This window comes from Marmota monax, unplaced genomic scaffold (assembly GCF_021218885.2).
Source record: "Marmota monax isolate L192 unplaced genomic scaffold, Marmota_monax_Labrador192_F-V1.1 WCK01_AAM20220418_F8-fsc00292, whole genome shotgun sequence".
Taxonomy (NCBI): Eukaryota; Metazoa; Chordata; class Mammalia; order Rodentia; family Sciuridae; genus Marmota; species Marmota monax.
This window is the reverse complement of record NW_026692864.1, coordinates 1,132,669-1,271,466: the sequence shown is the minus strand read 5'-3', so window position 1 is coordinate 1,271,466 and position 138,798 is coordinate 1,132,669. Positions and strand designations below refer to the sequence as shown.

At 50.1% G+C, this 138,798-nt stretch overlaps 5 protein-coding genes and 1 non-coding gene across 9 annotated transcripts in view; 3 read left to right on the top strand and 3 right to left on the bottom strand.

Annotated features, from left to right (window-relative positions):
• The window catches only part of Ube2o (ubiquitin conjugating enzyme E2 O), a 54,724-nt gene extending 16,979 nt beyond the window's left edge, over window positions 1-37,745 (top strand). Inside the window, exons 2-18 of one of the 3 annotated variants that reach the window (XM_058581007.1) lie at window positions 24,739-24,798; window positions 24,976-25,086; window positions 27,591-27,688; window positions 28,132-28,195; window positions 28,820-28,963; window positions 29,297-29,406; window positions 29,544-29,619; window positions 29,930-30,402; window positions 30,807-30,961; window positions 31,169-31,281; window positions 31,371-31,499; window positions 32,005-32,097; window positions 32,820-33,516; window positions 33,802-33,938; window positions 35,230-35,433; window positions 35,523-35,580; window positions 35,690-37,745. In XM_058581007.1, coding sequence (XP_058436990.1) covers window positions 24,739-24,798; window positions 24,976-25,086; window positions 27,591-27,688; window positions 28,132-28,195; window positions 28,820-28,963; window positions 29,297-29,406; window positions 29,544-29,619; window positions 29,930-30,402; window positions 30,807-30,961; window positions 31,169-31,281; window positions 31,371-31,499; window positions 32,005-32,097; window positions 32,820-33,516; window positions 33,802-33,938; window positions 35,230-35,433; window positions 35,523-35,580; window positions 35,690-36,360 — 3,393 coding nt within the window. In that variant the 3' untranslated portion in view covers window positions 36,361-37,745. Of the gene's footprint in view, window positions 1-24,738; window positions 24,799-24,975; window positions 25,087-27,590; window positions 27,689-28,131; window positions 28,196-28,819; window positions 28,964-29,296; window positions 29,407-29,543; window positions 29,695-29,929; window positions 30,403-30,806; window positions 30,962-31,168; window positions 31,282-31,370; window positions 31,500-32,004; window positions 32,098-32,819; window positions 33,517-33,801; window positions 33,939-35,229; window positions 35,434-35,522; window positions 35,581-35,689 lie in introns of all 3 variants that reach the window. The other 2 variants (XM_046449522.2, XM_046449520.2) reach the window with 2 other exon arrangements.
• Window positions 37,746-38,670: 925 nt separating this feature from the next.
• On the bottom strand, window positions 38,671-42,116 carry Sphk1 (sphingosine kinase 1). Its single transcript, XM_046449519.2, has 6 exons — window positions 41,387-42,116; window positions 40,886-41,092; window positions 40,405-40,557; window positions 40,230-40,324; window positions 40,033-40,148; window positions 38,671-39,752 (listed from the first exon to the last, which is right to left on the bottom strand). Exons 1-6 carry the CDS (start codon window positions 41,448-41,450, stop codon window positions 38,969-38,971), a joined length of 1,419 nt encoding a protein of 472 aa, XP_046305475.1. The 5' UTR covers window positions 41,451-42,116; the 3' UTR covers window positions 38,671-38,968.
• A 16,342-nt stretch (window positions 42,117-58,458) lies between these two features.
• On the bottom strand, window positions 58,459-58,531 carry Trnaa-ugc (transfer RNA alanine (anticodon UGC)). The gene has a single exon. It is a non-coding gene; the product is annotated as a tRNA-Ala (tRNA).
• A 12,084-nt stretch (window positions 58,532-70,615) lies between these two features.
• On the top strand, window positions 70,616-97,902 carry Prpsap1 (phosphoribosyl pyrophosphate synthetase associated protein 1). 2 transcript variants are annotated; one of them, XM_046449553.2, is made up of 10 exons: window positions 70,616-70,914; window positions 74,833-74,885; window positions 77,133-77,199; window positions 84,077-84,249; window positions 85,713-85,828; window positions 86,276-86,331; window positions 87,138-87,283; window positions 95,473-95,543; window positions 96,282-96,428; window positions 97,171-97,902. In XM_046449553.2, exons 1-10 carry the CDS (start codon window positions 70,745-70,747, stop codon window positions 97,327-97,329), a joined length of 1,158 nt encoding a protein of 385 aa, XP_046305509.1. In that variant the 5' UTR covers window positions 70,616-70,744; the 3' UTR covers window positions 97,330-97,902. The 2 variants fall into 2 exon arrangements, with proteins under 2 accessions (XP_046305509.1, XP_046305510.1); XM_046449554.2 differs by lacking the exons at window positions 70,616-70,914; window positions 74,833-74,885 and adding an exon at window positions 75,228-75,368.
• A 2,410-nt stretch (window positions 97,903-100,312) lies between these two features.
• Window positions 100,313-130,188, top strand: Qrich2 (glutamine rich 2). Its single transcript, XM_058581015.1, has 22 exons — window positions 100,313-101,036; window positions 101,146-101,232; window positions 102,624-102,743; window positions 103,068-103,322; window positions 111,902-112,042; window positions 112,706-112,835; window positions 112,976-118,081; window positions 118,703-118,788; window positions 119,220-119,317; window positions 119,785-119,899; window positions 123,398-123,652; window positions 124,421-124,543; window positions 124,633-124,707; window positions 124,893-125,057; window positions 125,164-125,285; window positions 125,808-125,873; window positions 126,135-126,236; window positions 126,661-126,861; window positions 127,154-127,304; window positions 127,710-127,797; window positions 128,545-128,667; window positions 129,995-130,188. The coding sequence occupies exons 1-22, from the start codon at window positions 100,491-100,493 to the stop codon at window positions 130,162-130,164; spliced, it is 8,325 nt and encodes a 2,774-aa protein (XP_058436998.1). The 5' UTR covers window positions 100,313-100,490; the 3' UTR covers window positions 130,165-130,188.
• Window positions 130,189-132,943: 2,755 nt separating this feature from the next.
• On the bottom strand, window positions 132,944-137,968 carry Ubald2 (UBA like domain containing 2). The gene is made up of 3 exons (XM_046449561.2): window positions 137,762-137,968; window positions 137,350-137,412; window positions 132,944-134,105 (listed from the first exon to the last, which is right to left on the bottom strand). The coding sequence occupies exons 1-3, from the start codon at window positions 137,879-137,881 to the stop codon at window positions 133,794-133,796; spliced, it is 495 nt and encodes a 164-aa protein (XP_046305517.1). The 5' UTR covers window positions 137,882-137,968; the 3' UTR covers window positions 132,944-133,793.
• Window positions 137,969-138,798: the final 830 nt, after the last annotated feature.

Genomic DNA, 138,798 nt, shown 5'->3' with positions numbered 1-138,798 from the left:
GTGCTGAGGATCGAACCCGGGCCGCACGCATGCCAGGTGAGCGCGCTACTGCTTGAGCCACATCCCCAGCCCCCCCCCCCCTTTTTTTTTTAATGCTGGGAATTTAACCCAGGAGCACTCAACCTCTGAACTGCGTCCCTAGCCCTTTTGTATTTTTTATTTTGAGACAGGGGCTTGCTGAGTTGTTAGGGCCTTGCTAAATTGCTGAAGCTGAACTTAAACTTGCAATTCTCCTGCCTCTTGAGTCACTGGGATTACAGGTGTGTACCACCATACCTGGCTAACCAATCCCCCTTGACCAGTTAATTTGTTTTCAGTTTTAAATAATGGGATTCTGATATCATTACATTTTTATTTCATACTTTTGTTACATTTTTGCATTTTTAGGTTTCTTAAATGAATTCCTAGATGGAGTTACTAGGTACATTTAAAAGACCTTTGATTAATTTTACTTGCCATCCTAAAAAATGCCACCCATTTTCCATCTGTCTTGTGATGCCTGTTTTCTGCATGAAGATGAAGATTTGTGGCAGTACACATGAGATTCCCAGCCTCAGGAAGGCTGGTACTTGGTCAGCTGGTGGGGCCTTCAGTTGACTGTACCTGTGCTGGGATGTTTCTTTGGGGTACAGGCTAGTCTGTTGTGCCTTCAACCCAGGGAATGTGTCTCTACACATAGGGCTGGACTCGTGCCTTAAGTGAGCCATGAGGGGAAGGTGGTACATGGGGTTGGGATGAACGTGCAAACCTGTGATTGCTTGGTATCTGCAAATAGAAAAAAAAAAAAAAACAGACTCCTCTAGTTGTGGGGGAAGGAATGTATTCACCTTTGAGAGGTTCTGGGTGGAGTCTCTGACCAACTGTGACTGCTGCCTGGGGAATAGTTTAGCTCCACTTCCCTTTCCATGTTATGGGGAAATGAATGTAATTGAAAATAAGATTGAACGTCTAGAGGGAATACTGCTAATTTTCTGTCCCATAATACTGTTTATTTTTGCAGTGCTAGGGACTGAACCCAGAGCATTGCTCATGCCAGAGAAGTACCACTGTGCTACACCCCCAGCCTTGTTTTTTAACAGATACATAAAAACATAAAAATGATCCGTATTAGAGGGAGCACAATGGCCCATGCCTGTAATCCCAGTGGTTTGGGAGGCTGAGGCGGGAGAATTGTGAGTTCAAAGCCATCCTTAACAGTTTAGCTAGGCCCTGAGCGACTCAGTGAGACCCTGTCTCTAAATAAAAATACAAAAAGGGCTGGGGAGGGTTGGGGATGTGGCTCAAGCGGTAGCGGGCTTGCCTGGAATGTGTGCAGCGCTGGGTTCGATCCTCAGCACCACATACAAATAAAGATATTGTGTCTGCTGAAAACTAAAAAATAAATATTAAAAAATTCTCTCTCTCTCTCTCTCTCTCTCTCTCTCTCTCTCTCTCTCTCTCTCAAAAAAAAAAAAAAAAAAGGGCTGGGGATGTGACTCAGTGGTTGAGTGCCTCTGAGTTCAATCCTTGGTACCAAACAAACAAAAATATACATATTAAAGAGGTAACCATGTGATGTTGCAATACATGTATACATTGTATAATATTTAAGTCAAGTTAAACATATGTTTCCTTATACACTTATCACTTATTCCTTTTTTGCAGTGCCTAAGCAAGTGCTCTATCATAGTTAATATAGAAAATTGCACAACATTCAAAAAAGGTTTAAAAGAATATAAGCTGGGAGGGGCTGGGACTGTGGCTCAGCAGTAGAGCGCTCACCTAGCACGGGCAGGACCCGGGTTTGATCCTCAGCACCACATAAAAATAAAGGCATTGTGTAAAAAAAAAATATATATATAAGCTGGGCACAGTGGTTCACACCTGTAATCCCAGCAGCTCTGGAGGCTGAGGCAGGAGGATTATGAGTTCAAAGCCAGCCTTAGCCACAGCAAGGTGCTAAGCAGCTCAGTGAGATCCTGTCTAAATAAAATTCAGAATAGGGCTGGGCATGTGGCTCAGTGGTTGAGTGCCCCTGAGTTCAACCCCTGGCACCCCCCCCCCCGCCGCCGCAAAAAAAAAAAAAAAAAAAAGAATATGTAGTGAAATGTTTGTCTTCTTTCTATCATTTCCCTGTATGCATACTCCAGTGTGTGTGGGGTGTGTGTGTGTGTGTCTCTGTCTAATTTGGGTTGGGGTCTTGCTTTGTTGCCAGGTGGCCCTAAACTCATGGGCTTGTGTGATCTTCCTGCCTCAGCCTCCCAAGTAGCGGGAACTACAGGCATCCTGCGTCTGTCTTGTATTTTAATTTTTTCCATATAGTAGTAGCTCTGGGTATAGCTGTTCAGCACTTGCAGGGTCGTAGCTTTGGGTTCAGTCAAACCTGGGTTCATTTTGAGACTTCCTCTTTAGTCTTGTTGTGGCAGTTCCCGCCCGACCTGGTACATCTTGTCCCTCGGGGCTGTCTAGGCATGTTGCTTCCCTTCTTCTGTCTGCAGTGTCACCCTTTGTGCCAGGATGCTCAGTTGGATCCAGCATGCTGTCACTTGAGGAAGAGGCCAGCTCTGCTCTTTGTAGAATAGTGTAGGAATCCAGTATGCCTTGCTGGGCACTACACAGCCCTTCTTCTGGGACAGGGATTCTCCATAGTCAGGGTGTCACTGAGGGGTGGTGGGGGAACGGGTCTCATAGGGCTTTTTGAATCAAAAGATCCCGGGAAGGGGAATATTTAAAAAAAAAAAAAAAATAGCCAGTGGTGCATGCCTATAATCCCAGAGGTTCAGGAGACTAAGGCAGGAGGATTGCAAGTCAAAGTGAGCCTCAGCAATGGTGAGGCACTAAAGCAACTCAGTGAGACCCTGCCTCTAAATAAAATGCAAAATAGGGCTGGGAATGTGGCTCAGTGGTAGAGCTAGCATGTGTGAGGCACTGGGTTCGATTCTCGGCACCACATATAAACAAATAAAATTAAAGTCCATCTACAATTAAAAAAATATTTAAAGAAAAAAAAAGGCAGATGCAAACTGTGGTCCAATGTAGCAGGTTCTATTTCCTTTCCCGGGATGGGGAATTAACCTCATTAAGAGTCCAGTGAGATGCTTCTCACATAGCACAGCTGCAGTCGTAGGGTTATACTGTCCTTTACAATTTCCAGGGAGACATGTGAGCCCAGTGATTCCCAAGATAGGGTGTTTCCTCCATGTCGAATGTCCCCTGGATCCTGGACCTCATGCTCTTCTTCTCTGTGTAGCCCATGTCAGATCAGGAGGGTGTTTTCAGCTGCCAAGTGTAGCTGCAGATGGCATCCTTGCCCAAGCCCAAGGAGCTGTGGCTGTGTGTAGATGTCAGAGTTCATGAAGGGACTGGACAGGATGCCAGGGTAGCCTGATTGGACCCCTTTATTTTATAGTCAAGGAACTAAAGACTTCAGTGGCTTTGTGGTTTAGATGATGGTTGATAGTAGCCACAAACAGAAGACTAAGATTCCCATCAGATCTTAGAGGCACAGGGGTTAGTTGTGCTGATGGTAGTTTCCTAATGATTTCATTAGAGTTGAGATGGGTTTTGGTATTTAACTTGAAATGCAGAATCTAATACAAAGGATTGATGGGGCTTTACTTTAAAAAGAAAACAGAAAGCATCCTACGTTAAAAACCGTGGAACCAGGCAGCTGCAGCTCAACTTGGTTTATCCTAAAACAAACAAAACAGGTTTCTTGAGATAATTCACATCCGTTTTTTAAAAAGGGATTTGTAAAATCTCTTTGTAAGGGGCTGGGTTTGTGGCTCAATGGCAGAGTGCTTGCTTTGTGGCAGGGCGCTTGCACTGGGTTCGATCCTCAGTACCATATAAAAATAAATAAAGATATTGTGTCCGTCTACAACTGAAAAAATATTTTTTAAAAATCCCTTTGTAAAGCATGCATTTCAAGTGGTTTTTAGTATATTCAAGGACTGGCACAGCTATCACCACTATCCATTTTAGGACATTTTCATCACCCATACCCATCAACAATCACAACCCTCTTCCCTCCCCCTCCCAACCCCTGGTAACCATGTTCTGTCTATGACTTTGCCTGTGCTGGGCATGGCACATAAATAGATGAAAACAACACAAAGCGTTTTGTGTCTGGCTTCTTATGATATTTTTTAAGGTTTATCCATGTTGTAGCACATATCAGAACTTATTCCTTTTTATGGCCAGGTGATATTCCATTGGTATGAACATTCTACATTTTGTTTATCCTTTCATTAGTTGATAGACATTTGGTGGTTTCATTTTTGACCTGCTCTGAATAGTGCTGCACTGAGCATTTTTGTGTGGGCATATTTTTCAGTTCTCTTGTGTATTATACCCAGGAGAAGAATTGGTAAACCTTTGTTTACCCCTTGGAGCAATTGCCAAACTGCTTTCCAGAGAGTTGCACCACCATGCCATTATCAGTCATGCAGGTGGGCTCCTGTCTTTCCATCCTCACCAGCACTTATGATTGTCAGTAGTCTAGTTTACAGCCATCCTAGGAGGTATGAAGTTAGTGCACTGTGATATTTATTTGCATTTCCCTAATGACTAATGATGTTGAGCATCTTTTCATGTCTTATTAGCTATTTGCCTATCTTCTTAAGATATGTCTGCTCAAATAAATTGTCCATTTTTAAATTGGGTTATGTATTGGCTTGCTTATTAGACCTAGCATTTGAATCTTCTCTGCCCTATAAAGTCTGACAGGTGGGCCTTCTCTGGTAGTAGGTGCCCTGCTAGTGTCATTGGTATTTGTATCAGGCATCTTGCATTATAATGATATGTAGCCCCTATTCCTATTTAAATATTCTGTAGAGGATTTCAAGTCCTTAAAAACTTAAAAGTCCTAAGTCTTTCTAGCAACAGAGGTCTAATTGTTTTAAATCTGAGGCTCCATGACCTCTCTGGGATGAAAAAGGAGTTGCTAAATAGGTTTTAGACAGTGGGCAAAGCTTTCAGATGTTTACCATCACACAATCCGAAGTATGACAAGCACAGCTTAAGTTTTTTGAAGGCAGAGACCATACTACCTGTGTCTTTTGAGTCTCTTTTGTAGTGTGGATTATGACACTTCTTATGCAGTAGGATGACATCTTTGTTGGTGGACAGGAATGTACTTTGGAATCTGAATGGGCTCTCTAACCTTGGTGAGTTGAAAACATGGCTATACTGCATTGGCTGCTGTTGCTCTGCTGATCCTCTGTCCTGCTTCATCACAAGCAGTGTGAGCAACATGGCATCTGCTGTGGGGCATGTGCTCTGTTTGTGTTTGGTGACTTTCTCAGCGGTTGCTTTTAGTTTCATGTTTGAGAATCTGGTTTAATTTTGTGAGTGTGTAAAGCATTTTATTACCCATGTTTACTGTACAACACCGACAGGCGGTCTCTTCCACCCAGAGCCCAGCTTTGTCTGGATCGTTCTGTCATGGTCAAATCATAGCAGTATGTGGAATTTAAAATTTCTTTGACATTGTGACAAAAAGCCGTTTCTAGGAGAAGATAAGAGGCCCTTTCAGGTGTGTGTGTGCGGGGCAGTTATCTAAAGGATCTATGCTCTTTTCCTTGTGCATCATTTCACATCTCAGAATAGCACACTGAAAGAGCCCACCAAACATGAACCAGTCTCTCCACCGAGTAGATGTCGAAGTGAAGGATTTCTGATTTTTGGATTTGTAATTTTCTGGGGTTTGTTGGCTAATTATCACCTCTCTTTCATCTGGTTTTAAGTAAGTACTTTGCAGAATTAAAGTTAAAAGTCTCTGGTAGCTAGGCAGAGTGGCATGCTCTATAGACCCAGCCACTGGGGAGACTGAGGCAGGAGGATCCTTGAACCCAGGAGTTGGAAACCAGCCTGGGAAGACTAGCAAGTCCCCATCTCAGCCCCATCTCAAAAACACAAAAAATCTCTGCTTGACATTCTTGAGGTAAACAGGGGATTGAACACATTCATTTATATCCATTTCCTCTAGAAACCCTGCTAAAATAACAGCAAAAGGATTTTTAAAATATATAAATCCAAAAGGACAAAGAACAGGTGAGCGAACAGTACCAGGCGAAAGATTTCACAGTTTTGGAAGATGGAGGTGACAGGAAACTGAGCAGAAAATGATATGCTGGTGCCTGGAGAGAGACTCCCAGGAGGAGCAGTGAGAAAGGCCCGGCATGAGTGGCACCTGTGTGCCTAAGGTGAGCGTGGCCTTGACCTAAAACAGAGGGAGCTGTGCCTTCTTACTTCATGTGGATCTGTGGGAACACCACAATGACCTCCTGTTATCTGCCCTTCTCTGAGGGTAGTGTGGGGTGATTGTTGCTAACTTGCCCAGGCTGGCCTCAAATTCACCATCCTTCAGCCACAGCCTGGAGTCTCTGGGATTACAGACCTGCACCACTGTGCCCAGGTGCTTCCTTACTTTTAAATAAGAGTGGGCAGCCAAGATCACTGGGTATACTCACCAACCAAGAAAGGAAGGTGTCAAAACAAAAAGAAGAACGTATCTCAGAGGAAACAGTTGATTTTTCAAGGAGGAGAAACCTAGAAAGCATGTGGAGAGTACTGTCAGAGAAATAAGAGCCACTGTTTCATCCAAGAAGTAAACAGGACAGTGTAAATGTCAGAATGAGCCGGCGCAGTGGCCCACACCTGTGATCCCAGTGCTTGGGAGGCTGAGGCGGGAGGATCTCAAGTTCAAAGGCAGCCTCAGCAACTTAGCAGGGCTCTAAGCAATTTAATGAGACCCTGTCTCTAAATAAAAAAGGACTGGTTCAACAGCCAGTACCAAAAAAAAAAAAAAAAAAGCCAGAATGAGAGCGTTCTAGAAATTAAAAACATTTTTGAAAAGCAAGATGACAAAGATTCCAAGGAAATAGAATTAAAAATCCAAAATCTAGAGGGTCTGTAGAGAGAGAAAGGGTAAACAAAGGATAGGAACATATCAAAGAAGTAGAAATGCTTCCAGAAGTGACAATCACAGATTGTGAAGTGGTGACTGGAAGGTAGCCCATCTGTGGTGGGGGTGTGGTTAGAGGACACTGGGCAAAGCTTCCAGACAGAGGAAACGGTCCCATGCTTAAGGTTGGGAGCAGACCTCTGGAGGCAGATCAGGGGACAGTGGTGTGGTGGAAGGAGCTACAGTAGACCCACTCCTCCTGTTGTCACGTAGTCATGCCATGGTAGAAGATGACGGATGGGAAGACCTGAAGTATGTAGCTTATCAGAAAGAAAGAGGTCAACACCAAAAATCAAACCAGGAGCTTAAAGCCAGAGTAGAGTGGGTGGCTGGGGGTCTTTACTGATGGACACATAGGTCCTACAATAGAGGCTTGGCTTTTAGTGAACATGTAAAGCCTGGAACTGAACTGGAAGTCCCCTCAAACGGCCATCCCCAGGTGAAAACAATTCAAGAACATCTCCCCCATGAAAAAGCAAGGAGACCAGAGAAAAAGCAAAGGGGGTGTGCCATTGTGCCGCACTCTGAATGGGGCTGCACAAGTCTTCTGTGAGCAAGGGAACATCCAAGTTTGAAGTCCACAGTTGTGGTGCTGCATGTTACGGGAATCCCCAATAGGGCAGCTAGCCATGCCCTTGCAGCTCCTTGCAGCTTTTTGCAGAAATAAGGCAAAACCTCTGTAGAGTGACCCTTCCACGTGCAGGCCATTTGGAGTGCTGCAGTCCTGCAGATGGTGACTCGTCCTTGGATGTTACCAAACTTATAGAAAGTATAGGCCTGAGTCAGCCACCACAAGAAACAGGAAGGTGTCCAGCCTAAGGGCCTCAGTAATAGAAGAGACGACAGCTTGATGTTTAAAGTGACTCAGTGGCCAAAAGAAGAAATGGAATCAAAGGAAAGAATAAGACACAATATATTTAAAAAAAAAAAAAAAAAAAAGATTTTTTTTTTAAGAGAACCAAACAAAACTTCTAGAATGAAAACTGTAATCATTAAGTTAAAAGCCCAGTTAAACAGCAAGTAGCATAAATTCTCTAGAGAGAATTGTTGAATTGGTAAGTAGATATGAAGATGCTAACTCGGATCCTACACAGAGAGATGGAGAGATGGTAGTCAGGAAGAGAAACCAGAATGACAAGCCCCAGTGGGTGTCTAACGGGATCTCCCAAAGGGGGTGTGTGTGTCTTAAAAGCATTTTGAGAGCCAAAGGCAGATTGCCCCAAGGTTTAATAACTCAGCAGACATCTAATTATTAACAGCAAAGGCCAGACCATGATGGAATAGTCTTAGGAAAATGAGTTGTTGGCTTCAGTAAGTAACTAGCTTAAATTATTATTTGGCAGTGAGGACAAATAAAAACATTTTTACGCAGAGAAAAAGCTGCCTGTGCACCAGCAGACCCTCACTGTAGTCAGGAGAAGGGATCTCAGCGCTGGAGGAGGGAGAAACCTGGAGAGTGGGTGGTCTGAACAGCACCACTCACAGATCAGTGACTGCGGGTGGGGATGTGGCTCAAGCGGTAGCGCACTTGCCTGGCATGTGCGGGGCGCTGGGTTCTGGGTTCGATCCTCAGCACCACATAAAAATAAAATAAAGATGTTGTGTCCACCGAAAACTAAAAAATAAATATTAAAAAAATTCTCTCTCTCTCTCGCTCTTTAAAAAAAAAAAAAAAAAAGATTAGAGCCCTGACAACTAGTAGAAATGAGAGGGTAGTTGATTTGAATTCAGGCATTCTGAGATCTTTGACCCCTCTCAAGATTGGGAGGGAAGGCTTGGGTTGTGGCTCAGTGGCAGAGTGTCTGCCTGGCACATGTGAGGCACTGGGTTCAATCCACAGCACACCACATAAAAAATAAATAAAATAATGCATCCATCTACAACTAAAGTATATTTTTAAAAAGAGTGGGAGGGATATCTAGTTGCTTGAGACTCTGAGTCAAGTAGACATGTTCAGAGTTTAAGGGGACCCCTAAAAGAATAGCAGTGGAATTCAAAGCTTTCAAACCCTCAGAAGGGAAAAAATGTGGAATTAAAAGCCCAGATCATTCATATAAAGAAAGAGTGTGGTAGATAGAAAGCCCTAAATGTAGAAATAAATCCACGTGGATCACAAAGAATACAGACTAAACATGCCAGCCGACATGGTTCTCAAGACTGGAGGACAGCAGAGAAAACCCCTCAACACTCTGAGGAAGTTCTGCATCCAGCCTCAACACCAGGCAAGTAAGAGCAGAAACAAGTCCTTTTCAGGCCTTGGGGGACTGAAGAAAGGGGCCCCTGTGAACCTGTCTTGGGGAGTTGGAGGGCAGGTTCTTCATCAATGTCCAGGAGTTTCTCTGGGAACCAAGAAACTGGGGTCTGACCAGGTGAGCAGCAAAGTAAGGTCCGGGTTAGAGAAGCAGAGTGCAGTTCTACAGGAGAGGGTCTCCAAAGGAAGAGACAAAGCCAGAAAACCACAATCAACTGAGGGACGTTTAGAAAAGTTTGGATGGGTATTTGGCAAAATTACCAGTGTATGTGCAAGTGGTATGAGGATGGCAGTGTTGGCAGAGCTTCTTTGGTCTGCCGTGGCCCTCCTGCATCCACGTTGCTGTTGTCTCAGTCAATGCAGCAGAATCATTGGAGGGATGGAGTCAAGGCGAAACAAGTGTCAGAGGTAACATCTGTAATTAGCTAGGAGTGACAGGGCAAACATGTTGTTTGTAAATGTGGAGGTAAATGCAAGTTGAGCGTCTCTAATAATAAATTTGAAATGCTCCAGAATTGGAAAGTTAGAGTACTGCCGTGACATCATGAGTGGAAAACTCCACACCTGACCAGTCATAGGGAAATGCAGATGCGCTCAAGACATTGTATGAAATCGCCTCAGGCTACGTATGTAAGTCCTAGGTGAAACTTGGGAATTTCTTGTCCCCAGGATACTTCATTATGTATATGCAGATTTTCCAAAATCACAGGTACTTTTGCCCCAGGATATTGTCCAAGAGATCCTCAGCCTGCATTCAGATAGCTGTGGTATTGGAGGTCACTGCCTCAGGGCAGCCTGGTTGAAGGCAGAAGATGAGGGACTGCTATTTTTTGTAATGATTTTTTTTTTAATTTGTATGTACATTACTTTTATAGAATTAAGTAGGTTCACACAGGCATGGTAGCTCTAATCCCAGTGACTCAAGAAGCTGAGGCAGAGGATCATAAATTGGAGGCCAGCCTCAAACTTAGTGAGACCCTATCTCAAATTTTTCTTTAAAAATAGGGATGGGTGGATTTCAAAGTAATATACTTTACTTCACATTGGGTAACACCCATTGTAGCCTCAATCCCAGTCCTCACAGATCGTGAAAAAAAAAATTTTAAGCTTAATTTGGCATTCTTCGACATCTTTTGATATCTTTGTTGTATTCAAAATGAAAGTCAAATTTGCCGTGGGCTGACCAGAATCGAATTGCTTCAATTTAAACACAATCATTACCCACCCATGGGATACCCAAGGCAAATTGTACTGCATTCTAATGCTTACTTCTTCTCTAGTCCTGACATTGCCCGGTGCAGAGAAAGTGAACCCAAGAAAGACTTTGCTTTTGCAACCCTGACATCAGGTTTACCACATCAGAGGAGAGATGGTGAGAGACGGTGGGGAAGAAGCCTGCGATGGAGATCATGAGACTACCGTTAATGAAGCCAGAAAAATTGCCATTTCAAATTCTGAAAAATGTTCTGAATGTTTGAATCTAGAGAAAAACATGGTTTCAAGAAGGAGGGTGAATAATATGTATAATATTGTTAACATATATTCATTAGTTACAGTTTCATGTTTAAGTGTTTTCTTGGTAGTGTCTTTACAAAGGCGTAAAAAATACCCCAAATGTTTTAAGTCACTTTGCCTAGAAATGTAGAAATATTAATTTACTTGAAGAGATGTACAATGTAGCAAGTTCTATAAAGCATGTGTACCCAGTGTTATGTAGTTTGATCCTTGTGAAGTCTTTATCATGTAGCTTTTCGGGTATAGCTGTGAAAAATCATTAGAACTCCTCACTGTTTGGGGAAAAAACTTCTTCTTCTTTTTTTTTTTTCCCCTAAGAGAGAGAGAGAATTTTTTAATATTTATTTTTTAGTTTTCAGTGTACACAACATCTTTAGTTTATTTTTATGTGATGCTGAGGATCGAACCCAACGCCCCACGCTTGCCAGGCGAGCGTGCTACCGCTTGAGCCACATCCCCAGCCCAAAACTTATTCATAAAAAAAAAAAATTCCACCAAATTAAGCTGGTTCTTTTTAAAGAATTTACTGATAAGGGCTGAGGATGTAGATTAGTAGTAAAGCACCCCTGGGTTCAATCCCCAGTATCCTCCACACCACAGCCACTGAGGCTTCTGGGACCACTGAGCCAAGGTCATCAGGGGTGCTGTCATTCTTAGGGCACTGGATCTCTCAGTTGCATGGGGCATTGCTGACCACTCTTCCTTGACACTTGTCTCCATGCCTGGGCTTTTCCTCCAGCATGTCTCTAGTGACTCCTTGAGTCTATCCTGTGATCCAGGAACTTCCTGAAGATGTGTGGCGAGCAGTGCCTACCCTTGTGGGGCTCACGTTCTAAACCCCATGGGACAGACCAGAGAGACAGAGGGACTACAGGAAAGGGAACAGCAAGCACTATGGAGAAGCAGATGACGGGTGGGAAGAGAATGAACGAGGAGCGGTTCTATAAGGGGCAGTCAGAGAAGGTTTTTCTGGGATGACTTCTTTTTTCTTTTGGCTTTGTGGACTGGGGATTGAACCCAGGGGAGCTCAACCACTGGCCTGCACCCCAAGCTCTTTGGGTTGTGCCAAGTTGCCAAGGGTAACCTTGAACTTCCTGCTTCAGCTTTCTGAGTAACTAGATTACAGGCATGACGTACCACACCCAGCTTCTGAGCAGACACAGATGCATCTGGCTGTGGTCCATGGAAATGCCATGACTGTTGTCTCAGGCAGTGCAGGCTTCTCCTGGGCTGGCATGAGACCTCCCACCCTGCTCTTGACTGTGGTTTCCTGATGTTTCATTAGCCCCTGGCATAGCAACCTAGTAGATATCTAATTTATTGAGTGACTGAATAACTGAATAGATGATTAACTACAGAGCAGGTGAGCATCATATCATAAATAAGAAGAAGACAACTATTGGGAGCCTGGACTTCCTATAGGGCAGCTATGTGTCTGCCAAGCCCCTGGGGGAAGCGAGATGAGCTCAGGCCCAGGACCTGCCAGCTTAAATGGTAGACGCCTCCTGCTCACAGACTCTCTGTCCCCATGTCAGCTGGACTTTGGGGCACATTATCTGCCTTTCAGGACAACTCTCACCACTGATAAGTAACTCTAAAATAGTTAGGAAGGCATGAGGGACACATGGGCATGTGGAAGGGGACAAGAGGGAAACTTTATGGCTTACCCACTGTGGACCATGTCTCTGTGTTTAGCACACAGGGTAGAACTCAGAAGCCCTGGCCATGGGCCTGCCTACACCTTCCTGTGGCATGGTTTTCCCTTAAAGGACATAGCAGAGACATCTCCATGTATTCCCATCTTTCTACACTTGGAATTTGTGGTCCTTGGGAGCATTTAGGTGTTGGTTCATTGGAGGAGGAAGGAATACTTCAGTGTAGTCTAGTACTGCCTCCTGGTCATCTTCAGACCCCACCCAAGGGACTGAGGGAAGGAGAGGCAGCCCAGGCAGGAGAGAGGAGAGCTGCCGTTTACTCCATAGAAGAAAGTATGGCCCTTCTCAGCTAGCGGTTGCCATCCCACCCACCAGCTGTAACTTGTTAGTGCATCTCAGAGGTGGTAACTACTCCAGCCCTGGGACAGTAGAAGATAGTCTCTCAGAACCTTTTCTGGAGGGTGGAGCCTGTGTGGTGTTGGCCACAAGCTAGCGCAGGCTGTCGCTTCATTTCTCAGTGTTCTACCATTGGGCTTAGCTCTAGGGAACTGGTAGCCCTGCGCCTTTTTATCAGAAAAAGGGCCTGTTGGAGACAAATGTGCTGTACCAATGGGTATTTCCTCCCACCTCTGTTTCAAAATTGGTGATGGTGAGTCTTTTCACTTTCCCAGCTGGGCCAGTCACTGTGAGCTGCTTCATATTTAAATTTAATTTTGCTGGAATCTTGGCTTAGAAGGCAAGTATTTTACCCCTTTCTGACCTTATTATGGTGATGTGGAGCTAAAGGAAGGGAAGACACTACATCAAGGTCAGTGGTGGGAGTCCAGGAGGATGAGTAGCAAAACTGTCTGCTGACTCAGCAAGGTCAGCTTGTCCTTGAGCTCCCATGGCTGGGCCTGTCAGCAATGAGGGCAGGCCTATTTTTCAGGCTGTTGGGACCATCACCGAGTGATGCAAGACCCTAGGTTGCTGCCCCTCCGGGGGCCTTGTCCCCTCCTCCTTTCCTTTCTGTACCCTTACTGTGGAATAGAAACACTGGTGGTGACTCGCTGCCCTGTCCTGCCAGGATGCTGGGAGGAGGAGAACCAGCCTGTTTTGACATGGTGGTTCCAGTGGGTCGTGAAACCTGCCTGTTCTCTGGTGTGGTTTCCCCTGCCTACTTGGGGTTTGCTCAGGTACCTGTCTGGGGAGAGGTCTGGTACGGGCTTCCCTGGCTACTGGAATTGATCTGAAATCACAGAAATAAAGCAAAACGACACAGGTGACCAAGAATGCCGTAGATCAGCCCCTGTGCCCAACCCCCTTCAGTGGGAACCTGGCCCTGAGGAAAGACAGCCTTGGATCAAGGCTCTCATGTATTATTTTTACTGCCTTTTCCTACCATATTTGCATTTTTAAAAATAGCAGTGCTGAGTGAACCCTTTTCCTTGTGAGTCTGCTGAGGAAGCTAGGATGATGCATTTCACAGAACGTGGCTATCGATTAGTGGCCAGTTCTCAGTGTCTGCAGCAGGCCGGAAGGGAGCTGCTGCCACCCAGGCAGAGGTGAGGCTGAGTCTCTGCCTGCTGCAGGAAGAGCAGCAGCTCCTTGCTGCCAGGGCTTGCGTCATTCTGTGGGTTTGAAGTCAAGGGAGTGGTAGAAAGTGGCAAGAGCCTGTGAGGCAGGGTCCTGGAGGCTGTCGCTGAGGACCCTCTGCCAGGGCATGCTTTCTCAGCTTTGGGATTCTTGTGTGGACATAATGCCACACTTGCCATGCTGGCTGGCTTGCTTCTGTCCAGTACCCAGCTGTAAACACTGGGCTCCAAGAATTTGTGCTGCAGAGCTTGGTAGCAACTAGCCTAGGTCAGACTTTTCTCTCATCCGACAGGGTCGTGAGCCTAAAGGTACCCCCAAACCCTGGGCTTTCTTCTTGGTATCTTCTTGGAAACTGGCCCAGACTGGGGTTGGGGCCACATGTATTCGAGGGCTTGCTACTTGTGTATCTGTCCCAAGGGCTAAACCACCAGAAAATTCTGTCTGGGAATACTGAATAGTGGATATCAACTGAGTCTCCCTGTACTGGTTATTTCAAGCCATTGTGCTTTTACACCTTGGTGCACAGATTTCTTTTAAGCTTTTTAAAATTAAAAATAGCCAGGAGCTGTGACTCACACCTGTAAAATCCAGAGACTCAGGAGACTGAGGCAGTAGAATCACAAGTTCCAGGCCAGCCTGGACAACTTAGCCAGACCTATCTCAAAGTATTCAAAGTAGGGCTGGGGATATGGCTGAGTGGTAGAGCACTTACCTATCATGTTTGAGTCTCTAGATTCAATCTCCAGTATCTCACACAGTAACAGTGCAGTTCCCCTAGGGATTCTTATAAACAGCTGCCCTAAAATTTGCTCATCCTTCCAAGGGTCCTTTTGGGGCTGCCTCCGTTTTTCACTGTTTCAGAGTCTTGCTTTTCCAACACTGCTGAATCAAATGATTAGACTTCTCCCTATTTTCATGGGGCTAACTTGTTGGTTTCCACCAGCGGCCCTTTCACAGACCAGCACAGCAGCATATGGTCATCCAAACACCACCTTGCAGTTGCTGGTTTCAAGGCAGGGGCAGGCGTCCAGAAGTGGGATAGTTAAAAGTAAATTGTATCTGTCATTCTAAGGATATGTGTCCTCTGCCAGGTCTGGGAAGAGTTCCTGTGTGAGACCAAAGAGCCCTCTGGAGGTCATGCACTCCCAGAGGAAGGAAATTTTATGCATAATTGTATAGGAAAAATCATCAGCAAGCTAGGTCCTGGGGCTTGGTGCTGGTGTCTGTGCTCTGCCTGTACCCATCTCAGAAGCGGAACAGAGTGTGAGGCTCACTCCAGGCCGACTTCGTTCTGCCGTCCCCCCTGCCTATACGCGTCTCCTGTCCCTGAGTGCAGATTGGACCTTCTCCTGAGGTGTCCAGTGGGGCCCACACAGCTGCAGAAGCTCACTCCTCTCCTCTTCCCTCTCACTGGGGCCTGCACATTCTGTTCCTGTGGCTGAGAACCCTTTTTTGAGGTGCTCCCTGCTGAGTCATGCTGGTGATCAGTCACTTCTGCACGTACTCTGATGCACTTTGATTCAGGCCCTGCCTGTACCCCATCACTGGTACCCCATCAATACCTGCTCATAAAGGTAGGGGTAAGAGAATTTTGACACATAAGCAAGAAGGTGGGTGATCCTATGGAGAGTCATTGGGACTTGTCTTCCCATAGCTCCCCTGGTGTGCCTAAGACCCCTCAGTGTCACGATGCGCCTGAGTCACCAGCATCCTGTGTTCATCTTTGTGTCTTGTCCTGCTCTTTGTGTTAGTCCTTATGTCTTTGGCCTTTCCAGCCGAGCTGTTGGTTCCCTGGGAGAGAAATGGTCTGGGGCCTCACCAGACCCTGCCCTGGTGCTCTGTCCCAGGGACCTCCTCAGGCCATGCTGACAAGAAATCTTTTCCTTTCAGTCGGCCAGCTTTGGAGATCTCAGGGGACACACAACTCCAAATGAACAGCCCACAGGTGGAGGGCAGAGATGTGGCCTGAGGTAGGAAGGGGTGCTAGGCAGGTAGCAGTCGAGGCCCCTGGAGCTCTGAGATCACATATGGAAGAGCTTGTCCAGCCCAGTACTGCCCATCCTTGATAAGGCATCTGGTGCCCAGGGGGTGATGGCATCCTCAGCATGTGCAGCTAGAGAGTGGCAGCTTCAGCAGGACCTGGCTCTTATGTGCCTTGCTCAGAACCTGGTTCCTTTGTATGCCACTCTCCGTATCTCGGTTCCCCGTGAGGGTAGCCTCCCTGTGGTTGGCTGTAGCATATTATCTGTGGCACCTCTTCTCCAGTCTGATTGTTCTTTTTAGTTGGTGTTTTCATCCTGGCTCACTGTCCTGAGATGCTTTGCTTGTTGCTGGTGTGCCTTGGGAGAAGTGGAGGTGACAGGGTGAGCAGTCAAAGTTCTTGGACATGATGATCCAACCAAGAAGTGACATCAATGCCCAGGAGCCATTTTGGTCAGTCCTAAGGTCTCCAGGCCAGTTGGTGCTCCAGTGACGCCAGCACTCTTGATGGTATTCATTTCATCTCCCTGGAAATAGTAACTACAGGTGTTTGAGAAGCCAGTAGAGGCTGGTGTGGGTTCAGGGAGGGAGTGTTTCTCCACACTCATGACTGAAAGGCCCTGCCCACTGAACTAGAACACTGCCCCTCCAGGGTCTCCCTTCTCCTGGGGAGCATAGCTGCAGGAAAATGCAGATTCTCCCAAACTAGGATTTCCCAGAAGCAGCTCAGAGGATGTAGCCCCATTCAGCAATTTCCTTAATCCTCCCTGGATGTCTTCTAAGCACCGACCAGATGGCCAGGTTTTGAGAATATGTGTCAAGATCACTTTAGGAACTTTTTCCAGATACTTCTTTTCAGACTGTTGTGCTGGAGACAAGCGAGCAGTGAGCCTGGAGCAAGGCCCTTACCAGCCCCCACCTTACCCACCTGCTAGAGCTGCAGGGGCGTGTGTGTGCACACACCTGAAGACACACAGATTCCCAGGCAGCAGGCAGAGCCTGAGAGGCTGTACTTCCCAAGAAGCCTGGAAGAGGCAGGGTTGCCAGGCAGGGGCCACACATGCCAGATGAAGGGCACATTAGCAAAACCAGGGCTCTGATTGGTACCTAGGTGACCTTGGGCAGGTCACTTACCTCTCCAAGCTGCCCAGCTGCCTTTGTGGAGTAAAAGTAAGGAGAGCAGCCCCTCCCTCACGAGGATCAGAAGAGGCAGAGAGACACAAGGGCTCTTTCCTGGCACAGTGCAAGTTCTAGAAGGATTAATTTGTATGATTACCACCTAGATGACATCAGAGAGGCAGGGTGGGTTGTGGAGGGCAGTGCCCAGAGGCAGTGGGCGTTCTCTGTGCCTGGGCACTTGGCCAGCCCCTGCTTACTCCCAGGGATGCCTGGCAGCCGCAAGACAGCAGCCTGTCACCTGTAAAGTGGTCCAGCCAGGCCCCCTGGTTAGGTGCTGATAGCACATTCAGGCTGGACAGAAATACCTCGTGAAAACATGCTCTTCTCCTTCTACCTTCTGCTAGTACTTCCTCCCTGAGGAGGGGAGGCCTGCTTCTCCTAAAGATGCCCATTTTTCACTCCTGGCTCCTGCCACCGCACACCTGTACACATATCAAACAGCATTGCAGAAACCAGCCCCACTGCCCAGGCCTCTTGCTGGTCTCCTGCGGGGGGCAGCTCCCTGTCCTTCCCCTCTTTCAGCTGGCAGCTGGACTCAGGCCCTTCTTTGTCCTCTTCAGGCTGCACCTCCTGGCCATTCCAGCAAGTTGGCATTGCAGGGACAGTTTCCAGGCAGTGATGGCGCTGTGCTGTATCACGCCCTACTGCAGGCTTCCAGCATGCGACGTGGGAGCAAGAGGGTCACTGGGAAATGAGAGTACTAGGGGAGGGGAGCTGTCTCTTGTGAATAAATGTCATTTTGTCTTCCCCATCTAGAATAAGTTCTCTAGCTGGGCGCAGTAGCACATGCCTGTAATCCCAGCAGCTTGGGGGGCTGAGGCAGGAGGATCGAGAGTTCAAAGCCAGCTTCAGCAAAAGCGAGGCACTAAGCAGCTCAGTGAGACCCTGTCTGTAAATAAAATACAAAATAGGGCTGGGGAGGTGGCTCAGTGGCTGAGTGCCCCTGAGTTCAATCCCCATTCTTGCCCTCTCCCCCCCGCCCCCCAAAAAAAGTTCTCTAAAGCCAAGGTACATTCCCAATTATGTCTTTGTGATATTGTTGTGAGTCTGTAGGAAATCCTCAAAATCCTATGGACTCCATGGACCTCGTTCTCAGAGCTTCTGAGGGCTAATTTCTGGAGCATATGATTGGCGGAATGTTCTAGCTAGAGGTACCATTTATTTTACTTCCTACCTCCCCTCCTCCAAGTATGTGAGGCCCTCTGGCCACATGTTTTGCTGGTAAAGGCTTCTGTCCTCAGGTGGGCTGGTGCTGTTTGCTGGGTTAGCAGAAGCTCAGCCACATGATGGTCAACTGCTCTGAGAAAGTCCTTACATTGGCACCAGCTAGAATTCCTGACCAGCCAAACCCCCAGTTGTGTGAACTGCAGTTTGCAAGAAGCTAGAAGAGGGGCCCAGCTCCAACAGGAAAGCCCATTTTCTGCCCCTCCTGGTGTTACCGTTCTGGCTGACACAGTGACATTTGAAGTCAGGCCACAGCTACAAGTTTCCACCCCCAAAAGTGATTAGGTGTGGGTGTGTAGGTGCTGGGTTTGTGTGTCCTTGCCTGCAGGTGGTCTGGTGCTGATGAGGGAATCTCTCTCCCTTGGTGGAACAGGATGGAACCCTAGCCAGAGAGAACTACTGGTGCAGGACATGAGGGCCGGGCAGATCCCTAGGCAGGGTGGGGATTCTCAAACAAGATTCTTGACAGTGACCCACAGTAAAATAAACAGTTCCCAAGGTGACCCAGGGCATGTGTACATGATGGATACAACTGAGGAGGTCTCTGGAGTACACTTGCCTTACTGCATACATGGAGCACTGCAGATGCTTGCTGTTCTTCAGTGTTGGTCACAGCCTGCTAACACCATCCCATATCCCACTAAAGGGACATGGCCCATGGTTTGAAAAATGTTGCTCAGAGGCTGTTCCATTCTAGGATTTCCACCACTTTTTCAGAAATCCACATCAGGATAAAACTTTCTGATCTGGCAAGAGTGGCAAACGTCTCAGACCACCATGTTGCAAGAGCATTGGGGCATGGGGGTGAATGTCCCACCCCTGTGGTATGCCAGATTCTTATAAATCCTTTAAAGACCATGGACAAGGTACATTGCTTCTTGGGTGCTTGTGTTCTTGTCGAGCCTGGAGTCTGTGGGAGGCACAGGAGGCACAACCTAGATTGAGCCTAGGTTTCAGCCACGTTCCTATTGAATGATTCCCTCTTCCTGTCCATGCTGAGTTGGGTTTCTCAGAGGAGCTTCTGTGTCTGCACTGACACACCAGTGCCCCACAACTTGTGCTGTAGTGCAGCCACACCCATCTGCAGGCAGTATAGTGGGACCTTTCTCAGTGCCCACAGCCTCAGCGAGGTGGGAGAGGAGTGGGCAGTCTGGTTGGACCTCTGGGTAGTAGGAAGCTGTTCCTTGCCCACTCACCATTGTCTTATGTCATTCTTCTTGTGCATGTCTAGGGCTCAGACCCAGCTCAGACCGTACAGGGTGGGTCAGGCAGAAGAGGTAATGTTTCTCTGATTGATTTTACCCCTTAGGAAGTAGCAGGTTGGAAATGAGGAATCCTAGTGTGGGTGCAGTCTCGTATTCCCTTTGGGCTTCAGGCTGCCTGGGTCAACAGCTTCTTTCCTCGTGTGAGTTTCCAAGTTCTAAGGCCTGGCTCAGTCCAGTGAAGGTGAAACCTCACTCTTTGAACAAAACCCAAACTAGGGGCCATTGCAAACTTGTCCCCAAGTTTCCAGAAGGAGGTCCTTTAACCCATCTCCAGGGACCAGATGTGGGCTGGCAGTCGGCTTGGTCTGCTGCTGGGCCTTTTGTGTTTGTAACTACTCCCGCTTGTAAGATGAAGATGTGGTACTGATAATATCACTAATCCCCAAGAAAAGTGGGTGGTTACCTTCTGAGATTGAAGGACACCACATCTCTGGGCCTTCCCTGGTGTTTGACACAGGGGGTGACAGTGGTGTGGCTGCGGTTCCCAGCCTTGAGATATATATGCTCAGTCCCACTAGAGCTTCTTCTTTGGATTTCCTACAGTTCCCTCTTTGAGCATTCCAGATGCTGGTGCTAGTGACCAGGCACAAGGCTACTTCTTCCCCAGGGCAGCTCTTGACCTCCACTCAGCAGGCCAGCCTGAAGGTCACCCACTCCCATGATGTTCAAGAACAATTGAGGTGGACTTTTTGGTTTGCTTACTTCTGTTTTCAACCTGTTATCAAACTTGGTTTGCCTTTTCTATTCTTGGAACATAGACATAAATTTCAATTCTGCTGTGGTCAGCCAAAGTCAGTGAGGGTCTGGGCCAGGAATCACAGGACAAGCTAGCTTCTTCTGGTGTCTTGTCAGGGTCAGGCCTCGAGATTGCCTCTCAGAATCAGTGTGAGCCTCAGAAGGAAGCTGGTACCCTGACAGGACAGCCATCTGGTGAGCTCATAGTTCAAATGGAGGAAGGACAGAAGTGCCCATGTGCCCTGCTCAGTGGCCTTCTCCCTGGGACTATCCTCTACCACTCCCTTGCCATTGGATTGCTTTCTTTTTTTAAGCTCCTTTTTGCTGTGCCTCAGAATCTCTCCAGTAACCCACGAATACATGCAATTTTTATGTGTCAACTAAAAAAATAAAGGGAAAGGCAAAAGAACGTATCCAGAAGGAGGAGGTCCTTTAACCCATCTTGTGTGCCACTGCACTAGTGCTGGCACCTTTGACCCTGAACAGCCTCAGGGCTCCTAGCCTGGGCAGTGCCGACCCTCTGGTCAGATGACCTTGTGCACTGCAGGATGTTCAACAGCACTCCTGGCCCCCAGTTGTGACAGCCTAGAATGTTTTCATTTCCAAATGTCCTTTGGGGACATGATGGCTCCCAGTTGAAAACCATTGATCTCCCTGCACCTTCTCCATGTTCTCTGCCTGACAGCCAGACGACCCTTTTACTTTGCTCAGGCCTGCAGGGGCTCCCACCTGCTCAGAACAGAATCTCCAAGGCCTGAATGACCTGGCTGCACACTTCTCCCACTCCTGAAGCCCTGCGGGCCTCTAGTTGTGCTCACTCCTCCCAGTGTCTCTGTGGCTGTTCTTGTCTCTGCTTGGAAAGATCCCTCCCTTATTTCACCCAGTTCTCTGGTCAGATGTCACTTCAGGGTGTCCCCTCCTGACCACTTATTTAAAGTAACTCCCTTGTGTCCCCCTCCCCTCCCCACATTGCCCTGTTTTTTTGTACAGCTCTGAGAACCATCTGACCTGCATCTGTCCGCTTCCCGCCCTGTGCTGGGATGGGGGCTTGGCAGAGCTGGGGCTGGTCTCCCCAGCGCCTGGCTCATGAAGTGCTCCATCAGCACTGGCCAGACAGTGAGCTCCTTAAGACCCAGTTCTGCTTCCCACAGCAAGGGCCAGATTCCCCTGCTTCCAGAGGAGGAGGTATCAGGGGCCGCCAGTCCCAAGGCCCCACCAGCCAGCCCCATTTTGCCTGTTGAGAGTGATCCACGTGCATTTTGAACCACCCAGGGCCCTTCCCACATAGAGATAATGTTAGCATTTTGGTGTCTGTCTTGTCCTTTTTCCATTTAGAACCCTCTGATCACTGTGGCTTTCCATGAAATGGTAGACAGCAGTTCCTCAGCTCTGAGGTTGTTCAGAATTCTAGAGCCGTGACAATTGAAATCTACCCACCTCCCACCTCAACTCCCCTCCCTAGTAACAGTGTTTTAAAAAGGACATCCAGGGTGCTCTTTAATGTAGGGATTAGGGGTTTATTTCACAGCCTTGGTTTTGCACTAGAACCTCTTTTTCCTAGAGCAGGCATGGCGTCCTCTAGTGTTCACCTCTCAGCACAGTTTGGCACTGGTGGTTTGGTTACCATACTTGACCTTTTAGGGTAGAAGGAAAAGTGGAGGGCAAATTGCCAATCCTCCCCTGCCCAGGGCCTTGATGATATCCACTGTCAGAGGCTGCCACAACCATCTTCCAATAGCCCCAGAAACATTTTATTACCTCTATAACCAGAAGATCCACTTTCTTTAAGAATGTGTGGACCTTCCAGAAATACATTTTATTCTGTTCTTATCTCTGCAGCTCTGAGGGTAGAACGAGGTTCTGTGTGTCTGTGTATATGCGTGCACGCGCCCACACATGTGCAGATTTGAGTACTGAACCCAGAGCCTCGTGCATGCTAGGTAATCCTGTACCACCAAGCTGTATCCCCAGCCCTAAAGGGTAACTTTTTTTTTTTTTTTTTTTTTTTTAATGTGTCTAAGAGAAAGGACTCTTGAGCAAGGCTGCCAAGTTCAAGACCAGGGTTCGCCTACAAGCTGTGTGACCTTAAACAGGTTGCTTGCTTTTGCTTTTTCTTTGTCTCTGTTTTCTTATCTTTAAAATGGGGAATAACCATAATGATAGCAAGTGTCGAGTCCGTAGACAAGATTACAAAGTGCCTAGAAAACTGTCTGGTCACAATAAGCACCTGGTATTGGCATTAGGCAGAGGACTGCCAGCTCCCCAGCTTTGCACAGTGGTTCCTTCCCGTACGGGGACATTGAAAGGCCACTGCAGAGCAGGGAAGCAGGCAGCACACAGGGACACAGATGGGAAGGGGTCCTGGGGATCTTGCTGTGCAGTGCAGCAGCCGTGGGTGGGACAGCACAGGCACAGTGTAGGAAGCACGTGCAGTGTCGGGTGTATCAGTGAGGACGGGGCGCCAGCAAGGACAGGGAGCCCTGTCAAACCCTTGTGTCTGCCTCCTGGGATTCCCGGGGCGGGGGGGGGGGGGGGCTTGTGGCCAACATGGTGGCGCCATCCTCCCCTTCCCTGTCACTCCTTCCCTCTCTGCTTCAGCACCATCAGGCATGGGGAACTGCAGTGCCTTGTTAGAAGACCGCTCCCAGGTGGAGCCCAGCCACACTTGACAGTCCCACAGGTGCAACGCTTGCTGCAAGCTCCTCCCGGGAACATGCTCTGCCTGCCCCACGGGCCACTGCCTCCCCCTGGTGCCAGCTTTTACCCACTGTTGTGTTCCTGCTTGGGAACGAGAGCCTATTTCCTCTGTGCCCTTGGAGTCATGAGGCTGGACCAAATGTGATGTGGGAGCTCAGAGTGGTCCAGGATGGGGCCTGGCTGCTGTCCCTTTTCTGGCAGCTTTCTCAGGGGCATAAAGCCCCCAGGGGACGTGATCTGCAGAATGAGCTGGGCACTCCCCTAAGGCACCTTCCTGCCCCTTACAACACAATCCCTTTCCCCTTGGATTGTTTCTCTCTGTGACCGTTTGGACCCCAGTTATGGTTTTTTGATATCTGAATTGGGGGCATGGGTTTGAGATAGGGCAGTGCAAAAAGTGTCATGCCCCAGAGCAGAGATTCGGGTGCACAGTGCTACGGCATAGAACATCACCATATTAGTTAGAAACTTACACTGGCATTTCAACATGCCCTTATAGTGGGTGTGTCTTGGAGCAGAGGTAAGAAGAACCTGGCCTGTCAGGGTGGTGGCTGCAGACAGGAGCTGGTCACCCTAAGGTTCCTCAGCATCTGCTAGGAGGACTCTGTTGGACCACTAGTCTCATCATCTAGACTTTAGTCTCATCACAAGGCTTGGGCTCCCTGTGGAAATTTCAGCACTACTGGTTGATGGTGGATTTAATGTTTCCATTTACTTTGTTGTAAGTCACATGCTACTAATAGAGTTTGTTTTATTTGTCATTGCCAAAATTTCAGTGATCTTGAAAAGACAGACCTAAAAATCTTTTTTTGGCTTAGCTTTTGTGGCAGTCATCTTTCTAAGCTCCAGCAGCTGAGAGCAGAGGCCACTGTTAAAAGCTGTCCAGTAAGGTGGCATTTGAGGCAACAGCCCTCCAAATCCCATGGTTAGGGGACTTGGAAGTGAGCAGATCCAGAGGCCCACCTATTCCTGTGAGTCAGGGAAGCATCACAGGAGTGGCCCAGGTTCAGGGACCCAGAGAGAAAAGATAGGCTGGTCTAGTGGAGAACCCACCCCTGCATGGGCTGTTGGAGGGGGATCCAGCAGATTGCAGCAGCAGGAGATGGGAGCTGTGGGCTCTGCAGGGAAGGGTCAGGTGCCTGTGCACTTGGCCAGGCTTCTGCATCCAGCCATCCCCTGAACTACTCAGCAGCCCTCAGGGCTCTGCGGCGTGTAGATAAGGAGCAGGCTGCAGCTGGGCAGGAGGGATAACCCAGATTAGAACATGGTGTAGTGACAGCCCAGCCTCAGGGTGACCCACCACAGCTCAGTGTCAGACTCATCCCCCTCCTGCTCTTGTCATCCTGATGCACTGGGATCAAAGGGTGGGGTGTCTGCAGGAGGTAGAAGAGGGTTCCACGCATGGCTCGCTCCGTAGGATAGCCTGTTAAATCTTGCACTAACACGAGGCCTTTTGCGGTCTGTCATTCAGCCACACTTAAAGATCGAGAACACCTCCCGTGACCTAGTACTTGCTTTTGGTGGAATAATGGTGACTACACTACACTGGGACTACTGGGTGGGACACGTCCCTCTGTGGACCTGGGAGCTGGCTTAGCCAGGCACTTGGGCCTGTGTCTTTGTAGTGCGGGTGGTACACTTCAAAAGCTGGAAGAAACATGCATCGGGTGGAGGCTTCCCGGCACTCTTCTCACACCCGTGTTTCGTCTTTTACAGCTGAAGCTAGAGGACCGCTCTGTGGTACCCCGCGATGTGGTCCGGCACATGCGCTCCACTGTGAGTCCCGTATTCTCACCCCAGCCTGGGCCTCAGGGCAGCCACCTCGGAGACTTGAGCCTCCCTGCCCAGCCTCTGTGCCAGAGAACTGCCTGGCTCTGGTGGGGGCTGATTGGGATGGTTGAGGTAGGGTCTTCTGTGGTGGCCTTACTCTGAACACCTTCTGCCTTCCCCCAGGACAGTCAGTGTGGTACCGTGATAGACGTCAACATCGACTGTGCCGTCAAGCTCATTGGCACCAACTGCATCATCTACCCCGTCAACAGCAAGGACCTCCAGCACATCTGGGTGAGTGGCCTCTCCCTGACTTCTCTCAGCTCTGGGGTTCTCTCAGCAGCGCAACATCTGTGTTCCAGCTTACCGACCTCTAGACACAGCCCGGGGCCACCCAGACCCAGGTTGGGATGTCTCCCCGGCCCCAGCACAGTTGCCAGTGGGGTTGTCTTTACTGGTCTTCTTTCTCCTCTAGCCCTTCCTACCAAAAAAGCAAACATTTCTTTTCAATATTCATTTTGTGAATGATTTGAAACTTTAAAAAAGGTATAGATTCCTGTGCCGCCCTCATCCTGCTTCCTCGGCTGACAGCGCATCACTCCGTTGGCTCCATCACATATCCTCCCTCCTTCCCCACATACCCCATTTCCAGTGTTTCTTCTCTGAACCATTGATAGCAAGCTACCCACATAATGCCTGTCGCCCCTAAACACTACAGTATGTTTTCCAGAAACCAGGACACACTCCCATGTAACCATCACACAGACCAACCTTGACTTTTTTTTTTGGTATCAGGGATTAAACTCAGGGGCACTCGACCACTGAGCCACATCCCCAGCCCTATTTTGTATTTTATTAGAGACAAAGTCTCTCACTGAATTGCTTAGCGCCTCGCAGTTGCTGAGGTTGGCATTGAACTCATGATCCTCCTGCCTCAGCCTCCCGAGCTGCTGGAATTACAGGCATGCGCCGCTGTACCTGGCTCCATCATTGACATTTACTTCCATCTTCAGACCCTGTTCACTGTCCCGATCCTGGTTTGGAAAACCGGGAACATACTGCATTTAGCTGTCAATTCTTCGCCCCAGTCTTTCTCTCTCCCACATCCTGGACAGTGATACGTTTAGTACCGTGACCTTCACCTTGGGCCTGTGTGACGCTGTCTTATGACTAGCCTGGTCCTGGCATGCGCATGGCGACTGCCACTGCCAGCTTTGATCCAGTCCAGGTCTGGTTGCTGCTGGGAGAGTTCACTGTGCTCCCATCACATTGGTTGTCACCGGGTCTTTCCACCATACAGTCGTCATTTGCCCCTTTTTAAGTGGTGATATCTTGTAGGGAAATATTCTAAGATTGTGTCTGTAACCTGGTACTTGCTAAACTCCAATTCCACCAGCCTTAGCCTGAGGAACAGTTCCCACTAAACCAGCAGCCACTTCAGTGGTTACTAAATGGTGGTTTGGAGGCCATCATTCTCGTTTGTACCAGCTGGCATTCTACTTTATTGAAGAACTTCACCTACTGCCCCCATATATTTATTTATTGTCTTGGTTGGTTGGTTGGTTGGTTGGTTTTAGCAGTCCTAGAAATTGAACCCAGGGCCTGGTGCATACTAAGCTCATGCTTTCCCACTAAACTTTATCCCCAGACCTATTTGTTCATTTTTTGTATCAGTGTGGACTCTGTTTTATTCAGTTGATTGTAATCCATTACTACCATTACTTATTTTGTTGCCTAAATTGTCCCAGATTTGGCTGATGGAAGCTCCTTCAGGCTGACTTTTGTGATCCTTTGCGGGGGGTGGTGTTCCTAGGGCTTGAACCCAGGGTACCTTACCACTAAGCTGTACCCCCAGCTCTTTTATTTTATTTTGATACAGGGCCTCACTAAGTTGCACAAGCCAGCCTTGAACTTTTGATTCTTCTGCACTGCCTCCCCAGTAGCTGGGATTTCAGGCACATGCCATTACTCCCAGTTTTTTTTGGTGCTCTTTTCCCATGTTCCTTTTTTTCTTAAAGCACTTTCTTATTTTCTGGCACAGTGAAAATATCCCCCATCCAGCCAGCAATCAACCATTTATCTCCAAGGAGCCTGGTTCCTTTCAGAGAAGAATGGCATTTTAAAAAAGCCGAATCTGGAAGTGTAGCTCAGGGGTTAAGCATTTGCCTAACATACACAAGGCCCTGGATTGGATCCCCGGCACCAAACAAACAATAGAAGATACCCAAGAAGCTAAGATCTGGATGTTAGGTGTGCTGATGGCTACTGGGCCCTCTTAGAAACATACCATGAAACACATGTGTATACAATGTACGTATGAGATGCACACTACACCTTAGTATGTCAGTGCCTACTCTGCCTCTACATGAAAAAGTATGCATTCATCTTGACACCTCCATTCTGATTGATTACCTTCTCTCCTCCCCTTTGTGGTGAGCACCTCCTTCAGCAGTGAGAAACTGGGTTTTTCATATCGTGAATGTATGACCTGTTTACTCCAACCCTTTACCTACTTGAACACTTCAGCCAACCTCCCAGCTGTATGGCTGTCTCCCCTGCCTGTCTTGACTCTCCCAGTTCCCACACCACTGCAGCCGCCTCACTGAGAAGCGGGTCGGATGCAGCCTGAAACTCGGGGGATGGCCTGCTGATGGCACTTGTTAAGCCAGCAGCCGACTGGTCCAAACAATAAGCTGTCGAGAGCCTTCCCCACCTGTCTTAGTGGGGCACAGAGGAATTGTTCCCTCTGGCATCAGCAGTGTCTGCTGTCTTACTGTCCCTGTGCCCTTGGTCTGCAGCCTTTCATGTATGGGGACTATATCGCTTATGACTGCTGGCTGGGGAAGGTCTATGACTTGAAGAACCAGATCATTCTGAAGCTATCCAACGGTGCCAGGTAAGTATATCCCCACCAAAGAGCCACCAGCTTGAGAAGAGAGCCTGCTGGCGCAGGAGGGTGTGTTCTTGTGAGGTCTGTGGTAACAGGTCTGACCTAGGGCAGTGGCAGGTGTGCAGGGCCTGTGTCTCAGGGCTAAGCCCCAAGGTCTTCTCCACATCTCTGGTGACCTAATTCCCTCTCAGTTGCTGGTCCATCTTGGTTTGGTGAAACATCTTCCTTTAGGATGTCTGCCAGGGACCAGGCTTTACGTAGACACTTGAATAGCAGTGAGCACTCAGGTGGGGCTTAGAGTCTTGGACCTTCTCAGAGGCTGAGCTGTTGGTGGAAGATGAATGGTCCCATGGTAGGCACGTGGATGTCTTGGCACCCTGTACCACCACCGTTTGTTGCTCAGGCACTGTGTTCCTAGGGGGGGCCCAAGCTTCCATTCACTGTTTCAGGTGCTCCATGAACACAGAAGATGGCGCCAAGCTGTATGACGTCTGCCCACATGTCAGCGACTCGGTAGGTGTGCTGTGCCGGGGCAGCTTCTCTCTCTCCTCCGCCCTCCAGCCCACAGAAGAGAGGGCTACTGAAGAAAGAGCTGGCCCTGGCTAAGAAAAGTGGGTTCCTAGAGAAGGGGCAAGTAGAAGTGCACCTGGAAGTTTGGGCGTAGGCAGGAAGTATCAGAATTTATATGCATCCATGTTCATTTTTTATCTCGTCCTTTCAAAATCTTTGTATTAATCTGTAGAAAAACTTAGTCCAATAGGACCTATTAGCACAGTAGTGTGTGGATATGGTTTGTACTGGGGTGGGGGTTGCTCGGTTAAACAAGGTGGGGAATCACTGCTCTCTAGGGCTTTCATCTGGAAGTGTGGCCCCTGCCCAGCAGCACTGACAGTGCCCAAGAGCCAGTAAGGAACAGAGAGTAGTCTGCAGCAACCCTCTAACAAGATCCTTGGTGATTAGTTTGTCCCCAGGACTGGCGAAGTTCTGCTCCTGAGTTGCAGGATTTGTTATAGGGAGTGTGAGAGCCTCAGTAAGTGAAGGCTTCTGCTAGTGAAGGCTGGAGAGGGCAGGTACAGAGAGCACTGTCCCCAAGGAGGCCCCTCTCACAAGGACTTTCCCTGACCCTAAATCCCGCAGGGTCTCTTCTTTGATGATTCCTATGGCTTCTACCCGGGCCAGGTGCTCATCGGCCCTGCTAAGATCTTCTCCAGTGTCCAGTGGCTGTCAGGGGTCAAGCCTGTGCTCAGCACCAAGAGCAAGTTCCGCGTGGTGGTGGAGGAGGTAGGGAGTGGGGGCAGGGCGGGAGTCAGCCTCCGCACCTTGGAGCCAAGCTTCTGCCCACTTCCTGCCTGCTGCTCAGTATCTGACCCTATTGGTCTGAAAGGGCCAATAAGGATAAAGGGAGCCCAGGGTCTGTTCAGGAAGTGGCCAGTATGCAGAAGTCCCTCTACGTCCCTACACAGACAGTGGCCCCTGACCAGCATGGGGTGCTATGGTGTGTCTTCATGTGGTGTCTTCCTACTCAGGAAGTCCCGGGGACTCTGGGCAGCTGGGGGAAGAGCTCACTGTTAGATCCTGCCCTGACAGTGGCCCTGTGCCACCTGCTGTCCTCAGGTGCAGGTTGTGGAGTTGAAAGTTACTTGGATTACCAAGAGTTTCTGCCCCGGAGGCACGGACAGCGTCAGCCCCCCACCCTCTGTCATCACTCAGGAAAACCTAGGCAGGTGAGTGTGCCCCAATCACTGGCAACCCAGGGGCACACCCTGGGCAAGCCTCTGGGCCCCAGCCACAGATGCATGGGAGGGCAGAGAGCACCCCTGGTCTCAGATATCCAGCCCAGCCCCTGCTTTCCTGCCCCCAGGGTGAAGCGTCTCGGATGCTTTGACCATGCTCAGCGGCAGCTTGGGGAGCGCTGTCTGTATGTCTTCCCAGCCAAGGTAGAGCCGGCCAAGATTGCCTGGGAATGTCCAGAAAAAAACTGCGCCCAGGGGGAGGGCTCTATGGCCAAGAAGGTATGTCCTTGGACTGGGGTTGGTGGGCATTTGAGGAACTGGCCTCAAGCCAATTCCATAGCCAGGAAGGATGGTCTGTGCTTTAGGCCTTGGGGGGAAGCCCTCGGGACCCTTGAGGGCCACTAGGCGTGTGTAGCTGTCATCCCTCAGGCAGCCCGGGGCCTGGCCAGCCCAGGGCAGGGCCGAGCGCCTACTGCTCTCTACAGCACCAGTCCTCCCTGCTCTGCCCTTGCAGGTGAAGCGTCTGCTGAAGAAGCAGGTTGTGAGAATCATGTCATGCTCCCCGGACACCCAGTGTTCCAGGGACCATTCCATGGAGGACCCAGACAAGAAAGGGGACGCCAAAACCAAGAGCGAAGCAGGGTCTGCTAGCCCCGAGGAGCCACCTGACGGGTCTGCTAGCCCAGTAGAGATGCAGGACGAGGGCTCAGAGGAGCCCCATGAGTCAGGCGAGGCACTGCCTCCCTTCCTGCTGAAGGAGGGTGGAGACAGTGGGCTGCACTCAGCAGAGCAGGATGCAGATGATGAGGCTGCCGAGGACACAGACGACACCAGCTCAGTGACCTCTTCTGCCAGCTCCACCACCTCCTCCCAGAGTGGCAGCGGCACAGGTCGCAAAAAGAGCATCCCCTTGTCCATCAAGAATCTAAAGCGAAAACACAAGAGGAAGAAGAATAAAATAACTCGTGACTTCAAGCCAGGGGACAGGTAAATTCGCCCTAGCCCCCAGCATCCAGCCTGAGACCAAGCCCCAAGCCCCAGGGCCTCAGCTCCTGGGTGTACGGGAACATATAGGGTCTGTGAGCCTCCTAACAGCTCAGGGTGTCCACCCAAGATGACATGCTTTGCTCAGGGTGGTTCCTGGTGGACAGGGAAAGTGGGAATGGTCAGGAGCATGGAATAGTGGCAATGGCCCCACACCTGGTCTTCTGGGACTGCAACATTGGGGTATGGGTGAGTCCTGTGTCCACCAGGCACTCTCTCCTACCCACCTGGGGTTCAGAACTTGGAGCTCCAAGCCCCTTGGGGCAGGGAAGGGGCAGAAAGATTGCCCGCCCTTTCCCCAGAGATGCATTTGTGTGTGGTCTGGCTTATTTGCCTGCACCTGGCAGGGTGGCAGTGGAGGTGGTGACCACGATGACCTCTGCTGACGTGATGTGGCAGGATGGCTCCGTGGAGTGCAACATCCGCTCCAACGACCTCTTCCCAGTGCACCACCTGGACAACAATGAGTTCTGCCCCGGAGACTTTGTGGTGGACAAGCGAGGTAGTGCCAGCTGTGGGGTCAGCCAGCAGGCAGCTGCACACAGGGCCTCGGAGGGTGCTAGGAAGGGTGGGCATGGGGGCCTTAGGGTCATAGGTAAGCTGAGGTCAGCAGAGGCTGCCCTTTGAGGATGGGGGAGGCCTGGTTTTAGACACAGTGGCGGAAGGCCCTAGGGATCCTTAGCTGGTTATGTCCCCTCTGGTTCCCTAGTCCAGAGTTGCCCGGATCCTGCAGTCTATGGCGTGGTGCAGTCTGGGGACCACATTGGCCGCACCTGTATGGTGAAGTGGTTCAAGCTGCGACCCAGTGGGGACGATGTGGAAGTGAGTGTGTGCGGCCCTGTTGCTTCCTTCAGGTGGGCTCCGGGGTTGACGGAGGGCCCCTGACTCACAACAGCTGTCCTCTGCCACAGCTCATTGGAGAAGAGGAAGACGTGAGTGTTTATGACATTGCTGACCATCCTGACTTTCGGTTCCGCACAACTGACATCGTCATCCGCATTGGCAACACTGAGGATGGGGCTCCCCACACAGAGGATGAGGTATACTTCCAGGTTCAAGTTTTGGACTGCTGCTTCCTGCCTGTGTGTGGCTGCAGTCCCTGGTGTTGCCACCAGGTGGCTCCAGGAGATGTGACCTGAAAGGCTTCCTGACCCTGTGTCACAAACTCCGTGAGCACAGAGCGAGACTTGGGAGGTGGAGCATGGGCCAGACTTAAAGGAAGTTGTGGGAACATTGGATGGGTCGTGGCAGGTTCCAGGCAGAACTGTGGGAGCAAAAGTGGAGGCAGGAAACCCTACACCAGGAAGGGAGAGAAGCCGGGAGAGGCCTGCCTGCTGCCATTTGGGAAGGAATCAGTGGGGGCTTGGAAGAGAATCAAGTGCTCGCTGCCAGGCAGAGGAGTAGGCCCTGGTCAGTGAGAGGTGCCCCTGTTCTCAGTCCTCACAACCTCACCCATCCTCCCACTGCTGAAGGATCTCCTTCAGCATGCTCCGGCCCTTGCCCCTCCCAGAAGGCTGCCCTCCTAACTCTGTCCCCTTTGCCCAGCAGCCATCAGTGGGCCAGGTGGCGCGTGTGGACGTCAGCAGCAAGGTGGAGGTGGTGTGGGCTGACAACTCGAAGACCATCATCCTGCCCCAGGTGAGACGGCAAGACCTACCCTCTGAGCTCACGACTCTGGCCCACCTGTTGTCCTGAGAGTCTGCGACCAGCTCTCTCCAGTGTTTCCCCACCGAGCCCAGGTGAGGGGTGGAGGCCCTCCAGATGACCTGGTGCCGGTGGGTGCTCACAGACTCCAGGACTCTGCTGGACTCTCACTGTGCTGAGAAAGCCCACGCTCCTCCTCAGAAGAAATAAAGGCTTTCCCACAGCGGGTTCAGGAGATCTTTGACAGACAAGGAAGGAAAAGGAGATGAGCTGGCCCCAGTTCCAGCCCCTCTGCTGGGTGCTAAGCGCCAGGGAGGTTGCTGTTCCCACACCCTACCTGGGCAGCTGGCCCTCCCCTCCTAGCTCACCTTCCCAGCTCTGGAGCAGACCACAAAGGCCACCCTGCCCTCATGCAGCTGGCCTGAGTCTCTGCAGGAGGGACTGGGTTTGCTGAGGTTCCCTCTGGGCCCTCAGCCATGGAAAGATGCTAGGAACTGCGAGCACAGAGAGGAGAGGAAGTCAGTGTGGGCTGTCAGCTGGGCCTTTGGGTCCTACCGAGGGGCAGGGTGGGACAGGCCAAGGCCCCTCCCAGAGACCTGGGGACAGAAAGGTTCCAGCTACATAGGGAAGAGCAGAAAAGAGGGGGGAGAGTGGAATGGGGCGCCGCCACAGTGTGGGGAGCGCCCATCTTACTGTGGCACGTCCCTCTTCCCCAGCACTTGTACAACATTGAATCCGAGATCGAGGAGTCAGACTACGATTCCGTGGAAGGCAGTACCAGTGGGGCGTCCTCAGATGAGTGGGAGGACGACAGTGACAGCTGGGAGACAGACAATGGGCTGGTGGAGGATGAGCACCCCAAGATAGAGGAGCCCCCCATCCCACCTGCTGAGCAGCCAGCCGCTCCTGAGGAGGACAAGGGGGTGGTGATCAGTGAAGAGGCGGCCACAGCTGCCATCCAGGGAGCTGTGGCCATGGCCGCCCCCATGGCGGGGCTGATGGAGAAGGCCGGCAAGGACGGTCCCCCTAAAAGCTTCCGGGAGCTAAAAGAAGCCATCAAGATCCTGGAGAGCCTCAAGAACATGACTGTGGAGCAGCTGCTGACTGGCTCCCCTACCTCCCCCACCGTGGAGCCCGAGAAGCCAACCCGGGAGAAGAAGTTTCTGGATGACATCAAGAAGCTACAGGAGAACCTTAAGAAGACCCTGGACAATGTGGCCATCGCAGAGGAGGAGAAGATGGAGGCCGCGCCTGACACAGAGCGCAAGGAGGACAAACCTGAGGGGCAGTCACCAGTGAAGGCCGAGTGGCCTAGCGAGACCCCTGTGCTCTGTCAGCAATGTGGTGGCAAACCTGGTGTCACCTTCACCAGTGCCAAGGGCGAGGTCTTCTCAGTGCTGGAGTTTGCGCCCTGTGAGTCAGCCCTCCCCTGGCCTTCACCTTGGGCCTACCTCAGGCCTCCCATTTGTGTTCAGCCATCTGGAGGCCGGGTGGTCTGTCCCCTCCCAGCCCCCACTTCTGCCATTCCTAGTGGTCACACTCCTGATGCCAGGAGCAAGTGGGAGGCACCTGGGCCAACTCATCTGTCTGGGAGCACACCAGGCCGCTCTCCCTCCAGGCCACACAGCCCTAGGTAGCGGCCAGGTGTGCGGCAGGAGGTGCCAGGCCTCCCCTGAGACTGTTCTCTTTCCCCTGCAGCAAATCACTCTTTTAAGAAAATTGAGTTCCAGCCTCCAGAAGCCAAGAAGTTTTTCAGCACAGTACGGAAGGAAATGGCGCTGCTGGCTACCTCCCTTCCTGATGGCATCATGGTCAAGACTTTTGAGGACAGAATGGCAAGTGGGCTAGCACGGGCTTGGCATGGGCCAGCACAGGTGGGCCATGTAGGCACTTAGTGCCCAGCCTTGGGTGCCAGCACCTCCAGGCTGACTGGCACCTGAGTGACCACCTACCCACCTTCTTTTATAGGGGAGGTGACAGCTCAGTCAGGTGAGCTCTGACACAGAGTCATCAGCCACAGAGGTCTAGACCAGGTGGTTCATTCTTTCCTTCTTTCTTTAAAAAATTAGCTAGAAATTTATACAGTTTCCTGAGTCTACTCTTCTTTCTGAAGACTCAGAATATTACAGAGAAAGCTAAAGTTGCCATGGACCAGTCCTCACCTCCTTTTCCCCCCCAAGTCCTAGGCCTTTTCTACTCCTGGAGGTTGAACCTTAGCCAGTCTCCCACAACCTCTTTTGAACATTTGTAATTCTTGTGCATTGCCACTGTAAACAGTGTCTTGTACGACATGGTTACACAGAGTGGTGCGTCCTAAAGCTGGCTCCCTTCTCTTAGCCCGTGGTTCTTGGGATTGACCCCGTAGTTCAGCTGACCCAACGTGTGCCTTCTGTTATGCATTCCGTGCCTTACTTCTGCTCCGGGACGGGCCTGGTGTTTGAGTACTGTTGAGATACTTGTAAGGACTGGGCCTCCACCATGAGCCAGGCACTGTGCTAGACACTGACTGAGTCTGAGGCCCCAGCTTGCGCCCTGTCCTAGACCAGAAGGGCCATAGAACAAAGGAGCAGGGACGTGAAGAGTTAGAAGGAGGAGCCCTGTTCACGCAGGCCATGCTGGCCGGCAGCAGCGGAGCAAGGCTCAGTGCGACTTGAGATTTTAGTAACACTTTTATTGTTCCTGAGGTTAGGTAAAATTCCTTTAGAAAATTCCAGTCTCAGCTCTGCTAAAGGAATAAGGGAGCACTAGTTGGTGGTGTTTTTTCCCAAATCTCAGAAGCTGGCAGGTTGCACAGATCAGATTTGTGCCTGAGAGGATCCCGTTACTCCAGTTAGGGGACCTCCCCCTCTTTGCCTTCCTGCTCCTCACTCACCCACATCATGGACCTGGGCAGTTGATACTCACACACACACCCCCTCAGGACTTGGCACCTAGCTTCTGTGGGGTCTCCCAGCATTTACTCTGGAGTTCAGACCCATCCTCTTGGAAATGAGACCCCCACCCCAGGGCATGTGCCTGCACAGCTGGAGTGCTGCTCCTCCCTGGATCTGCACGTGGCCCTGGAGGAGGGAAGCCAGAGCCTCTGTGCCAACCTTGGCCCTCCCTCCCTCCCTCCCTCCCTCCTAGGACCTCTTCTCAGCCCTAATCAAGGGCCCCACCCGAACCCCCTATGAGGATGGCCTCTACCTGTTTGACATTCAGCTCCCCAACATCTACCCAGCCGTGCCCCCCCACTTCTGCTACCTCTCCCAGTGCAGTGGACGCCTGAACCCCAACCTGTACGACAATGGGAAGGTGTGTGTCAGCCTCCTGGGCACCTGGATTGGAAAGGTGAGTGCTGTGCCGGCATCCCAGCGGGGGTGCAGGGAGAATGGGAGCAGGTGTCTGAGACAGACTCCATGGTGCTGTGTGTGTTTCAGGGGACAGAGAGGTGGACGAGCAAATCCAGTCTTCTCCAGGTGCTCATCTCCATTCAAGGTGCGGTTGGGCTGGGCAGTGGACAGGGAGTGGTGGAAGGTGGCCCACTGGCCCGCTCCTTGCGGGTAGTGGCCAGGCTTGGCCTGATGGGTGACCCTGCCCACTGCAGGTCTGATCCTCGTGAATGAGCCATACTACAATGAAGCTGGCTTCGACAGTGACCGGGGCCTGCAGGAAGGTTACGAGAACAGCCGCTGCTACAACGAGATGGCGCTGATCCGGGTGGTTCAGTCTATGACCCAGCTGGTGCGACGGCCCCCGGAGGTCTTTGAGCAGGAGATCCGGCAGCACTTCAGCACTGGTGGCTGGCGGCTTGTGAACCGCATGGAGTCCTGGCTAGAAACCCATGCCCTGCTTGAGAGGGCCCAGGCACTGCCCAATGGCATCCCCAAGGACAGTGGCTCTCCAGAACCTCCAGCTGCAGCTGAGCTCTCAGACTCTGGCCGTGAAGAACCTGAGGATGCTGGGCTGGCCCCTGGAGAGGCCTCCCAGGGCTCAGACTCGGAGGGTGGTGCCCAGTGCCCTGCCTCAACTAGCAGGGACCACACAGACCAGGTTTCGGAGTCAGCGCCTGACGCATCAGTACCACCCAGCGTCAAACCAAAGAAGCGGAGGAAGAGCTACCGGAGCTTCTTGCCTGAGAAGAGTGGCTACCCTGACATCGGCTTCCCGCTCTTCCCACTCTCTAAGGGTTTCATCAAGAGCATCCGGGGCGTCCTGGCACAGTTCCGGGCCGCCCTGCTGGAGGCAGGCATGCCCGAGCACACGGAGGACAAGTAGCCACCAGCCCCAAGGAAGGAGCATCACCATGGGAGAGCCAGCTGCTGCCTGCTCACTCCCTCCCCTGGAACCTCCCCTCCTGGCCCCTCCTGGCTCCGTGTGAGCCCCTCAACCTTCCGCTCCCCAAGGCAAGTTTGATGCTGAGTGTAAGGAGTGCCCCAAAACGCTGCATATCTGTTCTGAAGCGATACATGGGCAGGTCCCCTATGGCAAGGAAATCGGGACCTTGTTGCGATTTTCCACATATTGCCCAGGCAGAATGTCTCCCTTCTCAGGTCAGAGGCGGGGTGTTCCAGGGCCAGGGGACCCTGCAGCGGGGCAGGAGAGTGGATGTGCCTTTGCATGAAGTGTGGGCTGCTCCTGCAATGTCCCCGGTCCCTTTCAACTTCTTCAATTGGATTGTAGCCTCCCCATGTCCCAGACCCTCCTCCTGCTGCCACCGCCACTGGATATGCCCCTCATCCCCTAGCGTTGACACCATCCCACGGGAACTGTAGCGCTGTTGCTGACTCCCAGCCCGGCCCGTTGGCCACATAATAGCCTTTAGGCCTGTTGAACTTGCTCTCTAAGAGAGGTTGGGACAGGCTAGGTTCAGGGTGATGCCTGGGAGAGGTGGTAGCCTCATGCACCAACATGGAGTTGAGGACAGGGAGCTGGTGGAGAACAAAGAGCTGTAGGTGCCTTGTGCTTCCTGTCTGTGGCTGGTGGGGGCACCAGCAGCTCAGGCCCAGGTCCACCTGTGGGGACTGCAGTGACACCTGCTGGCCTTCCAGCCTCACGCCAGTGAGCAGGCAGGAGCTGCAGGGCAGGTGCAGGGCCTCGCCCCATCTGGTGGCAGGAGCCTCTCTGGGATGAGATCTAGGCCTCCATCAGCCCCCACTTAGAAACTCTGCAGGCGCAGTCCAGAGGGAGGAGGGAGGCAGCAGCAGCGCTCAGTCCCCTCCTGCAACGGGCCCAGAGGTTTACAAGTTTTCTAAGCTTTTGATAATGTGAAGCTCCAGGTTCAGAGGATGCTGTTGAGCACATTGCAGCTATGTAATTTCTGGTGTATGTATGTAATATTTAAGGTTGGAAAAATAAATCTCAAAAGCAAAAGATATTAACACTTATTAGAAAAAAAAGACAAAAAAAAAAAAAGCCAAAGCATGATGCGTCTTGTCAGCCTTAAGTGGGCTCCACGCCTGTGCTGTGCGAGGACCACCCAGGCAGTAGAGCCATGGGAAGGGCGGAGCTGGGCCACACTCAGGCACTCACTGGTATCTTCAGAACATCCAAGTGTCTGGCGGGGCTGCAGCTCCCGGTGGATTGTGTGGAGATGTGAATGCCCACTGCTTACAATATCTGTATAAAGTGCTGTGTGATTAAACTTTTTTTTTTTACTTGCATTTTTTTTTTTTGTTTGTTTGTTTGGCTCATTAACAAGACAAGGTGACACCATTAAACCTGCCTCTGCCATTCATCTGAGCTCCGTTGCCTTTCTTCCTCACGGGCCAGTGTCCCTCACACACTACCTCCCTGGAACGGAAGGCTGTGGCAGCAGGTCCTGGCTTCCCTCTGCCCCAAGGCCCTTGGCCTCTCCAGTGGTAGGAGCCACAGCTGGGAGGCGGGGCCTGTTAAGTGGGGCTTCCTCCTGCCTCGGAGCTGGGCTCTGTACCTGGCCTGTGTGGTGTTCCTCAAGAGCCAGTTCTCAGCAGCACTGTCTGTCTCTGAGCAGCTGTGGTCCCCAACAGCCTACAGCTGGCCCTTTCAGCTCCTTCCAATTCTGGGAGAGCTGACATCACAGCATCTGGTGGCAGGCAGGTGTCATTCTCCTGGGCTGCAAGCCAAAATGGTTGCCCAGCTGAGAGATTGGTATCTGCTCCTCCCTGCTTCTTCCCTTTAACCCCCACCCAGCACTCCTGTAGGAGGACCAGTGGGGAAGGGCAGAGGCTGCTGAGTGAGGCTGGGCGCTGAGCCCCTCCGGGGTGCCTTGTGTCTTGTTCCCTGGAGTTTCCCCCATGCCTTCAACAAGAGCTTTAACTTTCCTGTGAAACCCACAAAAGGGTCCAGCCACATTTGCTGACCAGCTGCTTGTGTGGCCCACAGTCAAGAGGCTGGAGCTAGGAGTCTCCATCTTCCCAGTTGTGAGGTCAGGTGATCTGCAAGCTCTGAGGCTGAGGGTGGTCTATTGTGTGCCCATTGCCAAGGTGGCTATGACATGTGCTATCCAATCCAGGGATTGCCATTAGGCATCGTTAACATTAAATTATGTAGCTTTGGGTGGAGCAAGACCCCATTCCCTCCCTAGTCCCCAGGATAGGACTAGCAGGCTAAGAATGTCACTTTTATTTGAATTTGATTCATGGGACAAGGCTTCCAGAATAAACAGAAATACCTTCCACAGACAACTGGCCCAGCCAGCAGGGCTCCTGCCTATGGCCTTGTTCTGACCTGTGGTGGGTAGAGCCTGAACTTCCCAAAGCATAGCCACTACCACCTTCCTACCCTTTTCCAGAGGAGGCCCCATCACCCCCAGAAGCTGTGGAGAGGTCCCCTGTCCTGGGGGAAGGACAGGGTGCCAAGCTCAGCCTACACGCAGCAGACAAAGGCACAGCAAGCCCATGGGGGGTCATAAAGGCTCTTCTGGTGGTGGCATCTGCTGGGGTTCCTGGCTGGGTGGGGGACCCCTGCAGCCACCACTGACCATCCAGAAGTAGTCTGGGTGCACTTGGCCCTGCACAGCCTCACTGACCATCAACTCCCCATCCACAGCAAACACACCCCTCCCATCCTTAGGCTCCAGGCGGAAGGCAACCACAGGCACATGCACCAAGTAGGGACAGTCATACTCCATGTGCTTGCCCTTCTCCATGGCCAGAAAGAGGCGCAGCAGCATGGTCCTGGACACCCCTGCCCTCACGTAGAACAGATGCATGACACCAGCTGCACAGCGGCCCATGGGTGCAGCAAACATCTCACTGCCCAGATGGGTGTGCAGCAGCGCCAGCACCAGTACAAAGTCCTGATGGGGCACCACGGTCCAGTGAGAGGGCACTGGCTCCTCCAGGGGAACAAGGTGTGCGTCCACAGGGCCCTGCTGCATTAGAGCAGGGGAGGTGGGCATCTTAGAAACAGCACTTCCTGCGGGGAGATAGGCCAGTTGCCCCCGGTAGGTGCGCAGGGCTGCCAGGCGCAGGAAGGTCCCCAGAGTGAAGCGCATCTCCCCCAAGCGCCGATACTTCTCACTTTCCAGGTCCACATCAGCAATGAAGCCCCAGGCCAGGCTGAGCACAGAGAAGAGGCGCAGCCCCGAGGCGGTGTGCAAAGACAGCAGGTTCATAGGTGACAGGAGCCGTTGGCACAGCAGCTGCGTGCAGTTGGTCAGGAGGTCCTCATTAGTCACCTGCTCATAGCTGCAGGGGAAAGGGTCTGATGGGGCAGGGGAGGAACCCCGTGCATCCTCCCCTTCCTCCTCCCTTTTGCCTGCAGGCACGAGTTAGCAGGGGCAGTGACAGAGAACAGGTGAATGCAGCCAGTTTGGCCCACCAGGAGCAGGCCCCAGAACTGAGAGCCAGCCTGGAGGGATAAAGGTGAAGTGGACGTTACTCCTGTATATGGGAACTTGGAAAAGAAAACCTGGCAGAAGTGGGCACCCAGGGGAAATGGAGGCCCACTCTGGCCCTGGGCTCTCACCCAGCGTAGTGGTTCAAGGAAGCTGCCAGAGCGTTGCCAGAGCCTGCTGGGAGGCTACACAAGGGTTTCTGGATGGCTGTCTCCCAGTCTGGGCGCTCCATGAGTCCATTCACCACCTGTTGACATGAGGGCTCAGCCCTGGAAGCCCCACCCCACCCATGCCCCAACCCCCGGCCAGCCTCTGGTGCAGGCCTCACCTCATGCATCAGCCCATCCCCAGACATGACCACCAGAGCATCCCAGCGGCCCAGCTCCTCCGCCCGCACCAGTTCCCGTGCGTGGTTCCTCCTTTCTGTAGGAGACATGCAGTTCTCAGGGCTGGTTCTGGCAGGGGATGCTGCCCCAGTTTCGGCCCGTGTAAAGGAGACTCACCAGTGAGCATCAGAGTGAAGGAGACTTCGGCCTCGGCAAGAAGGGGCTGCACGAGGCTCTGGAAGAGCTGCAGGGCCTTGCCCTTGCCGCCGCGCGGGTTCAGCAGCACCAACACACGGCAAGGCCGGGGGAGCAGGTTCCGGGGGCCACTCGCTACAAAAACAAACCTGAGAAAGCCGCGTCCCCAACCGGCCACTAGGGGGCCGAGAAGAGCAACCAGGGCAGTGGGGTGGAAACGCAGCGCCAGCAATACCCGGGTACTTAACCCAATAGAGCCCAACCAGAGGACACGACCTCCCGAGGGGAATTCTGGGGTGGGGCGCGCTGCCCCTGATCCCCCTTTTCTTGGCTCAGGCCCGGTAGGCTTCCAGTCTCCAGGGGGAAAGTATTTCTCTCCAGAGTCCCCAGATCCTCTCTCTCGGAGTTCCAATATTTCTGGCGAGGGAGAGAACCCTACCGCTCTTCCCAGACTCCCACAAACCTAGATCCATAGCCTCGACCCGCGGCTCCCGCTGCCAGGGGGTCCCCAGCGTTGTTGCGGCGCTGCCCTCGGTGACCGCGGCTCGTGCTTTCAGCTCCTTATCGGTGCTGCCCAGGAGGGCGTCGCGAGGTTGGCTGTGGGGCTCGCCCTCCCCGCCCGGAGCCGGGGCTGTGGGGGTAACCGCGTCATTCCCTGCAGCGGCCAGATCTGCGGGACAAGAGGAGACAGCGCTGGAGGAGTCCAGGGCAGCAGCTCCTGGCGCGGGAGGCGGCGCCCAGCCAGATGCCGGGACCACGCACCAGGAGTGGCGCGCTCCTGAATCGCCATAAGCCCGTGGGGACCTAGCTTTCTGGAAGGACGTCCGGTGTCACCAAGCAACTGAGTCCCCAACCCCTCGAAACGAAGGGTCTCTTCCCAGGACATTCCTCTTTGGGGCTTTGGGTTCCGGCCCGAGGGATGAGTCAGAGCCCCATGGTTCTCTCTGTCGGACCAGCTCCTCACCCTGTCGGGCTGCCAGGGAGAGGGGAGTCCAGTTGCGCAAAAATCCCAGAACTTGAGCGGACATCGCGAGGCACAAAGTATGGAGCGAAGATCCCAGTCCCAGACAGCCCGGTCCTCGCGTCCCCTGCCCTGAGTTTCAGAGAAGCTGGGGCCGTGGCACACCTCTAAGAGCCCTGCTCCGCCTGGACGCTCGCTGCGTTGGTGGGAGCAGCGTTCGTAGCGCGAGAGCCGAGCCGGAGCAGAGCCAACAGTTGCCTCCTGCCCTGCCCGAGTGCAAGTGGGCACAGGACCTCGCGGTGCGTGGCCCAGTTCCCCAGGGCCCCGCGAGGGCGGGCCGCCCAGGAGCCACCAGCCACGGGAGGGCAGGGCGGGCGGCCCTACCCAGTCGGTCTGGTTTGCTGGCAAGGCGAAAACGCCGTTCCCTATAGTGGCCTGGGGCGGAACGAGGCTCGTTCCAGGCTCAGCCCGGCATCTGAGTGACAACTGAAGCGCCGGGCTGGCACAGACTCCCGGGTCTCGCTGCCTCTGGCCTCAAACTTTTCGCTCAACTTCACTGCGAGGCGCCGCGGCTTGGGGAGGGCTCTCTGTCTGGGCGCCGGCCTAACCACGCCCCTCGTGGCTTCAGCTAGCGGAGGTGGAACTGGAGCTCGATGTGGACCCGGGCCCTGAACCCTGGCCTCACCACGCCACCCCCAGCACGGTCCGCGCCCACCGCCACACGCAGGTTCTCGACAGTCTTGGGATGCGGATGCGCGCTCCCGCCGCTCATAGGAGGTGGCGCCGCCGAGGGACTGGAGGAGCATTGGGCGAGGCGCGGACACAGCGTCCCCGGCGCGCGAAGGTGAGCTCGCCGCTCAAGCCGAGGTGCAAGCCCCGCGCGAATACGTCTGGGTGCCCAGAGTTTGAGTGGGCACCGGGCGCGTGTGATCTTGAGCTCTGGGAAGACCCTAGACTGCGCCTGGACACCGCGATTTCGCAGCCCCCAGCGCTAACGGCAGACCCATCCTCGCTGCTCGAAGCCAGGATGCCGTGACTCCTTCGCACGTCCACCCGGAATTCGAAGTCCCGGACCCCGCCTGGCGCCCATTCTCCCGAGCTGGGATATCTCACCAGCCACTCGCGGGCTTTCTCTTTCTTCCTCCCCAGGTCTCCCGCGGAGGGCTATTTTTAACTTCCTGACTGCGGCTGGGCCACACACCCACAACGAACCCAAAGCAGCCGGGCGCGCCGTCCCGAGCAGATCTGGACTGGCCCTGGGGCTCCGCGTCGGAGTACGCGGTCGGGAGGAGGGAGCTTTGTCAGCAACCCCCAAAGTTGGAACCTTTCCCTGGGGACACCATCAAGGCTCACCTGGGCCAGAGAAGTTGTCCGCAGATAGCAGTCCAGGTCCACGTTCCTCGCCTGCTGGAGAGGAGTCCAGCAGTGTGGAAGGCCTAGGGGTCCAGATCCCGACCCAGAGGCAAGCTCGGAGGGCGTGGCCCCGCCGCCCCCGCCCCTCCGGCTGGCTCCGCGCGAAGACGCAAACGCGCCAGGGAGTTTCTGCTTCAATTGGCAAACCGCACGCGTGTCAGTGTCTGAAATATTCCGCGGCAAGTGACGAGAACGTGTCCGTGAACAACTCGAATTAAATCCCTGGAAGGTTATTTGCGGAGACTGGGAGGAAGACGTTGCCAAGGCCGAACTGATAACCTGACCAGGTAGGGCCACACTTGGGAGGGGGACCCGCAGGAGATTCAGACGGGCCAGGCCCTGGCTGCGGAGAGCCCACGTCCCTCGCCGGCCCCTACCCGACCCCCACACCTCTCTTCTATAGCTTCCTAAAGAGGCTGGCCCGGGAGGAACGCGGAGCCGATTTGCCCGGTGCGCCCTGAATCCGGGCACGCCTCGGTGGTGTCTTCTCTTCCAGAGGACCCCACAGCCCGACCCCCTTTCCCAACACGTGGGAGTCCCCGGACGGAGCACTCAGGATGGGACTTCCCAAGCCGCGGTCCGCACGCCTCCTCGCAGTGTGTGCTTCCGCTTTGCGCGGTCCTGGCACAGCCCCGGGCCGGGTCCCCAGCGTTCCGAGAGCGCCCTGAGAAGGTGACTCAGCGACGCGTTCACGGGTGGAGAAACGCCCGGAAACGAGAAACTGGAGAAGGAGCAGGGGCGTCATCACTGATTCCCAGCGCCGCGCATCCGCGGAGACTGCGTCCGGCACCCTTGGCCCCCTATGGCGCAGACCCGGGGAATCCCGCGCCGGCAGGGGAGGGCAGCGCTGCAGCCGCAGTGCCGCGGTCATGCGCTACGGGGACGCGAGCACCGGCTGGAGGAGGGTCTCCGCTCGGGAGCCAGGAGCCAGGTCTGCCCGCCACCCCCTTCTCCCCGTTTTTTCCTTCCCCATTAGGGTCCAGGTCCGGATCTTGGAGCCTAGATGACGCGGGTAGGAAGGTATACTCCCCAAGATCTCAACCTTGGAAGGGACCAACTGCGGAGAACGACCCGGGGTTCCCGCCTCTGCTTCCTGGCTCAGAACACTTCTGTCAGGCCTGACAAGCCGCCCTTGTTAGCGGCTGAAGAGGGGAAACTGAGGCACGGGGTTATGAAGCCCGCCTGGAACAGGGCTTCCTGTTTCTCTCGCGGGAGGGGGGGCGGACAGGCTGCAACCCCTGGGTCCTAGGACTGGCGAGGAGGGGGTGGGATTGACTGGAAACAGCTGGAGCTTGCAAAGGGAGGCAGGGCAGCCTGCTGGGCTCTTTATCCCCTGGCCTTCGGAGGGCCCAGCTCCCCTCCCAGCTGGGGAAGGCCCAGTGGGAGAGAGGCAAAGGGCAGAGCCCTCTGGCCCCGGTGCCACTCCACACAATGATTCCTCTGTCCTGCCTGGGTTTCCCCACCACCACCCCTCTGTTCTAAGAGCCTCTGCTCTGCCCCGCCTCCTTCTGGTCATTCACCTCCCCCCACCGCGGTGCCTCTTCCAGACCCCTTTCCCTTTGGGCCTGTCTAAAGAACTTCATCCCTTCTCCAGAAACTCACCCATCCCCATTCCTGACCCTAGAGACAGGAAAGCAAGTTGCTTTCTGCTCTTGACACTTGGGGGAACTGAAACTTGGAAGGGTTTACTCAAGCAGCCAAATCCTTGACCTGGGGAGTTGAGTAGCAAACCCCCAGCCCTGCCCCCAGCCTAGGAGGCCAAGCTGGGATAGGCTGGCAGCCCCCCCTGCCCAGCTTCTCCAGGATATTGGGCATCTGTTGGCCTGGTGGATTGCTTGCCACAGAGCTGCCCCAGAAACCCAGTGGTCACAGAGTCTCCAAAGAGGAAGCATCTCTAAGCCCTGTTCTGGCTTCACTCCCCAGGTTCTGATTGAACAATCAGTTACTGTGTCCGGCAGGGCCCACCATGCACCTGGCGCCAGGCTTGGGCCAGCCAGGGGGTTCTGACTTGATTGCCAATGCAGGACTGGCCTCTCAGGTCATACCTGTCTCACAGGTGAAAGGAATTGTTTTGCACTGTCTCTCAGCCTCCCCCTCCTGGGGGCAGCCTCCCCAGGGAGACACACCTGAGGGAACCCCCCCCCCCACACACACACACACACACTTTTTTAAGAGAGGACCTGGCCAGGTGGTAGGTACATGACTTGCTTTTACTGGGAGAGGATTCCTGCTACCTCACCCTTCCCTCGGGCTCCCTTCCCTCAGGAGTTCGGCTTTCCAATTGCGGGACCTCCAGGCCTCCCTCGACCTCAGGTTCTTTCCCTTTTTACTGTAGTTTATTGCCTGGCAGGTTGGGAGGGAAGGGAGGTGTCCAGCTCTGTAGATTATTTTTAAGACTAGTGTTCTAGGACTGCCCTAGAATGGCTTTCCATTCTGTCCCCTAGATATTCTTTCCTGTTGACCACGCCTGGTGTTGGTGGTGCCGTGTGGCAGACTGGCCACACGGGATTCCTGGCTGCCTGCTGGACTGTGGGCTCTGCCTTGTTTCTGTTTCTGTGTGGTGGTGTGACTTCAAGCCTTGGTGGTGTCCTCATGGATATCCTTGCTGAGACTGGGGACTTGGCCTTGGCTGGGCTTTTGGCCTTGCCTCCCACACAGCCTCATCCTCGGGCTTGTCAACCCTGACTGCGAGTCAGGTACCTCAGCTTCCACCCACCGTACTCATACCCACTGTTCTCATTTTAGCTGACTGCCAGCATTTGGAGGCACCTGCATGCACTCCCTGGTGGCTCAAACAAATTTACTGTCTTAGCTCCAGGTGTCGGAAGGGCTGGTCCTGTGGAGGCGGTGAGGGAGAATTTGCCCTGTGTGCCTATCCTGGCTCTGATGGTTTGTGGGCATTCTTTGATGTTCCTTGTCTCACCTATCCATCACCCTGATCTCTGCCTTCATCTTCACGTGCCATAATCCTGTGAAAGAGTTGGCTGAGATTTGTTTGTGTGTGCACACAGTGCTGGGAATAGAACCCAGGGCTTTGCCAACACTGAGTTTGTGCTCTACCACTGAGTTCTTCTTCCTCCCTTCCCCAGCTCTACCCAAGTGAACATTTACCAGGACCTTGCTTTCCCCCAAATAAGCATATCCCAAGAGTCACTGTATAGATTTAGATGTGTTCGGAATTATTTTCTATGGGCATGTTCTTTCTCAAATGCAAATGACTGGCAGGGAAAAATCAATAAGTTGTAAGGACTCTAGTGTGAACCAATATTTCAGATTTTCTTTCTTTTTTATTTTATTTTTTTTAAATTTGCTATGTAGGGCTGGGGCTGGGGCTCAGCGGTAGAGTGCTCATCTCCCATGTGTGAGGCCCTGGGTTCAATCCTCAGCACTACATAAATAAAATGAAGGTATTGTGTCTACCTACAACTAAAAAAATATTTAAAAATTTTTTTTTCAATGCAGGGGATTGAACCCACAGTGCTCTAACACCGAGTTACATCCCAGCCTTTAAAAAAATTTTTGAGACAGGATCTCACCAAGTTGCCCATGGTGGCCTTGAGCTTATGATCTTCCTGCCTCAGCCTCCTGCCTTAGCCTCCCCAGTAGCTGGGATTACTAGTGTGCATCACTATGCCTGGCTTCATGTTTTCAAGGTATCTTGAAAGAGGAAAGTAGTGTACATTGTACATGCTTCTGTAGGTACTGGAGAAAGGAGGTGTCTGGAAGCCAGGCCTGCTCTCCTCCTAGGGTTGCCAGGGTGCAGTCTGTTGGGAGGAGTTGATATCTGTTGACAGCCAGGCTCCCACACTGTCCCAGCTACCTTGACCTTCAGATCCTGGCTTCTATGTTGGCTTATGGCAACTTCAGTTTCTGGAGCAGATGGGCTCATTCCCCAGGCCTTGGAAGAACAAAGCTGAGTTTTGTGTTGGATGGTGTATTAGGTTCCTATTACTGCACAAATTAAAAAAAAAAAAAAAGAAAAAAAAAACATCAATTTGTCTTACATTTCTAGAGGTCAGAAGTCACAGTTGACCTGTAGGATTCTATAGCCCTGCCTTTTCTAGCTTCCAGGAACCACCTGCATTCCTCAATCCAGGGCCCTTTGAAAATCTGCAGCACCTCAGCAGCAGATCTTATCTCTGGCTGCTGTTTCTTATCTCTGGCTGCTGTTTGGGTTGTTCTCTCTTGTCTCTCTCTGGCCTTTGTGCCCACTGTAAGGATCCTGAGCTTACAATGGCCCCACCCAGACAGCATAGGATAACATCCTGCCTCAAGGTCCTTCATCATTTCTGCACCGACCCTTTTGCTATATAAGGTAACATGTTCATTCACAGATTCTTGGGATTATGACAGGGACACCTTTAGAGACCATTACTTTGCCAACCACAGACGAATAGAATCCAGAAACCGTGTCCTTACTTGGCTCCAAAACCTTCTTTTCCAGTACCTCCTCCCTTCCCCAGCTCTACTCAAGTGAACGTTTACCAGGACCTTGCTTTCCCCCAAATAAGCATATCCCAATTTGGCTAAAAACATCCTTTTTGGGATCGAGATGTGATTCTATAGTCTTTGTGGTCTTTGACTCATCTAGCACAAATAAAATTCATTTCCACTTTTTGAAATGACCCAAGAGGGAGAAATTGGCATCTTTGCTAAGCAGTAATTACAGAATTGCAAAACCCCAGCTCTTCACCTTGGAGGTGTTGGAAATGGACCAGCCCATCCATTTGCAGCCTGGCAGAATTCCCCACACTGCTTTGCAGGAAGGGCTTGCCCCCAGGCACAGCCCTCTGGGCAACAGCAAATGTGTGTGGCCCTCCCGGCTCCTGTCCTGTGACCTGGCAGTCCAGCTGCTTCATTCCTCTGTGGCAAGGCTGGATCAGGCCAGCCACACTGACACTGCTGCCCCAGGGAAGAGTCATTCATTGGGAGCATTCCCTGGGCTCCTGCTGACACCAGTTCTGATGATTCAGGCCCAAAGTGGGCTCTGGCCTGGCCTTCCATGTCCAACCCCACATCCTGAACACTTCTGCCCAGGATACAGCCAGGCCCCAGTCCACCCACCTCTACCTGTTGCTCAGTTGCTTAGGTATCCTGGGACCCTGGTCCAGAGATCTCACCTCCCAGGGAGGAGAAGCCCAAAGGCTGTGTGTCACATGGCTTTGGCAGTCACAGAACAGGAAAGCAAAGCTGCTTTTATCTCAGCAGCCAAGCCCTGATCACAGAGGCTGGGGATGGTGTGCACAGTGTCCTGGGGCTTTTTGTTTTGGAATGTTTTCCACTTGCACATCTCACAAGCTCAAATGTGTCCTTGGGTGGTTCCCAAAGCAAACAGACAGCAGGTTGAATATGGGCCCCAGCCAGGCCACGCTTTTGCTCAATGGTCTGGGGCTGTTTCCACCCACCTGAGGGTGGACCTGCGCTAAGCGGTGAAGTCCTTCTCACTCTTTCCCAGACAGCATAGGGGCCTTTGGCGAGGCCCTCCTGGTGGCCATCCCGGGTGCACCTGTCTCCTCTTTCACACCAACAAGCAGCCTCTCTGGCTTCCTAGAAGCCAATTAGTGGGGACAAGCAAGGGATAGATGCCCTATTTCACCAAGCTGGGAAGAGACAGGGAGCCTGGCGTGAGGCTTGCCTGCTCCTCATGCTCATTATCCACATCCTGAAAATAGAAATTCCCCTTCCCTGGAGGCTCACCTCCTGAAGGTCAAGCTCTTCGATGATTTCCAGGCACAAACCTAGCTACTGAAGTAATGATTGCACAGGATGGCCGCACAGCTGGGGCCTGGGACCTGTGTTCTGGACAGGATGCCTTTGCCCGATTCCATGGGTGCCGTGGCTCCGAGCCTTTGTGCAGAGGGGAGCCGTGTTGGTGATTCGACAGGATGGCCTCTCTAGAATTGGAGTCGCTTGTTCTCTTTGCTCATTGCCTTAAAGTCTTGATCACCGCAACAGGACTGTCATGTTGAGGATGAGCTAAGGTGTCATTTCTCCTTCAAGGCACCCTCTGAGGGTCCCAGGAGCCTCCTCTGATAGCCCCCATTTCAAAACTGAATGGGTAGCCAAGTGGTTTCCTGTCTTAGTGCTGAGGATTTTTTTTTTTTATGTCTGATATTTCAAGACTTGCAGACTGGTGAGAACATACGTGTGTGTGTGCGTGTGTGTGAGAGAGAGAGAGAGAGAGTGTGTGTGTCTCTGTGTGTGTGTATTTGAATAAATCAAAACGGAAAGGGCCTGGAGAGTGCTCTAGAGCAACCAGGAGCTTATAGGTGCCTGGAACGCTGCAGTCAGAAGGTTCCTGCACCGAGTCCTCAAGGAGAGTGCTGCAGACTGACCTCCCTCCCGTGCGCGTTCTTCTGGCAGATGCCACAGAGCCCCCAGGGACGAGGCTGCATCTGGATGTGAAGTGCTGCCGCAGAGATACAGTGAGCTCAGGAAGGGCACCTTTTGCACCCCACCTCCTCCTAGCTGGGCACGGCAGGCTGGGGGGTTCCAGACGGGCAGATGGTCCTAATGTACAGTTAAAAAGACACATCAGTCTTCCTGACCCTGCATGGCCTAGAAAAATCCATAGCATCAGAACTTGGCATTTGCAAACAAGCATGAACCATTTTAGGCTGAGTTCCAATTGCCCTGGGACAAGTATCTGTAACTCCTTGGTTCTCAGAATGAGAACTTGGAGCTCTTCAGAAGGGAGCTCAATAACTGCAAAAAATGATAGCGCGGACCGGATCTGCCTCCTTCGGCTCTTGGCAGGCAGGGCCAGCTGGGGTCCAGTTTGTAGCCGGCAGTGGTACAGGAGACACCCTGGCAGGGAAAGGCCGAGCAGGAGCCTGGAGCCACAGCAATCCCTAGGACACTGAAGGGCTGCTCTCTGAGGTCTCAGCTGTGTTTGACGAGCTGTGGCCCCTGAGAACAAAAGCAGGAACCTAGTTCCAATTCTGCACCAGGACCCTGTGTGCTGTGAGCGTCTAACAAAGGCTGGCATCTTGACCAGGAAAACATGGCAGATACTAAGCCAGCAGTGCCAACCCGTCCTTGAGGACAAGATCTTAAAATAAAAGACTTAAGAATCCTTTAAAAATTAAACACACACACCAGATGTGGTGCCACATGCCTATAGTCCCAGCTACTCTGGAGGCTGAGACAGGAGGATTGCTTGAGCCCAGGAGTTCAAGGCCAGCCTGGGCAACACAGCAAGAATCTGTTTATTTAAAAAAAAAAAAAATTAGACATATGATTACCATATGACTCAACAATCTAGGTATGTAGCTGAGAAAAATGAAAACACATGTCCACACAAAAACTGGGGCAGGAGTGTTCGTGGCAGCATTATTCACCATGGCCAAGTGCTGGGAATGACCCAAATGCACCTCTGTGGATGAGTGGGCAAACACAGTGTGACATAGCCATACAACGGAATATTATTTGGTCAGTGTGTGTTAGCTTCCTGTTACTGTTACAAATACCTGAGATAATCAACTTATAAAAAAGAAAGGCTTATTTTGGCTCACAGTTTTAGAGGGTTCTGTCCATGCTTGGCCCCTTTGCTTAGGGCCTGTGGTGGCACATCATGATAGATGCACGTAGTGGACCCGCTGACCTCATGGCCAGGGAATGAAAGAGAGCGAGAGGAAGGGGCTGGGTCTCCATGTCCCATCAAGGGCACATCCCAGCCTCTTAAAGGTTCTCCCACTTCCCAGTAGCACCAGCGCCTTTTGGGGACACTCACCTAAACCAAAGTGGTCATAAAAGAAATGGAGTCCAGATCCATATTACAATGTAGATAAACCTCAAACATGTCCCGCTGAGTGAAAGAATCCAGATGCAGAAGGCCGCATATCCTATGCACCCATTTCTAAGAAATGCCCAGAAGGGGCAGACCTTTAAAGACAGAGAGCAGAGGGGTGACTGCGAAGTCTGGGGAGGGGAGTGTGAGTAGCTGCCCGGTGGCTGTGGGATTTTATTTTGGGGTGATGTCAGTGTTTTCAAATTGGATAAAGGGGACAGTTACACAACATTATGAATGTGCTTAATACCACTAAATTGTTACTTAAGATGGTTAATTTTATCTTTTTTTTTTAGTTTTATTTATTTATTTTTATGTGGTGCTGAGGACCAAACCCAGGGCCTTGCACGTGCTAGGCGAGCGCTCTACTGCTGAGCCACAACCCCAGCCCCTTATGTTGTTTTTTTTTTTAAAAAATACTTTTAGTTGTAGATGGACACCATACCTTTATTTTATTTATTTATTGGTCTGTGATTCTGAGGATCATACCCAGTGCCTCACACGTGTGACGCAGGCACTCTACCACTGAGCTGTGACCCCAGCCACAATTTTACGTTGTTGGATTTCACCACAGCTCTAGTTTCATGATATTTTTTCAAGTGAGACACTCAACTGGGTGCATGCCTGTAATTCCAATGGCTCAGGAGGCTGAGGCAGGAGGGTCTTAAGTTTGAGGCCAGCCTCAGCAACTTAGGGAGGGACCTGGAGGAACAGGCAGGTCTGATTCTTCTGTGGTGCACCAGTGTCCATTGTTTCTAAGGCTGCAGTGCCCACACTCTCCCCTGCTCACAGGCTGTCCTAGCCTGAGGCTTTCTGGCTCTGCACAGCTACCCTGTTCCCTTTAGCCAACACTGGTTCATCATGACAATGTGTACTTTCCTTCTCTTTTTCTTTGTCACAGAAATGGTCTTAGTTATAGGATTGGTGGACATTTTTCCAGACACTCTTTCGCTTTGGAAGTTACAGGAACCATCTGGGGACCTGGTCCTTTTCCTAGCTGGCATCTGTAATGGCTCTATAAACCTTTTTATTTCAGAGATCCTTTGGTCTCCAGAATTTTGGTTCAACATCAGATTTTAATGCATATACTGAATGACCAATTTAGCAGCAGATGAGAACCCGAAGCCTGTTTTCCCTGTCGCTGGGCATGCACAGAAAACTCTTGTAGGGCCTCACGGACTATAATGGTCTTCTGACAATGTTGTATCTGGAAATGAATCAGGCGTAGCAGCAATGACACACACTTTTACAATCTCCCCCCACTTCCTCCCAGACACCAGCGTGGGAATGTGGGAATGGTGACAGAGCTGGCTGCCACCCAGGCTCCTAGGAAGGGGGGCCAGCCCCGGATCTGCGCCTCTTTCAGTCCCTCCCACTAGATGGTGTCAACGCCAGGTGCTCTCCTGAATTAAAAAGCTAAATTACATCCGATGTCCCTGTTGAACAGTAATGCAATTTTGGAAAGGCTTCTTCTTAATATCTAATTGGCATTTAATTACTGGGGGATTCCATTTGCCCTTGGATATAAAATGAAGATGAATTTGCCTTCCCTCCTCGCACCCTCGTGGCTGGCTTGAATTCTCACCACACCATTTTCTGATCTGGATTGGATTTGAGAACCAGGGTGGTGGTCGCTTTGGAATAGCAGAGAGCAATGACAGGAGGACAGAGGAAGGAGGAAGAAATGGGCAGGGGACGGGGGTAGGGAGACCCTGGGATGCTCTTGTATCCGGTGTTACCTGCCCTGTGAGTCAGAATTGTGTGCATACCTGGACTTGGCCTGTGGTGGCACTTGGCTTGTGTCTTTCCACCAGCCCTGACATGGCACTGCGTGAACCCTTCCTGGAGAGTCACTAGAAATCCATTTTTCATCCAAGAGAGGACCATATGTTCCTGAAAGCACTTGACTCCCTAGGGGAGCATCCAAATGATCTGTTTCTGAGTAATACCACCCTAAAATGCAGTGACCTGAAGCAACGATTTCCCGTCTCCCATGGTGGGCTGTGGGTCGACAGGGCTCAGCTGGGTCGTTCTCACTGGGGTCTCGCCTGGTTGCCGTGTCACTGGGGCTGAACATCTGAGATGGCTCCCCGCGATGCTGAGGGAGATGCTGCCTGCCAGCTGGGACTGTCAACTGGTGCGTGGCCTCTCTGTGTGACAAGCAGCTGGGGTCCGAGAGGGAATGTTCCTGAGTGGTCATGTGGAGACCCAGTCAGGCAATCCAGGCCTTCTCCAGCCTTAGCCTCAGGAGCCCCAGAACCTCATCTCTACCTCTCTCTGTTGGTCAAGCAAATCACCAAGGCCAGCCTAGATGCCAGGGGCAGAAGTGAGGCTCCCCACCTTGTGAGGAGCAGAGTGGCCTGCAGGCAGAGAGGCGGTGGAGGCTCTCAGCTCAGAAAGCAGGAAGTGGACAGGGTAAGTGGAGACCCCTTCGCGTGTGTTTTCAGAAACCCCAGGGCCTTGGTGGCCAAATGCCCCCCTGGTCCTGGTGCTGTGACTGAGCCCTCCCACCCTGCATGACAGTATCTATCCTCAAAGCCCCTCTCCAGGAGGCCACTGATGCCCCACTTCCTCCTTGGAGCCGGTGGCCGACCTCGCTGCTCACAGGTCCTGTGACTGACACTCTGCTGGGCCGGGCCCACATACAGCCACTTGAGAGGCTTCCAGAAGAAAAGCTGTTATTTTTCTAGTAACTGTACCAGCTGCGCTCGGTCAAAACCCCCTTTGCCACATTGGCACAGCTTCTGTGGAGGCACCCCTGGCTCACAGAGGGCTCTAAGACTTGTCCAAGACTCCCCTCCCCCATCTTCCCCACACGGGCCAGGCCAGAGGCTCCACATTGGAGCAGGGGACCGGCCACCCCCTGCCCTGTGTGTTTTCTTCTCTGAGGTGGAGGCAGGAAGGAGAGAAATGAACAACAGATGTGTTTCCTGCTGCGGTGACATTGCCCTGGGGGGTCTTCATCCACTGAAGACCCAGCTCATTCCTTAGGGCGGGGGTTCTCCCCCTCAGCACTGTTGACTTTGGGGGCTGGACCATTCCACTAGATGCCAGTGGTAGCCCCCACATCATAGCAATCCAAAACATCTTCAGGCCTTGCCAGATACCCCTGGGGGACAAGCCTGCCCCAGCTGAGAATGACCACTCTACATACTTGGTGGGAACAAGGAGCACCACAGGGCAGCTGACGCGAGACTCTGTCCCAGGACTCTTGAGTCGCGTGTTCTTGCTGGTTCTGGGGGGTGGCCTTATGCATTGTTACCCCCAACCTGGAATCTGGGCTTCTCTCCAGCTCTGGATCCCAATTCTGGGGCTTGTGGGTGCAGCACCCACCTTCTGAGGGCCTGGATGGGCCCACCCTCAGCCTTGGATAACCACTCACTGGGCCAGCTGCTCTGGGCACTCTCTAAACCTCAGGAGCCCCAGGGCAGACCAGCCAGTGTGTGACCAAGTAGACGCCATATGGGTACAAGGTCTTCCTGCCTATCTTCCCACACACTTTACAATGATTCCTCTGTGTCCCCAGCCCCGAGCCCCCACCTGGTTTCAAGAAAAACCAGTCCTGTCCTGTGGAGAAGGGAGGCCTCCTGTCATGGACAACTGGCCTCCCAAAATGTGACCTCATGGCCCTCCCCCCTTTCTCTGGGGGCAGGGTACAAGCACTCCTAACACCAACTGCCTGGAGTTGGACCCAGTGTCACATGTAAAGGGCACAGTCCTCCCAGGACGGCGGCCACTGCAAGATCAGGGGTCCTCACTTTTGCCCAGTTGGCTACAAATTTGGGAGATTCCCACTGCCCGCAGCAGGCCCAAAAATCCACTGGAATGTCTCACGGCCCCCAGGAAAGCGCTGAATTCACTTCCACAGTTTTATCAGACAAGAGACTATAAACCAGAACCAAACTCGGGAGAGAGACGCATGGAGCCAAGTCTGCTAGGGTCCCAAAAGCAAAGCTTTGTCATCCTCAGGGACACGCATCCCTCCTGGCACACTGATGTGTGACAGCCCCTGTGTTGGTGTCCAGAGTTCGGTTTTGCGGTGCTGGAGATCGAGTTGCAATTTTGTGCCAAAGATTCAGGACCCACGGGGCACTGCTCCCTCCTGTAACTCCAACAGCTCCCCTGTTCTCCCAGCTGCAGGGTTGGGGTTCCACCCCTGTGCCCCAGTGTCTGCTTTCTGCTGTTTCTGACCTGCAATTTCCATCTGCCCAATTCCATATATTAAATGATTGGTTAATATGAAGAGGTTGCTTGGCCCCTGGCTAATAGAGGTATAAATATTTCCACCTCCCGCCACCTAATGACCAGAACGTACCCGACCTGCTGTAAGTCCTAACGTGCTCAGCCTTCACAACCCTGTGGGATTGCAGTGATTGTTACCACCATCCAGAAGAGCAGAGGGGGCACAGGAGGGCAGGGCTGTTTGCCAAGGTCAAGGGCCTGATAAGAGCTGGCTCCCAGCTCTGGAGACACCACTCCTACGTACCGCCCTGCAGCCTCGCAGAGTGTCCCTGGATGGCAGTACTTGACCACGTAGTACTCCAGCTTATGGCTGGACCACGGCTGTCATTGTACATTCATGGTTTGAAGGTTTTGGCTATTAGGACCTGGGTCTCCCACAACACGTCAAACCTGGAACCCTTGAGCCAAGCTTTGTCCCTTCCTGCATTATTTGCTTCATGATTCATAACCTGTCTCCCTTGAGTTCCCCTCCTACCTTCTTCTTTTTTTTTTTTTTTTTTTTTTTGCGGGGGGTCGGGGTACTGGGGATTGAACTCAGGGACACTCAACCACTGAGCCACATCCCCAGCCCTATTTTGTATTTTATTTAGAGACAAGGTCTCACTGAATTGCTTAGCACCTCACTTTTGCTGAGGCTGGCTTTGAACTCAAGACCCTCCTGTCACAGCCTCCCGAGCCGCTAGGATTACAGGGGTGCACTACTGTGCCCAGCTCCCCTCCTACCTTCTCAGCCCCTATGGTCCTGACCTTTTTCCTCCTTTCTTTCTCTTTTGTCCCATCTTGTCAGTGCTGCGGTAGATCTAACCACGTGTCCAGGAAGCAGTTCTCATTGGCAGGAGTTTCTGGAGTGCATTAGAAGGTTCTAGATGGCTTTCATGAACCTAGATGGCTTCAAGAATGTCTGGGTATTTGGGACACCCTGAATGCTTCCAGAGGCCTCTGCCAGGAGCTAGTAGGACCCCACGCACAGGCGAGACCCCTGTCCTGTGGAGGACTCTGGACCTTGGGAGTCCACCCCGGATTTTCCTGCGGCCATGACAGCAGCCACTCTCTACCACTGTCCTTGCTGAAGTTGGGAAGGGTCACTCCCAGCAGGCTTGGCTCCTCTGCCCAGTGTTTGGCCCTCATCCCCAGCGTGGTTTCTGGTATCCTATAGAGAGAATCAGCTTAGAGATCCAAGTTGATATTATTTTTAGAAATAGAGATCATCTGTTCAGAGAATGAAAGCAGATAAAGTCCTCATATTTTTCTAAAGTTCAAGTTGGAGTAAGGTAGTGTGGGTGCAAAACTCCTGAATTATTAGGGCCAGGAGTGTAGCTCAGTGTAGTACAGTGTGAGCTCAGCCTGTGAGGGGCCCTGGGTTCCATCCCAGCACCAAAAATTTAAAAAATAAATAATTAATTAATAAAAATAAAAAAACAAGTTATTGCTGAAATGTTCTTTTTTGTTGCAAAGATTGACCTTGCTTTCCCAACAGTCCCTGGGGAACGGAGGAGCCATCCTAACACATCCCTCTTTGTTTTGTCCTGTCTGTTCTCAGGCCTGAACCCTTGCCACTCTTTGTCATTGAGTTTTTAGAAGGGAGGGATCATCTTTCCATAATTTATGCTGAGCCTGCAGTCTGGTTAACAATGGGGGATTTTTTTTTTTTTTAACTTGAAAACTAAAATCCAGCTGCCTTTGGAGAATGTCACCTTGAAGCAGGCAGAGCTGGTTTTGTTCTTTCAGGTCTCCAACAAGCGTGGAGGCTCAAGGATCAGCCTGGCTTTATAAAGAAACAAAACTAAGCAAATCTGAAAATGACCACGTGGAGTCTCAAAAACAACAACAACAAAAGGCACTTTGGGGCTGAGGCTGGGGCTCAGTGGTGGCGCACTTGCCTTGCCTGCGTGAGGTACTGGGTTCTTGGCACCGCATATAAATAAATAAAATAAAGGTCTATCGACAACTAAAAAAAAAAATTTTAAAGGCACTTTTTACAATATGAGCTAAAGACTCTTTCTCCTTGTTCCAGACCCTCAATCTGAAGGCCATTGTAGGCAGAATTCCTTCTTGCTCCCAGGAGGGCAGTCTTTGTTCTATCTGGGTCTTCTACTAATTAGATGAGGCCCATCCAGGTTATGGAAGGTAATCTGCTTTACTCCAAGTTCACTGATTTAAATGTTAAAATCACCCTGCAACACACACACACACAAAAAAAAAAAAAATCACAGAAATATCCAGAATAATATTTAACCAACTATCTGAGCAACATGACCCAACCATTGGACTCATAAAATTATCAGTCACAGACCTCAAGGAGTTTACACTTAGGAAGAAAACAATAGCAGAAACTATTAGACACAGCTGGAGATCACCCAGATACTGAGGCAAGAATGCTGTGTAGGTGTTACAGGGACACCTAAACAAACCCTGTTTCACTTGCTCCTAGTTGACTTAAAGATCACTAATTTGAGCCGGGCATAGTGGTGTATACCTATAGTCCCACTGACTCAGGAGGCTGAGACAGAAGAATCTCAAGTTTGAGACCAGCCTCAGCAACTTAGCAAGACCCTATCTCAAAATAAAAAATAAAAATGGTCTGGGGATGAGGCTCAGTGGTCAAGCGCCCCTGGGTTCAATCCTGGCAATCAATCAATCAATCAATGGCTGGTTTTGGAGGTCACACAGCTGGGCAGTATATTCTTAGACTCCCACTGGCTTTGCTGTAGGTCACAGCTCAGATGTGTGTTATCAGGATGCCGGTTGCCTAGGTCACTCTTCAGGGACCTGAAGGCACCTTTTGCTGAAAACAAAAGTTTTCACCTGGATCTGTAGCTGACTGCTGGGAGACTGGGAGGGATGAGGAGGCTGGGCCTCTCTGCCTTCCTATGGGGCCTGTCTCCTCTCGCGGCCTCCACCTTTGGGCCAGCTTTCAGCTCTGCATGTAGATGTGTTGCTCATTTGAGAAATGTTTTGTCCAGCGTTATAATATAGGGCTAACTTGACCTGGACCTGCCAGCTGCCATGAGCACAAACACCCGACTAACAAAGATGGCACCCGAGTTCCTGGAAGAGATGGGTCCTATTTATTCCCAGAAATATGGGCCTTCCTCTCCTGTTGGCCTCTCTCCCTCACTATTCCCAGCCTGTGTCTATATCCCCTCCACACCCTGGAGCCAAGAGGCTGATTTGGGAGCATAGCTCCCTCTTCTCTGTTCTTTAGTCTCTGAAAAAAAGCCCTTCTTTCTCCCCAACACTCATCTCAGACATTGTCTTTTCTGTGGGAAGAGCCTCTGGCCCTCCCTGGGTTCCATAACACAAGTGGTTAATCTGGAAAATGAACCAGGAAGCACCAACAAGAGAAGAAAGGAAAATCAAGATGGCGGACAGGGCTGTGTAGGGAGCAGGAGGTGGTTGTGGGAAACTGAGGCTTGTCCCCTCTGGGGATCCCTGGGGGCTTATGGGAAGCAGCTGCAGAGTCACCCCCAATGAGCAGCTGGGAAGCTGACCATTCACTCCCTGGCCCTCCTTGCCTGCCCTGGAAGGGGGACTGGACTCCAGTGGAAGCCACATGGCCAAGCCAGGCAGGGACTACACTTGGAAGCGGGTTTTGTTTCCAAAAACCCGATTTTGTGTGTGTGTGTGTGTATGTGCATACTGGGGATTGAACCCAGGCCCTTGTGCATGCAAGGCAAGCGCTCTACCAACTGAGCTATATCCCCAGCTCCATCTAACTCGATTTTTAAACAAGAAGCCTAACATGTCTTTCAATAAAAAATGAGAAATAATTCAAAATAAACTTCAATTCCTCATTATAATCAGTGTCATGGGCTGAATTGTGTGCCTCCCTAAACCCATATGTTAAGATCCTAAGTCCTAGGACCTCAGAATGTGAGTGTTTGGAGATAGGTGTGTGTATTTAAGACAGGGTCTTGCTATGTAGACCAGGCTGGCCTCAAACTCCCATTTCTCCCATCTCAGTTTCCTGAGTAGCTGTGATTACAGATGTGTGCCACTTCACCTGGGTTGAAATATTTAAGTTAAATGAGGTCACGAGGGTGGGCACCAACCCAATATGACTGGTGTCTTTATAAGAAGAAATCAGGATACAGACACACAGATCAGGACGACCATGGGAGGACACAGGGAGAAGGCTCTTAAGAAACCAATCTGAGCCAGGCACTATGGCGCATACCTGTAATCCCATGGTTTGGGAGGCTGAGACAGGAGAATTGCGAGTTCAAAGCCAGCCTCAGCAACTGCAAGACAACTCAGTGAAACCCTGTCTCTAATTACAAAAAATAGGGCTGAGGATGTGGTTCAGTGGTCAAGTTTCAAGTTCAATTCCTGGTACAAAAAAAAGGAGGAGGAGGAGGAGGGGGAGGGGGAGAGGTAGGGGGGAGGAGAAGGAGGAGTGGGAGGAGGAGAGGGAGGGGGGAGGAGGAGGAGGAGGAGGAGGAGACCAATCCTGCCCATACCTTGATTTGATCTTGGACTTCCAACCTCCAGAACTATGCAAAAATAAATTTTTGTGGTTTAAGATGCCAGACTGGGGTATTTTGTGCAGCAGCCATAACAGAACAATTCAATCAGTTAGGGGCAGAGAGAGGGGGGTGGGGGAAGCTGGTTATGCAGGGGTAAAGAAGAATCCAGGGATGGAGCCGGGCATGGTGGCACACACCTGTAATCCCAGAGGCTTGGGAGGCTGAGGCAGGAGGATTGCAAGTTCAAAGCCAGCCTCAGCAACAGCGAGGCGCTAAGCAACTCAGTGAGATCCTGTCTTGAAATAAAATACAAAATAGGTCTGGGGATATGGCTCAGTGGTCGAGTGTCCCTGAATTCAATCCCTGGTACCACCCCCCCCAAAAAAAAAATCCAGGATGGGATAAGACACTACCAGAACATGTCCAGCCGATAGATTTCCAGTGCTGCGTGTGCTGTTCACTAGAAATCTTCACGCCTTTGGGTTTGTTGAAACCTCCCCCCTCCAAAATGTGGAAGACAAAATGCTGGAAGAAGAAATCAGAACTGGGATCAGCCTGCAACAGCACTGCCTGCTGAGTCAGCTGGTAGTCTCTTGTCTCAGCTCAAAAGAGCTCTAGGTCCCATCGATTCCAGCACCTCAGAGCCCTCTGGCACTGGGAATCTGTGGTGTTGGGACCACTAAGTCTTTAGTAGGGAAAACAGATGCTGGGTTCCAGTCTCCCTCCCCTCTCCCCCTCCCCGGCTCCCTCTCTCTCTCTCCCCCCTCCTATCCCCCCTTTCTTTCTCTCCCCCACCTCTCGCCACCCGCTTCTCCCTCTCTCTTTTGTATTTTTGACATACTGGGGATGGACCCCAGGACCCTGTGCATGCTAGGCAAGTGCTGTCCCCAGCCCTTTTTGTCATTTTATTTTAAGACAGGCTCTCCCTAAGTTGCCCAGGCTGGCCCTGAACTCACAATCCTCCTTCCTCCGCCTTCCATGTCAGTGGGACTGCAGACACACCAGGCTATGCTCCATTCTTTAATAAATTTCATAAAGAATGGGTAACCCATATAACTTCAGAAAAAGTGTAAAAACAGAAAAAATGGGTTCCAGTGCCACCATGGAGATGACCACTGTCTACGTGACACATGCACACATGTGCACGCGCACACAGACGTTTTATTTTTACATAATTGAGATCATTGTATATAGCAGAGATCAACAAAACTTTTCTACAAAGATTCAGTAAAGGGGCTAGGGATGTGGCTCAAGCGGTAGCGCGCTCGCCTGGCATGCGTGCCGCCCGGGTTCGATCCTCAGCACCACATACAAACAAAGATGTTGTGTCCGCCGAAACACTAAAAAAAATATATATATATATATTAAAATTCTCTCTCTCTCTCACTCTCTCTTTAAAAAAAAAAAAAGATTCAGTAAATATTTCAGGCTTTGTGGGCCAGACAGCCTCTATTGCAATTACTCAACTCGGCTGATATAGGCCAAAAGCAGTCACAGATGATACGTCAATGAATGGGTGTGCTGTGTTTTAAGCAACTTGATTCATAACACTGGGGGTGGAAGTGGTGACGAAATGGGAGGGTAGGCACTGGGGGATGACTTTGAAAATATTTTGTGGCCTGGGAATGTGGCTCAGTGGTACAGGGCTTGTCCAGCATGCTTGAGGCCCTTCCTTCCATTCCCAGCAGCATTAAAAAAAAAAAAAATCCTTTGTATAGACATCAGTTTTCTTCCAGGATACTTCAAAATTCATGACATGATTCATTATTCTGTTAGTCAAAATCAGATTGTCAAAGCACTAAATTTCTGCAAGTTTAGTTCCTGATCTAATTGAGTTTTATCAGTGATTCATGAATGCGGCAGTGTCCCATCTATGAAAGAGAAGGGTGTTTTCCGTTGAGTTAAGCAGAAGAGGTAGGTTTCATAGGTAAAGAAAGGGCTGCAAAAATCAGAAATAAGGAACAACAACAACAAAAAAAAAAAAAGCCAGAGTAATCATTTCAAATCACTTTCTTTACGGTGTTAAAGCAGAAGGGACTTTCTTATCTTGCTTAGGTTAACCACGTTCCTTCTGATTGGTTGCTGTGAAAAATCTCTGTCTTGCAGGGCACTGTGGTGCACACCTGCAATCCCAGCAACTTGGGAGGCTGAGACAGGAGGACCGCAAGTTCAAAGCCAGCCTCAGCAATTTAGCAAGGCCTTAAGCAACTTAGCAAGACCCTGTATCAAATTTAAAAAAAAAATAAAAAGGACTGGGAATGTGGCTTAGTGGTTAGGAGTCCCTGGGTTCAATCCCTTATATAAACCGCCCCCCCCTTCCCCACCCGTTAGCTCTCTCTTTCTTCATACTGGCCTATTTTAAAGTTGTTTCCTTTTAAAAAAAAACATTTATTTTTTAGTTGTACACAATACCTTTATTTTATTTCTTTATCTTTATGTGGTGCTGAGGGTCGAACCCAGGGCCTCACACATGCTAGGTGAGTGCTCTACTGCTGAGCCACAACCCCAGCCCTCAGTTTCCTTATATAACACAAATAACACATTCTGTTTTGGTCTGGTCTGTTGGAGGCTAGTGCAGAAGCTCTGTCCAAACAATAGCCTTCCATAAATTTTATTTAACAAGATTAAATTTGGCCAGGTGCGGTGGCTATACCTGTAATCCCAAGTACTCAGCAGGCTAAGACAGGAGGATGGCAAGTTCAAGGCTAGCTTGAGGAACTTAGCGAGAACATACCTAAAATAAAAAATTTTTAAAGGTCTGGCAGAATGTTTACCTAGCATGCACAAGACCCCAGGTTCATCCTGGAAAAAAAAATTACATTTGACTCCAAGTCCCCATGTGCTAGAATTGATAAATAAAAGAGCTCCACCACCCCCACCACCCCTACCCACCCTGCCACCAAACCCTGAGCTTCAGGAAGAGCCTCTGGTCTTCCACTTCCCTGATTCCTCTGAGGGTCCTCAGACACTGACTACGTGCCCCACCTGCCAATCTGCACCATCCCTACAACCTGGGAAGACTCCCCTCTCTCCAGAGCTGGGGTACCCAGGAACACTCCAGTTGTTTGTCTCTGGGAATTTAGACTTTTATTGAAATATCAAGTCCCTGGGACATGCCCCTGTGTGTGTTCTCTTTCTCTTGAGACATGCAGGAAAATGCAACTCAGATAATTTCTAAAACAGGTTATCTTATCACTTTGTTTATGCAACATTACATTACAATCATGTCAATGTTATATTATGAACAAGTCATCAATGATTCTTTAAAAAGCTAACTTTGATGACTGTCAAGTACTGCACTGTGTGGAGGGATCATATTTATTTAGCTGTCCTGTTATTCTTGGGCATTCAGGTTACTTCTAATTCTTCTCTAGCTACATTGAGTAGCTGCTCCTCAGGCTCAATGCATTGAGAAATGAGCTGTTATATCTTCTCTTCTCCAAGGGACCCAGCAATGGTGCTGTGCCACGGGGTGCTGCCTGGGGGCCACACAGCACAGATATTGCAAAGTGGTTTGAGTATCAGCTGCTTCTGGGGATGAGGACATGGCTCTCTTGGGGAAAGACATACCAGGCCACTGTGAAGCCCACCTGTCAGACAGAACATAGAGGTGTGACATTGTAGCCAGGCTCAATCTGACTGTCTGTTTGTACTGCTACAAAATACCACTGACGGGCTAGCTTAAATAACAAAAACTTGTTTTCCCCAGTTCTGGAGGGCTCTCTTCTGGTGGCAGACAGCCATCTTCTCACTGTATTCTCACATGGCAGACAGAGGAAGCTCTGCTGTCCTTTCCCCTTCTCATAAGGGCTCTAATGCCTTCATGGGGCTCCACCCACACTCAGCCCCAATTACCTCCCAACAGCCCCACCTCCTAATACTGCCACATCCCCGGTAGGACTTCAACCTGGAAGGACACAAACCTCCAGTCCATGATCATCAGCCCGCCTGAGGCATCCCAGTATAGTTGAAAGCCTGTCCTCATACTTCTATGTCCCGGGGGGGAGGGGGTATTCTAGTGGGCAAGGACCCCGTAATAGGGTCACATGGCACCTTCTCGTGCAGCTTAAGGACTACTGTGGTGGAGACCAAATGCTCTCCCTTATTCCAGGGCATGGATTTGTCCAGGTGGAGACAGCTGTTCCCAGCTTCCTTTGCAGCCAGGCTGACCCAGGGACTGAGTTTTGGCAGTGGGATGCCCAGAGGAGTCATTTGTGGCTCCTCGGCACTTCCCTGCTCCTCTGCCACAGTGGGAAAGGGGGATGACTGGGGCACTTTGGAAGTGTGTGCTGAGGGTAGTGGTGTGATGGCACCCCTCCTCCACTGAAAATCTTCCTTAAGCTTCTCCAGAGACCCTCTCCATAATTATTCTTAGACTATCAGCAAAAATTTCTGCAAAAGAGTTTTCAGGCGGAAGGTGTGTTTACAAAAGCAGACAGCGGTAGGTAAGGGGGACAAGGCCTCTAGCCTTGGACTGGAGCCTTCACTGAGGTGTTTACATTTCAAAAGAAAGCAGGTAGATCCTAGGGAAAGTGAGTGGTGCAAATTAGGTTCCTTGGAAACCAGCTGGCTGAAAAGGAAGGGGAACTCTCCCTTTCCCAGGCACTGGTTTTTCCAGGGGGTGTCCTTGGGTTACTTTTAAATCCAGGCCTGAGTTGATTGCCCAGAACAGTAGAAAAAAACCCTACTTTTATGTGGACTTTTGCAGATTGTGAGCCTCTGAGCTCCCTCTCCCCCTACACACTGAGTATAAAGTTCTAAACATTTCTGCACTCAGCATTCAGAGGAATGAATTGATTTAGGCCAAAGCCTTCCTCTGGACCCTGCTGCAGCCAATAAACCTGCTAACTCCTCAAGGTCCAGCCTCTTCTGCCCTAAACAGTGGAGCCTCCCACACCTGGATCCCTGGATGACTTCCTGGAGCAGAGCCTGCCTACTTACTCCGACAAAAGAAGAGATGCAGGTGTTCTTTAAGTCCTCCCTACATTATGGGGTCTTTTTGCTACTGCAATCTGTCCTTGGCCTTCATTAAATAAGACATAGGCCTGAAAATCGTTTTTATTTTATTTTTTTAACTATTTATTCTTAAGGTTTTTAGGTGGACACAACATCTTTATTTTACATTTATGTGGTGCTTAGGATCGAACCCAGTGCCTCCTGCATGCTAGGTGAGCGCTCTACTACTGAGCCACAACCCCAGCCCTGCGAATTATTTTATTACAATGAGATTTATTAAAAAAAAAAAAAAGAGTTCAGTGGGGGAAAAAGAAAAGTTACCAGTCAGGGTCCAACCAGGAAAAGAAATCACTCAGGGTATTTAACACAGAACAGAGGGAATTTAATGTAGGAAATTGGTCGTACAGGTAATGGAAGAGGCTGAGAAGCCAAACAGCAGTCAAGCAGAGGATGCTGAAAGCATCGGGGAGGTGCAGTTCATGCTCAGGACATTGTCCAGGGAAGATTAAAGGAAGAAATGTTCCAGTTTCCTTCTCCTCCCACCCCAATCTCCTTCCAGCATCTCTTATTGGCCAAAGTGGGCCAGAAGAAGCTGATGCAGAACCTGGAACATTCAGGCTTCAGGGATCAGCGTTCCGGTCATCCAGAGAATGAGGTGTATGATTCTGAGGACAAAGAGGTGGGTTCACTTGCGAAACCCACAAACATGTACTGAGTTCCTGCTCTGCATCGGGCCCTGGGTCAGATGCTAGGGAACACCGATTTATAGCCTGGCATATAAAGAAGGGGCAATCTTGGGGACTAAGCCCTCTCTACAGAATCAGCCACCATCTCCAGCTAGACAGTGTCAGAATTGAATTGAGTTAGTGGACGTCCCACTACAGAATGGCTTGCTTGTTGGTGGGAAGACCCCATACCTTTTCAGGTCACAGAGGTCTTCCCTGTGGATTATAGCAGAAGAAAACTGTTGTTATTGTTTTTTCCTATGGGACAGGATGACAAGCCAAGACCTTGCAATCCTGTAGGCAGTTTTGTTTTTATTCAAAAGGCAACAGGGTTTTAAGTGGAGTCCTAATGGGTTTCTGTGCAGGTGGAGCTCACTCCGGCCCAAGGGTGCAGAATAGATATAAGGTATTTCCCATACCTGTTGGATCATCATGGTCAGGAACATAGGCTCAGGTCTCCCAGGTGATTCTCACATCTGCAGGGGAGGAAAATCCTACATGAGGGAGGTCAATAAGGACGGAACCCCTCAGTGAGAACCTGGTGGTCCTAGCAAGAGACCTGCAAAGGGGTGAAGGGGATGGGATGGGTCCCACAAGAGACAAAACCCTTTTGTTAACCCATGATAGAACCTCTTTGCCCTGTCTCCCCTTTTTATTTTGTTACCTTCTCTGTCAGGGAGATTAGTGGTCCCCCAGAGATGAAAGATGTTGGTGTCCTAACTTCGCTGGTGTAAGTTCAGGATCTTGGTGGGGACCAGAGGCAGAGGAGTGGGGGGGAGGCTCTGGGGAAGGTTGACCCACGGGTACTAAGTTATAGCTAGGTAGGTAGGAGCAAGAAGTTCCTGGGGGCTGAGGTTGTGGCTCAGCGGTAGAGCACTTACCTAGCACACATGAGGCCCTGGGTTCACTCCTCAGCACCACATAAAAATAAATAAATAAAGGTATTGTGTCCAACTACAATTTAAAAAATTTTTAAAAAAAGAAGTTCTGCTGTGCTATTGCAAAAATTGGATGGCAATAATGTACCGTGCATTTTGAAAACTAGAAAAAGGATTTTGAAAGTTTTACCATAAAGAACTAATAAATGTTTGAGGAGATAGATATGTTTAACCTGATTTAAACATTACATAATGTAAACCTGTATCAAAACATCATTTGTCCCATTAATTATTATGTATACAGGCATCAGTTAAAAATAAATTTTATTTAAAAAATGTTAAGGATTGTCACCAGCCATCAGTGGGCTGTGGGTGCACTATGTGGCACATAGTAACCTCTAGAGGGGATGAATCTGGCATTGGGAACTCCCTGGTGCACTCCCCACAGAGACTGACTGCCTCAAGCTCTGCCTAAAATCCCACACAGCACCTGAGATGGGTGTGAATGGCCAAGATGTCAATCAACCTGCTGACTGCTGAGATATCACAAAGCAAGACTCTGCCCTCAAAACCTTACCCCTGGGGGCTGGGGATATAGCTCAGTTGGCAGAGTGCTTACTGCACAAGTACAAGGCCCTGAGTTCAATCCCCAGCACCACAAAAAAAAAAAAAAAAAAAAAAAAAACCTTCCCCTGCCTTTGATGTTACCCCTTAAATAAACTACAGGAGCCAATTTGTCTGTCTAGTTTAAGAACCCATGTGGACTAGCTCTATCAGGGGTTCACTTTTGTAAATATATTTCTGAGTGTTGGTGTTTATTATTTGTTAATTATTTGAGATATTAAGATTTAGGGTGGCTATTTTGGGTGGCTTAGATTTCTCTGGGCAGAAGAACCCCCCAATGATATGCTGGCCATCTTGCCCTCCCAAAAAAGGATCTTGAGATGGGGAGCCTATCCTGGATTACCATGGATTAGCTTTCCATTGCTATGGCCCAAAATACCCGACATAAACAACCTAAAGGCCCAGCTTGGTGGCATAAGCCTGAAATCCAGCTACTTGGGAGGCTGAGGCAGGAGGTTCGCAAGTGTGAGGCTAGATTCAGCAACTTAGTGAGACCCTGTCTGAAAATAAAAAAAATAAAAAGGGATGGGGGATGTGGCTCAGTGGTAGAGCACCCCTGGGTTCAATCTCCAGTACAAACAAAAAACAAAACAACTGAAGGAAGAAAGACTTACTTTGGCTCTCTGCTTCAAAGGTCTTAGTCTTGGTCAGCTGGCTCCATTGCTCTGGGCCCGAGGTGAGGCAGATTATCATGGCACAAAGAGGTGGTGGAGGAAAGCTGCTCAGCTCAGGGCAGTTAGGGCCGAGGGTTGAGGGGAGAGAGGGAGAGGAAGGGTCCAGGACAAGACATATTCCTCCCACCTACTTCCCAGTGACCTACTTCCTCCAAGCAGGCTCCCCTGTCTACACTTCCCACCTCTTCCCAGTAATGTCATCAAATGTGAAGTCCTCAAGGGGTTAATCTGTCAATGAGCTCAGACCCTAAAATCCCCACCTCTGAACACTGCTGCACTGGGGACCAAGCCATCAATCAGGAACTTTCCAGGGACATTATATATCCAAACCATAACAATCTAATTTGGTCTAATGTAGCACAAGGGTCCTTATCAGAACATGATGGTCTGTTACTAATTATTTTTAAAAGTATATGTCAGGTCGGTGGCAGTGACTTAGGACAAAGCAGCCCATGAGGGAAAGAAACATCAATCAGGCACCAAGAGCCTGTCAATCAATGGGATCTCCTGGGTAACGCCTGTCAGCAAGACCTCCTGACCAATGCTGGATCTCAACCAGTTCCCCCGACCAACTCCAGCCCTTCCCTTCCTGCCTAAGCCCCATAAAATTCCAGTCTGGTCGAGCTCCAAAGTGGTTTCTCCTCAGATCCTTCTCCTGTCCACTCTGTGGGTCTGATTGATTTCTGTCCAGGAGTGATATCTCAAATAAAGCCTCTTTTGGTGGTCCTTTTAAATCTGCCTCCTTTGGTTGCTGCCCCCCTTGCCTGATCTCACAGTATATATATAATAAAATTTTACACACACACACACACACACACACACACAAATATTTATTTGGTTTGGTACCAGGGATTGAACCTGGAGGTACTTGCCCACTGAGCCACATCCCCAGCCCTATTTTGTATTTTATTTAGAGACAGGGTCTCACTGAGTTGCTAGGTGTTTCGATGTTGCTGAGGCTGGCTTTGAACTCATGATCCTCCTGCCTCAACCTCCTGAGCCACTGGGATTACAGGTGTATGCCACTGTGCCTGGCTATATTTATTTTTAATTGACACAGTGATAGTACATACTTATGGGGTACGTAACATTTGAAGAATACAATGTGTAAATTAGGGCAACTGGTGTAAATATCATATTGGACATTTTCGGGGCTACTAAATTTCTTTATTTAAAGGAATGTTACAAATTAAAGGACTTTAGTGGCTGTTTTGGAACAACTGATGGAAAAGGTAACCCTGACAAGCATACACTGCCTTGGTGGCCAGGGCAGTCAGTTGGTGGTCTAAGGCTTAGCTCTTCTTGTTACCGTCAAAGAGATATTCTGTCATGCCTGATTCCAGGCCCTTGTCTTCTGCAAGTCACCCAGTTCTTGATGAACTTCATCTCCACATTCAGGTAACGAGTTTCAGTGAAGTCACAGGAGCAGCGGTCACTTCTGTCAGTGGCCAGTGTGTGGTCCCAGTAGTGACTGATTCACACTTTTCCCAAGTGTGAGGCACATTCCAGTGCATCCCCCTGCTCTCCTGGTCTGGTTTCTTGACATCCTTGACATCTGGTTTCTGGACTCTGCCACCTCCTTGGTTCTGCAGCCCCCTTCGTTTCTCTGCGTGCCCCTCCTGCCATGAGACTGGTGAAGAGAACATGTGGCCAAGTGCTTCAAGGCCACGCTCAAGGTAGCAAGATACTGACTCTCCAGGAACACGCCTCGGAGCTTTACTATTTTGTTGGGTTGGGAACATTCAAACTCCTCTCTATTACACTACAGGTTTTGGAGATGGAGGGTGGAGACCATGAGCTGAGGAATGCGAATGGCTTCTACAAAGTGGAAAAGGCCAGGGTGTGCCGTTCCCTACCCCACCCCTTCAGATGGAACCCAGCCCTGATTTTTGGACTTCTGACCTCCAGAACTATAAGATCATGAATTTTCCTTGTGGTTACTGTTACTGCAGCAATAGGAAATAGATATGCCTCTAACATCCTTTATAATTTTACTTGCTTATTAGGATGGCTTTTTATTTTTATTATCATTATTTTTTAAATCTTTTCCCTGCTATAAAGCTTCTCAAGGGTAGAAATTTTTGTCTTTTTTCCTCACTGAAAAAGCTGAGCACCCAATATGGCCCTGGCAAACAGTAGGTGTTCAGTGTGTATTAACATTCAGATGAGGGATGGGAATATAGCCCAGTTGGTTGAGTGCTTGCCTCACGTGCACAAGGCCCTGAGTTCAATCCCCAGCAGTGTGTGTGTGTGTGTGTGTGTGTGCGCGCGTGCGTGCGTGCGCACGGGTTTTAAAAGGCAACAAGCTTTCTGTCTGCGTCCATGTTTGCAATGGTTACTAATTTGGCCTAAATTGACCACCCCATGCTTTGTTTCCATCAAGGGGGTGAGTGGGCCAGTAATTTTGGAGACCCAGCCAAAATAGGGGCCAGGTTGCAGCAGATCCCCGGGCCCTTCCATTTCCAAATCCTGAAATTTTCAAGTATCACGACAGGCTGAGTCATCATCTGTTGTTCCCTTAGGTCCTCTGTCACAATAGGCTGACCTTCTCAGAGATGGTAGTGTCAATGAGCAAGAGCAAGACACCCCATCTCCTCCAGGTGGTGGGGCAGCCAATAACTAGTGGTTCCACTTTCCTTTTGGACGGTACTGAATAAGCACCCACAGCCTGCGGGAGAAATGCGAAGCAGTAAGCAATACCTATCTTGCTCTTGCGCCTAGTGCGTAGACAGACGTGCACAAAGGTAAATGAAAATACAAGCCACTACACGCAGTGCAGGCCTGCGGGCTGAGGGGTTTATGGTGGTTGAGGTGATGGTGCATAAGGATGCAGAAGGTCTTTGAGGGACCGGAGCACAGGGAAGGGGAACAAGGGGGCTGCGGTGATTGGGACAAGTGTGAGAGCCAAGACCCTCAGGAGCCTTTGACACGTCCAGGAAACCTTGCCTTACACGCACGTACCAGGCCAGAGTACGCGGAAACCTCAAACGCCAGGCTCAGGAGCAGGCCAGCTTTGCGGCGTTTTAGAATTCCAGTCCCCAAATTGGCGTTTACTCCGCCCTCTACTTTTCAAATAAATCTCAGTTGTGCGCACGCGCCTCGCCAACGCGGAGCTAGGTCATTTAATTCCATGGGGGCAGACATTTTTGATTCTGGCAGAAAAGTTGAAAGAGCTGGGGACATTATTAACCTGAATGCACTACTCAGCAGGGTAGGGGAGCTAGAGCTCCTCCGAGAGCGGCAAAAGCAAGCGGCGGAGAGAGCAGTGATGCGTCGGTAGGCAGAACACGCTCCAAAGCGTCGCCGGCGCCCTGCCCTCACCAGATATGGCGGCGGTGGGGGCGCTCTAGCCGGCGCCCCGCGGGCTTCCGGGGCTTGCTCTTCAGGGGGCGTGGCCGGGCGTCCGGCTGGGAGGGGCGGCGCGCTGGGCTCGATGGGAGCGGCCGCGGAGCACGGCCCGAGGGCGGGATTTCGCCCCTCTCGCGCGCTCCGCGGCGCGTCCCGCAGCCCTAGGCCGACTCGCCGCCGCGGCCGTCACAACCGCTTCGGGTTCTGCCCCGCGTGGGCGGCTGCCACCGCGCCTCGGGCCGGACGATGCCCAAGAAGCTGCTGCTGCTGCCCCCACTGTCCGCGTGCTCGGCCTTCCGCGCCCCGGGAGCCCGCCCCGCCGCTGCGCCGGCCATGAACGCCGCCCGCACCGGCTACCGCGTCTTCTCGGCCAACTCCACGGCCGCCTGCACCGAGCTGGCCAAGCGCATCACCGAGTAAGCGCGCGGCGGGCCGGCTGCCTGCCCCTCGGCCTCCCCGCAGCCCGGCCCTGGAGAGCGGGCCGCCTCCCCATCCCGGGCGCCGGGGGCGTTGCTGAGCCCGGGGGCGCGGCGCGTCAGGGCGCGGCCCGCTCCGCGGCTGGAGCTGCCCCCTGGAGCTGATCGCCGCTGTCCCCGGGCTCCAAGCGGGACGGGGTGGGGGTTGTGTCGGGCCACACACCGAGGGTGTGCGGAGGGCAGGGGGAAGGGGCAGCTCTGGGAGCGCGTTGGCCCTGCCTGGGCGGAGCAGAGATAGGCCTAACCGTGCTCTCTAAGGCGGCTTGAGGTTGGAGCATTCAAGTCAAGCCTTCGCCCTTCTGAGCCTGTGGCCTCAAGTGGCTTTTGGATCTGACAGCTCTGAATACCTTCCCTGGCTTCTTGCCACTTACCAACTCTGTGACCCAGAGCCAAAGACTTGGTTTTCCTGAACTTCATTTGTCAAGGGATGATTCTGTCTATTGGACAGGGCTTTTTGTGAGCTTGACGATGATAATGAAGATCATCAGATACATAGCAGAGCAGGGGCTCCTAGTGGCCCTCTGATAATAACCTGTTTTCTAAGCCCAGACTTCTAATGGGAAGAACCTTACAGGAAGAACCCTTTCCAAACAAACTTGTTAGGAATATAAACATAAAACGAATAGTTTGTTTTGCAATATTTAGTCATTTTCACATTTTTAAACACCTTTATTTACTTTTAGTGGTGCTGAGGATCCGAACCCAGAGCCTCTCATGTGCTAGGCGAGCGCTCTGTCTCAGAGCCACAATCCCAGGCCCAGTCATTTTCACATTTTAAACAGTTTACGTTGTGTTTCCTGGGTGAATTCTCAGGGCTGGGGACAGTTGCATTCATAATGTTGTAAAATTCTAGATGGAATTGTAGAGGAAAACAAAACTTAACACTTTTTTCAGCTGTTTTTCAGTTGGAATTTTGAGATTGCAAGAGTGTTAAAAAACAGTTGTTTTGCACTCTACTATCTTCTGTTTCTAAGCCCCTATTATTTGTCTTATTGAGGCCAACTAAAACACTAACTTTAAACCTGAAGGTTGTGTTTGTTTACATTGGGTCAGATTTACCACACATGACCTTGCCTGAGAAGCTAAGAGAGAAGGGCACATTTAAAGACAGTGGTTTTTGTTTGTTTTTAATGTTAGATTCTTCTCTGCCATGTTCTAGAAAGGTTTGAAGTCACTGTAAATAACAAATGTTTGTAAATACTCATTTGCTCTATATATTGTTTCTAATAACATTGTGTGTGTATATACTTATATTTTTTTTGGTCTGGGTCAAACCCAGGGCCTTCCACATGCTGAACAAGCTCTCTATCACTGGGTTACACCCCCATCCTCTCCAAAACATTTTATTTGAAGAAAGAGTTTTGCCCACTAAACAGGGTTTGAAGATGACTGACCTTTGAGGTTATCATATTTTATTTCCTGATTCTTTTCAGCTCTGAATTCAACCAAGGATCTTTGACCCCACTCCCCCACCCCCACCCCGCCCGCCCTGGATTGAAGCCTGGTGTACTCTACCATGAACTATGGCCCCAGCTCTTTTTATTTTTTGAGACAGGATTTCACTAAGTTGCCAGGCTGGAAAATTTGTTGTCCTCCTGCCTCAGCCTCCCAAGTAGCTGGAATTGCAGGTGTGTGCCACTGTGCCCAGCCAAGGAATTTCAGATTTTTGGTTAACACACTTTAAACAGCCGAAGAGTTGGGTGCCTCACATTCCCAGAATATATGTTAGAGGTGTGTTGTACTTACTCCCCAGGTGCCCTGCATCCAGCTTCTACTAGAAGTCTTTTTACATGTATTCCACTATTATAATTTGGGGGGGAGGGGGCTGGAGTATTTTTTTTTTTTTTTTTGGTAAACTATACATAAATTACCTTTTTAACAGTTTTTAATTATACGGTTCAGTGACAGTAAGTATTCACAATGTTTGAGCAACTATCACTACCATCCATTTCCAGAACTTTGTCATCCAAACATAGACTTTATTTATTTATTTATTTTTTTTAAAGAGAGAGAGAGAATTTTTTTTTTTAATATATATTTTTTTTTTCAGTTTTTGGCGGACACAACATCTTTGTTTGTATGTGGTGCTGAGGATTGAACTCGGGCCGCACTTATGCCAGGCAAGCGCTCTACCGCTTGAGCCACATCCCCAGCCCAAACACAGACTCTTTATGTGCTCACGAAATACTTACTCCCATTCTCCCCTCCCACAGCCCCTGGTAACCTCTCTTTTTTGTGGTGCCAGGGATTAGAACCCAGGATCTTAGTACATGCAAGGCAAGCACTCTACCAACTGAGCTATATCCCCAGCCCACCCCTGGTAACCTCTATTCTGCTTTCTGTCTGTGAATCTGCCTGTTCTAGGTACTGCCTATTGAATGGGATCATACAATATCTATCCTTTTGTGTCCAGCTTATTTTACTTGGATTTTTTTCAAGTTTCATTTGTACTTTCACACATATTAGAGCTTCATCCTAGAGGCTGGTGAGGTTCTGTTGTATGCATGAACCTGGCTGGAATGGTTTTAAATAGATTCTACCCTTGTGACATATAACATATCCAGGCAAGATTCATACTATATCTGGTTAATGGCACTAAAGTTCCTTTTCATCTACATGCCTTTTTTTTTTTTAATATTTTATTGGTTGTCAACGGATCTTTATTTGTTTACATGTGGTGCTGAGAATCAAACCCAGTACCTTACACATGCTAGGCAAGCACTCTGCTACTGAGCCCCAGCCCAGCCCTACAAACCTTTTTTTGTGTGTGTGGTGCTGGGGATTGAACCAGGGCCTTGTTGTTCTAGGCAAGTGCCCTACCATTGAGCTACATCCCCTGCTTTTTTCTTTAATTTTGAGATAGGGACTGATTTAGTTGCTGGGACTGGCTTCAAGTTTGTGATCCTCCTGCCTCAGCCTCCTGAGTTCTTGGGATTACAGGTGTGCATTGTCATGCCGGACTCCATCTATATATAATGCTTTTGACAATTGAGACATTTATGTGTGTCCTGTGTTTTTGAAGTCATTGCTGGTAACCATGTATTTGGGAATGATTTTCCAAGACAACTATTGTTCAAAAAACAATGAATCACTGGGCATGGTGGTTTGGGCATGTAATCCCAGCCATCTGGGAGGCTGAGGCAGAAAAAGTCCTAGGCCAGCCTAGGCAACTTAGTGAGACCCTATCATAAAATATAAAACAGACTAGGGAGATAGATAGTTCAGTGGTAGTCCACCCTGGGTTCAGTTCCCAGTACTGCAAACAAAATCAGAAAACCAAACCTAACACAGTTGTGCATGCCTGTAATCCCAGCTACTTGGGCTCTATTTATTTATTTATTTCTGGTAGCAGATATTGAACCCAGGAGTACTTAATCACCAAGCCACATTTTTAAGCCCCACCCCCACTTTAAAAAATATTTTTAGTTGTAGATGGACACAATGTCTTTATTTTTTATGTGCTGAGGATTGAATCCAGTGCCTCACCCAGTGCTCTCCCACTGAGCCACAACCCAGCAGGAGGATTGCAAGTTTGATGCCAGCCTGAGCAACTTAGATTCTGTCTCAAAATCTAAAAAAGTAAAAGGAGCTGGGGATGTAGCTCAGTGGCAGAGCCTCCTGGAATCAGTTCCTAGTACCACAAAACACAGTGACCCTGATGTTAAATGTGGGTTGTGGGCTTTCTCCAATAAAACTGTTACAAAATGGCACTCTGCTTAGGGAGCAGGGGTGGGGTTTTAGCTTGGGCTTTGGTCTAGTGCCCTCTAGTTACTTTCTGTTAAAACAGACACATGAACTGGATTTGCCTAGGAAGAGAATTCTTAATTGCCTTTTTGTCTTGTTTTATCTGTGCTATAGGCGTCTTGGTGCTGAGTTGGGGAAGTCTGTTGTATATCAGGAGACTAACGGAGGTAAGTTGGTGTTTCCTGAAGATCCTGTCTTCCCTGAGCTATTGAATCAGCTGGCGTGTTTTTAGAGAGTAGAACATGGCAATGTCAGAGGTATACATACTGTCCTTCTGTGCTTCCCTTGAGATCTGACTTCTCCTTCTCTTCCATAGTGTCTCCTTTCCTTTTTTTCCATGATGATGTAAATATTCATCTGTTGTTTTAGAATAAAACAAGGAGACACATAGAATGTTTTTTCTTGTACATCAGGTTGTAGTTGATAAATACTTTCTACGTTTGTCTCATTTGTCATCAGATGACGTCAAGAGCCATTGGGTGCTAGGTATAATGACTTACAAGTCTTCTAGACTCTCACCGTGGGCTGGTGACCCATTTTTGTTTCCCACCGGTGTGCAGAGAACTGTACAAAATTGACAGCACTTGAAGGCGTTTTGTGGTGGCCAGTGTTCTCTCAGTGCTGGATCAGAAACGTCCCCGTGGGGCCAGGTATTTCAGACTATACTGCTCCTATTAATTGCAAAGGCAAATTAGTATACAATAATTTGAGATTGTTTCTACAAAATTGAAAGACTAGGTACATGACTCTCTGCTTCCCTTTCTTTTTCTAAGATGTAACTATAACTGACTTAAGTAGCTTGAGGAGGAGTTACCAGGACAGTGACAATGGGGTCTAAGCTGGCCAAGCACTGCAGAAGGAACATGGAATGGAGTTCAGTGGGTTGTTGTGTGGAAGGCACATGTTCCCAGACGTGGATAAGTCACTTGTGGATTTTTGTTTGTTTGTTTGTTTGTTTTTTCATGGTTGTAGATGACCAGAATGCCTTTATTTGTTTACTTTTATGTGGCACTGAGGATTGAACCCAGTTCCTCACACAAGCTAGGCAAGTGCTCTGCCGCTGAGCCCCAGCCCAGCCCTCACTTGTGTTTTAATTTACCACCTGGCACCTTTCACCCGGCTTCTACACTTAGCAACTTTTTACTTGGTGACTCTATTTATTTATTTATTTTTGGTAGCAGATATTGAACCCGGGGGTACTTAATCACCAAGCTACATTCTTAAGCGCCACCCCCCTTTAAAAAATATTTTTAGTTGTAGATGGACACAACGTCTTTATTTTTTATGTGGTGCTGAGGATTGAATCCAGTGCTTCACCCAGTGCTTTCCCACTGAGCCACAACCGCAGCCTCCCTAGCCTTTTTGGTTCTTATTTTTGAGTCAGGATCTTGCTGAATTGCTGAGTCTGACTTTGAACTTGTGATCCTCCTGAGCTGCAGGGATTATAGGCATAGGTATGGTGTACTGGGTGATTTTAGGACTTTATCTACTGCCAGGGAATTTAGAGATTTAAAATCTGAAGCTGAATGTGGGTGGGCCCGGTACTCTAGCAGTCTCCAGCTTAAATCATAGTGTTACATTTGGGGGTCTCATGAGATGAAGCACTTGGGGAGGAGAAGGTGAGTAAGGAAAACCCTAGAACCTCCTAAGCATCTTATGTACAAGTATCTTTATTTCAGTGATAGTTTTGGGGGTGTTTCCATTTTATTTTGTTTATTGGTTTTCTTTTTTATTTTTTTGACAGAGACTTCATGTGAATCTGTTTTTTGTTTTTTTGGGGTTTTTTTGGTACTGGGGATTGAACTCAGAGGTACTCCACCACTGAGCCACATTTCCAGCCCTGTTTTATATTTCATTTACAGACAAGGTCTCACTGAATTGCTTAGCACCTCACCATTGCTGAGGCTGGCTTTGAACTTGTGATCCTCCTGCCTCAGCCTCCCAGGCTGCAGGGATTACAGGTGTGTGCCAACATGCCCAGCTGGTTAGTTTTATCTTCTACTTTTGGCTTACTTTTTCCCTAGCTTGACTTTACTTTTTTCTTTCTTTTTTTGCACAGCATTAGAGATTGAACATAGGCTCTCACACTTTGCTAGACAAGAACTCTGCCACTGATCTCTGCTTCCCCACCAGCCCTTTTAATAAATGCTATTTTTAGATGGGGTCTTAAGTTTTCAAGGCAGGCCTCTAACTGGTCATCCTCCTGCCTCCGCCTCCCAGGAGCATCCCCATGCCCCACCAGCTTGACTGTCCTAATGTGTATGTTTGTCATTCTGGAGTCCTTCAGGAATTGACTTTGTTTTAGCAGTTGAAGTGTTGATTTGGAGTCTTCTTTGCTCCCTTTAAGTGCCAGCTGCTAATCATTGCATTGTGAAGTGCTGCTGTGAAAACTTGAGAACATTTCTATTTTTCAGAAACAAGAGTTGAAATAAAAGAATCTGTTCGTGGCCAAGACATTTTCATTATACAGACAATACCCAGGTAAGAGCACTATTTGATGAATTATTTTTTTCCTCTAAAAACCATTTTTTCCCATGTGAGCAAGTCAAGGTTTTCCTAAACTATAAATTTGTCAGCATGTTAAATGCTTCCCAGAACACATTTCTGGTCCCCTAGAATTCCTACACTGTTGCACTATACTGTACCAGTGTACTTGACCTCTTCCCAAGCGTTAAACACCTCAAGGACAAGATCTCTTGTTTCTGGGTGCACTAAATCCAGGCCATTGTTTGCCAGCTCCGCTCTGCAGAAGAGCTTGTTGTTGAACCTGCTTTGTAACTGCTCCTGGTTCACAGATGGCCTTTCTTTTTTTTTTACTCTTTGGTCTTCTAGGGATTGAACCCAGGGCCTCGTGGATGCAATGCAAGCTCTCGATGGCTGGGGCACCTCCCAGCCCTGCACACCATTTTATTGTGCACTGTTTGCCTCTTCTGGCCATCTCTATTACAGACGGCATCATCACTCCTTCCCATAACACAGGAGGGCTGACCCAGGGGCCTGTGTCCTGTGGTCATACATCTGGGATTCTTTCTCTTTTCATTGCCGGTACAATGGGATTCTTGATCCCCTTTGCATTCCTAAGGCTTTGTTAGCATTAAGGATGGTACTGAAGCTGGGTGTAGTAGTACATGCTTGGACTTCGCGTACTCAGAAGGCTGAGGCTGTGGGAGTAACTTAGGTCCTGTCTCAACGCGAAAAGGGCTGAGGACGGAGCTCAGTGGTAGAGCCCTGTACACCCTGCACGGGCCTATCAGTCTTTCCTACCCCCTCCTCCCAAAAAGAAGACTGGCACTGAGTGCCTGTGGTGTCCAGGCATTTTGTGTGTTTCACGTTTAATCCTTAAATGCTACCTGACAGCTGTTTTTGCCACCATTGAGGGGATTGAGAGGGCTGGGTCTGCAGGAGATCAAGAACAGCAGGGTCATAGAGTTATATACACTCAAATATAACCAAATCTCCTACACAGTGTTACTGGCAGGTAATAAATATTTGATATATTTTTTAAAATATTTGTTGATTGACCTTTTTATTTATTTTATTTATTTATATGTGGTGCTAAGACTCGAACCCAGTGCTTCATGCATATCAGGCAAGTGCGCTACCGCTGAGCCATAACTCCAACCCAAATATTTGATTTTTAATGCTTTCTTTCTGATCATAACAATAACAATGTTAATTACTAAAAATACAGACAGGTGGTTATGGTGGTGCATGCCTGTAATCCCAGCAGCTTGGGAGGCTGAGGCAGGAGGATCAAGAGTTTAAAGCTAGCCTCAGCAACTTAGTGAGGGCCCAAGTAACTCAGTGAGACCTGTCTCTAAAAAAGGTCTGGGGCTATGTCTCAGTGGTTATGTGACCCTGGGTTCAGTTCCAGTACAAAAAAAAAGGACAGGCGAAAGGGTTAGGGATATGGATCAGTAGTAGTGTCCCTGGGTTCTATCTCCAGTACCAAACAAAGAACTAGGCATATCAGTATAAAAGAGCTATCTCATCTTTTAAAAATTCTTAGTTTGAAGCAATCAAACTTATAGGAAACTTGCTTGTACTACCATCTCTGTTTTTAATGTGGTGCTAGTGATGGAACCCAGGGCTTCGCACATGCTGGGCAAGTGCTCTCCCTCTGAGCTCTACCCAGCCTTGATGTGGCCCTCTGAGAGTAGGCTGGCACCTGATGGCTTCCCAGCCCAGAAGTTCAGTGTGTAATTCCTGTAAACAAGGACTTTTCTTTCTGTAATCACAACACGGCCATCAGAATATTAAACAAGTGACTCCTGTCTAATCCTCGGGCCATGTTAGTTCTGCCCACCATTGCAGTGATGTTTGGAGCAGAAAGATCTAGTTCAGAACCTCAGCTGGTGTTTAATTGGATCTGCTCATCCTCACTCTTCCTTTGGCCTTCAAAACTTTGACATTTTTTAAGACTTTTTATTGAAGATTTTGACATTTTGCTGTTGGGATGATGAGATTGAGGTCAGACATCTGTGGTGGGAGGTGGGGTAAAGCCATGTCGTCCTGTTGCATGGCATTGCGTGGATGCGCCATGTTCTAGCGAGCAGTCATGGCCAGCTTGCGCCTGTGCTGACTCAGCAGTGTGTGAGCACATCGCCTGTTTCCAGCTATAGGAAGATTCCAAGAAGTGGCATTGCTGTTTGGAAGGTTCATGCATTTGTGTCTGGGGAGATATGGCTGCACTGATAGATATTTGTAGTATCTGTGGTATTGATAGATATGTTCCTCTCGTGGTGACTGGTTCTTTTTTGTTTAGTTGATTTTGACATGTGTCTTGGGAATGAGGAAGACCAGGGGGCCTGCCTAGAAACCCAGGGAAATGGATGATAGACACATTGCTTTTGCTTGTCCTCCTTCCTAGCACTAGACACAGTGCCTTGAATTTGGAAACACTGGGCAGTCCTGTTGCATGCTTCCAGTCTCAGAGTCACTTCCTGCCTTGTATTCTTTCTCTTGTGACCGCTCAGTGTTTTTGTTTATTTCAGTGTTGATGGACCTTTACTTTTATTCATTTTTTTTTATATGGTGCTGAGAATCAAACCCAGTGCTTCATACAGCCTGACTGCTCAGTTTTGATCCCACAGAATCCCTGTTTGAGGAAGCCTCTTACTGTGTGTCTTTCCCAGATGCCTCGCTGTGGGTAGCTAGCTGTGGACGTGCTGAGAGGTACAGGTTTTTGTGGACCATGTAAATCTGGAAATGGAAGTGGCTGGTAAGGGATGGGCAGCACACAGGTGGCAGGCAGAATAGGACCTTCCTTTTGGGTGTCATCTGAGAAGATCGGTTGTTCTAACTCCATTACAAACTGCTGGTCCCACTAGACAACAGACTTTGCTGACCCACTCTTGAGTCCAGCAGAACACGACAGCGGGTGTGCAGGTGTCACTACAACCTTGTACACCTGTCATTCTCTGCCTTGAAATGAATGGGTTTGACCTATGTCACTAGCATATAGAGTCCCTAAATTCTTGTGGAGTGAATTATGAATACTTTGCATAATTTTTTGCATCTCTGTCTTTTCTGCATTTTCACATGATAATTGTGATCCTTTTGTACTGTTCTTGGATCTCAGCAAGATCCTTCCTTCCCTGGTTGGTACTTTGATATTCCTGACTGTAACTCAGACTGTCCTTACCATGTCGTTGTAAGTGCAGATTCACAGTTTACTATCCTGGCAAGAAAGCATTCACCATTAACGGCAGCATCCTTTGTGATCCCTTCCTGGTGTCCAAGTTGTCCTAAGCTAGTCAGCCAGAATGCTGCAGTTAGTGTAGGAACATTACATTGTGGCGTCCTCTGTGGTAAAAGGTTGCATTTTATATAATCCTTGGTCTCAGTATCATGGTGGTCATGAGTGCTCAGTATAAATATTTAACGCCTGCAGTCCAGAGGATCCTGGGGCAGTGTGTAGGCCATACTTTGCAAGTGAAGGATCATTGATGAACAGGTTTCTTCCGGGGAAGGAGCAGAGAAGCATGGAAAAGCAAATTGGTTAATGAATAATGGGGAAACATTTCTGCAGTTTTTTTCTGCTTGTATCTAAAGTGTTAGAAACTTGGACCAAAATGTTCACAGATGAACTTTGTAGAACAGCTGTGAGGATTTTACACACAACTCAACACATGGAAGACCCTTCCCCTTGAGAAAGGAGTAGGAGTGTGGCTGTATGCCTCTGAGGCCAGAGTCTCCCTGAGGATGGCCTAAGTCCTCCAGGTGCAATAGCGCACAAACTCTCTGAGGTTCCAGAAGCCACAGTTCTCTTCCCAGTGGCTCAGTGTGGCATCAGAGCAAACTCTGGCTTACCTGGCAGTGTCCTAGGGTGGCAGGATGGAAGAAATGAGGAAAAACTTGGAGAAAGGTCCAAGAGGGTGAAGGTTACTAGGTTTGCCACAATAAACCAGTATTTTTATTGCCTGAGAATGGAACAAAGTTAAAGTACAGAGAGCCATGCACAGTAGCCACGCCTGCAGTGCCAGCAATTGAGGAGGCTGAGGTAGGGGGACCAAAGTTCAAGGCCAGGGGCTAGGGTGGTGGCTAAGTGGTAGAGCGCTTGCCTAGCTCCTGTAGGTCACTGGGTTCAAATCTCAGCACCGCATATAAATAAATGAAATAAAGGTCCATTGACACTAAAAAGTATTTAAAAAAAAAAAAAAGAAAGAAAAGAAAAAGAAAGTTCAAGGCTAGCCTGGGCCACTTAGTGAGACCCTGTGCCAAAATAAAAAAAGGCTGGGGATGTGACTCAGTGGTTAAGTGCCCCTGAATTTAATCCCCAGTACAAAAAAAAAAAACAAAAAACAAAACTGATTCTAAACAAAAGCTTAGACATTCAGATTAGTTTAGTTCCTGCAAAATGCTCATCCTGAGAGCACTGTGTGAACCCTTTTCTTAGTGCTAGTGTTGCTCAGAATAGCTTTTGAACTCCTGAAACCGCTTTCAGGACATGCAGTGTGTTTCTTATGACTAGTCCAATAATAGCAAGCTTTCGGTTGTTCCTCATTAAATTTTTGGAAAGGGCAGAAGGCCATTCTGAATGAAGTGAGTATGCTGGTGATTGAACTGTGTGCTGCTAATCACCAAAATTTCAAATCCACTGAACCATGGAACTAAGTAAAATAAATGTAAAACTTAAAGGCATTTTTTGAGAGACAAGTTTCATGTTTATGTACAGGTTTCTGCCTGTTGATGCAAAGTAAGACAGCTCATTAAAATACCATTTGCAGGGGCTGGGATTGTGGCTCAGCAGTAGAGCGCTTGCCTCGCACGTTTGAGACCCAGGTTTGATCCTCAGCACCACATTAAAAAATAAACAAGTGAAATAAAGGTATTGTGTCCAACTACAACTAAAAAAACCAAAAAACCATTTGCAACGTATTTGCTGAGATGATTAGTAGTTGGGGGTGGGGTAAGCCCCACGCCTCTCCAGGCTGCTGTCACTGCAACTCGGTAGTGTCTCTGCTGCAGTGCTGAGCAGTATGGTCAGTGTTGCTGTGTCTACTGCTCACCTCGCCTTGTTTTGTTTGTTTTTTTGGGGTGCTGGGGTTCAAATGCAGAGCCCCATGTGTGCTGGGCAAGGGCTCTGCCGACTGAGCTGCACACCAGCCCTCAAATGTTAGAGCAGTGGGGCTGAGTTCAGAACAGGGTGTGACTGCCCAAGGAGAGGAAGCCCCTTGACAAAGCAGTCAAGATTAGATGCAAAGACTACCAGAACTAGCCAGGATATACTTGGACATTCTTAGGTACAGATAAACAGCGCAGTCTGCCAGCCAGTTTCTCTTCATCCAGCTAACACTTACCATCGCCTGTGTCCAATTTGTCCAGTATCTCTCAGCGAATGGGTCAGACCAGTGTGACAAAGGCTCCTTTGTCACCTTCCTGCCCAGCAAGGGTGGGGGTGGAGGCCTGGAAACTCTTCTTAGCCTTGGGCAGAAGGATGTTGAATTCCTTGGCATAGGTCATTAGGAAGAGGGAAAACTGGAAAATGAAACCTGTGTGGGGGGAATTGGCCATTAAGGGAAGTAAAGTCACCCTGAAATGAAGACTCCTTAGAAGCTGTCTCATACAGTAATGTCTCACTCCCTGGGCCTCCTTGGGATGGTTCTACAGACTCATCTGTCATACAGTTGTGTATTATTAATGCCATACCAAAGCCAACTAAAAGCCTACCATTTTTCCAGAATTTTCTAAACTAACTTCAGCTCTATCTTTGCTCTGGATTAGCCCAAGAGGCTACACCAGGGGAGATTTTTTGGGGACCACACAGTGTCACACAGTAGAGGGTCAGGAAGTGCTCTGATTGTTTCTAGGGTCACAGCAGCCTATGGAGGAGATGTGGGGTCACCAGTATTTCATCCAGCCACCTACTCAGCCATCATTGGCCTGGTACCTCAAGAACCCTCTCCTACCGGCCTGGGAATTGGCTACTGGAAGAGGGCAATAGTCCTCACCCCAGACAGGGGTTCTGAGGAAGCGTGGAGAGTCCCTGGAGGGATTCTGATGCACAGGTGGATGTGGGACGTCATCCCGGCAGACCACGGGGTTCTCGTGCTCAGAAAGGCCAAGCCCACCATGGCTTGATCAGCCTTGGCAAAAGGCAGCAGCCCACATTCATCACTGGTGGGACTTCCCTTCCAGTGTCTTTCGGGGCTATATTTCCTCCTGTAGTCTTTGCAGGAATCTGTACATCTCAGGGAAAGAAGGGACTGGCTGACAGGAGGTTTTTGAGAGGCACCAAGACTTCCCTGTTCCCTCAAGCCCTGAAAGAAAAGAGATCAAGCTGAGCATGGTGGCATATACATATCATCCCAGCAAATCTGGAGGCTGAGGCTGGAGGATCGAAAGCTTGAGGCCCACTTCAGCAATTTAGAGGATACCCTGTCTCAAAATAAAAAGTGCCAGGGATGTATCTCAGTGGTTAAACACCCTGGGTTCAAGCCCTGGTAGCAAATCAAACAAAAAGAGATCAAAATCCTTTCTGTTAACCACAGCTAAATAGCAGGACAGGTTTCTCTTGACATTCATTGGTCTGAATCTCTGGGAGAGTGCCAGCAAGTTTCAGGTATCCTTGGCCACCAGCAGCTGCCTCCAGTACCACTGCAAGGGCTGTCACCACATGGAAGATCCAGGTAAAGGAGAGTGGGTTAACTGTGCTGTGGGTTCAAGTAACCACAAGAGGACCCAGGGCTGATTCCACCTTGTACAAAGAACAGTTGCCTTGCTTTTCCCTGCATTTGTGGGTGCCGTCACAAGCCGGGTGGTGACAAGATCCCTTTGGCAACATCTTGGCAGCCCAAGTTATGTCACTGAAGTTGAGATCCTTCCTAGGGTTTAATACGCATTTTAACCGTTCCAGAGATGTGAACACAGCTGTGATGGAGTTGCTGATCATGGCTTATGCCTTGAAGACGGCCTGTGCCAGGAACATCATCGGCGTCATCCCCTACTTCCCCTACAGCAAACAGAGCAAGATGCGGAAGAGGGGGTCCATCGTGTGCAAGCTGCTGGCATCCATGCTGGCCAAAGCAGGTGAGCGCACAGGGACACTGGTGGAGGGTCTCGGGCTCTGCTGTTGGGCTGCAGCCTGCCTCGGGCATCTAGTCTGGGCCTGCTTCTTTATGCGGTGTTTGCTGGTTACTCTGTTGCTCCTGTTGCTTGGGTGGGCTGGGGATCTGTGAGGCAGGGCAGCTCCCACCTTCCTCTCTGTTGCCTTTGGGATCTGCTCGCTCCTGCTTTCTCTGACCTTGGGCTGGGCTTTATGGTTCTGTCACTTCTATTTTCAAGTGAAAACTGGCTGGCTTGGCATTCTTGTACAGTCTTTTGAACTTTGGGTCTAGATGTGTGTATTTGCCTTAGTTAGCCATGTTCCTTTTATGTTCACAGAATTAAGACACTATTTTTCTTTTATTACTTCTTTAGTTTATATACTCTTTCCCTCCTCTCATCTCCAGTTGCCTTTGTGTACAGCACCCCATTTCTATTGCTTTTATTTTTCTTATGTAGTAGTGGCATACTTTCTGACCTATAATCAAATGTAATAAAATATTAAACTTATTGAATTTTTATTTGTCTGACATTTATTTAAAATACTGGTTCCTTGCTGGTTATGGTGGCACATACCTGTAATCCCAGCTCCTTGGGAGGCTGAGGCAGGAGGATTTCAACTTCAAGGCCAGTCTGGGCAACTTAGTAAAACCCAACTCAGAGGGGGAAAAAAAAGTGGGGGCATGGTTGGAGGATTACCTAGCTTGTATGAGGCCCTTGTATGAGGGTTCCATTTCCAGTACTATTCAAATATATATATATGTGTGTGTGTGTGTGTGTATGTGAGATATATATATATATATATATATATATATATATATATATATATATTCATTCTTCACTCTGGAGGTTTTGCATTGACCTTTGACCATTCTCAGTGTCTTTACATGTATCCTTTTCTGTTCAGCACTGCTGATTATTCTGAGTATGTTTTCATTGTTTTTCTATAAAATACTTCTTAAGCCGTTATTTTATCACATATAGAAATTATCTCATCCTTTAGCATTTTATCCTTGTGATGTATGAATTTCTTTTCTTCCTGTGTGCATTCCTTTGCATTGCTTTCTTGTTCCTTTCTGCTGAGGCCACAGTCCTTTAATAAAGGCCTGTCTGTTTCTTGCATCTGTTATTACCTGGATATTTATTAATTCATGTTTGTATTTTTGCTTCCACCCGGTTTCCCCTCACTGGTCAGGACCAAGCTAGTGGTCAGAGTGGAAGGAGCACACTTGTCAGCCTAGCTGTGTCCTATGGTGGGGCGCAGGCTCTTTGGCATTAGGTTGGACAGCTCCTCAGCTCCTTAGGTCTTACAGCAAGTCTGTAACTGCAGCACTGGCTCACAGTGTCTCCTGCCTTCAGCCTCCTGGTGGGAAACAGGAGTTGATCTGCCCACTGAGGCCATTAACTTGTAGGGGAGAACTTTGTAATTTTTTGTTTTAAAATTTCAGGTTTAACTCACATTATCACTATGGATCTTCACCAAAAGGAAATACAAGGCTTTTTCAGCTTTCCCGTGGACAACCTTAGAGCCTCACCTTTCCTGCTTCAGTATATCCAGGAAGAAGTGAGGAGCCACCAGCAAACACCCCTTTGTCCTCAAAGAGATCCTATTTAGTTTTTCTCTGGCACCAGATTTCATGATTGAAAGGCACATGTGATGCTCCCTTCTCAGACTTACTGCCCGTGGCAGCCGGATAGCCTCAGATTCAGCATTTAGTGGTGCAGGACCATATTTTTGAAAGACATTATAGCGAATTTCCTATTAAGTACCTTTAGCAATCACTTACACTTTCTAGAATGAAGGTTTTTTAAAATATTGTTTACCTTCTTGATCTAGCAGTACCTTTGCAATGAAGTTAATTGATAAACAATGAAAAATTTAAATGTGTAAATGAAATTCTGGCATATTTGGTTGCTAGTTTGGGTCATTGATGAGAGGAAGAAGTGTTATCCAACATCTAGGGGTTTTTTGATGACATTTCAGTATTTTCTATTTTTCCTCCAAATCTAGATACCAAATTACAGAAATGCCGTCATTGTAGCTAAGTCTCCTGATGCTGCAAAAAGGTAAATGAATCCTATATTTATTTAAAACAAACAAACAAACTCTTGAGAGTTGGGCACGATGACATGCACCTGTAGTCCTAGCACTTGGGAGACTGAGACGGGAGGACCCCTTGAGTCTAGGAGTTTAAGGCCAGCCTGGGCAGCACAGCAAGACCTTGTCTCCAAAAAGAAAAAGGTGAGAAGTCCTTTTGGGTGCTCTGAGATCAGAATTAGCTGTTTTGGAACACACAGCTCCCATGGCCAGCAAGCTCCCCGGCTCAAGCTCCCCTGGCCTTGGCCTCCAGGCCACAAAGGAAGGTGCCTCTGAGTTCCTGGGTTTTTCTCTAAGATGGAGTTCTCTAAGTTCTCAGAAGGAGAAGAGTGGGACTGTGGGGTTTTTCAGGCAGTGGTTTTTAAGACACCATTTTAAAGAGAGTTCATTCTCCTGAAAATGACTATTAGAATATTGGACGAAACAAAGAAAATAAGCCAAGAAGAAAAATACATCATAAAAAATATTGGGGGCTGGGGTTGTAGCTCTGTGGTAGAAAGTTTGCCTAGCGTGCGTGAGGCACTGTGTTCAATCCCAGGCATCACATGAAAATAAGACAAATAAAGGTATTTTAAAAAGAGTATATTAAAAAAAAAAATTGGACTAAGGATAGAACCAATATTATCTAGATTCAGCTACTGGCCCAGAACCCAGTTCCTGTGCCCTGAAAGCATTTGTACCTGGCCTGCTGTGTATAATTCCTTTGTTCCTGAAAGTGGAGTGGTAGAGTGATGCTTCTTCCCCTTGGTGCTCTTTTCCCTTTGTCTTCTCTTAGGGCCCAGTCATATGCTGAGAGACTGCGTCTGGGCTTAGCTGTGATCCATGGAGAAGCCCAGTGCACAGAGCTGGACATGGATGATGGCCGTCATTCTCCCCCAATGGTCAAAAATGCTACCGTACATCCGGGCCTGGAGTTGCCGTGTAAGATTAGCTCTATACTTTTATTTATAAATTGGAGAAATTTCTAATGGCTAATATGAATGGCTAGGTGTTAACCCCTGTGTCTGCTGTGCATGGTCTCTTGCTATTTTAAAATAATTGAATGGGCCAGGTGTGGTGGTGCTTACCTGTAATCCCAGTGACCCAGGAGGCTGAAGCAGGAGGATCATAAGTTCAAGGCCAGCCTAGGCAACTTAGCAAGACCATGTCTCAAAATAGAATATTTAAAAGGGGAGGGGGGGTCATTGGGGATATAGCTCAGTTGGTAGAGTGCTTGCCTTTCATGCACAAGGCCCTGGGTTCAGTCACCAGCACCACAAAAAAAAAAAGGACTGGAGCTATATAGCTCAGCACTCTTGGGTTCAATCCCCAGTACCCCCACAAAAAAAATAAAAAAATAAAAAGGCCTGGGGATGCAGCTCAGGGGTAGAGCACCCCTGGATTCAGGCACGGTACCACAAAATAATCACTGTTATCATATATTTATTACATATTTTATATTATTGAATAGCAGTGCCACGATTTCCCCTTTTGTAGGAGGTTGCATGTGTTATACACATTTGCAGACTGTGTAAGGACAATTAAGCTGATCTGGGTAGCATTCAGCGTTAAATAATTTTAGCTTTAGAAAACAGAGTTGTGTGTAATGGTGTCACATCTGAAACTTTATGTTCAGTAAAATGGGTGATAATAGCCATTAGTCAGATACCGGGTATTAGCCACCAGGTAACTCTGAGCACTTATGTTAGAATGTAGTTCTCTGACCTGATGCCAAGTAATTTCTCTTACTCATCTAACAGTGTAGAAGCTGTTTACTTCCATGGACTTTGGCACTGAGTGCATGCATATGTTATGTGTGTGTGTGTGTGTAGATACATTTAGAGTTTTCAGAGGAAGCAGGTAGTTTCTTTCTAGATCTATTTGCCACGCCTCAGAAGCACGCAGTGGTTGGTGGGATAGAGGCGCTATGGGGCGGGGCCTCAGGTGGTTTGTTAGAGGCAGGCTCCTATCTCAGTGGAGCATTCTAACCTTTACTCCTGCTAACTTTGACATTGCTTCGTTTTAAACTTGGAAGGTTTTTACATAAGAGTAATATACTTTGTTTAACTTTAATATTTGATATCAGTATGTTATTTTTTGAGGATTTCATAATTAAAATTTTTGAATAGATAATACATTCACATGTTACAAAATTCAAAAAGTATAAAATTCTTCACAGTGTGAAGTATTCCCCACCCACAAGTTCTCTTCTCCTAGCTCCTTGGATATCTAGTACCTTGGTTTTCTGTGTCAGGGCAGAGACTTTTTGCACTTATTAGCAAATACATATTTCTTTTTCTCTCATTTCTACACAAATAATAGTGTGTTGTACACCTCATTTTGCCTCTTGCTTTTCTCATTCAGTTTCTCTTTCCCTGTCAGCATGTACAGTGGAAGGCATCTCAGTCTCTTGCAGTTCCATAGTGTTCCATAGTATGGATATCTCATAATACGTTGAAAGGCATGTAGATTTTTTTAAGTCTTTGAAAAACAAGGCTCCAGTTACTGTGAGCATCTGTTGGACCCCTGCTGCAGACCAAGAGCTGTGCTAAGCTCCACAGCTATCCCTGCAGGGACTTGTCTTCATCCTTCTGCAGACCAGGAAGCAGTCACATGGCCAGGACCAGCTGTGGGATGAGGCAGCTGGCTTCATGGGCCACATTTGCTTGTTTTTAGCTATTTGTTTTTAGTTGTAGTTGGACACAATACCTTTATTTTATTTATTTTTATGTGGTGCCAAGGATCGAATCCAGGGCCTCACACATTTGAGGCAAGTGCTCCACCGCTGAGCCACAACCCGAGCCTCTTGTTTTTAGCTTTTTATTTCAGACATGGAAGAAAGGTAAAGAATTCAGATGTTCACCGTGCTCTCAGAGTCCCACACTTCACATTTCTACACATGTTTTTGTGCCATTTAAGAATGAGTTGCGGACGTAATGTTCCTTTATTGCTAAAGACTTCAGTATATATTTCCTAAATACTAAAGGCTCCGTTTCATAACCACAGTATAATTCTCAACTCAGGAAATGAACGCTGTTACAGTACTATTGTCTAATCCACAGGCTTTATTCAGGTTTCAACAATGTCCTTTTAAACAAAAACAGGGAAAAAAAGAACTTTTGGGGGGCCAGGACCTAATCCAGGGTTGCACATGGCATTCAGTTGTCATTTCTCCTTAGCCTCAATCTGGAATGGCTCCTCCGTTCTTTGTCCCTTGTGATCTTGATGCTTTTGAACAGCACAGGCCAGTTATTTTGTAGGCTGCCCCTTAATTGGGCCATTTGTGTGCTCATGCCGAGATTCAAGTTGTGTGGTTTTGGCAGGAATGTCAGGAAGCACGTGATGATCCATTGCTGGAGAGTTGATTTTGGTCATTTGATTAAGCCAGGTTTTCCCCTGGATGGCTGCTCTTTCTTCTCTTTGTAGTTAGTGGTGTCATAGGTTAAGATCTTGTAAACATCCTGTTTCCCGTTTATCCTCAAACTTAGCATCCAGTGAAGATTCTCACCTGAATCCATTATACTGTGATTATTGACAAGTGGTCTTTTCAAATTTTTAAGTATTTATTTTTTGAGATAGTGTCTGTTGCCCAGGCTGGTCTCCATCTTCTGGCTCAGGAGATCCTCTCTCTGCAGTCTTCTGTGTAGCTGGGCCCACAGGACCAGTGGTCCTGTTCCAAGTTCATTGTTCCTTCCACGTTTATCTGCTGGCATCCTAGTGTGGGCTTTCCTTTCTTCCCTGTTCATTCATTTATTTGGAATGTGTGGGCTCATAGAATCCTCTTTAATTCAGTGGGTTATACTGTAATTTCTCTCCATGCTCAGAGTATCTTGGACTTGACCAAGGCGAACTCTTCAAGCTCCTCCTTTTAACAATTCATTGTTTTTCGATACTTTATTTCCTGGTATAACTGGATGCTCCATGTTCTTTTTTTTGGTATCAGGGATTGAACTAAGGGCCATTCTACCACTGAGCCACATTCCCAGCCCTATTTTGTATTTTATTTAGAGACTGAGTTGCTTAAAACCTCTTTTTGTTTGTTTGTTTGTTTTTTTAAAGAGAGAGAGAGAGAGAGAGAATTTTAATATTTATTTTTTAGTTATCGGCGGATACAACATCTTTGTTTGTATGTGGTGCTGAGGATGGAACCCAGGCCGCACACATGCCAGGCGAGCGCGCTACCACTTGAGCCACATCCCCAGCCTTCGTTTTTTTTTTTTTTTTAAATATTTATTTTGTAGTTATAGGTGGACACAATATATTTATTTTATATTTATGTGGTGCTGAGGATCAAACCCGGTGCCTCCTGCATGGTAGGTGAGCACTCTACCTCTGAGCCACAACCCCAGCCCAAACACCTGGTTTTTTGCTGAGGTTGGCTTTGAATTCATGATCTTTTGCCTCAGCCTTCCGAGCCACTGGGATTATCTGTGTGCACCACCGTGCCAGCCCACTCCATGTTCTTGTACCTTCTTAGCCCTGGAATCAGCCACTTCTCCAGGGATCTCCAGTTGCTTTGGTGGAGAAGGTGTTTAGAAGCGGCCTTGGGTTCTGTGTATACAAGTTCAGTTGCCAGGCACCGCGGCCCGTGACTCCCCTGGTCTTAGGTCCATCATGAGTGATTGAGAATCATTCAGGGTAGCATCAAGAAGCAAAACAGCTGGGTTTGAGATGTTTGGATGGATGTCACTGTATTGCCAGGGTGTGTTACATGGTGAGCATCCGTTGGACCCCTGTTCTAAGAATGTTGCTTTGTTAGGTTTGCTGTTGCCGGCATGTTCCCTTCCTGGTCCTCTTCATGAACTGTGGAAACATTTTAGAAGAGTGCCTCCCTTCAGGGGGCGCTGGCATGCTTTCCCTGTAACTCGCACAGTTGCTGCAGGGCTATCTCCTGTGATTCCCCACTCACATAGTCCTTGCCAAGAGAATTCTGAAAAACCGATTTATTTATTTGTGCTAGGGATTGAATCCAGGGCCTTGCACATGCTAGGCAAACTCTCCACCACCAAACTATGTCTCCAGCCCTTTCTAAATCTTATTTTAAGACAAGTTTTTGCTAAGTTGATGAAGCTGACCTCAAACTTGTAATCTGCCTGCCTCAGCCTCCCAAGTAGCTGATATTATAGGCATGTGCCATTGCACCCTGCTTAAAACATTATTTCTTGTACGTGTAATTGTGCCTTCCAAATTCAATGTACTTTATGCCTCAGTGGTTCACTTATTAAGATACTGGAATGTTATGCCAAAGCCAGAGGAAAGCAAACACTTGCACTTGGGGTCTGCAGCTTTTAGGGAGATGTTTTAATTATGTTTCTCAAACTTGTTCATTAGAGCAGTAACTCTCAACCAGGGTCAATTTTGTCCCCAGAGGATGTTTTGCAATATTAGAAGCAGATTCCGTCTGTCACAGCAGGGGAGGTAGGGCACTGCTGCGTCCCCCTACCCCAAGTCTTTAGCCCAGAATGTCTACAGTGCCAAGGTCAAGAAGCCCTGTTTCAGCAAAGTGATTTATTAAAAGTTAAGTTGTGAATGAAGGAGTGGGACCTTGAAGCTCTTCCATTTTACAAAATAGACTTTCTGCCTCCCTGAGGATGGACAGGGAACAAGTTTGGAAAGATTGTAAGTTATATGTCAGTGCCTCTGCTAGAGATGGCTGGTGCTTTGCCACAGTGGTGGAAACTAGGAGTTTGAGCCAGGCACAGTGGTGCATGCCTGGCAGGAAGATCAAAAGTTCAAGGCGAGCCTTAGCAACTTAGCGAGACCCTGTCTCAGAATAAAAAGGACTGGGGATGTGGCTCAGTGGTTAAGAATCCCTGGATTCAGTCCCAAGTACAAAAAAAGAAGAAAAAAATTAGGTGTTTGGATAATAAAAAATGAGATGAAGTTACCTTTTATTGCTTGCTATTCCTGGGTTGTGGTGGTTGTTGTTATTTATTTATTTATTTATTTATTTTTAATTTTTTTTTTTAATACTTATTTATCAGTTTTCGGCAGACACAACATCTTTGTTTGTATGTGGTGCTGAGGATCGAACCCGGGCCGCACGCACGCCAGGCGAGCGCGCTACCGCTTGAGCCACATCCCCAGCCCCTTTATTTATTTTTTTAAATATTTTTTTTTAGTTATAGATGGACACAATATCTTTATTTATTTTTATGTGGTGCTGGGGATTGAACCCAGTGCCTCACACATGTGAGGTGGACACTCTACCACTGAGCTATAGCCCCAGCTTGTTGTTGTATTTTCTAGGGAAAGTTTTTCCTGAGTTTTTTTGTTTTTCTTTTATCCCAGGACTGGTGTCCCTGACCCACAGCAGGATATTTTGCAGTTGCCCGGGGCCAGGCTGAGAAGAGGTGCCCAGATTGTCAGCACTGGCCCTCAATCCTCCTTTGGTGTCCTGCTATGCTCACATGTTAGAGGCAGCATCTTTTTGCATCCAACTTAGTTTTTGCCTGCTAAGGCTTCTTATTATGTAAAGCAACTCCCAACTGCAAGATTGTACAATAATTCAGAAAACCATTCAAAGACCAGATTATTACAGTAAAACATCATCTTTTTTCTAGACACGTGTGCATCTATAGGTGGCTCATTCAGCCAAGATCGTTCCCAAGAAACAATCTATAGGATCAACACACTATTGCCTATGTCTTAAAGGGCCAGAAACAAATACAACCAAAAAACATAATGTTGGACAAATAGAGGATCCCCGAACCATGGCCGACAGATGGGAAACCTTTAAAACAGACCAGATAGGGGCAAAATCTCCCCCACCAAGTTCCCAACTCTCGCTTAACATGACTCCTACACCAATGGTATCACGGATGTCCCCATGAAGGGACCAGATGCTCCCACAAAAGGGAACCAGAAGTGTAGAATTAAGGGTCTCAGTGTGTATACTGGAGGAACTTACCAAATGGCCAAGGTGTCACCACTTCACTGCGTTCAATTTCCTTTTTCTCAAAGTAGACCAAAATGGAGCAACCCTGACAGTGCAGGGAAGGAAGGCCAGAGTTCCCCAAGGGGAGCAGCTGCTGGGAGTCCCTCAGTCCCTCCCTTTATTTACAGGAATAGCTTCCCGGGTTTGACTGGAGGCACACCTGCTGGTCTCTTCTAATCAGCTCTCAAAAAGTTGCCTTATATCCTCAGCATGGAAGTGCAGTTGCTTGGAGTGCTAGGCTGGTCCAAGAAAGTTGGAGTAGAGGTTGCTCCCTGGTCCCATCTGGGGTGCCAGAATTTGTAGCCTAAAGCTCAGTCCCTGTCTCCAATGCCAATTTAATAATGAGGACATGGTTTTGAGAAAAAGGAAAAAGAAGGCTTATTGCTTTGTTAGCAAAGGAGAAACACAGGGGCCTCCTATCCCAAAGGCTGTGACTCTCCCCCGTACTGAGGGACAGAGGTTTTTAAAGGAACTCTTCAAGGGTTACATTCCAATTCCAGGTGTGCTCTAGTAAGGGGTCCCAGGGCACTCTGTTTGCTTGTTGGGATTCACTTGTTGATTTGGGAGATATTCACTTCCTAGATCCTCAGCAGGCATCTCCTTCCTGTAGTGGATGTGCTAAAGGGCAATTAACTAGGGGAAGAAAAGATAACACTGTCTCCCTGATCTTTTTAGGGAGGAGGAAAAGGGGAGAAGAGAGGAAAATAAGTCTTGGGCTGGGGATGTGGCTCAAGCGGTAGCGCGCTCGCCTGGCATGCGTGGGGCATGCACGGGGCGCTGGGTTCAATCCTCAGCACCACATAAAAATAAAGATGTTGTGTCCACCGAAAACTAAAAAATAAATATTGAAAAAATTTCTCTCTCCCTCTTTAAAATAAATAAATAAGCCTTCCAGCGATGAGGGCTGTATTTAGAAGGTGAAGGGACCACTGTTAAACCCCAGTCTTGCTCCTCCAGGCAGGAGGGAAGTGGTGTGGATGAGCTGTGCCTTGGAGGAAGGGCTCCATCCTTTTGTAACTAAGGACTCCTATAAATGAAGCCATTGTTTTATTTGGAAAATGCTGATTTTAAAAGCGGAATGCAGTTTCCTACTCTTATTGTAAAAACGTTGGAAGCCTTTGAAGATGTTGTATCCTGGCTAACAGTTTCTGGCCTCAGTGATTTGGCATAGCTCAGTTTTATTCTGAAATAACTATTAAAATTTGTTAGTAAAACAGTGCTCAGTTTCAGCTCAGCCTTTTGCCGTAAGCTGTGCCTGTGGGTAAGGATCAGCTGGAATTGATTGTTAATCACTAAACTGTGTAATCACCCTGAATTGGGTTCTTTCCTCTCCTCCACTACTATTTTAATAAATATTTCAGAACAATAGAAAGCTTCCCTAAAGAGCAGAATACTCAGTTGTTCTTCTGTGACTTTCCGCACCCCCCTTCAGTTCCCTCACTTCCTCTTGAAGGTGATTCCATTTTTGTTTCTCTGTCCTGCGGTTGCCTTTTGTACACTCATGGCCTCTTCCAGATGCAGGTTCTGTAGTCGGATAAGATGGGGGGCTTGTAATGACTGTCTTGAGGTTCCTGATTTTCAGGAAAGTCATTGTGTGAGTGGTGCCAGTCACTTGATAAGGCTAAATGATCAAAACAAGGTGACACAGAAATCAAAGGCCGTTAAGCCGCCTTTCCACCTGGAGGCCTTTCCCTGGGTGTCCCACAGGGTGGCACTTACTGTGAGCACTGGATTCTTCTCAGTGATGCTGCTTCTCTGCGCGTGACATCTCACTCCTCTGCTCTCCAACTCTCCACTGTGCTATGCCCTATGTGGCCACAGTCACAGGCTGTGAGCTCTTGAGACCAGGCTAGTCTCAACTGAGAACTGGGTTTTATATTGATTATGTGTTGAAATGATAACATTTTGGATATACTGAGTAAAATAAAATTATTAGTTTCACCTGTTTTTACTTTTGATGAGGCTACTAGGAATTTTTAAGCTACATTGCAGGCTTGCCTTCTACTTCTGTGGGTCATCGCTGTTCTCAACTGTTTCTGAGACTCCAGGCTTGTGATGGGGGGAGTCTGCATGGGTGGTTGTCATCGTCATCTGTGCTCTGGTTTTTGCCCCACTCCCAGGGATGAGGTTGGGATTGCTTAGTTATCTAGCAACACATAACTAACAAGTCTTGTGATCTGTTTTGTTTTGCTAGTGATGATGGCCAAAGAGAAGCCGCCAATCACCGTAGTTGGGGATGTTGGAGGACGCATCGCTATTATAGTGGTACGGTGACTTGTGGCCGTCCTTGGTGCATGGGTGACACTGCTGGCACTCAGCCAGGAGGTGTCCTCTTCTGGGTTGTACTTCCAGCCCAGCGCTGGATTCAGTGGGTCTGTCCATCCTTTCTCACCCAACTCCTTTAGGAGAACTAGCAGCGGTAGTAGAACAGGGATTAGAACATGACCCTTAGGTGTAAAGGAGCATGGTTCCTCCTGCTCAGCACTGCAGCCTCACCTCGGGGGCCCAGTTCCCCCGGGGCAGCCGCCTCATCCTCCTTATACTTTGAGGCCATGTGATGAACTGGCAATGCGCTGTTCCGTTGTCACTGGTGAGAAGAGAGCCCCAGTTCCCCTGCACGCTGCATTCTGACATGTTGGCTCTTAGCTCCAAGTTTCTTTGCTGGCAAGAGGTTCACCTGTCATTACGGTAGCTCACTTTATTCTATTTTCCTGATGTGTCACTTTTTCCTGGAAGAAAAAAAAGTGGGACACTGGCTCTGTGGGATGAATCAGGAATTTGAAAACAGAGAAGGAGCCTTGGCAGTCCTCAGCTTGAGCTGACTGGAAGATTTCACCACTTTCTGCCAGTCGTGCGAGGTGCTGCTGAAGTGTTCCTCTTGCCATCTCTGACTCAGGCCCAGACTTGGAAACCCTCCAGAACCAACTGCAGAAAAGAGCAGGGAGCTGTGTGTCCATAGATGGGAGCAGAGGCCACTTCCTTATACTAACACTGTTCTCGCAGGATGACATTATTGATGATGTGGAGAGCTTTGTTGCTGCTGCAGAGATCCTGAAAGAGAGGGGCGCTTACAAGATCTATGTCATGGCCACACACGGCATCCTGTCTGCAGATGCCCCCCGCCTGATTGAGGAGTCCTCCATTGACGAGGTATGTCTATTTCTGAAGGACTAGGACAGGGTTGGAGTAGGACTCGGTGGTAGAGCTCTAGCCTGACATGCACGAGGCCCTGGGTCCCTCCCTGGCACCATGAAACTAGCTTGAGTCAAGATCTGCTGCTGTAGTTTCTGTGAATAAAAAGATGAGCCAATCAGTGTTAAGTTGCTTCATCCCTCTAGAGTACCTATGAAACAGTACTTTTTTGCTGACTAGCAGCCTTGTTGGGGTAGAAACATATTTAAGAATATATGCCTATTTGCATAAATGTTTGTTTCATTTTTTTAATATGATTTGACACTGAAATGGCATTTGAGACTTGAGTATGTCCCTGATAATAGGAAAGTTTTGCACAATGCTGGGGCTCCCTGTATAGAGACTGTGACATTCCCAGGGCCTGAGTCTTATTTTCTGATCCATGTAAGCTTTCCTTGTGGAAACTTGGTTAACTTTAGTTTGTAAAAACTGTACTGAGGGGGCTGGGATTGGCTCAGCGGCAGAGTGTTTGCCTCGCACATGTGAGGCACTGGGTTTGATCCTCAGCACCACATAAAATGGATAAATAAAATAATGGTATCGTGTCCATCTACAACTGAAAAAAAGTTAAAAACATGCTCAGTAGAATGAAGTTTTGTAGCTTAGAACTTGGCCTATGGGTACTGAATGCTAGATACTTTTCTAACCATTTTAGAGCACACACATTTGGTAACTTTATTTTCTGCTGCTGTATGACTAGGTGGTGGTGACAAACACTGTCCCTCATGAGGTCCAGAAGCTGCAGTGTCCCAAGATAAAGACTGTGGATATCAGTTTGATTCTTTCTGAAGCAATTCGGAGAATCCACAATGGAGAGTCCATGGCCTACCTTTTCCGAAACATCACAGTGGATGACTAGCTTTCATGGTGGCCCTGGCCCTGGAACTCCCAAGGAAAACATACCAAGCAGTGCCTGCAGCTGTGAACACAGTGTGTCCTTGCAGGGAGGACAGGACGTGGTGTGGAGTTAGCTAGTCTCTCCAAGATCTGTGGAAAAGGGGCCTTATGTAGTGGAGACGGAACTAGTAGATAACATAACACTGCCTTAAACGTGCAGTGTCAGCCCTATTCCGTAAGTGGATGACAGCCGCTCTCTGAGGAGTCTCCTTGATACTGAAGAGGAGTTCAAGGCGGATGAAGTCTTAGCTCTGTAGTGTTCCTTCAGTTGTCTCAGCTTTGGGGCGCAGTGTGACTTTGACCTTGGTCGGAAGCTGAGTCCCTGGCATCTTCTCTCTCCAGTTCTCTCCCTAGTCAAGTTTGCAGAAGCCTTTTTTAGAGAATCCTATCTTTTTTTCAGAATCTGCTGTGCCTGCTGCCCCTGAACAGTGGAGCACTGTGTCACTGCTCCTCTCCAGATGTTAGGTTTGAGAGGAGCAGCCTGCCCCTGGGTATCTGCGTTGCTAAGTTGCAAATAAAAGAATTTATTGTCTCACTGGTCTTGTCCCTGCTCTGCAGAGCTCCCTGTTTCCTGCCTGGGTGGTGACTCACTTCTGTCCCGACTGTTCAGATGACAGTGGATACAAAATGAGGGGTGTTGAGGGTCCAGAGCCTAGAGGTATCTCCCTCTACAGATTCCATCTCCTTCCTAAGCCTTGAAGTTGAATCCTTGTTAAAATCTAAACGAGAAATAGAATGAACTGTCTTTCCTTTGTGATAGATGATGCCCCATAGATTGTGTTCTTAGGACTGCCATGGCCCTGCTGCCCTGCCTTCTAAACTGCATCACTACTCCAAGTTCCTGTCACCTTTGTCAGGAGGCCTCATTGCAAGCTCCTACAGTTTGTCATGCCTTCAAGCTGCTCCAGCCCAGGACCTTGTCACAGGAAGGAGGACATGGCTGGGAAATGAGCTGGAATTGCTAATTGGCTCTGTGAGGCCTCAGGGAAGATTCTTTTATTTGTACAATTGTATTTCTCTGCAGGAAAGTTTCCTTGACTTTATCCCTTTCCTAATGACAAAGTCCCCAACCCACATTTACTTTTTTAAGCACAAATAAGTTCCCTTCTTTTGAGCAAAGGACAGTCATTAAAGTAATTAGCATGGAGGTAGGGAAGAGCCAGTGGGCTTCTGGGGGGAGACCTGGCTCTTACTAGTCAAGGGCAGGCAGATGATGGCCCCTTCCGGGCCTCTGCCTTCAGTTGTGAAACAGGAGACTTGGGGTTAAAAACTAAGGTCCTTTTTGAGTCAAATTCCACTTCTATCTCTAGTTAACATTTTTTTCTTTCCCTGTATCCAATGGTAGAGATTTCCAAATCTACTTATTTAGCAAAGGTAATTAGTAAAATAGATCATAGTTTCTAGAACTAGAAAATGCTACTCTGACCCTTGGTGTGTGTGTGTTAGTCAGGTTTTGTTGTTGTTTTGTTTTGGGTACTAGGGATTGAACCTGGGGGGCACTTAACCATTGAGCCACATCAGCCCTATTTTGTATTTTATTTAGAGACAGGGTCTCACTGAGTTGCTTAGTGCCTCACTGTTGCTGAGGCTGGCTTTGAACTTGCAATCCTCTTGTCTCAGCCTCCCAAGCAGCTGGGATTACAGGCATGCACCATCTTGCTCGACTGTTAGTTTTAATGTGCCTTAGCAAGATACTGAGAGTAGAGGTGTAGCTTGTGGTAGAGCACTTGCCTGACATGTAGGAGAGTTCAGGTTCAATCCCTACCACTAGAGAGAAAAAAGATACTAAGCCTCAGGGGCTTAACAGTGAGCTTTTGAGGACACTTCAATTCTGATTATAGCTAGTGTAATTGTATCTGTTAACATTCTGGAAAATTCCTGAAGTTGCCGATAAGCATGTGGACCTACTGGTCCCACTGTGCACCACAACCCCCGGTGCAGCCCACACTTGTTCCTAAGGCTTTAACTTTGTGATCTGGCCCTAAGTTTTCAAGGTAACAATGTAAATGTACAAAAGATTACAAAGAGATTCTTAGGTTTGTCAATCATTGGGGGCTGGGCTGTTCGCTAGATACTGGGAACATGGGGGTGCTGAAATTGTTCAAAAACTGTCAACCCAGACTAACTGCAAATTTGAGTTGGTACGGTTGAAGGATGTGGTGTACACACTGCCATAGGCTTCCTTTAGCCTTATTGCAGGTAAAATCTTGTCTTCTGGAAGAAACTGGCATGGGATTTGCATCAGATTTGCCTGGTCCTAATGAATTTGTGGTGCTGGCACTTGACCAGATGAAGCTGGTCTTGAGATGTTAAGCGGCAGAGAAAGTCTGCCACCTGGCGGATAACTGGAACCGCCTGAGCAGTGGGTAATTTCCAGGTCGCCTTTTGGTTTCACAAAATGGAACTGCCCCCCCAGGGCCAAAGCTCGGATTGCATCCTGTGGCCCTACCCTGTGCGGTGGAACGGGGATTGGTGGTACAAAGCGTGGTGCTACTATTCCCTTTAAATCTTTCGGGTTTTAACGATCCCTCAAGAACAAGTGGGGGGCTTTTCTAGGTTAGGGGGATGGACAGAGCCTAATTGAGCCTTAGGCCACCCCACACCCCGTCCCCAGACTTGGTGTCATACACATGGCTTGGCGCCGCCCACGCACCTTTCCTCGGAGCACTTACTGGGAATAAAAAATAGTGGTGTTTGGGGTGTGCGAATGCTGCCTTCCTGTGGGCTCCCCCTTGGGCTTGGGGGAGTCTGAGCAGCGCCCCCCCCCCCAGACTCGTCGGGCCTGTTCTTACACGGAACCCTCCGGCGCGTGGAGGGGGGGTGGGGCCGCGGAGAACCAGGCGCCCCGCGTTCCTAACGGCCGCCGCTGGCCTGGGCCAAGCGAGGGAGCCGAGCGGGCTGGAGCTTGGAGGCCGAGACCCGACAGGGAGGGCCGCCAGCCTCACCCCGCCCAGAGGCGGTGGGGCGCGGACTGTGGGAGGCCAGGTGCGCACCTTTGACTGCACTGCGGGGCGGCCCAGGCGCCTTGCAGGACCGAAAAGTCCCTGGAGGCGAGGCGAGCAGTGAGGGGACTCAGGTCGCCCACACCCACGTACCTGCGCCCCGCTCCCGTTAGGACGCACGATGCCACCCGCAATTCCAGCGACCAAGGTCTCCCTCCGGGAGTTGGCCGACCTGGCCATCGGCACCCCGGAGGTGGGCGCGGTCAACTTCACCGTCCTGCACACGCTCATCTTGGCCATACTCAAGAACCTCGGCATCCTAGAGACTCTTATCGACCTCCAGACCTTGTCCCCGGAGGCAGGCCGCTCACTTGAGTCCCTCCGGGGCTCCTTTGGCACTCAGTTCCCGCCCGGGTCCAAAGAGAAACGCAGAGGTATGAGCAGGTCCTTCTCCCTGGCGCTGGAGAACCAGGTGCAGGACCTCACCAAGCAGCTCAAGACCATGGACGGCAGGGTGGAGGACATCACCACCCACTTGCAGTTCATCACTTCCAAGGTCAGCGCACAACAGTTGGCCATCCCAGAGTGGCTGGAGGAGATGGACATGCCAACCTTGGACACAGCTCAGATAAGGTCTGGGAAGGTCCTGAAGGACACCGTGGGAGGCAGCACCCCCAAGGTCAGTGTGCAGACGTTGCAGACCCTCTGTCCCTCCAGACTGCCCTCAGCCTGTGGGAGCTAAGCCCCTGAGCTGCCACAGAGAGGGAGAGGGCCAATCCAGGGTCACCAGGCCTGGGTGCAGCTTGGTCCCACCAGGCCCATGCTCTTCCTTGCAGGTCATGCGCGTGCTCCAGGACGTGGTGGAAGATGTGAAGAACCTGAAAGAAGCCTACAAAATGGTGTCTCTGGAGTTTAGGCCTCAGGTGAATGTGCTTGGGGACTACACCTTAGAGCAGAGTGGCCTCTTCCCCAGTTCTTCCTCCCTTAGCCTTGTTTCCGGAGACCACCCACCCTTTATCAGGCACCCACAGTCTCTGGACTGACCCAGCAGGGACAACATCTCAACTATTCTTAGAGCCTATTTCCCTTGAATAAAGAACCATGGTGCACACATGTAATCCCAGTAACTCGGGAGACTGAGGCAGTTCAAAGCCAGCTGAACAATTTAGTGAGACAGAACGTCCCTGGGTTCCATCCCCAGTATTGCTAAATTAATTGATATTAAATAATCAGGTGGCAGGCATTGAAGACCAAAGGCCAGTGCACAGAAGGGGAGGTGGGAGGAGGAATTAGACAACAATGTCTTGGTTACAGACAGGAGCTGCAGCATGTGGGATCAGTTTCAGCTGGACTTCCAGGTTTCTGGAGGGTGAAGTATACGTAAATGCTTCAGCATAGCCTATATCTGATGCACGGTAGGAAACACCCAGCAATTCCGACAAAGGTGATAACAGATACATGCTCTTATTTCAAGGCATGTGTCAGGTTGTGGATAGTGGACCTGGAGAGAAGGAGGAGCAGTTAGGAAGAAAGCCTGGGGGAGACTGGAAGAGAAATGGGAAGGCCAGAAAGGCTGGAGGAAGCCAAGCCCCCAGGGCTGCCTGGCATCGCTGCCATCCTACACACCAGCACCCGCCCGGGGAGCCCAGCACACTCATCTTTGCTTTAAGAACTATCTGCTCTTCTTTCACATTTTTGATTGGTACATTATGGTTGTACATAATGGGGTTTGCTGTTATATACTCATACATGCACACAATGTAACAATATAATTTGGCCAATTTCCCCATTATTTCCCCTTTCCCTCCCCTCCTTCCTCTCTCTCTGCTTTTTAAACTTTCAAATCCAGTGTGTTTGTTTCTTTTTGTTTTGATCCTGGAGGTGGCACGAGTTATATGGTGCAACTTACGCTTTAGCAGTTGGCTTGGATTCTCTTGAGGATTCTTCTCAGCCAGCATACGCCGCCGAGGTTTCTGGTCCTTGCTCCTTGTGAGGCAAGGTGGACCTCTTGCTGCAGTGCTGGAAGGCTTTGATAGAGGGTCACATGAGATGAACCAGGATCAATGGTTCCCTCCCCTGCACTGGCACTAACTCTTGGCATGATGTCTCACAGTACCACCCTCAGTGCTGTCTACTTCCCTTCCTCTGTTGGTTGGGGAAAGACCTGGAAGCTTGGCCTTACTGACCAGGCAAAAAATCAGGTAGAAACTAGAAACCCTCTTTTGTCCTAAGAGCCACACACACCTCCTTCCCTCTTTTCCCTCATTCCGAGTCACTGTGAGTGTGTGTGAGTGTGTCTGTGTGTGCATGTGTGTGCACACACATAGGGATGCCAGGAGTTCAGGGGTGCTCCTTCTCTGAACTCTATCTCCAGGAAGTCCTCCACCGAATTGAAGACCTTGAGAAGCAAATCAAAGATCAAGATGAAGTCCTGGTAATATGAGCGAGCTCTGGGGAAAAGGCTCTCTGGGCTGGGGGGCTGTCCTCAGCCTGGCTTCACTCTAGGACTGGGCCCCACTCCCCCAGAGCAGGGTGGTGCCCCTGGATTGAGGGGGAAATCCTTTCCATCCCTGACCATCAATTGGGAACTCACAAGGGACAAAGAACTGGCTGCCCAAGACTGGTTGGTCACTTGAAGGATGGTGAATTCTTCCTGGGGCTAGGGCTGTGGATGAACCCCACACATCCTGTTCCTAAGCAGTCCGTCCTACGATTAAACCTGGGGTAATGTGTGTAAGTGTACTGTTGTTATTGTCAGGAACAAATAAACTGGACACTGGGTTCAGTTCCTGGTGCAGAAGAAGCCACCATGGTCACCTGGGAAGAGCTGGAGCAAGCCATCGCTGAGGGCTGGAAAGGCTCACAAATGGTGAAAAACTGGGGTCCCTGGTGGTGGTCTTGGGTGTGGCTTCCCAGAATCTCTCTTTGTACCAAGAATGGGACTCTGCCGTGTGCATGTCTATCCTTTATTTCACAAGTTCCATATTATAGACAAATATTTTCCCCAATTTTATAAGGAGTGCTCCCAGGTGACATGTGTGAAGAGCGTAAATTCCTAGAAATGGAAATGTGCCTTTGAGTTTGGCTGGCTATTGCCAGATTGTCTTCCATGGGTGTTGTTCCAGCCTAGATTCCCACAAGCGGCATAGGAGAGAACTTATTTCATGACACCCCCACCCCCACCCCATGTGTCAGTCCTCGATGTTTGGAACTTTGCCAATGGGTTAGGTGGAAACAGTATCCACCTGATTGTTTTCATAGCTTTTGTAGTTTTTTGAGCTGTCCTGAAATGCACAAGTCCCTTCACTGTTCATGGAACAGGGTGACCAACCCTGGAAATAATACCCTTGCAGGAGGCCCCTTGCTGATGGTGACTTCTGCATATGGGCATGTGGCCATCTGTTCTGGTTCTATGCACGGGAAGACCAAATCATTTTCAAACCCTCAACCTTTCTTCACCTGGATATTTTCAAACAGCCCCCGCAGACCAGGATCAGCTACTCCTTTGGTCTCCATGCTCTCTGTCCCCCAACTCTGCAAGTGGTCTCCTCAAACCAGATCCCCTGAGGTACCCACAGAAGTGAGTGAAGCAGGAGCCTTTTGGCGCCTCCCAGTGGCCACCTAGGGAATACCAAATACCATCTGGATGCCCCAGGCATCCTGCCAATCTCCAAGACTGTTTTCTGAGTTCCTTGCCCATCCAAAGAGGAAACAGCTTCAGAAAGAGTTGCCAGAGGGAGCTGAGAATGTGGCTCTGTTGTGGAGCAGTTTCCTGGTATGCATGAGGTCCTGGGTTTTATCCCCAGCACCAAAAAAAAAAAAAAAAAAAAAAAAGTAAATGGAGTTCCTTGGGAAAAGGTGGCTTTTTAAAAATTTTTTTACTTTAAAGAAACTGTCTCAAAAATTTAAAAAGGACCAGAAATGTAGCCCAGTAGTAGAGCCCCTGGGCTCAATCCCCAGTACCACAAAGAAATAAAGTTGAAGCTTTATCACACGGGTACCACTACCATGTTGCTTTAGCAAGCAACACATTTCCTCAGGGTAACAGCAGAGGTCACCCCCAAGACTTAAACATAATTATACACCTTCAGAGATTTTTACTTTTTCAGAGACAAGGAAACATCCATTTTTGTCTTTTGTTTTGTTACTACTGATTGAACCTAAGGGCACTTAACCACTGATCCACATCTCCAATACCACTCCCCACCCCTTTTTTTGAGACAGAGTCTCACTAAATTGCTGAGGCTTGAACTTGTGATCCTCCTGCCTCAGCATCTTGAGTTGCTGGGATCACAGGCATGTCCCACTGTACCCAGCCAAGAATATATTGTAATGGCAGCTGGGCAGTTCTTCATGACTTCGTGTACCACAGGATGATGGTGATGATAAGGTGATGCTCCTCCTCCACTTCCTACTTTTTTCTTCATGATAAGAAAGAATAAGAGTTACTGGGCTGGGTGTGGTGGTGCACACCTGTAATCCCAGCAACTTGGGAGGCCAAGGCAGAAGGATCACAATTTTGAGGCCAGCCTCAGCAATTTAGTGAGGACCTAAGCAATTTAGTGAGATCCTAGTGCTTCAGTGTCGCAGTTTCAATACCCAGTGACAAAAAAAAAAAAATCTTATTGAAACTAGGAAAATCCAACCCCAGAGCATAGTCGATACCTGCTTAATAAAGGTCTGAACGTATAGTCAGTGCAGAGCCCTTGCCTGGCATATGCAAGGCCCTGGATGTGACCCAGCACCACAAAACCAAATAAAACAACCTGTTTTTAAGATGAGACCAAGCTTCTTCAGTTTCCTGTAACCAAGACAATAAATCCAGATGACAGTGAGCTCAGTCCTGAGGGAGGGGTCATAATTGTTTGATCATCTTCCAGCCACCCTTTTACTAGGTCCAACGACCTGGAGCCAAGTGCTTCCTTGCAGAAATGGTATGCCCGAGGTAAGGATGTCTTGTCTATGAAGCTCTGGTGGCCTGACAGGCTGAATAAAGCAGAAAGCAAAAACAGGGAGTCATGTTCACAGCCTCTGTGAAGGACAAGGCCACAGTTTAACACCATGGACAAGTTTAAAATGGCCAGAAATGACATTGTTCTTTCTAATCATCTTGAGAAATCCAAAGTCCAAATTTCCCAGGTGCTTGAAGGCAAAAACTGGAAGGCAGGACAGACAAAGGTGGGCACTGGGGCTGGGTGGGACTTTGCCTTCCAGGACTTGCCAGATATGAGCTACTAGATTGTAAAGTAATATTTCCACGTTAACAGAGTCAAGATCTTGAGTAAAACCACCTATTATGTATTTTGAGAATATTGAGGATTTGGGAGCTTATAAATGGGTGTAGTTGGAAGTGTGATTCCTGAAGCAGGGAATTAGGTGAGGAAATGTTTACTTTGGACCGATGTTTCGAGTCAAATTGTATTTATCCTAAGTCCATTCTTCTCTGTCCACCTGCTGGGTTGGGATCAACATTTGGATATCTCCGGCTTTGGGACCCAAAGCCCAGTGGAGGAATTCAGAAAGGTGCTTCATAAAATTAACTTGATCTTAACTGGGCAAAATGAATACATCTGATGTCATGGCACCTCCCAGGAGAACAGAAATAAGAATTTTGTATTGTACTGCGGTCATGGAAATAGCAGGTTGTCGGGGCTGGAGTCTTTGTTAAAACAGTCAGGATGCAGCCCCAGTGTGGGAGGGACGGCTAGACACATTTAGGCTTGGGGAGCGTCACACATCCTAATTGCTCAGGAGCCCCCAGCCTAATAGGTGAACAGAGAAAGAGGGCTCTGTAGAAATGTATCTCGGTTCAGACCACACTACACCCACCGACTCTAAGATGAACATTGGTGGAACCAGGATGTGTCTTAAGAGTTGGTGGCATTTCATCATTAATTGGAACTGTTTTCTCTTTCCTGTTGGTACCTAAAATAATGGTGCTTTAAAAAATATTACCATCATAGACTTAGTGGAACAGAGATGGCAGGGAGAGATGAGCCTGGGTTAGAAGGTGAGACAGACAGCATTAATGTTCTAGGTGGAGGGTGCCTGCTGTCTCTGACTCTGCATCCTTGACGTGGAGTGCCAGGGGAAGGGACTGAACAGCAGAAGGTATTTCTGGTCTCCAGGATTCCTTTCTGGGAAGAGCCTGTACAGGTGTTGATTGTTCATTTGGATACTTAAAGGACAAGTCTCAAAGAGTGGTCTGCATTCGGTCATCAGCACTTGCCCCCAGTGTCCTCAGAAATGAAATGGTCTCATCTGATGCCCTTAATAAGAACTGAACCAGCTCTTCTAGGACCTCATTCCCCTCCCCCCCAATCTCTGCAGCTGTTGCACCCATTTTTCCAGGATTTCAAAGTGTTCTATAGAACCATGACTTTGGTTTTAGTCACTGGATGTGGGGCAGCTGACTAATAGCTCCAAGGATGTCTGTCATAATCCACAGAACCTGGACATGCCACCTGCCATGGCAAAGGGACTTTGCAGATGTGGTGAAGGGAAAGGTGTTGAGGGTAGGAGATTCTCCTGGTCATGAAGGGAGTCCAGTGATATCATCACCAGGGTCCTTATAAGAAGGAAGCAGAAGGAGATAGCCCTATAGGAGAGAAGGTGATATGGCCAAAGCCAAGGACCACTGGCAACTGTTAGAAGCTGAAAGAGGATTTTCCCCTGGAGCCTCTGGAAGGAACCAGCCCTATTGATCGGCACCTTGACTTTTGCTAGTCAAGTTGGACTTCTGACCCCCAGAATGATAACATTTTTATGTTGTTTTAAGCCACCAAGTTTGGGGGTCCTTTGTTACAGCAGCTGTAGGATACTCATACATACCTTATCCTCCAGAGGCAGTATATACAGTGTACCTGAATTTTTTGCTGCCATTTTCCTGCTATTTTTGTTTCTGAAATTTGGATGAAAACCTGGACACAGTCTGCCACACCTGCTTCTGGAGTGTTTTTCTGACACTGGTAATGTGTTGGGTGTCTCTGAAAGGTTTACTTTTGAAAGTCTTTCCATGCTGCCATTTCCTTTCTGCTTTATTTGCAGTGATTGGTTTGTAGCCTTTCTAAGGCCTTTTAGGTATTTTCTACACCCCCTTTCACTTCTTCTTTAATCCATGGTATATTTGGAAATCTGCATTTTTTTCTAAATATTTGAGGATTTTCCAAGGATATTTCTGTCACTGGTTTCTGATTTATGCACTTGAAATGTTTTAAAGTTATTATCTACCTTGGTGACCATTTTATGTGAACTTAAGGAGAAATATATCTTCTGCTGTTTGGGGTGAAATATTCTACAAATGTCAATCAGATCAAACAGGTTGATGGTGTTATTTAAGTCTTTTATATATATTAGGGTTAAACTGTCCTTTCAAAACAAATCTTGAGATCCTACATCCCAGGACCTGCAAACATGGCCATATTTGGAAATAGGAGCTTTGCAGATGATGAAGTTCAGATGAAGACATTACGGTGGACCCTAACCCAATATGACTATGTCTTTATAAAAGGGGAGATCTGGATAGAACAGTCATGTACCAAGGGAAGATGATGTGATGATAAGAGAAAGAAAGGCTGGAGGCTATAAGGCACTGGGAGAGAAGAGGAGACCTCCCTCACAGCCTCAGATGGAACTAGTCCTGCTCATTATTGCATTTCAGACTTTTAGACTCTAGAACTTCGAGACAAGAAATTTCTACTATTAAAGGTTATGGGACTTTGCTATGGTAACCCTACGAAACATGCAGTGTTCTTACCCGACTTTCCACCTACTTCTAACCAGGGGTATTGAAATCCCTGACTGGGGCTTCATCCACCACCTCCTGTAATTGGTGGCTCTATTAGGTGCACAAACATTTAGAACAAATGTCTTTCTTGGGGGGTGCGGGGGAGTACAGGGGATTGAATTCAGGAGCACTCGACCACTGAGCTAGGGTCTGAGTTGCTTAGCGCCTCATTAAATTGCTGAGGCTGGCTTCGAACTTGCAATCCTCCTGCCTCCACCTCCCGAGCCACTGGGATTACAGGTGTGTGCCACTACGCCCTGCCCAGATGTCTTTTTGATGGATTGATCTCTTTATATTAAGGAATTGCTTTTTTTTTTTTTTTTTTTTTTGGTGCTGGGGATGGAATCCAGGGCCAAGCATGCTAATAAGCACCTGCTCTACCACTGAACTACAGCCCTCTCGCCCACCTTCTTCTTTTTTAAAAAATTTATTTTTTAGTTATAGTTGGACACAATGCCTTTATTTTATTTATTTTTATATGGTGCTGGGGATTGAACCCAGGGCCTCGCACACAAGTGTTCTACCACTAAGCCACAACTCCAGCCCCAGTAATTACCTTCTAATACTAATAATAGTCTTAGCTTTGAAATCAGTTTTGTCTAATATTAATATTATGATTTCATTTTTTTATAACAAGTGGTTTTTAAAAGATTTTTTTGATCCATTTGTTTCTTTGTTCCTCTTTTCTGCCCCTTTTGAACTGAGTATTTTTCATTCCATTTTACCTTCTTTGTTGTCTGACTAGCTGTAACTTTAGGTTTATAGAATACATTTTTTGTGTGTGGTACTGGGGATCAAAGCCTTGTAATGTACATTTCTTTGTCTCTAGTAATAAATTTGTCTTAAAGCCTATTTTGTCTGATATTAGTATAGCCACTTTTTTGGCTACTATAATGCATCCCCCCTCCTTGTTTTTCTTTTGGTGCTGGGGATGGAACCCAGGGGTGCCTTACCACTGAGCCATACCCTCAGCCCTTTTCATTTTTTATTTTGAGACAGGATCTTGCTAAGTTTTTGAAGCTGGCCTCAAACTCCTCCTGCCTCAGCCTCCTGAGTCACTGGGATTACAGTGTGTGCCATGGTGTCCCAGCCTGTGGACAGCTTTTATTTCCCATGGGGGTGTCACCTGCTGCCTCCTTGCAGCCCTCTTCCCAGTGAGCACTCCACCACACTCTGCTTGGTTCTGCAGCGTACACCTCCTTTTCTCTGCTGTTTTAAGATTACCTCTACATCACTGCTTTGGTGTGCCATGGCATGTCATGGTCTTCTGTGCTTGAGTACATTGAGCTTCTTGTATCTCTGGGTTTATAGTTTTCATCAAGTTTGGGAAGTTTTGAACCATTCTTCAAATCTTTTTTTTCCTCTTCCGTCTCCCTCTTCTCCTTCAGGAATTCCAATTTGTGTGTGTGTGTGTGTGTGTGCGCGCGTGCGCACGCACACGCACACGCACACACACATTTACCTAATAGCTCACTGATGCTTTTTCATTTTGTAATTTTTATTTCTCATTTGGTTTCAGATAGTTTCTGTTGCTATATCTCCAGATATAGCAACAGAAACTATATTTTGGCAAACTTTTCTTCTGTGATGCCTAACCTGTAATTAATCTCATCCAGTTATTTTTCATCTCAGACTTTAATTCAATTCAGATTGTTTTTAAAATATCCTCCAGCTGGGCGCAGTGGTACACAACTGTAATCTCCAGTGACTTGGGAGTCTAAAGCAGGAGGATCATAAATTTGAGGCCAGCCTCAGCAGTTTAGCAAGCCCCTGTTTCAAAATATAAAATAAGATAAAATTTAAAAAAATTTAAATGGGCTGGGGCTGTAGCTCAATGGCAGAGCACTTGCCTAACATATGCAAGGTCCTGAGTTCAATCACTGGCACCACCAAAAATACAAAAAAATTTCCATGTCTCTACTTACCTTGTTGAACATAACAAATAATAGCTGTGTTCATTGTTTTAGTATCCTGTCCTGCTAATTCTAGCACCTGGGTCACTGTGGGGTGGTTTCAGTGGACTGAACCATCTCATTAAGGGTCATGTTCTTATGTCTGTTTACATGCCTGGTCATCTTTGATTGCTGGCTAGTCACTGTGAGTTTTCTTGGTGGGATGCTGAATAGTTTTATAATCCCTCACCATAATGCAGTTATTTGAAAATAGTTTGATCCTCTCAGCTCTTGTTTTAGATTTGTGAGGTGGGTCCGTAGCAGTGTTCGGTCTTGGGCGGACTGCTGTCTACCTCAGAGGCACCCCTTTTCTGAGAACACTGCCCTGTGCCCCTTGAATGATGAGTTTTTCCAAACTGGCTGGTCAAAGCAGGCACCTCCTCAGCCCCACAGACTCTGGGCCCTGTTCTCCTAGCTGTGCAAGGTTGGTTGGTACCCTCCTCACATGGATCCTTTCTGTGCTGGATGCATTTCTCTTCCTGCTGATACTCTGTCCTGTGGACTTGAGTTGCCTCCGTCTCTACTCCAGGAATCCTGTAGGCTCCATCCCAGCCTCCCCCCTGCACTGCAGCCACTCCATCCTTTCAGGAATTTTCTATTTCTTCATTACCTGTTACCCTTGTTTGAAAAACCACTATTTCATAGTTATTACTTTTCGATGTTTTAGTTTTGGCTGTTACAGATGAGAGGGTAAATTCAGTCTCTGTTACTCCCTCTTGGCTAAAAATGGAAATATTCCATCATTAATTTTGAGTGGGTTCATAGTATTTCACCACCTGGGTCTGCCCCAAGTATGGATAATCTATCCCATGAGCAGGGCTGCAGGCTCCGTTTTGTACATACCTCCTGGCATTCTGTGTGACAGTCCATAGAGAAAATCCCTTTCTGTGGAGTTCCAACCCAAGGCTTGGATCCTTTACAATTTGGTTTGCTCATCTCCAGTGTGCGCCTCTACCATCAGCAATGGGCCAATAATTGGGCAGACTTTAGATTTTAAATTTAACAAGTGACTTCCATCCTTTATTCGTGACTCAGTGAGAGCCTGGAGGATCACTTGTATTTGTAGTTTCCCATCTTTTATGAAGAAAATTGCATGTTAAGATGCCATTTACACAGGTGCAGTCTCAAAAACCTGATGACCTTTAAGAATGTTAAAGTCTTGGGGCTGTGGCTGTGGCTCAGTGGTAGAGCACTTGCCTTGAATGTGTGAGGCACTGGGTTCGATTATCAGCACCATATATAAATAAAAATTAAAGGTTTGTCAACAAGTAAAATAAATAAAATTTTAAAAAAAGAATGTTAAAGTCTTTATGTCCAACTTAGCTTTTAGGACCAGATAGATAGTTTTTCTCATTAAGGGCTTTAAGTCACCAGAGTTAGATATCCCAGATCTCCTTCCTTTTGACTCTTGCAGTATTTTTGACTTGAAGTTATTGACTTTCTTCTTCTAGGGCTTAGGCCAAATGGGACTTCCTAAGCACAGGGGGCCATCTGCTTTAACATTGAGTGATCGGGCTCCTAGTCTAGCCTCTGTGAAGCATCCAAGTTCTGACCAGGTTCGGGATTCCACTGGTGGCCTAGATCAGTCATCAGAATCCAGTGGATACCCCTCTGAAGATGCTGCCCTCAGGGAACGAAGCAGGGGTCCCTCTACTACTAGATTCCTTGCAAGGGCCCGTGATGAAGCTGGCATGTCAAAACCCCGCCAAGCTACATCCCAGTTAAAAGCAGAGCCAGAGCGCCGCAGAGGTAGAGAGACCGCAACACGTCCAAGAAGAGATGAACGAGATGCACTCCCTGGCCCATCGCAACAGGACTTACCCTCAGCCAGAGATCGGCATTATGCATTTCCAGATCAGCGCCGTGGGGCACGTGTCAGCCAAGACGAAGTCTATGCAAGGCCAGATCAGCAAAGCATGGGACTACCTGGCACAGTGTTGCCATATGCTAGCACTTATCCACATGGTGTGGTGCCGCTTCGTGAGAGTCAGCTTGGTGAGCCACCACCTGAAATATACTATCAGGGCTTGGTACAATTTGGCATGGATCAGCATGGTGTTGTGCCACCTTTAGTACCTGGCAGAGATCAACAAAGATTGGAACTACCTGGTATAGACCAAGTTGATAAGGCCTATCGGTATGGCATGATACTTCCTGGCACAGATCAACTCAGTATGGAACAGGCCGGCATACATGAGCGTGATATGGGACTACTTGGCATGGATCAGCAAGGACTGATACCCGCTGGCATGGGTCAGCAACAACTGGTACTGCCTGGAATAGATCAACAAGGATTGCTTCTACCTCTCACAGTTCAGTATGATTTGATATCACCTGGTTTGATGCAAGTTGGTAGAGATCAACAAGGTTTGCTACAGCCCACTTTGGAAGCACCTGGCTTCATACAACCTGGCACCAAGCAGTATGATTTTATCCAGCCTGAGAGAGATCAACCTGGCTTGGTGCAGCCTGGAATGGTTCATCCTGGTTTTGTGCAAACTGATTCAGGGCAGCGTGGTCTGGTGCAGCCTCGTGCAGATCAGGGTGGTTTGGTACCATCTGGGATAGACCAACAAGGTTTGGTGCAACTTGGCATAGGTCGGCGTGATTTGGTCTGGCCTGGTCCACATAGGCCTGGTTTGGCACCTCCTGGAACAGCTCAGCCTGGCTTTGTGCAACCTGGTGTATATCCACATGATCTGGTGCCACCTGGTGCAGGTCAGCTTGATGTGGTGCCACCTGGTACAGATCAACGTGGTGAAGTGCAACGTGCCAGAGATCAGCGTGGGTTAGTCCATCCTGGAGTAGATCAGTATGGTCTGGCACAACTAGGGGAACTGCCTAGTGATTGGGTGCAGCCTGGTGCATTTCCACCTGGGTTGGTGCAGCCTGCTGCAGAGCCATATCATTTGGTCCAACCCGATATAGGTCAGCATGGTTTGGCCCGGCCTGGCATAGATCTGCAAGGTTTGGTGCAGCCAGGAGTGGATCAGCATGGTTTGATATCACCTGATACAGTTCAGCATGATTTGGTGCAACCTGGGATGAGTCAGCGAGGCGTGGTGCCACCTGATATGGGTCATCATGGCATGCTGCCACCCCGCATGGGTCCACGTGGCCTGGTGCCACGTGGCATGGGTCAGCGTGGCTTGGTGCCACCCAGCGTGGGTCCACGTGGCTTGGTGCCATCCAGTGTGGATCAGCCTAGCATAGTGCCACCAGGTGCGGATCAGCCTGGCTTGGTGCCACCTGCCAAGGATCAGCATGGTATAGTGCCACCCGCCATGGAAAAGCCTGGCTTGGTGCCACCCAGTATGGTTCAGCGTGGCACGGTGCCACATGGTGTGGGTAAGCCTGGCATGGTGCCACCCAGCATGGATAAGCCTGGCATGGATCAGCTTGGCGTGGTGCCATCCAGTGTGGATCAGCCTGGCATGGTGCCATCTGACATGGATCAGCCTGGCATGGGTCAGCCTGGCTTGGTGCCACCTGCTAAGGATCAGCATGGTATAGTGCCACCTGCCATGGATAAGCCTGGCATGGGTCAGCCTGGCTTGGTGACACCTGCCAAGGATCAGCGTGGTATAGTGCCACCTGCCGTGGATAAGCCTGGCTTGGTGCCACCCAGTGTGGATCAGCGTGGCACGGTGCCACGTGAGATGGGTAAGCCTGGCATGGTGCCACCCGCCTTGGGTAAGCCTGGCATAGTGTCAACCACCCTGGGTAAGCCTAGCATGGTACCACCCAGCATGGACCAGCCTGGCATGGTGCCACCTGGTGTGGATCAGCGTGGCATGGTGCCACATGGCGTAGATCAGCGTGGCTTGGTGCCACCCTGCATGGATGAGCATGGCATGGTTCTACCGGGTGTGAATCAGCCTGGTTTGGTGCCACCCAGCATGGGTCAGCCTGGCTTGGTGCCACCTGGTGTGGATCAGCATGGCTTAATGGCACCTGGCGTGAAACAGCCTGGCTTGCTGTCACCTGGTGTGGATCAACATGACATGGTGCCCCCTGGTGTGTATCAGCATGGCATGGTGCCACCTGGCATGGATCAGCGTGGCTTTGTGCCACCCGGTGTGGATCAGCCTGGCTTGGTGTCACCTAGCATATATCAGCGTGGCATGGTGCCACCAGGAATGTATCAGCGTGGCATGGTGCCCCCCGGCATGGATCAGCATGGCATGGTGCCCCCTGGTGTGTATCAGCGTGGCATGGTGCCACCTAGCATGGATCAGCGTGGCTTTGTGCCACCCGTTGTGGATCAGGGTACTATAGTAGTACCACCTGGTATGGATCAGCCTGGCTTGGTGTCACCTAGCATGTATCAGCGTGGCATGGTGCCCCCTGGCATGCATCAGCGTGGCATGGTGCCCCCTGGTGTGTATCAGCATGGCATAGTGCCACCTGGTGTGGATCAGGGTGCTGCTGTACCACCTGGCATGTATCAGCATGGCATGGCACCACCTGGCATGGATCAGCGTGGCTTTGTGCCACCTGGTGTGGATCAGGGTGCTGTAGTACCACCCAGTGTGGATCAGGGTACTGTAGTAGTATCTCCTGACAAAGATCAACATGGCCTGGTGCCAGCTGGTGTGGATGAGCGTGGTTTGATGTCCCCTGGCATGGATCAGGGTGCTATAGTAACAACTGGCATGGATCAACGTGGCTTAGAGCCCCCTGGCATGGATCAGCATGCCACGATGCCCTCTGGCCTGGATCAGGGTGCTATAGTACCACCTGGCGTGGATCAGCATGGGTTAGTGTACCCTGGCATGGATCAGTATGGTTTTCTGTCACGTGGTATGAATCAGCGTGGGTTGGTGTCCCCTGGCATGGATCAGCATGGCTTGGTGCCACATGGTGTGGATCAGCGTGCTGTAGTACCACCTGTCATGGATCAGCGTGGGTTGGTGCCCCCTGGCATGGATCAGCATGGCTTGGTGCCACGTGGCGTGGATCAGCATGGCTCAGTGCCACGTGGCATGGATCGGCGTGCTGTAGTACCTCCAGGTGTGGATCAGCATGGCTTCGTAACACCTGGTGTGGATCAGCGTGGGTTGGTTCCTCCTGGCATGGATCAGCGTGCTGTAGCGCCACCAGGTGTGGATCAGCGTGGCTTGGTGCCACCTGGTGTGGATCCGCGTGCTGTAGCACCACCAGTTGTGGATCAGCGTGGCTTGGTGCCACCTGACATGGATCAGCGTGGGTTGGTGCCCACTGGTGTGGATCAGCGTGGTGTTGCACGACTAGGTGTGGAACAGCCTGGCTTGGCGCTACCTGGCATGGATCAGCGTGGGTTGGTGCCCACTAGTGTAGATCAGCGTGCTGTAGCGCCACCAGGTGTGGATCAGCGTGGCTTGGTGCCACGTGGCGTGGATCAGCGTGGGTTTGTGCCCACTGGTTTGGATCACCGTGCGGTAGCACCACCAGGTGTGGATCAGCGTGGCTTGGTGCCGCCTGGCATGGATCAGCGTGCTGTAGTGCTACTAGCTATGGATCACCTTGGCTTGGTGCCACCTGGCGTGGATCAGCGTGGGTTGGTGCCCACTGGAGTGGATCAGCGAGCTCTAGCGCCACCAGGTGTGGATCAGCGTGGCTTGGTGCCACCTGGCATGGATCAGCGTGGGTTGGTGCCCACTGGCGTGGATCAGCGTGCTGTAGTGCCAACAGGTGTGGATCAGCGTGCTATAGCGCCAACAGGTGTGGATCAGCGTGCTGAGGCGCCAACAGGTGTGTATCAGCGTGGCTTGGTAGCACCTGGCGTGGATCAGCATGGGTTGGTGCCCACCGGCGTAGATCAGCGTGCTGTAGCGCCAACAGGTGTGGATCAGCGTGCTGTAGTGCCACCAGGTGTGGATCAGCGTGGCTTGGTGCCACCTGCCGTGGATCAGCGTGGGTTGGTGCCCACTGGCGTCAATAAGTGTGCTGTAGCGCCAACAGGTGTGGATCAGCGTGCTGAGGCGCCAAAAGGTGTGTATCAGCGTGGCTCGGTGCCACCTGGCGTGGATCAGCATGGGTTGGTGCCAACTGGCATGGATCAGCGTGCTGTAGTGCCACCAGGTGTGGATCAGCGTGGCTTGGTGCCACCTGGTGTGGATCAGCGTGGGTTGGTGACCACTGGCGTGGGTCAGCGTGCTGTAGCACCACCAGGTGTGGATCAGCGTGCTGTAGCGCCACCAGGTGTGGATCAGCTTGGCTTGTTGCCACCTGGCTTGGATCAGCATGGGTTAGTGCCCACTGGCGTGGATCAGCGTGCTGTAGCGCCACCAGGTTTGGATCAGCGTGGCTTGGTGCCACCTGGTGTGGATCAACGTCGCTTGGTTCCACGTGGTGTGGATCAGCGTTCTGTAGTACCACCTGGCATGTATCCACGTGGGTTGGTGCCCCCTGGCATGGATCAGCGTGGTTTGGTGCCACGTGGCATGGATCAGCATGCGTTGGTGCCACGTGGCATAGATCAACATGCTGTAGTACCTCCTGGCATGTATCCACGTGGGTGGGTGCCCCCTGGCATGGATCAGCATGGTATATTACCACCTAGTGTGGATCAGCGTGCTGTATTACTACCACCTGGTGTGGATCAGCGTGGCATGGTGCCCCCTGGCATGGATCAGGGTGCTTTAGTACTATCTGGCATGGATCAACGTGGCTTGATACCCCCTGGCATGGATCAACGTGCTGTAGTACTATCTGGTGTGGATCAGCGTGGCTTGGTCCCACCTGGTGTGGATCAACGTGCGGTAGTACCACCTGGTGTTGGTCAGCGTGGCTTGGTGACACCTGGCGTGGATCAGGGTGCTGTAGTGCCTCCTGGTGTGGATCAGGGTGCTATAGTGCCACCTGGTGTGGATCAGGGTGCTGTAGCGCCCCCTGGAGAGGATAGGGGTGCTATAGCACCCCCTGGTGCAGATCAGGGTGCTGTAGCACCCCCTGGCATGAGTCAGGGTGCTCTAGCACCCCCTGTTGTGGATCAGCATGGCCTGGTACCACCTGGCGTGGGTCAGTGTGGTTTGGTGCAACCTGGGGTGGTTCAGCATGGCTTTGTGCCATATGGTATGGATCAACGTGGTTTGGTCCAGCTTGGTACAGGGCAGCCTGGAGTGGGTCAGCGTGTTTTGTTACAACCTAGTACAGGGCCACATGGCTTAGTTCAACCTGGTGCATACATGTCTGGCTTAGCTCAACCTGGTTTGGTCCAACCTGATGCTTATCTACCTGGTGTTTTCCAACCTGGTGCATATCCTGGCAGTTTGGCTCAAGCTGGTGCATATCCACATGGTGTGGTACAACCTGGAATGGATCAACGTGGTTTGAGACAACCCAGTGCTGATTGGCAAGGCTTGATGGCATCAGGCACAGAACCTCGTGGCTTTCCAACATTCCAGAGAGATCCTCAGGGTTTGACATCACTTCGCCCATATCCACCTGGTGTGGGACCTTCTGGCCGAAAGCCACGTGGCCAGGTGTCATCACTGTTACCCAGTCGAGGTTTGGCATCACCAATTATAGACCAGAGGGGTTTGGTACCACCAGAAACCTATCAGCAAAGTTTGATGCATCCTGGCCTAGAGCAGCGGGGCCAAGCCCCAGATCAACAGCTTTTGGTATCATCTGGGCCAGATCAGCCAGAACAGGTGTACCCAAGTGCAGTTCAGCAAGATAGAGAATATTCTGTCTCTGCCTCTGGTGGCCCAGATTATGAGGGTATTGGTCCACATGATCAGGAATATTTGGATCTACGCAGAACAAGTGATTTACAGCAACCTGGGCGACCTGCCCAGGCTGCCTCTGTCCAAGAAGTTCCCTCTTTCGTGAGTCAAGAAGACTCCGAAAGGAGTGAGGTCCAGAGTGAGCGACATGATTCACTGGAGAAACTGGCCCCCAACTTCCCCATAGCGGTGGAAACGTTTCGTCTGATGGGAGAGATGATAGGTCTCTATGTGGAGCTAAAGGAGAGAATAAAGGATCTGGATGAGGAGAAAGCTGGCCAGACTGACTTGGAGAAGATAGAGTACCTACTCGCACTGATGGGTGGGTACCACTTGTGGGGTGTGGGGGAGGAGAGGGCACTGTTTTCACTCTAAGTTGGTGGCATCCTTTCCTTCCCCTGGCCATATAGGCATAGCGTCCCTCTCAGACCTTCTGGGCTCCACAGGCCTTCAGGGTCCAAATGAACGGGTCGGGCAAAGGCTGGGGCAGGCCAGCGGGGCTGATGGAGCCTAGGGGAGGGATGAAGAGTGCCTCTTCTGCCTCTGTCAGTCCTCCTGCAGAGCAGCTGGGGGAGGTGTCGGGAGGCGTGGGGAGAGAATGCTGAGGACTGAACTTAACACTTGCTCAGGGCTGGGGGTGTCGCTAAGTAGAAGAGTGCTTGTCTGGTTTATGCCAGGCTCTGGGTTCCATCCCCAGCACAGGAGGAAAAATGGTCCAATCACAAGTTTAGGTTCCAGGGAGTAATTAAGATTTTAGTCGTGGGTCTGTGGGCGGGGTTTCTATGGGTGCAAGACAACCCTCTTCCCTCTTTCCTCATCTCCTCGCCCCAGTCACCAGGGAAGGCAGTGTTCTCTGGGGTCCTTCATTTTGTGGGGTTGGAAAGAGAGTGGGAGCCCACTGGGAATCTAACCCTTTTGACATTAAGGTCTCCATTTTTCCTAGTCCAAAAAACCATACCCCCTGACCTGCAGGAACAGCTGAAAAGCATAAAGACCTTGGCCAAAGAAGTTCGGCAAGAAAGAGCCCAAGTATGTAAGGGAGAGTGAACCTCCTTTGCCTTCTGGATGGGGTGGGTCAGAGCCCTTGTGCTTTGTGCTTGAGGGTGACAGAGTCCTTTTTCAGATCTGATTGGGCCTTTGCCATCCCTCAGGTAGAAAGTGCACCCTGGGTGTTACTGTGTTTGTTTCCTGACCCTCAAAGCTATTAAGATACAGCTGAGTTAAGCAGTCTTGGCACTTTCTGGGGACAGAGGTCATTGCAAGGGGCTGCTAGGAATTTAGCATTCTCAATGCCAACAACTACATCCAGGAGGTAGATGGGTGGCTGGATGTTCAGAGAGGACCTAGATTTCATTAGGTAAAGATTAGAGAATGGAGAGGAGTGTGTGGGGGTTGCAGGATCACATGCAGGAAAGGGGGGAGCAGGCCTACCTGACCTTCCCCTTCCATTGGGTTTGCAGCTGAACAAGCTACAAAGAATCCTGGAGGGTGACAGTGACCGGGAAGCAGGGAAGGAGCTGAAGGCTAGTCAGCTGAGCCTGCAGCTGGGCATCATCAGGTGAGATGCCCCTACCCTGTGCACTGTAGTCCTGGTGTCCTGTGTTCCCAAGACAGAAGGCGGTGGCAGCCTTCACTTTTCCTCCTGCTCTGACCTGACTGCTGTCTTTGACCTGGATCATACCTAGCCTTCAGGTTGCCAGATCTAGTTCAAGGAACTGGTACAAGTTCCCCAGGTTCCTAAAACAGCTCATTAGCAGGTCTAAGAAGAGCACAAGGCTCTTCACACTGTCCCCAGGGAGATGCAGCTCAAGCTCCTCAGAGCTCCTCTTTGCAGGGCCCTGTATCACCGCCTAGAAGCCTTAGGCCAACACATGGGGCAGCCCCTGGAACAGAAGTAGGACCTGGGGCTCTCTAGACAGAGCCAGCCTCCTCTCATCCCCTGCGTCCGGGGTGGCCAGGCTTGGTACTACTGGGCTCCGTTCTCTGAGCTGGCCCTGGAACTAGGTGGTCTCTTATATATCGCAGAGTCACCGTGGCTGACATTGAGAAGGAGCTGTCTGAGCTGCGGGAGAGTCAGGAACGAGGCAAGGCTGCCATGGAGAACTCCGTCTCGGAAGCCTCACTTTACCTGCAGGACCAGGTGAGGAACTGGTGCTCCTCAGCTCCAGGGACCACGCACCCTTCTCAGAGTTGGCTATGGACAGTGGACAGGCCTGCCTTCTCACTCCTCAGAGACCAAGCTTTCAGGTCCCCCTTAGCATGTGTGGGGAGGTGACTGTGTCTAGGATTCAGCCTCCTCCCAATGCAAAACCGAATTGGGCCACAGGTGCACAGGCACGGGCATCCTGGAGCAAGGTGATGATGTGCTGTACACCTCCCACTCATCTACTTTCCCTGTCCTTCTTTCATTATATAATTTACATATTATAAAATTGCCCTTTTAAAGTGAACAAGACAGTAGCACATACCTCTAATACCTGGGCTCAGGAGGCTGAGGCAGGAAGGTCATAGGCTGGAGGCCAGTCTCAGCAGTTTAGCAAGACCCTCAGAAACTTAGCAAGACCCTGTCTTAAAACTTGAAAAAATGTAGCAGAGTGGAGGAGCACCCTGGAGTTCCAGTACCAAAATAATAATAATAATAAAGTGAACCAGGTATTTTGTAATAACTCACAAGTTGTGCAACCATGACAACAACCCAATTCCAAGATGTTTCATCACTGCCTAAAGAGGCTTTAATCCTGTTAGCAGTTTCTCTCCCACACCCCATGACCCCCCCACACAAGCCCCAGGCCCTGACAACCATTCTTCTGCTTTCTGTCTTTTGGAAGTGTCTTCTTTTGGACATTCATTTCATAGAAACAAAATCTTGTGATAAATGGTCTTTTGCATCTGGCTTCTTTTTCTGAGTAGTGTTTTCAAGGTCCATCCATGTTGCAGCACGTATCAGTCCTTCACTCTTTATTACTCAGGACAGTTTCACTTTGTGGCTATACCACAATTTATCTATTCATCAGTTGAAGAACATTTGAGTTGTTTCCATCTTTTGGCAATTAAAACTAATGCTGCCATGAACATTCCTGTACAAGTTTTTAATGTGGAGATGTTCTAATTTCTCTTAGGAACATACCAAGAGTGGGATTGCTGGGTCATATGACAACTTTAATTATCATTTGAGGGCCTGCCAGACTGTTTTCCAAAGTGGCCACACCATCTGACATTCCTCCTAGCAATGTTGAGAGGGTTCCACTTTCTCCCTGTCCTCACCAACACTTGTTATTTTCTTTCTTTTTTTTTTTTTAATTTTTTAATTTTTTTTTTATTGGTTGTTTATTTTCTTTCTTTTAATTCGAGCCATTCTAGAGAGAGTGAAGTGGTATCTCATTATGGTTTTGACTTACATTTTCTTGATGACTAATCATGCTGAGCACCTTTGCATGTGCTTTTTGACAGTTGTATGCCTTGTTTTTTAGCGATAAGGGATACAAATATCTACTCAAATCCTTAGTCCATTTTTTACATTGAGTAATTTATCTTGTTATTATTGAGTTCCACAAGTTCTTTACATATTCTGGATACCAGGTTTATCTGGTATAGACTTGCAAACATTTTCTCCCACTCTGCAGGCTGTCTTTTCTTTTTTTTTCTTTTTCTTTTTTGTAGTGTTAGGGATGGAACCCAGGCCAGGCAAGAGCTCTCCCACCAAGCTACAACCCAGCCTCTCACTTGCTCAATAGTGAGTGTCTACCTTTGAATCTTGAATGACACTGTCCTTAGTTTTCCTAGTAAAGAGTGTCTGACTTAGGAGCAGTCCCCTGAGCACTCACAGAAGGACCACCTAGGGAAAGCCACTGGGCCCAGGTATTCCAGTCAGGAATCCCTGTGTGCCTTGAGCCATGTTGTGGTCTCTCTTCCCAGCTGTTGGTGCAATGGCATGTAACATTTCAAGACTGAGCCAATTATCCCATGTGGGGCAGAGAGGGTACAAAGTCACCTGCTGGCCCAAAGTTCCTGTCTGGTCTTGGTAATCAGCAGGGACCTCCCAGGCCACACTTTGGAAAGGAGCTTCCCCCTGGTTGTGCAGCCTCTCCTCTAGTCAAACCTTCCTCATGTTCAGCCTCCAGCCCTCGGCCTTCCTGCCTGTCTTTTAGCCCCCTCCCCCTTTCTCATGCTATCTTTGTTCTGGAATTCTCCTGGATCTTCTTTACCCAGAGAGCTGCTTTATGTTCTTCAAGGCATCACTGAGATGCCCATTTTTCTGGGACTGTTCCTTTTCCCTTTGAGAGAATGACTCTGTCCCTTTGCATCCCAGAGACCTGTTATGTGCTGGCCTCAGCCAAGGCCATTCAGTTGCAAGTCCTGTTTGTTCAAGCAAAAGGGAGACACATTGAGTATATACAGAGTTGGGAGGGGGGGTATGTCCAGGCCACAGCGGGCAGTTGGGGTGTTTCCCCATGTTTGGTTTTCTGCATACCTTTGTCTTTTTCCTCACCCATCCCTCTCAGCCTCCCCACCTCTCTTCCATTCTGTTCCCAAGCAACTTGTCTCTTACACATGGTTCCAAATGGCTGCCCCGAGCCCTGTAGTTTTTTGACTTTTCTGCCCACTACCAAATTGGGGGATGGGTGGATGGGGGGTACAGGTTGGCTGTGCCCCTTTTTGAGTCAGGCAATGAGTTGAGGGTCTCTGGCCAGTCCAGGTTGGTTGCTCTTAAATTGTGCTCTGCTTAGGCCCGGTCATTAGCAACAACAAGCTGGACAAGGGGCTGCAGAGGAGAGCAGCAGGGCCAGGCCAAGCAGCTGTCCCTGGAAGGGGCTTATACCCCCTGACCCTGAGAGACCCCTGCAGCACTGTCTTCACTGTCCCATCCCTTTACTGTCAGTTATGCACATACTTGGTGGCACAGAGCATGGGCAAGCCCACCATTCACACCCCTAGGCCCCCAAGCAACCTGGCTGTCATCAGAGTGCTGTGAATGTCTATGGATCACTTTAGGGTTTAGCCAGAGCAGATCAATGGGCTGACTGGAGAAAGGTCCAGAAACCTCCTACCTGCAAATGCTTTATTCAATTGAATTTTTACTTTTGGTGGTACAGGGGGTTGAACCAGGGGCACTCTACCACTGCATTATATTCCCAGCCCTTTTAAAAAATATTTCATCTTTGGGGCTGGGGTCATGGCTCAGCAGTAGAGAACTCGCCTAGCACATGTGAGGCCCTGGGTTAAATTCTCAGTACCACATAAAAATAAATAAGATAAAGGTATTGTGTCCAACTACAACTAAAAAATAATAAAAAAAATTTCATCTTGAGACAGGTCTCACTAAGTTGCTGAGGCTAGCCTCAAACTTGCAATCCTCCTGCCTCTGCTCCTGAGTCCTTAGTATGCCAGATGTGGCCACAACATCCAGCCACCAGTGCTTTATGTGGCGTTCAGGCTGACCCCAAGGAGAGCACTGTTCACTGGTTGACCAACAGAGATGGGGTGCCTGCTACACTCTGTACATTCTGCAAGGCACCAAAGGGTGGTGACTGCCCTCTCAGTCAGGAAGAGGCAGGAAGCATCTCACTAGCATTGGTGGTCTGGGCAGAATATGGCTGAGACTGTCTCTGTCCTCTCCCCATGTCTTTCCTTCACCCAGTTAGACAAGCTGAGGACAATCATCGAGAGTATGCTGGCCTCCTCTTCCACCCTGCTGTCCATGAGCATGACCCCACACAAGCCCTTGACTTACTTCACACCTGGCCGGATTGACCCCAATGCTACCTGTCCGGCCTGCAGCCTGGACCTGGGCCATCAGGTCAGCACACTCGTACGGCGCTATGAGCAGCTCCAGGACATAGTCAGCAACCTGGCTGCCTCCCGGCCTTCTAAGAAGGCCAAGCTCCAGAGCCAGGTGAGTCTCTGCTTGCCTCCCTCCCAGTGCCCTGGAGGCCCTGCAGAGTGTCAGCTGACAGCTCTCCCCAAGAAGGGGAGCTTCAGGCTTGAGATCATCTTTAGCCAGATCCTACAAAACTCCCTGATCCTTCCACAGGGTCACAGCGTGAGTAGCTGTGAGTCAGCTCTGGGGACAGGAGACTGAGAAGAGCTGGTTCAGTGGGTGGGGTGGTCCTGGCTGGTCAAGGGTAGAGCAGTGCCATGTGTGTGCACATTTGAGCAGACAGCCACTCCCCTGGCATGCCCATCTTCCCAATTCCTTCCAGATTTCTCCCCACAAGTCCTCCTCCTGGACTCAGGAATTCATATTTGGATCCTGAATCCAAGATCAGGGAAGGTGGGGAGAGACTACAGCTACTGGAGCTAGACCTAGTGAAGTGCTGCTGGAGGACCAGTGGAGATCTCTCTCTAGAAGCAGCTCAAGAGCAGCACATGCTCCTGAGCCTCAGTCACCTCTGCTGATCACTGTACTTGGCCCAGCAGCTCCTTGTCCTATGGCAGGGGACATAGGGAGGACTGTTTGAGGCTGCTGGGTGGTCCTACACCTTGGGGCAAATCCATGAGGATGTAGAGGACTGCTGTCCCTGTCTGGCTGGGAACACAACTGTTGGTGGGAAACTGAATGTCACTATATAAAATGGACATGGATCTGAAATGAGCTTCCTTATTGGGTGGTGTAGGGCCACCCAGCAGCCTCAGAGAGTCCTCCCTGTGCCCCCTGCCACAGGACGAGGAGCTGCTGGGCCATGTACAGAGCGCCATCCTGCAGGTGCTGGGTGACTGCGAGAAGCTAAACATCACTACTAGCAACCTCATCGAGGACCATCAGCAGAAGCAGAAGGACATTGACGTGAGCAGCTAGGGCAAGGCTGAGGCCCACACCACCCACCCCTGCTGCTCAGCTGCTGGTTCTTTATTTCTTACTTTCTGGGCCTCCAGATGCTGTACCAGGGCCTGGAAAAGCTCGAGAAGGAAAAGGCCAACAGGGAGCACCTGGAGATGGAGATCCATGTGGTAAGCACCAGTTCCCAGGGGCCCTCTGCCCTAGGGTGGTCTTGCTGGCCAGAGGGGTGAGGGGCTGGTGGTGTAGGGCATGGAGATGTGGGCTCTTGGAAAACTGTGCTTCAGGGGTTGACATGGGGGGGATGGGCCCTGTCATGGCCCTCTCCCAAGTGGGGCCTCCCCTACTCTTCATGCAGAAAGCAGACAAGAGTGCCCTAGCAGCCAAAGTGAGCCGTGTCCAGTTTGATGCCACCACAGAGCAACTAACCCACATGATGCAGGAGCTGGTGGCCAAGATGACTGGGCAGGAGCAAGACTGGCAGAAGATGTTGGACAAACTCTTGGTACAGATGGACAGCAAGGTGAGTGCAGGAAAGGCTGCAGGACGGGTGGGGCTGTCTTCCACTGCCCTCAAGGCTAGACCCCCATCTGCTGCCTTGGTCTCACCTGGAACCCACCCCCACCCAGCTGGACCGCCTGGAGCTAGACCCTGTGAAGCAGCTGCTGGAGGATCGGTGGAGATCGCTGCGGAAGCAGCTCAAAGAGCGCCCTCCACTCTACCAGGCAGATGAGGCAGCTGCCATGAGGAGGTGAGGCCCGGAGATAGCTGGGAAGTGGCATACCTTGCTGGGAGGGCAGGTGGTGGGCTGGGGACCCCCAACAAACTGAATCTTCCAGAGATGTCCCATTGTTGGAGGGACAATTTTAGAGCTGGAAGAAGTCTTCTAGCTCAGACCCCTTCAGATGACCACAGAGAAAGGGAGTTGGGAGATGCTAAGACTCCCTGGCTGAGGTGTGTTGCACTGGGCCCTTGGGACAGGGAGAGGTCTGTAGTCTCAGAATTGAGATGTTCCTTGGGGACCTGGGTGGTAGTGGCCTTGAAGCCCAGGATTACCATTCTTGGCCACCAGAGGGGCCCCAAGGCCTATGAAGAGCACGCTTGGGACCCTGGGAACCCTGCTGACTTTGAGTAAGGATGGCAGGTGCAGGCCGTGTGCATGGAAGCAGGCATGTGCGAAAGCAGGGCCACCCTACTGAGCCTCCTGCCAGTCTGGATTGTGGGCAGCCAACCCCTCTGAGCTCTCCCCCTCTGTGCACCTCACTCCCAACAGGCAGCTCTTGGCTCATTTCCACTGCCTCTCATGTGACCGGCCCCTGGAGACAGCTGTGACTGGACAGTGAGTGCTCATACCTGGCCCAGGGCAGCTGGTGACCATGGTGGGGTGGCATACAGGGCTTCACTTTCTCCATCTGCCTACCTCACCTCTTATCTTTTCCTTCAGTCTCCTGGGCCTACTTCCTGCCCTGCGCCTTCTCAGGCCTGGCTAGTCTGGGGTGGTTAGGAAGGTCCTTTAGGCTGATGGAATATGGGAGTGGTAGGTGGATCCAGTGATGGAATGTCCAAATCTGAGCCCCCCTACCTCTGTGTCCCTGTCCAGAATGATACCCCTGATTCCTATGAGTCCTGGCCTGCCAGCACACCGGTCCATTCGCCCCTACACAATATTCGAGCTGGAGCAGGTCCGCCAGCAGAGCCGCAAGTACGGGGCAGTGGAGTCCTGGGCAGGACTGAGTGGGAGGGTGGGGTAGAGAAGGCTCCAGAGGGTGCCCTGGGGCACTGTACAGGGCCTGAGGTGAGAACCTGCCACCAGTCGGGTTCTGAACTACCTGCTAGCCCTTCTGCTCTCTCCCCTTTGACTCATTTATACTTTGGCCTCTGGGGAAAACCTTTCTGGGCAAGTGTGGCCCCTCAGGGGTGCCTTGGAGAGGGCTGATGCCCTGGGACCAAACTGCCCCAAACCTGCAGGCCTCAAGCCTTTCAAGGGTGCTAGCTCCGCCCGCACAGGATTTTGCAGAATAAAGGCCCATGGTGTAAGGAAGTATTTACGCCAGGTATAGGAATGGAGGATGTGGGGCTCTGTCCATCTTGGGCTGACCACCCTCCCTTCCACCTGGGCCCCACAGCCTCAAGCTAGGCAGCACTTTCTGTCGGGGTGACCTGTCACCGATGGAGCGGAGTGCAGGGCGCCTGCGCACCATGCACTCCAAGATGCTGATGGACATTGAGAAGGTGCAGATCCACTTTGGAGGCTCTGTGAAGGCTAGCAGTCAGATGATCCACGAGCTGCTGCAGGCCCAGGGCCTCACTTCCCCTTGCTACAAACGGTAGGGGACAGAGTCCAGGTGACTGTGCCTGGTTTATGCCCACCCCACAACCATGTGAGCAAAGGGGAAGGTGTGTAAAAACATGTGTGTGTGAACATGCTTGTGTGTATGTGTGGTGGCCTCAAAGTTGCTGTGCTCACTCACCCACCTGTCCCTGGCCCCTTGCTCCTGCCCTGACTCCTGGGGACTCCTCAAGAGAGCTGCCTCTGTGTCTCTGGCTAGCCCCATCATAGGTGTGTCCCAGGTCACACTCTTGGTAGCTCTCACTGACTCCATGCTGTCTGCATCACAGGGTGCCAGATGCGATGGTGGGTTACACCTACTCCACTGTGCCCCGGCGCTGTGGAGGAAGCCACACCCTCACCTACCCCTACCGCCGTAGCCGCCAGCAGCACCTGTCCCAGGGCCCGTATGCTCCTGAGGAGATCCAGATAGCCATGAAGGTCTGGGCCCTACCAGGGAGCCTCAGGGAGGAAGGTCCTGACATGCCCCAGATTCCAAGTCATTCTGGAAAAACAACCTGAAGTCACCTCCTGTGCCCCTTGCCTTGGGGCGGTTTCTTAATCAGACCCAATTCAAGCCCCTTCTTTACATCCTGCCTTGGGAAAAAGATTGCCACTCCAGCTCTGCCAGCAGGCACCGCCACTGCAGGGCCTGAGAACCACGTGCTTTCCACTTCCTCCCACCTTGTCACTGCCCTGGTGCAGCCCAGGGTCCACAGGGAGAGTTGTAAGCACTGTTTGGTACCAGGAGTCAGAACAGTGCTCTGCACCCCAGGCCTTCACAGGAGCAGGAGCAGAGGGAAAGGTCTAGGTGTCATAGTGGTAACGGACTGTTTGCCTCTACAGCATGACGAGGTGGATATCCTGGGCCTAGATGGACATATTTACAAGGGACGGATGGATACGAGACTGCCAGGCATCCTGAACAAAGACAGTGAGTATGCAGATAGCCCAGGGTCCTTACTTGAGTCCTAAGGGACCATCCATCTCCTGGAAGGTTGAGCATACCTTGGGCTACCAGACTGTGGGTGCCACCTTCTTCATTTCCCTGCCTCCAGATGTTCAGGTCTCTCCAAAAGCCCCCAGGTAAGTGCTTACGGATAGAAGACAGCTTTCCTGCCTCAGCCAATCACCCAGCAGGTGGTGGCCCCATCTTTTCTTGCTAGTCTTCTCCTGTTACCACTGCTGAGCTGACCCACCTCAGGCTGCTCCCATCAACACAGCCAAGCTGTACCGGTCCCTTCTTTAAAACCCTGCAAGACACCATCCCTTAATGATCTCCCACGACCCTGAAGGCTGGCTTCCAGTTCCCCATATCTGAATCAGGCTGCTTACCACTTCCCATTGTGCCTTTTAACCCTGCGAGCACCTAGAACTCACCACACCTGGCACATAGCTGATGTGTGTAGTTTTTCAGAGAATGAGTGAGTAGAAGGATGGACAGATAGAGGAGCATAGATGGATGGTGGGTGGAAAGAGCAATGGTCAAGAGCTGGGTGAGCAGGGGGCGGGGGGGGGGATGGGTGGGCATGTGAATGAGTGAAGTGCCTGTAAAGGGTGAAGGGGCAGATCTACAAATTCTGACCATTCCGCTGAGGCTGGCTATGACCTGCAGCCTACATCCATCTCCCCATGTGCCTGGGTCTGTCTCAGAAAAGACTCTTCCCTCCACTGCCCTCAGGAGTGTCAAAGCACAAGACCAAGCAGCCCCGGCCCCACCTGCCCAGGCATCAGGCCCTGGGTAACATCGGACAGCTGCCCTCCCGGCCTCAGAGCACCCACCTATTGGCTGGCAACAACTCAGGTAGCTTTCTTCTGGATGAGGTGTCCTTCCATATGGCTTGAACACTGTCCTCTGGTCTCTCCTTCCTGCCCCACCACCCCCTAGTTTATACCTTTGTTTCCCTGAAGAGAGGAAAGGCTGGGAGCTGAAGGGTAGGATGGGAAGGAAAAGAGAAAGTCAATTACTGAGTGCTTGGCATGTGCCAGGTCTATGGGGTGGATACTACTGCTGTTCCTGATTCATACAAGAGGACACAGGTTTCTCTGGCTTAAGCCCAGTCCTTCCCTTCTCACATAACAGGATTCTCTTTGAGCTGCTGCTTATGGGATCCAAGCACCTGTAGGACATGGGACTATGATCAGGCCCCAAGGGACCCCTCACTCTGGTGCTGCCTGGAGGTATTCCTCCCACCCCCAGGCCTAGAAAGCCCCCACAGCCCCTGGTCTCATCCAAGGAGCTAGACCACATCTTAAGGTCAGGGAGCAAAGGGCCTCAAGGTTAGCCACACAAGGGCCTGGGTCCCTTGCTAGGATCCTGGGGCCAAAAGGCTTGATCAATACCAGGTGACTATTCAGGTCTCTCCCCTCTGCAGACCTAGGTTTTCTCATCTGTCATCAAGGGGGTGGGGTGCTGGATGCATGCTTCTTAGAGTTAGGGCCCCTGTGAGATTGTCACAAAGGTGTCAACCTTCCATTTATCAAATACTCACGTACCCTCAGTACCTAGTAAATCTGTAGGAGGTTCAAGGATCCCCTGACACCCACACACCATCCCCATCCCCAGCTTGAGGGCTCAAATCCTCTGTGCTCTGTAACACCCTTCCATTCCCACATTCAGTGAGTGCCTGTGACAAAGGAAGAAGGGAAAACAGAAGAGAAAGCTTAGTTGGTAATGGTGCCTCGCCTTCATTGGGGATGCCCTCCTGTCCAGGCAGCATTTAGGAGTTTTTATACATACAAACAATTTTAATCCACACACCAATACTAAGGGGTAGGGACCATTGTTAGCCCCAGTTACAGCTGAGAATACCAAGGCGCAGAGAAGTCTTAGGAAACATTCCTGAGCCTTTATGATCTGTGTGATGTTGCCTAAACAGTCCTGTATTAACATTACCCAAGAGGCAGACTTTTGGCCCCAACAAGAGGGCATGTTTACTGACTAACTTTCCTTTACAGGGATTATAAAGGAGCCCCAACTGCTCCAGCGCTCCTAAGTACTCTGCATACTCCAATCCCACCAGCCTGGCCAGTGGGGCCATGCCTGACTTCCCTGTGCTTTGGGTGAGCTGAGTGGGCCTTAGTGGGTGTGGGATACATGGTGGAGCCACCCATGCCCTCCTGTCTTGCAGTTTCTTCGAGGCAACATCTCTCCCAGTCAGATATGGCCCATCCACCCAGCCCCACTGAGATGGAACACCTGCAGGACAACGGTTCAGGACCAGAAATGCACATGGACATACCTCCTGAGGAGGAGCTAGAGGAGCCCACTCGGGGACCACGGTCCACCACTGCTCCCTGAATAGAGCTTTAAGTAAATGTTTAAGAAGAGGCTTATATTGGGGAAGGCTTCTCTGTCAGTCCTGCCTCAGGAAGATGGAGTGAGAAGGCAGTGCCTGCTGCTGGCCAGGCAGCCCCAGGTGCCCCCAGGGTCCTCAGTCTGAGAATTAGACCTCCAGTTGTTCTAAGTGTGCTGGGGCTCCTGGAGGGCTTCACCGTTGAATTCAGGGCAGCCTGAGTTGGGCCTCCTCTCACTCTCACACCCATCAGCCAGCCCAAGTGTGCTGCTGCCTTCGGGGATGCAGCCCTAACTTCTGATGTGGAGGACTAGCCCAGGACACTGGATAGGCCTGGACCCATGGTGTGGATGTGCTAACTGTATCTTGGAGTAGAGGGCAGAGCTGCTTGCTACTACCCTGCTGCCAGCTCAGGGCAGCTCCTGGGTCCTCACACAGGTCCCAGTGAAGCAATGCCATGAACCAGAAGCAAAAACCCACAGCCCTTGGGAAAGGTTACCATGCTCTGCTGTCTGCCCTTGAGTGGGCCACACAGCCAGCCACAGCCTGAAGGCCAACCCCTGGCAGAAGGGCTGAGTAGAAGCTTCCCTGGCCAATGCCTGGGAAGATGGAGAGCAGGAGTTCAAGGGGCATGGCTTGCATTTTGTGCAAGGCTGAGCCTTCAACCTGCTCCAGGCAGCTGCTTGGCCCATTTGGTCACCTCCTCACTAGCCCCAAACCTACAAACCTATGGAAAAAATGCACCGATATTGGTGGGAGGGTACGGAGGAGTACTGTGTGGTTGAGCCGGCAGCAGCTGCCAGGAACAAGCCCCCAGCACCCAATTGAACCTCCTGAACTTGGGTCACTGGCTGAATTCTGGGGTCCCCCAAAAGACAGGCAAGCTGGGGACAAAGAAGGCCTGAATCATCAAAGTAGTTTCTACCTCAGGTCTTTTCCCACATCAGAGGGAACCAAATGCCCAGAGTGGAGGATGGGGCTCTCCCCACCCCCAGTTCCCATCATCCCTCACATGGGAAAGGGATGTCTCGGGTAAGAGGCTCATTTGGGGGTGTGAGAAGAGGGGGTGAATCACACAGGAAAGAGAGGCAGGAAATGGCCCAGAAATAGGTTTCTCACCCCTGGCCTGGTGTGGGCAAAAGTGGGCTTGGTGGGGGATGCTGTGGAGGTGGGATGCACCCTGAGGGTGGTTCCCTGCTTCCTGATCCCAAGATTCCATGTATCTTTATGTAATCACATAATGCTCATGGCTGGGTGGGAAGAAGAGCTGCTTGGACAGTGGGCACTCCAGGCCAGTACCTTTTCTCTGTACACAGGAGGCAGCGCCAGGGCCATCCCTTCCCCCTAGGCTCCTATTTCTCTCACTGAAGTCCCACCCTGGCAGTGAAATGCCAGAAGGTCAGCTCAGTTTCCCTGGTCTAGAAGCCAAATTCACAGGCTTGGCAGGGAGGAGCAGGTCAGCTCTCCTCACCCACAGAGGACAGGAGTCACATTCCCTGAGTTGCCGGGGCTGGCCCCCACCATTCCACACCTGGGCATGGCCGCTGCACCCTCTCCCAGGCTGGCACACACCTGGGTGCACCCCAGCCCCGGTCCCAGCAGCCTCTAGGGGTGTCACAGCCTGAAAGCCCACGTTCCTTCCAGGGGCTTCCCCTGCTAGCCTGGGAAAGCACAGGTGGGCAGGGGCAGAGCTGAGGCTGGGAGGAGTCTCAGGGGTTTCCAATCAGGAAACAAAACTGAAAGGACAAACCCAGCTTTCACGTGCAGTAGACAGGGCAGCTGGGCTCACTGTTCCACTCCACTAAAGGAGGGGGTGCCCCCAATCAGGGTGAGAAGATGCAAAAAGGCCCAGAGGCAAGGTGGTTAACCTGGCTGGGGCCCTTAAGTTTCACTTCACTTTAGGCCAAAACCTCCAGCCCCCAGCCCAGCAGTTCTGCCTTTCAATAGCACTTGGTCCCCCTCAAGCCACAGGAAGGAGTAAAGCTCAAGGCAGGGCTGCCCCTACCATTGCTGGTACTGGCTGCCACATGGTGGTTGTCCATGGCTCCAGGAGGAATTACAACCATGTGGCAGGTCACTCACTCTCAGCCTGTCTCACTCACCTGAGTATGTACTGGAGGACAGCAAGAAAAGGTGCTGGCCAAGGACAGCCAATGCTGCCCATTCTAATACCTGGAGGACTGCAGGGCAGGTGGAGGAAATGGAAGCAAGCGTCTCCAGGAACCCACCCACTGTCTGGCTCCAACAGCTGTGGAGTCCTACAAATACATACTCATTGACACACCTCCCCAAGGGAGGCTGAGGGTAGTAACAGTAAGATGGGCCCAACTGGAAGATGCAGGGAGTGCCTAGGGCAAAGCAGCATTGGGAGGACACCAACGTTCCTAGCAGCAAACAGAATTGGTTTCCAGGGCCAGCCCTGTGGTGCACACCTGTAAGCGCAGCTCCTTGGGATGCTGAGGAAGGGGATAGGCATGCAGCTCAGTGATAAAGCTGTGCTCAATCCCCAGTGGGGTTGGGGGTGGATGGCTTCCCTCCAGGCTCAAGGGTTCTGCTGTTCTAAGCTATAGACAAGGACCAAGTCATGCAACATCCAAGTCAGACTTGTCCCTACTCTTGCTTGTACTATCAATTCCCCCATGCAGATGCCATCCAGAAGCATCTAGAACAGCCAAATTCAATGGGGCCCCTTCCCCGACCACAGCACAACCAGAGTCCCCACAATTCTCTTCCCAAAGGCATAGCTTCTACCCAGGAAAATAAAGGCACTGCAAAGCAGGGAAGTTAAGTCTTTTTACGTTTTTAAATTAAAATTCACTCTGGTGAGATGAGATTTTGACTTAGGAACTCCACCCAAAGGTGAGCTCCTCCAACCCTGGACACATATGGGGAAAGCTTAGGTGACCAGAGAACAGTCAGGGATGGGACAGTTAGGTCCCCCACTGGGCAGAGCCTGGCCTTCCAAGCCAGCTCTTTAGTCCTATAAGCCTTTCATACCCAGCTGGAGATCCAGAGGGGCCACAAAACAAGGGTGGCAGAGGAGATGAGGAAGAATCAAGAGCATGGCAGTGTTGGGGCTAGGGGGCAGGGAGAGCCCCCGTGACGCCAAGAAGGCCCTTCTGGGACCTCTCCTGCAGCTGCTAGGTAGCTGTCCCCAGGATGGGAAGAGTTGGGATCTTCTTCCTGATGGCAGGTATGAATTCTGAGTGAAGGCAGCTCACATCCAACTGCAAAGGACATTCCACCTGACTCTGAAAGACCCCTTTGCCCGGAGACTGGACTGGAGGAAGAGCTGCGGGCCAGGGAAGGATTCTCGTGGCTCTTCCCCTCTGACCCCCGCACCTCAGGTGTATCCGCCTCATGCTCACATACATTAGTTATATTTATATATTCATATATATTATAGTTATATATTAAAAAGAGAAAAAAACTTGCCCAAAGAGAAACTCCTGAGGGACCCAAGTGGCCCAGGAAGTTTACTGTCCCCCCACCCACAAAAATTCTTTTATAAAATCTTCCAGTGCGATCTTCAGGAAACCCCAAACCTCCCCAGCTCCCCCCTCCCTGACCCTCTTGTGTCCCCACAACCCCAGACTGCCCCCCACTCCAGCCCAGCACTTGGAGGCATCCAGTCTCATCTCTGGCCATCCATCGCTGCCATGGCTTTCTGCTGGGCGCCCCCCTGCTGTGCTCCAGGGGGCCACGTGGGCTGTGGGCAGTGGAGGCGGTGGAAAGAGGTTGGGGAGGAAGGCGGGATCCAGTGAGCCTGGTGGCTGGGAGGGGAGGAGGCCCAGAAAGGACTGAAGTTTGCAGGGGGTGAGCAGGCCACCGCAGTCATGGGGCTGTTGCTGCTCTGCAGGCCCTCGGAGGCGCGGAGCTTGGAGAACATGGCCAGCGCATCGGGGAAGTTGGGCGGTGTGGCAGGTGTGTTGCTGGGAGTACACATCTGCAGGGAGAGAAGAAGGTGTGGGGAGGGCTGCCTGCAGGGTCCCAGAGCCCTTTACTCCCATTGCTCAGCCCACAGCTTCAACAGGATTGAAGCACCCCCTCTCCCCTCCAGAGTCAATAAAAACAAAAAACCAGGGCAAACACATAAATCTCGCCAAAGCCAAAGGGTCATCCTTGGAAATGACACCAAGGGTATCAGAAAAAGGCTGTTTCTGACCTGAAGCTACAGTGAAGGGACAAGGAGTAGTGCAGGACAGCATTAACCAGAAGCGCTAAGAAAAATCAGCCGGCTCCCTCCATCACCCATCCTCAAGATGTTCCCAGGGTGCTGGGTAAGAAAGAACAGCCAGGTACAGAAAAGCTACTCTCGTGTTGGGTTTATTCCACATTCTCAGTCAAAAAAACCCTGGAGCCCTCACCTCCAAGATCTTACTTCTCACAAGGAGGCCTGGTTGGCTGAACTAACTCTTTCCATATTGTAAACAAGTAAACAGGCTCAGAGGTCAAGTCATGACAGAAAATGCACTCAAAAGCAGGGTGCAGTTGAGAAGGCCCGTTCCAGGCTCCCAGGTCTGCAGGCTCAAGGTCTTAACTGTGGGAAGGCCACACTCTGCTGGGCCAGAGCTTCCCAGTGCAGCATCCAGATTTGGACTCCCTAATTCTGGAGTCTCCAGCCTCATTGCCTGCCTGTCCTTGCCCAGAGGCTGGCAGCTCCCTCTTATGGGGGTAGTTCCAAACAGTCCAACAAGAGTAATCTTCTGCCACTGCCCTTGGGGCAGGGAACAGGCAGCCTAAAGAACAAAACCTACACAAACTGGTTCTGACCTCAAAGTCGTTTCTCCCTTTCCCAGGAAGCCATGGGAGTCCTTCTTTGAATTTCTCCTAATTTTAGTAACACTGGCCCCACCCCCAGGCACAGGGCTGAGGTGGGGGCAAGACTCTAGGATTTCACCATGAAGGAGGAGGGCTTGCAGCTCTGCAGTTAAACCTAAGGCAGAAACTGAGAGGAGGACCCCACCCCACCCTGGTCACAGAGGCTGGTGCCACATCAGCTCCTAGGGGAACTCTGACCATTGTCTTCCCAGGGGCCCTCAGGGGAGGCCAAAGAACTCAGCCAGAAGCCAGGCCCCACCCAGACATTTCCCTCCTCCCTCTCGGGATTCCCTGCCCCCCATCAGGGCTGAATTCTCCATAGCAGGAAACAATGGGGGGTGGGGGTGGAGGCAAATTGCATCACAGCATCGTGACCCACTTCCCCAGTTCACCAAGTCAGTGGGGCCTATCTCCTCTAGCAGCCACCCTGCTCCAGAGAACAGCCCCATGGCTAACAGGGCCTGTGCATGCCTGCCTGCCTAGGTGAGCTTGGGCAAGTTTCTGCACCTCTTTGAAGCTTCTCTCTGCTTTAGTAAAACCAGGGGCTTGGACCAGAGTACTAAAGCCCCCTCCCCAGGCTCTCCAGTGAACCCTGTGTCCCGTCACCCCTCCTCCCCCTTAGGTCAAAGTCGTCCTGCTTCCAGTCTCACTGTCCTCCTTCATTATTATCTGGGGATCTTCCTCCAACTGTGGGAATCTATAAAACAATCCTATAAGGAATCTATAGGACAATCATTTATAGATTACTCATGTCTTGGTAACTTCTGGTATTGCAATTCTGTGAACAGTCTCTGGTGTTTTTATTTCGCTTTCTCCTTTGATTTATTGTCTAAAAGAACTGCCAACTCTGAGGGCAAGGACTGACCGTCCTGATGAAGCGCCCAGTACTTGTCACTGATGGATACACTGATTATAATGTCTATTACAAAACCTGCTGCCTCCCCTGAGGGAAGCTTCCAAAAACCATTACAATCCCCCTGGGATTTGCAGACAAAGGAGAAGGAAAAACCAAACAGAACACCAGTCTTGGCCCTTTCCTGCAAGTATCCCAGGTCCTGGCCCTTCAGAATGGCAATGTTGAAGGCCTAGCGCATTTCAGAGTGACCACAAGTGGGAAGGAACAAATCTCAAGGCTCTTTTGAGAATTGGATAAAGGCAGGGAGCTCCCAGAGACTCCCACAGCTGGATGCAGAGGAGTATGTCTCCTGGAGATGAACCCCTCCTGGGCTTACTATGGTGGGGAGAGGGACTGCCACAGCCTTGCAGCCAGTACCCGTCTTCCATTGTACTTCCAATGCCTTTCTTCTGTGTTTCATCCTTTGCATGAGCCACTCTAAGAGAAAAGCTAGTTTAAAAAGTCAAGGCAGACCCGTTTGTCCTCTGTGACTAGATGAAAACAGTAAAGGACAAGACACAGCAGAAGTTAGGAGCAGCCTATGCCCTGGAGAGAGCCATGGGCAAGGACACCCATGTGTAAAAAAAATGCCAAAAATGCACCCTTAAGCCACAGCAGCGTTGAGGAATAATGTTTTATAGTCCCCATCACTGAGCTCAATCCCTCCCACCCAATGGGCTAATAGGTAACCAGGGGTGGGGGTGAAGAACGGATATTCTGGGACTTCACAAAGCAAGGTACCCCCTGGCCAGGAGGGCAAAGGCTTTCTCCTGGGGCCAAGTTGGAAAGAAAACAAATCCGGCCCAGAACCACTTCTGTTTCCTGGACTGCAAGTCTCTGAATGTACTGATATTAAATGCAAATTCTTGGGCTTATCTTGGGTCAAAATCTGTCGTCCTCCTCACACTGGGTATCTCGCCTTGGGCTTTAGGGGGGTCAGCATACCTTGGGCTTTAGGAGAGCTAGCCGGCTTCCTGAGTGGGTGGATTTATCCCTTCCCCGTTTCCTGCAGCGCTGGGTGTGTGTGGAGGGGGAGGGGGCTGCGCTCCGAAGCTCCGGGCTCCTCATTAGCACACGAATACCCCAACTCCCGGCGCCCTCCCGGGCCTTCCCGGGCGCTCCGGCAGCCTGGTCTCCCTGCAGCCCCCTCCCCGCCCCTGCCTGCCGGCTCCGGAGCCCCCGCTCGTCCTGGGGCCGTCTCCCGCCCCTTCCCCTCAGGGTGCAGCGCCCCGCACCAGGCCTCAGGCCCGGGTCCCGCGGCCAGGAGGCGGATCCCGAAGTCCGGCGAGGCCGCGCCGGCCCCGAGCGCTCCTTCCAGGAAGACATTTTGGCTCTTTGTTTACATTCGCGGCGCGGCGCTCCCCGGCAACATGGCTGTCACCCCGGCTGACAGCGCCCGCCGGGCCAGCCTCCCGCCGTCCGGACGAGCGCGCCGCCCGGCCCCACCGGGCCGCGTCCGCGCCGCGACACTTACCATCTGGGGGTGATGGTGGCTGTTGGGAATGTTGGTTTCTTGGAAAAACGTGCTCAGGGCGGTCTGTAGACAAACACGGGACAGAGCGGCATTAGCACGGCCCAGCCGGAGCGCACGAGCCGCCGCCGGCCCTCGGCCCAGCCTCTCGGCCCGCGCCCGACCCCTGCCCCAAACCCGGCCTGTGCGGGGCGCCCTAGCCCCGGGGCCTAAGCGCAGAGCCTCCACGTCCCCCGCCCGGCCCGGGAACTGGGCCTAGGGCCCTCCGCACCCGGGGGACTGACTGGGCGCAGGCCCTCCGCGTCTCCGGGCCCGGCCCAGGCCCATTACAAGGCCGTCACGAGCGGATCCCCCGCCCCCAGAGCCCCGACCGGCCCCGCGGAGAGGGCGCGCTGATCCAGAGGCCCGCGCGCACCTCGAACTGCCAGTGGGCCGCCTGCAGCAGCTGCTTCGCCTGGTCGGCCGCGCAGCCCGCGGCCAGCACGAACTGGTTGATCATGACCTGGTGCCGCAGCTCTTCCATGTTCACCGACATGGTGCGACGGGAGGCCCGGCAGCGTCGGCCGCGCGGATCCGGGGCTCGGCGGCCGCGGGGGCCGCAGCTCGGCTCGCGCTCGCCGCCGCCGCCGCCGCCGCCGCCCGGCGAATGTTGTGGTTCGGCTCCCGCGGCCCGGCCGACACCACAAACAACAGCGCGGGGCGGGGCCGGGGTGTCCCAACGTTCGGGGGCCGCGAGCCGCCGCCGCTGATTGGCCGGCGTGCCGCTCCGCCGGCGGCCGACTCCCAAACAGACGTTCGATTCGAATCCTGCGGCCGGCCGGACTGCACTGTTTCTCTTTTCACCCAGCCGCGCCCATTGGCGGAGCTCAGCGCCGTGGGGCTCCCGGGTATTGGCCGGCCGCTGTGTTTTGGCTTACCCGGGATCCTGGTTGGCTGAGGCCAGGCATTGAGGGCGGGGCTGTATGCACTGATTGGCCTCCAGTGAGCCTGTTCGAACTCAACTTGAAAACCTCGAGTGCCTGCTGATTGGCCGAGGCCCCTCTGTTTGCTGTTGTAGGCTTGGGGGTGGTGCGGCCAAGTTCATTCATTACTTCATTGAAACTGAACATGCTCAGCTGGAAAAGCAAGACAGAGTGGCTTTGACTCATTTCCTCTGAAAGATGTGGTCATCTCGAAAAACAGAATGATCAAAATAGAAAACAGACGGAACCTTGCAGCTGCTCAAGTCTCAAAGTCTTAAATGTTTAAAGTAACTTCCAAGCAGTCAGTTCAAATTAAAAAAAAAAAAATCCTTTGCGCGTGAGGCCCAGGTTTCAGTCCCCAACACCAAAAAAGAAAAGGGCAAGGGGTGTATAATGTACACATAGTAAAGCTATGTCACAGGTACAAGTCACAGACAAAAGGAATAACAACGGATCAATTAACAGAACAATCCAAGAACTCCGATCTTGC

What these genes read in the sequence shown, in the direction of transcription:
- Sphk1 (XM_046449519.2), bottom strand. Translation starts at nt 41,450, where the DNA reads ATGTCCGCTCAAGTTCTGGGATTTTTGCGCAACTGGACTCCCCTCTCC. An exon ending in GGTCGAGGCTATGGATCTAG is followed by an intron (nt 40,558 to 40,885) that starts GTTTGTGGGAGT and finishes TTGTTTTTGTAG; the next exon opens with CGAGTGGCCCCCGGAACCTG. An exon ending in CTTCACTCTGATGCTCACTG is followed by an intron (nt 40,325 to 40,404) that starts GTGAGTCTCCTT and finishes TGTCTCCTACAG; the next exon opens with AAAGGAGGAACCACGCACGG.
- Prpsap1 (XM_046449553.2), top strand. Translation starts at nt 70,745, where the DNA reads ATGCCCAAGAAGCTGCTGCTGCTGCCCCCACTGTCCGCGTGCTCGGCC. An exon ending in TCTCCTGATGCTGCAAAAAG is followed by an intron (nt 86,332 to 87,137) that starts GTAAATGAATCC and finishes GTCTTCTCTTAG; the next exon opens with GGCCCAGTCATATGCTGAGA. An exon ending in AGGAGTCCTCCATTGACGAG is followed by an intron (nt 96,429 to 97,170) that starts GTATGTCTATTT and finishes CTGTATGACTAG; the next exon opens with GTGGTGGTGACAAACACTGT.
- Qrich2 (XM_058581015.1), top strand. Translation starts at nt 100,491, where the DNA reads ATGCCACCCGCAATTCCAGCGACCAAGGTCTCCCTCCGGGAGTTGGCC. An exon ending in CTGCAGCTGGGCATCATCAG is followed by an intron (nt 119,318 to 119,784) that starts GTGAGATGCCCC and finishes TATATATCGCAG; the next exon opens with AGTCACCGTGGCTGACATTG. An exon ending in AGAAGCAGAAGGACATTGAC is followed by an intron (nt 124,544 to 124,632) that starts GTGAGCAGCTAG and finishes CTGGGCCTCCAG; the next exon opens with ATGCTGTACCAGGGCCTGGA.
- Ubald2 (XM_046449561.2), bottom strand. Translation starts at nt 137,881, where the DNA reads ATGTCGGTGAACATGGAAGAGCTGCGGCACCAGGTCATGATCAACCAG. An exon ending in CGGCCCACTGGCAGTTCGAG is followed by an intron (nt 137,413 to 137,761) that starts GTGCGCGCGGGC and finishes GTTTGTCTACAG; the next exon opens with ACCGCCCTGAGCACGTTTTT. An exon ending in GCCACCATCACCCCCAGATG is followed by an intron (nt 134,106 to 137,349) that starts GTAAGTGTCGCG and finishes CTCTCCCTGCAG; the next exon opens with ATGTGTACTCCCAGCAACAC.